General features: G+C 38.7%; 2 protein-coding genes across 10 annotated transcripts in view; both read right to left on the bottom strand.

The window, feature by feature from the left end:
- Positions 1-20102: 20102 nt before the first annotated feature.
- On the bottom strand, positions 20103-126265 carry mcf2a (MCF.2 cell line derived transforming sequence a). The gene is made up of 30 exons (XM_062044326.1): positions 126175-126265; positions 123087-123414; positions 99677-99745; positions 99492-99606; positions 90714-90804; positions 77293-77412; positions 77112-77228; positions 71824-71973; positions 69088-69206; positions 68909-69023; positions 68707-68826; positions 65657-65848; positions 64732-64923; positions 64486-64657; positions 58919-58995; positions 58758-58843; positions 58627-58693; positions 58428-58543; positions 53046-53115; positions 50629-50721; positions 50446-50538; positions 46920-47045; positions 46636-46857; positions 41681-41773; positions 41519-41597; positions 34277-34340; positions 28971-29074; positions 28790-28884; positions 21210-21322; positions 20103-21116 (listed from the first exon to the last, which is right to left on the bottom strand). The coding sequence occupies exons 2-30, from the start codon at positions 123172-123174 to the stop codon at positions 20969-20971; spliced, it is 3306 nt and encodes a 1101-aa protein (XP_061900310.1). The 5' UTR covers positions 123175-123414; positions 126175-126265; the 3' UTR covers positions 20103-20968.
- Positions 126266-135718: 9453 nt separating this feature from the next.
- Positions 135719-140634, bottom strand: part of atp11c (ATPase phospholipid transporting 11C) — a 189013-nt gene continuing 184097 nt past the window's right edge. For 6 of the 9 annotated variants that reach the window (XM_062044317.1, XM_062044323.1, XM_062044316.1 and 3 more), the window contains one exon: positions 135719-136953. In XM_062044317.1, the coding sequence (XP_061900301.1) occupies positions 136903-136953 (51 nt within the window). In that variant the 3' untranslated portion in view covers positions 135719-136902. The remainder of the gene's footprint in view (positions 136954-140634) is intronic. The other 3 variants (XM_062044325.1, XM_062044315.1, XM_062044321.1) reach the window with 1 other exon arrangement.

Genomic DNA, 140634 nt, shown 5'->3' with positions numbered 1-140634 from the left:
TTTGCGTCATGTTTGTCCTCCTACGGAAACCATATTAAGACAAAAACTTTTTTTTCCCCCTCATCTTTTTCCATTTTTCATACATTTTTAAAAAAGCTCCTGAGAGCCACTAGGGCGGCGCTAAAGAGAGCCGCGGGTTGCCGACCCCTGATATATACACACATGTCTGTATATACACATACATACATATATATTTATATACAAACATTCATATATACATGTACATATCATATATATACATACAGTACATATATTTATACAGATATATATATACATATACACATACACACATTCACATATACATACATACATACACACATACACTATATTGCCGAAAGTACAGCTTCAACTCTTCTGGGAAGGCTGTCCACAAGGTTGCGGAGTGTGTTTATAGGAATTCTCCACCAATATTCCAAAAGCGCATTGGTGAGGTCACACACTGATGTTGGTGGAGAAGGCCTGGCTCTCAGTCTCCGTTCTAATTCATCCCAAAGCTGTTCTATCGGGTTCAGGTCAGGACTCTGTGCAGGCCAGTCAAGTTCATCCACACCAGACTGTCATCCATGTCTTTATGGACCGTGCTTTGTGCACTGGTGCACAGTCATGTTGGAAGAGGAAGGGGCCCGCTCCAAACTGTTCCCACAAGGTTGGGAGCGTGGAATTGTCCAATTTTGACCATCCTCAGAGGTGGTATGCTCACATTTTGGTGATACCTGACATAAAGTCATGAAGAAATACATTAGCCAGGTCAACCTGGTTGATAAGTTGAATCCCACTCAGGCCCGCTTCTCTCTGTCGCCATGTTTGTTGTTGTCATTATTCTGGAACAGTCTGGCTCAGGAGCAAATGAACTCCCACAGCTTCAACATTCATGAGGTGGAAGAACTCTCTGCAAAATACTCTTTGACTCTAATTCCATTTCCCACAGCAGCCTCACATATTTACATCTCGGCACTGGGTAAAAAAAACTATGTTAGATGTGATATTTTTAGTGCTAGCTTTTTGAACTAATTTTGCAACCGTTTCCCCTAAAGTCATATAACTTGGTATGTGACAATTGGTAATTGCTAGCATACTAACATTAACATGCTAACTTTTGAGCTAACTGTACGTTTTGTTGTCTAATTAGACATCCATACACCCTACAGTCATATAACTTGGTATGGGACATCTGCTAACTGATAGCATGCTAACGTTATCATGCTAACTTTTTGAGCTAGTTTTGCCACCGTTTACCCCAGAGTCATATAACTTGGTATGTGACACTTGTTAACTGTTAGCATGCAGACGATAGCTTGCTAGCAAGCTAACTTAAGCATGCTAACTTTTTCATCTAATTTCACACTTTAAAAAATATATATTTTTGCAGCTATACACCTTACAGCCGTGTTACTTGAAATGTGAGCCATGCTAACTGTTAGCACACCGTCATTAGCACACATGCTAAGTGTTAGCAACTTGGTATGTGACACTTGTTAACTGCTAGCATGCTAATGGTAACATACCAACATTAACAAGCTAACTTTTTAGCTAACTTAGTTTTTTTTCCTCTAATTAGACAGCCATACACCTTGCAGTCATATAACTTGGTATGTGACACATACTAACTGATAGCATGCTAACATTAGCTTGTTAGCATGCTAACTTTTTGAGCTAGTTTTTCAACCGTTTCCCCTAAAGTCATAAAACTTGGTATATGACACTTGTTAACTGCTAGCATACTAACATTAACATGCTAACTTTACGTTTTTTTTCTCTAATTAGACAGCTGTACACCTTAGATTCATATAACTTGGTATGTGACACATGCTAACTGATAGAATGCTAACTGATAGCATGCTAACGTTAGCTTGCTAGCATGCTAATATTAGCACTTTTTTTCCTATATATGCGCAGCCGTACACCTTACAGCCGTGTTACTTTAAAACGTGAGACTTGCTAACTATTAGCACACCGGCATTAGCACACATGCTAAGTGTTAGCTTTTTAATGTGCACATGTTAGACAAGAGTGTTAGCATGCTAACATTAAAGTGCTAGCTTTTTGAGCTAATTTTGCAACCATTTCCCCTTGTGTCATATAACTTGGTATGTGACACTTGTTAACTGCTAGCATGCTAATGCTAACATACTAACATTAACAAGCTAACTTTTTAGCTACCTTTGTTCTTTTTCTCTAATTAGACAGCTATACACTTTAGATTCAAAAACTTGGTATGTGACACATGCTAACTGATAGCATGCTAACTGATAGCATGCTAAATTTAGCTTGCTAGCATGCTAAAATAAGCATGCTAAATGTTTTAGCTAGTTTTGCAACCGTTTACCCTAAAGTCATAAAACTTGGTATGTGACACTTGTTAACTGCTAGCATACTAACATTAACATGCTAACTTTACGTTTTTTTCTCTAATTAGACAGCTGTACACCTTAGATTCATATAACTTGGTATGTGACACATGCTAACTGATAGAATGCTAACTGATAGCATGCTAACGTTAGCTTGCTAGCACGCTAAAATTAGCATGCTAACTTTTTGAGCTAGTTTTGCAACTGTTTCCCCTGAAGTCATAAAACTTGTATGTGACACTTGTTAACTAATAGCAGGCTAATGCTAACATACTAACATTAACAAGCTAACTTTTTAGCTAACTTTGTTTTTTTTATCTCTAATTAGAAAGCCATACACCTTGCAGTCTTATAACTTGGTATGTGACACATGCTGACTGATAGCATGCTAACGTTAGCTTGCTAGCATGCTTTTATTAGCATGCTAACTTTTTGAGCTAGTTTTGCAACCGTTTACCCCAGAGTCATATAACTTGGTATTTGACACATGCTAACTGATAGCATGCTAAAGTTAGCTTGGTAGCATGCTAAAATGAGCATGCTAACTTTTTTAGCTGGTTTTGCAACCGCTCCCCTAAAGTCATAAAACTTGGTATATGACACTTGTTACTGCTAACATACTAACATTAACATGCTAACTTTACGTTTTTTTCTCTAATTAGACAGCCATACACCTTAGATTCATATAACTTGGTATGTGACACATGCTATCTGATAGCATGCTAACTGATAGCATGCTAACATTAGCTTGCTAGCATACTAAAATTATAATGCTAACTTTTTGAGCTAGTTTTGCAACCGTTTCCCCTAAAGTCATAAAACTTGGTATATGACACTTGTTACTGCTAGCATACTAACATTAACAAGCTAACTTTTTAGCTAACTTTGTTTTTTTTATCTCTAATTAGACAGCCATACACCTTACAGTCATATAACTTGGTATGTGACACATGCTAACTGATAGCATGCTAACGTTAGCTTGCTTGAATGCTAAGATTAGCATGCTAAATTTTTGAGCTAGTTTTGCAACCGTTTTCCCTAAAGTCATAAAACTTGGTGTGTGACACTTGTTAACTGCTAGCACAGTAACATTAACATGCTAACTTTACGTTTTTTTCTCTAATTAGACAGCTATACACCTTAGATTCATATAACTTGGTATGTGACACATGCTAACTGATAGCGAGCTAACTGATAGCATGCTAATGTCAGCTTGCTAGCATGCTAATATTAGCATGCTAACTTTTTGAGCTAGTTTTGCAACCGTTTACCCCAGACTCATATAACTTGGTATGTGACACATGTTAACTGATAGCATGCTAACGTTAGCTTGCTAGCATGCTAAAATTAGCATGCTAACTTTTTGAGATAGTTTTGCAACCGTTTACCCCAGACTCATATAACTTGGTATGTGACACATGTTAACTGATAGCATGCTAACGTTAGCTTGCTAGCATGCTAAAATTAGCATGCTAACTTTTTGAGCTAGTTTTGCAACCGTTTCCCCTAAAGTCATAAAACTTGGTATGTGACACATGTTAACTGCTAGCATACTAACATTAACATGCTAACTTTATGTTTTTTTTTCTCTAATTAGACAGCCGTACACCTTACATTCATATAACTTGGTATGTGACACATGCTAACTGATAGCATGTTAATGGTAGCTTGCTAGCACGCTAAAATTAACATGCTAACTTTTTGAGCTCATTTTGCAACCGTTTACCCCAGAGTCATATAACTTGGTACGTGACACTTGTTAACTGCTAGCACAGTAACATTAACATGCTAACTTTACGTTTTTTTCTCTAATTAGACAGCTATACACCTTAGATTCATATAACTTGGTATGTGACACATGCTAACTGATAGCGAGCTAACTGATAGCATGCTAATGTCAGCTTGCTAGCATGCTAATATTAGCATGCTAACTTTTTGAGCTAGTTTTGCAACCGTTTACCCCAGACTCATATAACTTGGTATGTGACACATGTTAACTGATAGCATGCTAACGTTAGCTTGCTAGCATGCTAAAATTAGCATGCTAACTTTTTGAGATAGTTTTGCAACCGTTTACCCCAGACTCATATAACTTGGTATGTGACACATGTTAACTGATAGCATGCTAACGTTAGCTTGCTAGCATGCTAAAATTATCATGCTAACTTTTTGAGCTAGTTTTGCAACCGTTTACCCCAGACTCATATAACTTGGTATGTGACACATGCTAACTGATAGCATGCTAACGTTAGCTTGCTAGCATGCTAAAATTAGCATGCTAACTTTTTGAGCTAGTTTTGCAACCGTTTCCCCTAAAGTCATAAAACTTGGTATGTGACACATGTTAACTGCTAGCATACTAACATTAACATGCTAACTTTATGTTTTTTTTTCTCTAATTAGACAGCCGTACACCTTACATTCATATAACTTGGTATGTGACACATGCTAACTGATAGCATGTTAATGGTAGCTTGCTAGCACGCTAAAATTAACATGCTAACTTTTTGAGCTCATTTTGCAACCGTTTACCCCAGAGTCATATAACTTGGTACGTGACACTTGTTAACTGTTAGCATGCAGACGGTAGCTTGCTAGCAAGCTAACTTAAGCATGCTAACTTTTTCATCTAATGTCACACTTTTTTCCCTATATTTCCGCAGCCGTACACCTTTACAGCCGTGTTACTTGAAACGTGAGACATGCCAACTGTTAGCACGCCGTCGTTAGCACACATGCTAAGTGTTAGCATTTTAATGCTAACATCTTAGGCAGGGGTCACCAACCTTTTTGAAAGCAAGAGCTACTTCTTGGGTAGTGATTAATGCGAAGGGCTACCAGTTTGATACAAACTTAAATAAATTGCCAGAAATAGCCAATTTGCTCAATTTACCTTTAACTCTATGTTATTATTAATAATTAATTATATTTACACTTAATTGAACGGTTTAAAAGAGGAGAAAACACGACAAAAAATGACAATTAAATTTTGAAACATAGTTTATCTTCAATTTCGACTCTTTAAAATTCAAAATTCAACCGAAAAAAAAGAAGAGAAAAACTAGCTAATTGGAATCTTTTTGAAAAAATTAAAAAAAGAATATATGGAACATCATTAGTCATTTTTCCTGATTAAGATTAATTTTAGAATTTTGATGACATGTTTTAAATAGGTTAAAATCCAATCTGCACTTTGTTAGAATATATAACAAATTGGACCAAGCTATATTTCTAACAAAGACAAATCATTATTTCTTCTAGATTTTCCAGAACAAAAATTTTAAAAGAAATTCAAAATACTTTGAAATAAGATTTAAATTTGATTCTACAGATTTTCTAGATTTGCCAGAATAATTTTTTTGAATTTTAATCATAATAAGTTTGAAGAAATATTTCACAAATATTCTTCGTCGAAAAAACAAATTAAAATGTATTTATTATTTTTTACAATAAAAAAAATTAATTTACTTGAACATTGATTTAAATTGTCAGGAAAGAAGAGGAAGGAATTTAAAAGGTAAAAAGGTATATGTGTTTAAAAATCCTAAAATCATTTTTAAGGTTATACTTTTTCTCTAAAATTGTCTTTCTGAAAGTTATAAGAAGCAAAGTAAAAAAATTAATGAATTTATTCAAACAAGTGAAGACCAAGTCTTTAATATATTTTCTTGGATTTTCAAATTCTATTTGAGTTTTGTCTCTCTTAGAATTAAAAATGTCGGGCAAAGGGAGACCAGCTTGCTAGTAAATAAATAAAATTTAAAAAATAGAGGCAGCTCACTGGTAAGTGCTGCTATTTGAGCTATTTTTAGAACAGGCCAGCGGGCTACTCATCTGGTCCTTACGGGCTACCTGGTGCCCGCGGGCACCGCGTTGGTGACCCCTGGTCTTAGGCTAGCTCTCTAGCTTATTTTGAACAGTTACACCTAAAACTCTGGGATTCAGACACTAGGATTCCCACGACCATAGGTCCGGGGCACAGATAGCAGGCCCATCAAAATGTTCTAGTTTGATTTGTCATAGTTTTAAAATAACTCTTAAGTGCTAGAAGAGTGTTATAATGTGGAAAATGGTGCAAAGAGCAGAGGGAGACGTTAATTCTCTTATCTTTAATACATGAGCATGTGTTCCACTAATGGACTCAAATGTTAAAGCGTTGCTGTTTCACATCTCACTACGTCCCTTCTTTCTTTTTTTTTTGCCGTGGTCGTCTTCCTTTCTCCTCCCTAATGTCGCAGTAGAGACAATGACGTCATTAGTTAGTGTTTGGATGCAACAACACTTAACAGCAGTGTGTTTGTGTGTGCAGAATTGGGTCGGGTTGAGGATGCTTTATTGTTGTTTTTTTTATTGTTTTTTCAAGTTGAAAGTAATCCAATGCACTTACAGGTAGACCTGCACCGGAGAGTTAATAAAACAGTAGTTTGTAACGTTCTGCAGTTCGTCTGGACCCCGAGATGCAGAGACGTTAGGCGAGTGCGGAAGAGAAGCTGTAATGGCAAAATTAATATTTTAGTAATCTCTCGTCTAAATCCACCATTTGAGCGTAAGAGTTTGTGTGTGTGTCTGTTTGTGGTCCTAAGACACTTTTATGACCCTTTAAAGGCCTACTGAAACCCACTACTACCGACCACGCAGTCTGATAGTTTATATATCAATGATGAAATCTTAACATTATAACACATGCCAATACGGCCGGGTTAACTTATAAAGTGACATTTTAAATTTGCCGCTAAACTTCCGGTTCGAAACGCCTCTGAGGATGACGTATGCGCGTGACGTAGCCCGGGGAACACGGGTATGCCTTCCACATTGAAGCCAATACGAAAAAGCTCTGTTTTCATTTCATAATTCCACAGTATTCTGGACATCTGTGTTCGTGAATCTGTTGCAATCATGTTCATTGCATTATGGAGAAGGAAGCTGAGCAAGCAAAGAAGAAAGTTGTCGGTGCGAAATGGACGTATTTTTCGAACGTAGTCAGCCACAACAGTACACAGCCGGCGCTTCTTTGTTTACATTCCCGAAAGATGCAGTCAAGATGGAAGAACTCGGATAACAGAGACTCTAACCAGGAGGACTTTTGACTTCGATACACAGACGCCTGTAGAGAACTGGGACACCACAGACTCTTACCAGGATTACTTTGATTTGGATGACAAAGACGCAGACGTGCTACTGTGAGTATGCAGCTTTGGCTTCTAAACATTTGATCGCTTGACCGTATGTGCGCAACTTTTTTTTGCGTATGTACGTAACTTTTTTAAAATATATAAGCTTTATGAACCTTGGGTTAGGTGAACGGTCTTTTGGGCTGAGTGATTGTGTGTGTTGATCAGGTGTTTGAATTGTATTGGCGTGTTCTATGGAGCTAGGAGCTAGCAGAGGAGCTAGGAGCTAGCATAACACGTACCGTACCGTACGTGCGCGTCACGTACGTAACTTTTTAAAAATATATAAGCTTTATGAACCTTGGGTTAGGTGAACGGTCTTTTGGGCTGAGTGATTGTGTGTGTTGATCAGGTGTTTGAATTGTATTGGCGTGTTCTATGGAGCTAGGAGCTAGCAGAGGAGCTAGGAGCTAGCATAACACGTACCGTACCGTACGTGCGCGTCACGTACGTAACTTTTTAAAAATATATAAGCTTTATGAACCTTGGGTTAGGTGAACGGTCTTTTGGGCTGAGTGATTGTGTGTGTTGATCAGGTGTTTGAATTGTATTGGCGTGTTCTATGGAGCTAGGAGCTAGCATAGGAGCTAGGAGCTAGCATAACACGTACCGTACCGTACGTGTGCGTCACGTACGTAACATTTTAAAAATATATGAGCTTTATGAACCTTGGGTTAGGTGAACGGTCTTTTGGGCTGAGTGATTGTGTGTGTTGATCAGGTGTTTGAATTGTATTGGCGTGTTCTATGGAGCTAGGAGCTAGCAGAGGAGCTAGGAGCTAGCATAACAAACACGCAGGTGTTTTTATGCAGGATTAATTTGTGGCATATTAAATATAAGCCTGGTTGTGTTGTGGCTAATAGAGTATATATATGTCTTGTGTTTATTTACTGTTGTAGTCATTCCCAGCTGAATATCAGGTCACCCCCGGCTCTCACAGCATCTTCCCTATCTGAATAGCTTCCACTCCCCACTAGTCCTTCACTTGCACTTTACTCATCCACAAATCTTTCATCCTCGCTCAAATTAATGGGGAAATTGTCGCTTTCTCGGTCCGAATCTCTCTCACTTCATGCGGCCATCATTGTAAACAATAGGGAACTTTGCGTATATGTTCAACTGACTACGTCACGCTACTTCCGGTAGGGGCAAGCCTTTTTTTTTATCAGATACCAAAAGTTGCAATCTTTATCGTCGTTGTTCTATACTAAATCCTTTCAGCAAAAATATGGCAATATCGCGAAATGATCAAGTATGACACATAGAATAGATCTGCTATCCCCGTTTAAATAAAAAAAATTCATTTCAGTAGGCCTTTAAGCATTTTCGGAGTCTGCTAGAGACAACTTCAAACCTCGACCTCCGTGAATAAGACCGCTGTGATGTTGGTTGATCACTAAATTATATTGTATTTTGGTCAAATTTCATGATTGATGTCGTTAACTCCCTTACCCAATGCTTAACAAAAACCTTTCTCTTTGTGTTAATACCACAATCAGGAGATAGGATGTTTCACCCAACCCCTCAGCCTCCTCTCATTCCCCAAAAAGCTCTGAAAGAGTGCTCTCTCTCACTCTCTCTTTCCTTCTTGCACTTTCTTCTATCTTTCAGTAGCAGCGTAAAACCTTTCCCCTATGTAACTTGATGTTGTTGGAGTACTCAAATACAACACCCAAAACCAGTGAAGTTGGCACGTTGTCCATCCATCCATCCATTTTCTACCGATGGTCCCTTTTTGGGGTCGCTGGAGCCTGTCTCAGCTGCAGTCGAACTTGAAGTATATAATGAAGATTAAAACCAATTACAAACAAAACATTCAGAATTTTTTTTAAACTAAAAGCAGTCTTTTTCTCACAACGTGTCGACTTTTTTCTTATAAAATTGGCAACAATTGCTCATATTCTTTCAGTTTCTGTAATATTGCAATATTTTCTCGTAAAATAAAAAATAAAAAAAGGATAATTATTCGTTTTTTTATGGAAAATTATTAGTTTTTTTATGGAAAAATATTAGTTTTCAATTTAATTTAATTAATGGTGATATTTGTCATATAAAATTCTGACTTTTCTCACAATATTGCCAAGGTTTTCGTTGTTCTTGTAAAATAGTGACACTTTTTGAGTAAAATTATGACTTTTGTCATCATTTTGCCGAGTAAAATTCCCGATTATTATTATACTATTGCATTTTAAAGTTTTCATATAAAATTGTGACTTTTGTCGAGTAAAATTGTGACTCTTTTCACAAAAGCTTTTCTTGTACAATTGCGACTGCTATTGAGTAAAATTCCAACTTTTATCATAATATTGCACAAGTGTTCAGTTTTTCTTGTAAAATGATGACTTTTATTATAATACGGCCAAAATTCCAAGTTTTTCTCGTGAAATTGTGACCTTTTTCTTGTGAAATTCTAACTCATTTTCACAACAAGCTTTTTTATATTTGCATAGTATGTATATATTATTAATGTTGTGAATACAAATCTGTATATATCTAAAAAGGGTGGTCCTAAAGAGGTAGGCATTTTTCTCAGGTCTCAAGAAGGTAAGAAATACAATAATATGTGTGTGTGTTTTGGACGGCTACCTTGTTTGTCTGACTTCCCTCCTTCCTCTTGCCCACATTCACCTGTGAGATTGTTAAATCCAAGCTGAGACCAGCGCTCATTCTGCAGGTAAAACTCACACATTTTGGATAAATCCCATGCATTTTATTAGATTTTTTGACATTATTCATGTTTTCCCCCCCACATCGAATTATGCACCTGAAATACTGTCTGTGCATTTTATAGACATGAAGTGTGTAATCCTGTTTCCTCTTCTGACTGCTAAGTATCGTATTTTCCGGACTATAAGGCGCACTTAAAATACTTTCCCCCCCCCTCAAAACTCGACAGTGCTCCTTATAACCCGGAATAATTCTGGTTTTGCTTACCAACCTTGGAGCTATTTTATTTGGTACATGGTGTAATGATAAGTGTGACCAGTAGATGGCAGTCAAACATAAGAGATATGTGTAGACTGCACAAATGATGGCAAGATGACTCAAGTAAACAACACCAACATTTTATATGTTCCATTGAAAATATAGAACATTACACACGGCGCTCAAAAATCGATCAAAATGTTTTAGTAGGACTTTGGTAAGCTATGAAGCCACACCGCTTGATGGATTGTACTGTGCTTCAACATAGGAGTATTATTATGGTGTGTGTATAAGGTAAGACATATTATCTGGCGCTTTGTTTCGCAATATTATGCAAAAGCAACTTTTCTTACCTTCTGGTACCTGCTGATCTGTATTTGGGATCTGCATAAGTCCGCCTTTGTAGTCCGTGTCGACACCGTAGTCGATAAGTTTCTTCTTTTTCTTTATCTTCTTGTTATGGGACATTCATCCTCCACTGTTGCCATTTCTAATATAAAGTAGTGTAAAGTTTTTACTTACATCTGTCAGTAAACTCGCCATGAAAGCGCTAAAACATACCGGTGTAGTGAGTTTACATTATTCACCCAAGGAACTTTAGTTATTAGAGAGTGCCGGTCGGACGGTTTTTGACGGGACACATTTCCAGCCTTGTTGTTGTTTCCGGATGAGGAGATGCTGCTACGTTATTGGTTGAAGTAAAGTCTGAATGTACACTTCTTCCAATGAGTTTCCTCCGCCGGGTGGCGGGTCTCTCCCTTAGAGATAGGGTGAGAAGCTCTGCCATCCGGGAGGAGCTCAAAGTAAAGCCGCTGCTCCTCCACATGGAGAGGAGCCAGATGAGGTGGTTCGGGCATCTGGTCAGGATGCCACCCGAACGCCTCCCTAGGGAGGTGTTTAGGGCACGTCCGACCGGTAGGAGGCCACAGGGAAGACCCAGGACACGTTGGGAAGACTATGTCTCCCAGCTGGCCTGGGAAGAGCTGGACGAAGTGGCTGGGGAGAGGGAAGTCTGGGCTTCCCTGCTTAGGCTGCTGCCCCCGCGACCCAACCTCGGATAAGCAGAAGAAGATGGATGGATGGATGGGCTTTGACATTTTGTTGTTATTATTATTATTAATAATATCTGGAATCAATTTTTGGCAGCAGCAAAGTGGCCATTTGGGTAGTTTATAGCTCTATAAAGGGTATTTCAACAAGTAAACAGTACAGTAGGTACTTGATTTTGATATATGTAACGCTCATAAGGGTATTCTAGTCAAATATGCAGAGATAAGATGTGTCAATTTCAAAATGTTATTTGAAATCAATGTTTGGCAGCAGCAAAGTGGCCATTTGGGTAGCTTTTTTTTAGCTTTGTAAAGGGAATTTCTGTCATGTCTGTGTGATCATGTTTTGTTTTGGTTTATGTTCGGTTTGGTTTTTGTACCCTTTGTGCACTCTTGTTTGTTTTGTTTCCATGACAACCCAATAGTTTTCACTCATGTCACGCACCTGTCTCACGTTTTGCACTCGCGCACCTGTCACTAATCATGTTACTGTTATTTAAGCCTGTCTTTTTCTGTTGATTGTCCTGGTGACATTATCCTTACTACCTCTGCTCACTTCATGCCATGCTACTTCTGTACCTCCATGCCACCTTTGAAATCTATGCCATAGTTCCCTGCATTCCAAGTAAGTTTTTGTTTATTGTTCATAGTTTTTTGCCCAAGTGCTAGTTTTGGTTTCATTAGTCAAGTTTGTTCTCCGCCTTTGTGTGTGCCTTTTGTTTGTACTCTTTTGTTTGTATTTTGTAGTTAGTGTTAAAATTAAAGATGTCCTTACCTTCACGCCTTGCCCGCTCCAACTTTACTAGCATCTCGGGAAAACAAACAACCCATAGTCCAAGTCTTGACAATTTCAACAAGTAAACAGTACAGTAGGTACTTCATTTTGATATATGTAATGCCCATAAGGGTATTCTAGTAAAATATGCAGAGATAAGATGTGTCAATTTCAAAATTTTACTTGAAATCAATGTTTGGCAGCAGCAAAATGGCCATTTGGATAGTTTTTTTAGCTTTGTAAAGGGTATTTCAACAAATAAACAATACAGTAGGTACTTGATTTTGATGTATGGAATGCCCATAAGGGTATTCTAGTAAAATATGCAGACATAAGATGTGTCAGTATCAAAATATTACTTGAAATACATTTTTGGCAGCAGCAAAGTGGTTATTTGGGTAGTTTTTAGCTCTAAAACAGTTATTTCAACAAATAAACAGTACAGTAGGTACGTGATTTTGATGTATGAAATGCCCATAAGGGTATTCTAGTAAAATATGCAGAGATAAGATGTGTCAATTTCAAAATATTACTTGAAATCAATGTTTGGCAGCAGCAAAGTGGTCATTTGGGTAGTTTTTAACTCTAAAAAGGGTATTTCAACAAATAAACAGTACAGTAGGTACTTGATTTTGATGTATGAAATGCTCATAAGGGTATTATAGTAAAATATGCAGAGATAAGATGTGTCAATTTCAAAATATTACTTGAAATCAATGTTTGGCAGCAGCAAAATGGCCATTTGGATAGTTGTTTAAGCTTTGTAAAGGTTATTTCCACAAGTAAACAGTACAGTAGGTACTTAATTTTGATATATGTAATGCCCATAAGGGTATTCTAGTAAAATATGCAGAGATAAGATGTGTCAGTATCAAAATATTACTTGAAATCAATTTTTGGCAGCAGCAAAGTGGTCATTTGGGTAGTTTTCAGCTCTAAAAATAGTATTTTAACAAGTAAACAGTACAGAAGGTACTTGATTTTGATATATGTAATGCCCATAAGAGTATTCTAGTAAAATATGCAGAGATAAGATGTGTGAATTTCAAAATATTACTTGAAATCAATGTTTGGCAGCAGCAAAGTGGTCATTTGGGTAGTTTTTTTTTTTGCTTTGTAAAGGGTATTTCAACAAGTAAACAGTACAGTAGGTACTTATCTGAATGAGAAGGCATTTGTTTGAATTTATCAGGTAAATGCGCTAACATTATAGGCGGTGTTAGTACCTGTCGTTTTTACGTCAGAGGACTGCTGCTGCTTGGGATGGGATCAGCGCGGTTTAAAAACGCGACATTCATTTATAGTTATTGCATGTGTTGAAATGTGCTATTGCAACCAGCTATTGCAAGGAATTTAGGGATTTCACCATCTACGGTCCGTAATATCATCAAAAGCTTCAGAGAATCTGGAGAAATCACTGCGCGTAAGCAGCAAGGCTGAAAACCAACATTGAATTCCCGTGACCTTCGATCCCTCAGGCGGTACTGCATCAAAAAGCGACATCGGTGGGTAAAGGATATCACCACATGGGCTCTGGAACACTTCAGAAAACCACTGTCAGTAACTACAGTTGGTCGCTACATCTGTAAGTGCAAGTTAAAACTATACTATGCAAAGCCAAAGCCATTTATCAACAACACCCAGAAACGCCGCCGGCTTCGCTGGGCCCGAGCTCATCTACGATGGACTGATGCAAAGCGGAAAAAGTGTTCTGTGGTCTGACGAGTCCACATATGTCCTCTTGATGAAATAGCAACCTTGGAATTGTTGAGAAGTAGCGCTGTTGCAATCTTTGTTTTAGTAAAATGTCGGCAAACTTCAGCGCGCTTCTTCCGCCTGACGTCGCTATGCACGTCGCGTGATGACGTCATCCTCACTCGGGAAAAAACGTTAAGGGAAGTGTTTGAAAAAAATGGCAAGTTATTCCAAGAAGTTGATACACTGGGTTTTCGATTCCCATCCCTATTGAAGGCTATTGTTTCATTTTTAGCGGGCTTTCAAAATGTTGAAAAACGGATTAATCTAGCTATGAAAGTATTCATATTGTAATCAATGATTCCTAGTTTGCAGGTTTACCAAGGTCACATGCGGGACAAATGAGGGAAGACTGTCTCCTAAATTTGCTGGAATAGAAACAACTGCAACAGTTTACTGCCATCTGCTGGTAGAAATTAACACAACAAAACATTTTATAATGCAGAATCATTCAAGAAGGCAGCAAAAATAAAAAAGTGTTATTCCATCCATCCATCCATCTTCTTCCGCTTATCCGAGGTCCGGTCGCGGGGGCAGCAGCCTAAGCAGGAAAGCCCAGACTTCCCTCTCCCCAGCCACTTCGTCCAGCTCCTCCTGGGGGATCCCGAGGCGTTCCCAGGCCAGCCGGGAGACATAGTCTTCCCAACGTGTCCTGGGTCTTCCCCTTGGCCTCCTGTCGGTCGGACGTACCCCAAACACCTCCCTAGGGAGGCGTTTGGGTGGCATCCTGACCAGATGCCGAACGACCTCATCTGGCTCATTTCAATGTGGAGGAACAGCGGCTTTACTTTGAGCTCCTCCCGGAAGACAGAGCTTCTCACCCTATCTCTAAGGGAGAGCCCCGCCACCCGATGGAGGAAGCTCATTTCGGCCGCTTGTAACCGTGATCTTGTCCTTTCGGTCATAACCCAAAGTTCATGACCATAGGTGAGGATGGGAACGTAGATCGACCGGTAAATTGAGAGCTTTGCCTTCCGGCTCAGCTCCTTCTTCACCACAACGGATCGATACAGCGTCCGCATTACTGAAGACGCCGCACCTATCCGCCTGTCGATCTCACGATCCACTCTTCCCTCACTCGTGAACAAGACTCCGAGGTACTTGAACTCCTCCACTTGGGGCAAGATCTCCTCCCCAACCCGGAGAAGGCACTCCACCCTTTCCCGGGCGAGAACCACGGACGATTCTCATCCCAGTCGCTTCACACTCGGCTGCGAACCGATCCAGTGAGAGCTGAAGATCCTGGCCAGAAGAAGCCATCAGGACCACATCATCTGCAAATAGCAGAGACCTAATCCTGCAGCCACCAAACCAGATACCCTCAACGCCCTGACTGCGCCTAGAAATTCTGTCCATAAAAGTTATGAACAGAATCGGTGACAAAGGGCATCCTTGGCGGAGTCCAACCCTCACTGGAAACGTGTCCGACTTACTGCCGGCAATGCGGACCAAGCTCTGACACTGATCATACAGGGAGTGGACCGCCTCAATCAGACAGTCCGATACCCCATACCCTCTGAGCACTCCCCACAGGACTTCCCGAGGGACACGGTCGAATGCCTTCTCCAAGTCCACAAAGCACATGTAGACTGGTTGGGCAAACTCCCATGCACCCTCAAGGACCCTGCCGAGAGTATAGAGCTGGCCCACAGTTCCACGACCAGGACGAAAATCACACTGTTCCTCCTGAATCCGAGGTTCGACTATCCGGCGTAGCCTCCTCTCCAGTACACCTGAATAGACCTTACCGGAAAAAGTGTTATTTTCTGAGAAAATACCCGGTAAAGCAACATGTCCTGTAAACAACAGCTGGAATCAAACCCTGCGCACGGTGGAAATTCATTTTAATCGAGACTGCACTCCTAAAACGTTGTGATCATCAAGTTGCCAAAAGTCTAACGACCAGACTTCTGTTTTCTAGCCAAACACGAGCAAAATAAATGAACAATACACACCTGTTCATTGTTCTATTGCGTAAAAAGAAACCTTTGTCGCCAAATTTGTGGCTCCACAAATGAATCAAAACAAAACAAAAAAAACTTCAAGCTTCAAAATCTGTGCAAAATCCACAACATTTTCTTTTTGGGATTAACGTGTGGAAGCGCTTGTGAATAGACGTCAACAGGAAAATGACAGCAAGATGAATATTTGAACAAAATAAATGCGTCGTGTGATCTGCAGACACGTTTCCACAGTATTGGTTTTGATTTGGTAAAGCTATATACGTCTGCAATCAATATTCCATTCAGAGTGCGACAGTATATACTGTACGTACAGTCAGAGTGCTACAGTATATACTGTACGTACAGTCAGAGTGCTACAGTATATACTGTACGTACAGTCAGAGTGCTACAGTATATACTGTACATACATCATTTGAATGCTGACACATTCTGAATTGTACCTTAAAAGCATTTTTAAAAGTCCTCTCAGGGCGTTCGATGGATTACAACAGGACTGATCAGTTTGTCTCAGAAGATGTTTCGTCTCTCATCCGAGCGGGCTTCATCACTTCATGCTCATAGGCAGGCCTGGCCCTAACCAATCTGGCGCCCTAGGCAAGATTTTAGGTGGCGCCCCCCAACCCCCCCCCCACATCGGCAGTGAAGTGTATATACTCACAAGAAACCGAATAGCTTTGTCTTTGACCTTTTTTTTTTACTTAAAGAAAGCAAATTAACATATTATATGAGAATGTTATGTTATGATTATCTTTAACCGAATCACAGCAGTGCTCAAAATAAAAAACAGCATTCCCTCTCATGTGATATTGCTTGATTAACATTAATGATGTGCACTTTAACAACTAGGCTTACACCTTTACCTAATATATAAAGGGGTGGAAAAGTGACTATTACCTGCAGGGCAAACATTAGCTAACCAGAAGGTAATAACAATGTAAACAAAAAACACCTGCTTAAAAGACCTAATACAAATGTCCCTGAGGAATGTAAGGTGGGAGCACTGCAATTACCTAACGTTACATTATTATTTTCCATAACAATTTAGCCCCCTCCACAATATTAACCCAACGTTAAAACAGAACTAGCTATTTATTGATTAGAAATTGCCAAATCATGTAACATTAGCTTAATGCTAAAAAGCCAGGTTACTATCACATTCTGTAACGGACAAATAATTTCATGTAGGCTAACGTTACGTACCTGCTACCTCTGTCTTTTTCTCGTTTCTCCTCCTCTTCTTTTCTTTTTTTTCTTCCCTGGGCACCTGAGAGTTTGGGCTGTTTTGACATCTTGTGTTGATTTTTTGATGTGGTAAGAGTCATTATACGGGAAGGGAGGGGCGCACCGTGCGGGGGGATTTCTATTAAATATTTCTATTAAATAAGCTTTACTTTGCATTTTAATTAACGTGGGATTATTTTTTGTATTTAGAAATAATAGTACCAACTTTTTTTTTTTTCTTTCTCCAACATTTGTGGCACTGGCGTGGCGCCCCCTGTTGGACGGCGCCCTTAGCATTTGCCTATACGGCCTATGCCACGGGCCGGTGTTGCTCATAGACCTTCGTTGGTCGGATCTAGTCCAGATGCCGGTGCCAAAACCCCAACTATTTATACTCCGACAAGAGGACGGCGTGTTCGGGCAAGGATGGTTTTGCTTCTGACCCTCTTAGACTTGGATAAGACAGCTCCAGTCTGAGAGGATAAGTACAAAACCCCAAACCAGTGACGTTGGCACGTTGTGTAAATGGTAAATAAAAAGAGAATACAATGATTTGCAAATCCTTTTCAACTTATATTCAATTGAATAGACTGCAAAGACAAGATAATTAACGTTCGAACTGGAAAACTTTGTTATTTTTTGCAAATATTAGCTCATTTGGAATTTGATGCCTGCAACATGTTTCAAAAAAGCTGGCACAAGTGGCAAAATAGACTGAGAAAGTTGAGGAATGCTCATCAAACACTTATTTGGAACATCCCACAGGTGAACAGGCTGATTGGGAACAGGTGGGTGCCATGATTGGGTATAAAAGCAGCTTCCATGAAATGCTCAGTCGTTCACAAACAAGGACGGGGCGAGGGTCACCACTTTGTGAGCAAATTGTCCAACAGTTTAAGAACAACATTTCTCAACGAGCTACTGCAAGGAATTCTTTCATTGGGCTCATTCATCAATGAGCTCGGGACACGCCCACGGCCGCTCATCTCCTGCACGCGCCACTCCGGCGGCAGCAAGCAGCTGCATTCAAACAGCACTCAGCGCACCTGTCGTTGATGATCTTCCTGGGCTTCTTAAGCCAGTGCAGACCTGCGTTCCGGGCCAGAACGTAGTCTTCTGTTCGAGTACAGTAAGTCATCTAACAAAGCTCGATGCCTTTCTCTCTCCGTGTTACTTTCCCCGTCGTATGATTGGTTTTGTGTTAATCCCCTTGTCGTTCCTTGCAGCTACCCCTTCGTTCCCGAGTTACGAGCTGTGCCTCACCCTGTGTTTCCTCTGACTGCCTCTCGGATCTCGACCTCCCGCTTGGACACGGACCTTCTACGCCCCGCTTTAGCCTTCGACTTCCTGCTTGTCTCACGGCTCTATGAGCCTGCGCTGCCCTTTTTGAACTTGCCTCTCGCTCAACATTCACGGTAACACACAACAGTTAATTCCCACACTTAGTCACACACTATACACATTTTGGATCTAGTCACACTCCATTCCCTAGTTTATTTATATCATTGTTTGGTATTATATATATGTGGAGGGGGTCGTGGCCTGCGGGCCTGCCGCGGAACGGGGTGTGCCAAGACCGGCCTCAAAGACAGTGACAGGTGAGTGGATGGCCCAGGTGGGCCTTGTATCTAAATCACCTGTCGCCTTTATTAGCAGCAGCCGGAATGAGACGCGTTGCTGGAGCTGGAGGGAGAGCGAGAGAGACACGGACACGAAAAGACAGATTGCTGGAAAGCAAAACCCCCGCACTAATTTATGCAAATAAAACAGTGTTGTAACCCTGGTCCGGGCTCTCGTGGCAGTGTTTGGTGGTCTGAAGAACCCACTGGAGGACAACCTCCACAATATATATATATATAATGAATACATACAGCTTTACTACGCCCTTGTTGTCTGTACTGTCTACTCCTCCGGTACATAACACATTTAGGGATTTCACCATCTACGGTCTGTAATATCATCAAAAGGTTCAGAGAATCTGGAGAAATCACTGCACGTAAGCGATCCCTCAGGCGGTACTGATTTAAAAAGCGACATCAGTGCATAAAGGATATCACCACATGGGCTCAGGAACACTTCAGAAAACCACTGTCAGTAACTGCAGTTCGTCGCTACATCTGTAAATGCAAGTTAAAACTCTACTACGCAAAGCGAAAGCTATTTATCAACAACACCCAGAAACGCCGCCGGCTTTGCTGGGCCCGAGCTCATCTAACATGAACTGATACAAAGTGTATAAAAGGGTGTTCTGTGGTCTGACGAGTCCACATGTCAAAATGTTTTGGAAACTGTGGACGTCGTGTCCTCCGGAACAAAGAGGAAAAGAACCATCCGGATTGTTCAAAGTTAAAAAATCAGCATTTGTGATGGTATGGGGGTGTATTAGTGCCCACGGCATGGGTAACTTACACATATGTTAATGCACCATCCAAGCTACGTTATCATGGACGCCCCTGCTTATTTCAGCAAAACAATGCCAAACCATGTGTTACAACAGCGTGGCTTCATAGTAAAAGAGTGCGGGTACTAGACTGGCCTGCTTGTAGTCCAGACCTGTGTGGCGCATTATGACGCCTAAAATAGCACAACTTAAGCTGTACATCAAGCAAGAATGGGAAAGAATTCCACCTGGAAAGCTTCAAAAATGTGTCTCCTCAGTTCCCAAACGTTTACTGAGTGTTGTTAAAAGGAAAGGCCATGTAACACAGTGGTAAAAATGCCCCTGTGCCAACTTTTTTCCAATGTGTTGCTGCCATTAAATTCTAAGTTAATGATTATTTGCACAAAAAAATGACATTTCTCAGTGTGAACATTAAATATCTTGTCTTTGCAGTCTATTCAATTGAATATAAATTGAAAAGGATTTGCAAATCATTGTATTCTCTTTTAATTGACCATTTACACAACGTGCCAACTTCACTGCTTTTGGCTTTTTGTATTTATCCTCTCAAAGTTGGGTTTTTTTTGCACCACAATTGTCGCCTCTGGTCCTGCACCATCCTCTCAGACTAGAGCTGTCCTAAGTCTATAAGCTCCAACTAATGCAGCCAGTTCAAATGAGAGGCCAAACGTCTTCTGAGACTAACTGAAGAGTCCACTTTTGATGGATGAATGAAAACATCCGTAGACATTCGTAAAGGTTGGAGGATGGAAAAAACATCATTTTGGCACTTTAGTAGAGAGGAGCACATGAGGGAATAAGTATTATTGCAAAGATCAAGGAAACTAAAATCCCTTAGAAATGGTGTGCTGCACTTAAATGCTGACAAGGAACTTAAATGTCCAGAAATGGAGTCCCTGTCACATCATCAAGTATGCCCCCTAGTGGCTCTGAGGCTAAGGTCCAAGATTTCAGTTCGGGTGCCACAGTTTGGTCTTTGATTGTCTTTGTGTCCAAAGAATGTTTTTTTGTTGCAACATTGATCATAGGTCAAAATGTAAAAAAAAAAAAAAAAAAAAAGACCACCACTCCACTTACACACCCATGATTGCAGCCGAGGAGACGACGCGGCGCTCGTGTAGTTTTTGTGCTTACCGTCTTTTTTTTTCTTTTTTTCTTCTTCTTACAATCCGGCGTAAATGTGTGGAGGTAAAACACCGATTGGTCCAGATTGTCAGTCAAAATCTGCGAGGACATGAGTCGCCAAACGTTCATCGTTAGACTCACTGGCGCCCCCCTGTGGTTAGGGAGAACTGAGCTTTCTTTCCCGGCCCCTTGCTGCAAGGGGAAGAAGAAACACAAGCAGACTTGAGAGAAACATCACAGTAACGTAACACCTCCATCTCCAATGCACGGGTTTCTACCCCTCAGCCCCGACCAGCCTGCTCGACGGCTCCCCCTTATGGTCACTTGCAGGCGGGCGGACGCGACGAAGCCATCCTGGTGCCGACTCAGGTTCCTCACCAGCCTGAGTGGGAACCGGTGTGAGGAGGTCAGGAGACGCATGAATGCTACGGTTGGTTGAATGAAAATGTTCCACAGAACGTGCTGGAAGACGCACCATCGGCCTTTGTCGTCTTCACACATGAGCTGGATGACGTCACCACTTTTGATGACCATGCTGTCCGGCCCGTTTTGAAGGCAGTCCACTAAGGCTTGATATTTACCTGGAGACTGCCACACACACACACACACAAACACACACACAGACACACACACACACACACACACACACACACACACACACACACACACACACACACACACACATTCTTGTATTTAATACCTTCTTGAGACCTGCGAAAAATGTCTACCTCTTTAGGACCACCCTTTCAAGATGTATAAAGATGTGTATTTACAACATAGATAATATATACATACTATGAAAATATATGTATATATATATATTTTTATTTTTTTATTTTTATGAAAATATAAAAAAGCTTGTTGTGGGTAATGAGTTGGAATTTCACAATAAAAAAGTCACAATTTCACAAGAAAAACGTAGAATTTTGCCAGTATGATAATAAAAGTCGTCATTTTACGCAACACAAGTCAACATTTTACAAGAAAAACTGAACATTTGTGCGATATTATGATAAAATAATAGATATGGTAACGATAAAAAAAGGTTATAGAAGACATTTCAGAACCTCTGACATATATCACCAATGTATCATTTTTAACCGGAAAATTCCCAGACAAAATGAAAAATGCAAAAGTCGTTCCAATCTATAAGAATGGAGACGTACACCAGTTTACTAACTACAGACCAGTTTCATTACTTCCACAATTCTCCAAAATCATGGAAAAATTATTCAATAGTCGATTAGATTTATTTATTAACAAAAGTGGGACACTCGTGGAGAACCAATATGGATTTCGAGCAAATATCTCAACATCAATACCATTAATTAAAATAACAGAGGAAATTACCAATGCAATAGATGGTAAAGAATGTGCGGCAGCAGTATTCATGGACTTAACAAAAGCATTTGATACAATTAATCATGATATTTTAATACAAAAATTAGAACGATATGGCATCAGAGGTTTGGTATTGAACTGGGTAAGAAGCTATTTAACCAGCAGGAAGCAATATGTGAAGATGGGTGAAAATATGTCAACACGGCTAGATATATCCTGTGGTGTGCCGCAGGGATCAATACTGGGACCAAAATTGTTTAATCTTTATATAAACGACATTTGTAAAGTTACAAAGGACTTAAAGTTAGTTTTATTTGCAGATGATACAACTGCTTTCTGTTCAGGAGAGAACACACAGAAGATAATACAAATAATAACAGAAGAAATGAACAAATTAAAAAGATGGTTTGACAAAAACAGACTATCTTTGAATCTCAGTAAAACTAAAATAATGCTATTTGGTAATAGTAGGAAAGAGCATCATACGCAAATACAAATAGACGGAGTAGACATCGACAGGGTAAAAGAAACCAGATTTTTGGGAGTATTAATAGATGATAAAATGAACTGGAAATCTCATATACAAAACATACAACATAAGGTAGCAAAAAACATTTCAATAATGAATAAAACAAAACACGTCCTGGGCCAAAAATCACTTCATATTCTCTACTGCTCACTAGTGTTACCATATCTGACTTATTGTGCAGAAATATGGGGAAATAACTACAAATGTGCGCTACATTCGTTAACCATGTTACAAAAAAGATCAGTTAGAATAAGACATAATGTTGGATATAGAGAACATACAAACCCTTTATTTATTAAGTCAAAAATATTAAAGTTTGGTGATTTGGTAAAATTGCAAACAGCTAAAATGATGTACAAAGCAAACTATAACCTGCTACCAAAGAATGTACAACATTTCTTCTCAACTAAAGAGGAGAAATATAACCTTAGAGGAAAAAAGAATTTAAAACATTTATATGCACGTACAACACTTAAAACTTTTAGCATAACAGTATGTGGAATTAAATTATGGAATGGATTAAGTAAAGAAGTTAAAAATTGTACTGACATGATCCAGTTTAAGAGGTTGTTTAAATTAATAGTGCTTACAAAGTACAAAGAAGAAGAATTATGAGAAAAACTTCCAACCTTATTGAAAATATTCTTCATCTCAGTATGTTAATAATGACTGAATTAATTAATTACATATTACAAACTATTGTATATACTAATTCATAGATGTTATTTTATTATATAAAAAGGCCAGTAAATGATTTTATATAATTGTAAATGCTTTGAAGTGGGAAAGGGGTAGGATTAAATAAGCTTTGCTTCTTCCTACTCCTTTTCGGGCATGATGTAAATGAAATGATATGAAATTGTGTGATGTATTATGATGTAAATGTGTTCATGTTCGAAATAAACTAAAAGAAAGAAAGAAAGAAAGAAAGAAAAGTTGGAATTTTACTCAATAACAGTCGCAATTTTACAAGAGAAGCTTAAACTTTTGGCAATTTTACGAAAAGTGTCGTCATTTTACACGACAAAAGTCACAATTTTATAAGAACACTTTTAAATGTAGGCAATGTTATAATAATAGTCGGAATTTTACTTGGCAAAATGATGACAAAGGTCATCATTTTAGTCAAAAAAATGTCACTATTTTACAAGAACAACAAAAAAATTGGCAGTGTTGCAATAATAGTCAGCATTTTATACGACACATGTCACCATTTAGCATTAAAAGAAGTAATAATTTAATGGAAAAAAAAAAAGAATATGAGAAATTGAGAAATATTTTATATATTTAATTTTTATTTATTTTTTCTGTTTTTTAATCTTCATTATTTACTTCAAGCTATTACAGTATGTCTCTATATACATATTTATTGCATTAATGTTGGCCAAAGGGGGCGCATTTCAATTTATTACACACACTTGTTATTTCATATGTTGGTCAGAGGGGGTGCACTTCAAATGTTTACACACACTTGTTATTTCATATGTTGACCAGAGGGGGAACACTTTTAAAACCGACACACAGTCAATTTGAAAAATCCCTCCTTTTTGGGACCACCCTCATTTTGATAGATTTCACCACCAGGGGTGCAAATGAGACATTCTCTATTAGATGCAATGTTATTGGGACCATGATTTATGTCCTCACTTGGTCACACCTCCTCATATGGAAGCTACTTTTCCTTCTTGATGTCTCAAGAAGAACACACACACAAACAAGAACACACACACACACACACACAAACACATTAACACATAAACACACACACACACACACACACACACACACACACACACACACACACACACACACACATTCTTGTATTTTCTACCTTCTTGAGAACTGTGAAAAATGCCTACCTCTTTAGGACCACCCTTTCTAGATATATAAAGATTTGTATTTACAACATTAATAATATATACATACTATGAAAAAAAGAAATATATATATATATATATATATATATATATATATATATATATATATATATATATATATATATATATATATATATATATATATATATATATATATATATATATATTTAATGAAAATATAAAAAAGCTTGTTGTGGGTAATGAGTTGGAATTTAACAATAAAAAGGTCACAATTTCACAAGGAAAACTTGGAATTTTGCCAGTATGATAATAAAAGTTGTCATTTCACTCAACGCAAGTCAAGATTTTACAAGAAAAACTGAACATTTGTGCGATATTATGATAAAAGTTGGAATTTTACTCAATAACAGTCGCAATTTTACAAGAGAAGCTTAAACTTTTGGCAATTTTACGAAAAGTGTCGTCATTTTACGAAAAGAGTCGTCATTTTACTCGACAAAAGTCACTATTTTATAAGAAAACTTTAAAATGTAGGCAATGTTATAATAATAGTCGGAATTTTCAGTCAAAGTTGAAGTTAAAGTACCAATGATTGTCACAAAGTATTCTCTGCATTTGACCCATCACCCTTGATCACCGTCTGGGAGGTGAAGGGAGCAGTGAGCAGCAGCAGTGAGCAGCAGCAGTGGCCGCGCCCGGGAATCATTTTTGGTGATTTAACCCCCAATTCCAACCCCCGATGCTGAGTGCCAAGCAGGGAGGTAATGGGTCCCATTTTTATAGTCTTACTTGGCAAAATTGTGACAAAAGTCACCATTTTACTCAAAAAATGTCACAAATTTACAAGAACAACAAAAAAATTGGCGGTCTTGCGATAAAAGTCAGAATTTTATACGACAAATGTCACCATTTTGCATTAGAAAGTAATAATTTTGCATTAAAAAAAGTAATAATTTAATGAAAAAATAAGAAAGAATATGAGAAATTGTTCACAATTTAATAGGAAAAAAGTCGACACATTGTGAGAAAAAGACTGCTTTCAGTTAATTATTTTATTTAATTTTTTTTTTTTGTAATTGGTTTTTAATCTTCATTATTTACTTCAAGTTATTACAGTATGTCTCTATATACATATTTATTGTATTAATGTTGGCCAAAGGGGTGCATTTAAATTTATTACACACACTTGTTATTTCATATGTTGACCAGAGGGGGAGCACTTTTAAAACCGACACACAGTCAATTTGAAAAATCCCTCCTTTTTGGGACCATCCTCATTTTGATAGATTTCACCACCAGGGGTGCAAATGAGACATTCTCTATTAGATGCAATGTTATTGGGACCATGATTTATGTCATCACTTGTTCACACCTCCTCATATGGAAGCTACTTTTCCTTCTTGATGTCTCAAGAAGGGTAGAAATACAAGAACACACACACACACAAACACACACATTCTTGTATTTTCTACCTTCTTGAGACCTGAGAAAAATGCCTACCTCTTTAGGACCACCCTTTCTAGATATATAAAGATTTGTATTTACAACATTAATAATATATACATACTATGCAAATATAAAAAAAGCTTGTTGTGAAAAATTAGTTGGAATTTCACAAGAAAAAGGTCACAATTTCACAAGAAAAACGTAAAATTTTGGCAGTATTATAATAAAAGTCGTAATTTTACTCAACGCAGGTCAAAATTTTACCATATATATATATATATATATATATATATATATATATATATATATATATATATATATATATATATATATATATATATATATATATATACATACATACATTATTTTCTATTGCAATTTGCCAGTTATTGACACAAGTGTTGCACAATGGAGATTTGATGTAATATTATAAATCACTGAATATAAGATGACCCGTTTTTAAATAAAAATATAACTATTTTTAAAGAGACAATATGTTTAAAATCATGGTTTCAATATCATTTGTGTCATGAAATGAACACTGTGACGTTGTTGCATTCTGGGAAGTTTAGTTGGAATCATACCAGCATACGAGGTAATCACCCGTGGTGAGTGCCTGTGAACAGTCCATAAGTGGACCCCGACTTAAACAAGTTGAAAAACTTATTCGGGTGTTACCATTTAGTGGTCAATTGTACAGAATATGTACTTCACTGTGCAACCTACTAATAAAAGTCTCAATCAATCAATCAATCAATCCCAGGATCAGATAGGACAGCTCCAGTCTGAGAGCATGGTGCAGGGTCCATAGGCGACAGTTGTGGTGGTTTTGCACCACAATAGAGCAAAAGCTTCCTTGTCTGGGCATGTCCCCACTTAAAGAGGATACATTTCCTCTGGGTCCTGCATTATCCTCTCAAACCCGAGCTGTCCTATCTAAGTCTAAGAGTCGAGTTGCGATCAATTCAATGACCTGTGAATCCTGAAGTGGATATTATAGGGGTTGCTGAATTGAAATGCACCTCAGCTTTTGACAAGGAGTAACCTCCAAGGACAAAGCTACAAACAATGCTCCGCCGCTCCCAGTCTGTGGAACGCTCTCCCTGACCCCCTGAGGGCATCACAGACTGTTAATGTTTTTTTTTTAAAGGCTTAAAAACCCTTCTTTTTAAAAAAAAACTTTTTTTTTTAGATATATGCATACTAGTTCTAGCTATTAGGCTGTTCTAGTTTTTATTTTTTTTTATTTTTATCATCTTTTTATTTAAAATTTTTTTAATACACTGTAGCACTTTGAGGTTGTTTACTCAATGTAAAGTGCTTTTTTTTTTTTTTTTTTTTACAAATAAAATATATTATTATTATTATTAGGAGTACGAAAAAAATGAAGAAATAATATTATACTGCTTATTGCTCACCAGTTTGACCAGTTGTGCGTCAGACTGGTGGTCCAGAATGCCTCCAGACGTTTCCTCCAGACAATTGTTCGATGAGTGATGAGCACCTCAGCTTTTGACAAGGAGTAACCTCAGAGGACAAAGCTGCGAACAATGGGAGACCGGGCTTTCTGCTCCGCCGCTCCCAGTCTGTGGAACGCTCTCCCTGACCCCCTGAGGGCACCACAGACTGTTGATGCTTTTAAAAAAGGCTTAAAAACCCTTCTTTTTAAAAAAGCTATTTTTTTTAGATATATGCATACTAGTTCTAGCTATTAGGCTGTTCTAGTTTTTATTTTTTTAAATTTTGATGATCGTTTTATTTAAAAAAAAATTAATACACTGTAGCACTTTGAGGTTGTTTACTCAATGTAAAGTGCTTTTTTTTTTTTTACAAATAAAATATATTATTATTATTATTATTATTAGGAGTACGAAAAAAATGAAGAAAGAATATTATACTGCTTATTGCTCACCAGTTTGACCAGTTGTGCGTCAGACTGGTGGTCCAGAATGCCTCCAGACATTTCCTCCAGACAATTGTTCGATGAGTGATGAGCACCTCAGCTTTTGACAAGGAGTAACCTCCGAGGACAAAGCTACGAACAATGGGAGACCGGGCTTTCTGCTCCGCCGCTCCCAGTCTGTGGAACGCTCTCCCTGACCCCCTGAGGGCACCACAGACTGTTGATGCTTTTAAAAAAGGCTTAAAAACCCTTCTTTTTAAAAAAGCAATTTTTTTAGATATATGCATACTAGTTTTAGCTATTAGGCTGTTCTAGTTTTTATTTTTTTTAATTTTGATTATCGTTTTATTTAAAAAAAAATTAATACACTGTAGCACTTTGAGGTTGTTTACTCAATGTAAAGTGCTTTTTTTTTTTTTACAAATAAAATATATTATTATTATTATTATTATTAGGAGTACGAAAAAAATGAAGAAAGAATATTATACTGCTTATTGCTCACCAGTTTGACCAGTTGTGCGTCAGACTGGTGGTCCAGAATGCCTCCAGACGTTTCCTCCAGACAATTGTTCGATGAGTGATGAGCACCTCAGCTTTTGACAAGGAGTAACCTCCGAGGACAAAGCAGCGAACAATGGGAGACCGGGCTTTCTGCTCCGCCGCTCCCAGTCTGTGGAACGCTCTCCCTGACCCCCCGAGGGCACCACAGACTGTTGATGCTTTTAAAAAAGGCTTAAAAACCCTTCTTTTTAAAAAAGCTATTTTTTTAGATATATGCATACTACTTCTAGCTATTAGGCCGTTCTAGTTTTTATTTTTTTAAATTTTGATTATCGTTTTATTTTTAAAAAAATTAATACACTGTAGCACTTTGAGGTTGTTTACTCAATGTAAAGTGCTTTTTTTTTTTTTACAAATAAAATATATTATTATTATTATTATTATTATTAGGAGTACGAAAAAAATGAAGAAAAAATATTATACTGCTTATTGCTCACCAGTTTGACCAGTTGTGCGTCAGACTGGTGGTCCAGAATGCCTCCAGACGTTTCCTCCAGACAATTGTTCGATGAGTGATGAGCTCCCGGCCAACCTGTTTGATAAATATCTATTAGTTTGGAAAAATGTATTTTTGGTGGAATATTACGACAAATAACATCTTGAGAGAGATATACGCACTCCTGCGGTTCATCAGCTGTCGTTTCGGGGAGCGCCGCTGACGATCCGGACTGCTCCTACTGGACTCTGTGTCCTCTGAGCTCATTGACGCCCTCTGTTGCTTACTGGTGGGAGTGACACAACAACAACAACAACAACAACGACGAGAGAAGGAGGTCATTTAGTCTGGCGTTGCATTCAGACACTCAAGACGTCAGCATGATGGGACATGGAGCAGCCATGTGTAAACTGTTGAAGACGTGCTCATGAACACTCATGTTTGTAGAGGGTGACCATGTCTTAGCACACATGAAGTATCTTGGTCTTACAAAACCCCAAAACCAGTGAAGTTGGCACGTTGTGTAAATGGTAAATAAAAACAGAATACAATGATTTGCAAATCATTTTCAACTTATAATAAATATAAATAATAAATAGACTGCAAAGACAAGATATTTAACATTCAAACAGGTAAACGTTGTTATTTTTTGCAAATATTAGCTCATTTGGAATTTGAGGTCTGCGACATGTTTCAAAAAAGCTGACACAAGTGGCAAAAAAGACTGAGAACGTTGAGGAATGCTCATCAAACACTTATTTGGAACATCCCACAGGTGAACAGGCTAATTAGGGAACAGGTGGGTGCCATGATTGGGTATAAAAGCAGCTTCCATGAAATGCTCAGTCATTCACAAACAAGAACGGGGCGAGGGTCACCACTTTGTCAACAAATGCGTGAGCAAATTGTCCAACAGTTTAAAAACAACATTTCTCAACGAGCTATTGCAAGGAATTTAGGGATTTCACCATCTAAGGTCCGTAATATCATCAAAAGGTTCAGAGAATCTGGAGAAATCACTGCGCGTGAATGTCTGTGACATTCAATCCCTTATTTATCAAAAAGCGACATCAGTGTGTAAAGGATATCACCACGTGGGCTCAGGAACACTTCAGAAAACCACTGTCAGTAACTACAGTTTGTCGCTACATCTAAGTGCAAGTTAAAACTCTACTATACAAAGCGAAAGCCATTTTATCAACAACACCCAGAAACACCGCCGGCTGCGCTGGGCCCGAGCTCATCTAGGATGGACTGATGCAAAGTTCAAAAGTGTTCTGTGGTCTGACGAGTCCACATTTCAAATTGTTTTTGGAAACTATAGACGTCGTGTTCTCTGTACCAAAGAGGAAAAGAACCATCCGGATTGTTCTAGGCGCAATGTTCGAAAGCCAGCATCTGTGATGGTCTGGGGGTGTTTTAGTGCCCAAGGCATGGGTAACTTACACATTTGTGAAGGCACCATTAATGCTGAAAGGTACATTCAGGTTTTGCAGCAACATATGTTGCCATCCAAGCAACGTCTTTTTCATGAACGCCCCTGCTTATTTCAGCCAGACAATGCAAAGCCCCATTCTGCAAGTGTTACAACAGTGTGGCTTTGTAGTAAACGAGTGCGGGTACTAGACTGGCCTGCCTGTAGTCCAGACCTGTCTCCCATTGAAAATGTATGGCGCATTATGAAGCCTAAAATAGCACAACGGAGACCCCGGACTGTTGAACAACTTAAGTTGTACATCAAGCAAGAATGGGAAAGAATTCCACCTGAAAAGCTTCAAAAATTGGTCTCCGTTTACTGAGTGTTGTTAAAAGGAAAGGCCATGTAACACAGTGGTAAAAATGTCCCTGTGACAACTTTTTTGCAATGTGTTGCTGCCATTAAAGGCCTACTGAAACCCACTACTACCGACCACGCAGTCTGATAGTTTATATATCAATGATGAAATCTTAACATTGCAACACATGCCAATACGGCCGGGTTAACTTATAAAGTGCGATTTTAAATTTCCCGGGAAATATCCGGCTGAAAACGTCTCGGTATGATGACGTATGCGCGTGACGTCAATCATTGAAACGGAAGTATTCGGACACCATTGAAGTCAATACGAAATAGCTCTGTTTTCATGTCATTATTCCACAGTATTCTGGACATCTGTGTTGGTGAAACTGTTGCAATTTGTTCATTGCATTATGGAGAAAGAAGCTGAGCAAGCAAAGAAGAAAGTTGTCGGTGCGAAGCGTCTATTTTGCGAGGGAAGTCAGCAGCAACACGTACACAGCCGGCGCTTCTTTGTTTACATTCCCGAAAGATACAGTCAAGATCGAAGAACTCGGACAACAGAGACTCTTACCAGGAGGACTTTGATTTGGATACACAGTTGCGATACCGTGAGTACACAGCTGCGCTTCCAAACATTTGATCGCTTGCTATAACTAGCTCGAGCTAGTAGCTAGGAGCTAGCATAACAAACACCTATGTGTTTGTTATAACAAACACCTAGGTGTTTGTTATGCGGGATTAATTTGTGGCATATTAAATATAAGCGTGGTTGTGTTGTGGCTAATAGAGTATATATATGTCTTGTGTTTATTTACTGTTGTAGTCATTCCCAGCTGAATATCAGGTCCCACCCGCGCGCTTCCAAACATTTGATCGCTTGCCCGTACGTGCGTGTCACGTACGTAACTTTGGTTAAATATATAAGCTTTATGAACCTTGGGTTAGGTGAACGGTGCTTTGGGCTGAGTGAGTGTGTGTGTTGTGCAGGTGTTTGAATTGTATTGGCGGGTTTTATGGACGGGATCCCGTCCATATAACCCGCTCGAGCTATAACTAGCTCGAGCTAGTAGCTAGTACCTAGTAGCTAGGAGCTAGCATAAGAAACACCTAGGTGTTTTTATGCGGGATTAATTTGTGGCATATTAAATATAAGCCTGGTTGTGTTGTGGCTAATAGAGTATATACTGAATATGTCTTGTGTTTATTTACTGTTATAGTCATTCCCAGCTGAATATCAGGTCACACCCGCCTCTCACAGCATCTTCCCTATCTGAATCGCTTCCACTCCCCACTAGTCCTTCACTTGCACTTTCCTCATCCACAAATCTTTCATCCTCGCTCAAATTAATGGGGAAATCGTCGCTTTCTCGGTCCGAATCTCTCTCACTTTTGGCGGCCATCACTGTAAACAATAGGGAACTTTGCGTATATGTTCAACTGACTACGTCACGCTACTTCCGGTAGGGGCAAGCCTTTTTTTTATCAGATACCAAAAGTTGCGATCTTTATCGTCGTTGTATTATACTAAATCCTTTCAGCAAAAATATGGCAATATCGCGAAATGATCAAGTATGACACATAGAATAGATCTGCTATCCCCGTTTAAATAAAAAAAAATCATTTCAGTAGGCCTTTAAATTCTAAGTTAATGATTATTTGCAAAAACAAAATTAAGTTTCTCAGTTGAAACATTAAATATCTTGTCTTTGCAGTCCATTCAATTGAATATAAGTTGAAAAGGATTTGCGAATCATTGTATTCTGTTTTTATTTACCATTTACACAACTTGCCAACTTCACTGGTTTTGGGGTTTTGTAAAAAGCAGCTCTCGTGACAAAAATAAGGAGAAAGCATGGAGCCCCGAGCTTGCATCACGTGCAGTGCATGAGATAAACAAGAGCCATTCATGTGGGCTTGCTGTGCAAACGCTACGTTTACCACTGAGCTTTAAGGCGGGGGTTAGTGGCGCTGGGGGCGCGGGCGCACACAAGGTGGCCGTTGCCGGGGGCTCCGGGGTCGGGGGCTCCGGGATCGGAGGCACATAAACACGCCAGATGACGCAGAGACCAGCCCCGGCAGGCAGCCCCTCGGGCCCCCGCTGGATGGCCGCATGCCCCTGCAGGGTGGGGGTGGGGGGTGGGTGAAAGGGCGGGGGTGGCAACCAGAGACAGTTGGACAGATCTGATGCCCACACACAAAGCCTTGGACCCTGTCACTGTTACCCACTGTGTTTACATTATGCCTATGTTCACACATTATTTACACATTCTATAGTAGTGTTGTCCCGATACCAATATTTTGGTACCCTTACCAAAATGTATTTCGATACTTTTCTAAATAAAGGGGATAAAAAAAAAGGCATTATTGGCTTTATTTTAACAAAAAATCTTAGGGTACATTAAACATATGTTTTTTTTCTTGCAATCGAAGAACAATTTAGTCCTTAAATAAAATAGTAAACATAAACATACTAGACAACTTTTCTTTTAGTAGTAAGTAAACAAACAAAGGCTCCCGATACCAATATTTTAGTACTGGTACCATAATGTATTTAGATAATTTTCTATACTTTTCTAAACAAAGGGCACCACAAAAAATGGCATTATTGGCTTTATTTTAACAAAAAATCTTAGGGTACATTAAACATATGTTTATTATTGTTATTTAGTCCTTAAATAAAATAGTAAACATACTAGACAACTTGTCTCTTAGTAGTAAGTAAACAAACAAAGGCTCCTAATTAGTCTGCTGACGTATGCAGTAACATATTGTGTCATTTATCTACCTATTATTTTGTCATAATTATTAAGGACAAGCTGTAAAAAGTTCATTTACTGTGAATATCTGCTTATTTTCCGTTTTAACATGTTCTATCTACACTTCTGTTAAAATGTAATAATCACTTATTCTTCTCTTCTTTGTTACTTTACAATAGTTTTGGATGATACCACAAATTAGGTATCGATTCCGATACCAAGTAGTTACAGGATCATCCATTGGTCATATTCAAAGTCCTCATGTGTCCAGGGACGTATTTCATGACTTTATAAACATAATATGAATTTCAAAACAAGGAAAAAAGATTTTGTGACGATAAAACATATCGATGTAACCATAGTAGTATCGACTAGATACGCTCTTGTACTTGGTATCATTACAGTGGATGTCAGGTGTAGATCCACCCATGGCGTTTGTTTACATTGTGACGCCGGTGAGCTATTGTATCCTCCTACGGTGTGTAGTGAAGCATGTTTAGCTATTCCTCGTCCTGCAGTGATAATGTGACTTGAAATAAACATACTTTATTTGTCGCCATGGAGGCCAGGATTAGTGATTTAGAAGTAGCTAAAACACTGCGGCTGGACGTTAGCCATGTCTTAAAGCACCTCTTCCTGAGGGCGTTTCAGTGTTATAACTTCACCTTTATCGTCACTTTTTAAGCAAAAATGCGTCCATTCTCCCTTTTCTGTCTACACACCGTGTCTGCTTGTAAGTACCCCATGATAATGCGCTGCCGAACATGCTCCTCTGCTTGTAAAACCATCATGAGTAGAGTATAGTACTGTTTTTTATTCATTAGTACCACGATACTATACTAGTACCGGTATGCCGTACAACCCTATTCTATAGTTACATACACATTGTTTACATATTACATCATCTCATTACATACATACTATTTACTTGAATTCCAACATGGCCACTGACCTGTCACAAGGTGGCGGAGAAAGCTGCATGTGCTCTACCTGTTGTCCGTTTTGATGGGCCTCATCTGGAAGGGCGACATTGAGGGTATGAGTTGACTGCCTACTGAAAAGTGGCGACACCCACGGACAAAAATAGGTCAGTTGAAATCAAGGAAACGGCTTAAATATTTGCAGTAAATACCTAAAAACACCAGAGCATTTAAATAGAGGATCTTTGACTAGCGTTTCTGCAGTAGGTCCCTAACAAGATTTTGTTTGTGGTCCATCCATCTTCTTCCGCTTATCCGAGGTTGGGTCGCGGGGGCAGCAGCCTAAGCAGGGAAGCCCAGACTTCCCTCTCCCCAGCCACTTCGTCCAGCTCCTCCCGGGGGATCCCGGGGTGTTCCCAGGCCAGCCGGGAGACATAGTCTTCCCAACGTGTCCTGGGTCTTCCCCGTGGCCTCCTACCGGTCGGACGTGCCCGAAACACCTCCCTAGGGAGGCGTTCGGGTGGCATCCTGACCAGATGCCCGAACCACTTCATCTGGCTCCTCTCTATGTGGAGGAGCAGCGGCTTTACTTTGAGCTCCTCCCGGATGGCAGAGCTTCTCACCCTATCTCTAAGGGAGAGCCCCGCCACCCGGCGGAGGAAGCTCATTTCGGCCGCTTGTACCCGTGATCTTGTCTTTTCGGTCATAACTGTTGCGTCTGACCAGTCTTCTCTCTCAGGGAATTAAAGTCACTAGTCAAACCCAAGTTCTTTCAGATGACATATATGCAGAGTAAAAAGGACCATCAAGACAGAATAGGAATATTATCAAGTTTTACTAAAGCTTTTGGAGACCAGTCCACACAAATGCGGGCATACCGGCATCTCGAAATGGGCTAACATTCAAACGGGAAGAGACAACTTCTTGAATACGAAAACAGCCCCCACCCTGTCCAGAAAGGAATACAGCCTCATTGTTCTAATACAGATAAGATAAAAGGGAGTACTCCAACTCCCACATTCCAACCCTTCAAGGTAAAAGCACACAGTTTACTTGCGGACATAAGATACAAACAAAAAGAGTTCACATGGGCATGACTATGAATAAAGAAATAACTCTTAAACATGAATGCATTCTCTACATAACCCAAAGCTCATGACCATAGGTGAGGATGGGAACGTAGATCGACCGGTAAATTGAGAGCTTTGCCTTCCAGCTCAGCTCCTTCACCACAACGGATCGATACAGCGTCCGCATTAATGAAGACGCCGCACCGATACGCCTGTCGATCTCACGATCCGCTCTTCCCTCACTCGTGAACAAGACTCTGAGGTACTTGAACTCCTCCACTTGGGGCAAGATCTCCTCCCCAACCCGGAGATGGCACTCCACCCTTTTCCGGGTGAGAACCATGGACTCGGACTTGGAGGTGCTGATTCCCATGGTTTGTGGTCCAATGTAGTCTTTAATATTACTTATTGAATAATATTAGACTCTTGGTGGGCCGCGGCCCTACTGTAAACCTAACGTCATCGCCACACATACAGTAGGAAGGGAATTTCGATGGCCCCCATTTGTGTTTTGTGGCAATTCCAACTTTGACCACTGCATCAGTTGCTATGTAGCGTGGCGCTTTCCATCATTTTCAGCAGTTTCAATGAGCAGGCTGTGTTATGTGTGACCATGTCTGTTGACGTTTTTTGCTGGTTGATTTTTTATTTTCCTGCACCATGACTAGGGAAGGTTGTTTGGATTGGGTCCTATAAGTAAATGATGTGCCACATCTTCTGCAAATATAATTAATAGTTGAGGTAAATTTGTTGGTCACAAGATAGCGACAGAACGGCAGCTGTACATAGAGTATTTATACCATACCTGGGCAAATCAAGGCCCGGGGGCCACATGCGGCCCGTTAAGCTTTTCAATCTGGCCCGCCGGACATTCCCAAATAATTTTTTTAGATCTTTAAGATGGAAACTGTAGCATTATAATGTGCAGTGATGTTTTCAATTTACCTTAAGTCTTGAACTATACAAAGTATTTTAATGGTTGGAATCTGCCCTTTTGCATGATATACTAGTTACTATGGTAATGTAATTAGTTACTATGGTAATCTAATTAGTTACTATGGTAATCTAAGTCACAGCAGGTCAGACGAGGCACCAAGCAGTGTGGGTGGGGAGCGTTTCCACAGAGTGTTTCCAGAGCCTGAAATGCGGGTGTCAGGGACAGATATGGAAGGAGATTTTTACAACAAAGTTCTTAACCTTAGTGATATATCAGATGTATCAGATCGTAGGTGGGGTTTGTTTTACCCTTTGCGTTCATATTTCGCTGTGTTTGTTGCATTTTTGTTGTGTTTCGCTTGATTGTAAAATATGTGGATGAAGAGGGGGAGTGACATTCATATGTTGTCAATATTCAGTGTTTTATCCTTCATAGTTAATATTGTAAATCCCATATAATTTATTTTCAGGTACATTCTGGGTGTCTCATTCAGTAAAAAAATTTAAAATTCCATTCCGTTTTTTCAGGCGGTCTGTCATAACGTTTTTAGCATTCAATTAGACATTATTGGGAGGTTTTGTATTAGTGTTCCTATAAATCAAGATATATTCTCTAAATTTGGCCCCCCGAGTCAAAATAGGCCAATCCCAGGCCTGTTTTTTACCAACAGCTAGCCCTGGTCCTTGAAAACAGCAGAGCTCTCCTGTCATATATAAGGTCTTTGATTAGACTTTTTACAGTATGCTTTAAAAAGTATGCAGCAGGTCCTTAAAACAGGAGATAACTAGAGGCTGTTACTTCCAACATTTGGAAAAGTCATTACATAAAATAACTGAATTTAAAAAACTCAAATAATGACTTGGAGTGTATGAAAGATTTAAAATGACAATGGTGCTCTCTTTGACAACATGGTCATGTATTAATACGTTTATTGCACAACACAGCAGCAACAGAAGCAATGTTGTGACAGCATTATGAGTGAGTTCATTGTAAACAATACAGCAGGTGTAACACACCTCAGTTTCACACCAACAGCCGAATAGCACAACTGACATTTTAGTCAAACATTTAATTACCGTATTTTCCGGACTATAAGGCGCACTTAAAATGCTTTTTTTCCCCTCAAAACTCGACGGTACGCCTTATAACTCGGTGCGCCTAATGTATGGAATAATTCTGGTTTTGCTTACCGACCTCGAAGCTATTTTATTTGGTACATGGTGAAATGATAATTGTGACCAGCAGATGGCAGTCAAACATAAGAGATACGTGTAGACTGCAATATGACTCAAGTAAACACCAATCTCGCACCCTCAATCTCGTTACCCTGCGTAATGACAATAAAGCTGATACTGATTCTGATTCTGAAACAACACTTGACATTTTATATTTTCCATTGAAAATATAGAACATTACACACGGCGCTCAAAAATCTATCAAAATGTTTTAGTAGGACTTTGGTAAGCTATGAAGCCACACCGCTTGATGGATTGTACTGTGCTTCAACATACAAGTATTATTATGGTGTGTGTAGGGATGATGTTTGATAAGAAATTATCGAGTTTGATTCTATTATCGAATCCTCTTATCGAAATAAACACACAATATTTGGTTTAACAAAAGCTCACTTTTATTATATAAGAAAACAATTAAATCTAAAAAATAAATAAATATTGACTGTTGCCCCCCTAAAAAAAAAAAAAAAAAAAATATTGACTGTTGTTACCCAAAGTATATGAAGTGGGATTTTTCAGAAAAACAAATATATAAGGTAACACAAAAACAACCTGTCTCTGTGATCACTATAGGTGTATAAATAATACTAGTGTTAAATAAAATCAGTCCCTTGGGCACAAAACTGAAAAAAATACAGCTCTCCAAAAAGTGCAATTCTGCTGCTATTTGACATAACAGTTTGTTATGATGCTTTGACATTTTTGCACTTTATTTCTTTATTGAAAGAAAATTCTATGAATAGAAAAGTTGTTTGCAAATGTGGTTACAATGCTAAAAAATGAAAAGTTAAAGCTAAAAAAAGAAATACACTTTATTGAGTTAACATTATTTCTTTATAGGGGGAAAGATGTTATGAGCTAGGGAATATAACAACTACACTACCCATCATGCAACGGGAGTGACGAGCATGCGCGGTAGCCCCGAAAAGTGTTGTTGCATGTCGTCACCCGTGAAAGTAAACGTCAAGAACCCAGCCAACACGCCTCGTCTGCATTATTTATAATTAGACAGACAACACATATACAGTGTGATTTTGTTTTGTTTACAAGGAAAGAAAAACAAAAGTTGAAAAAGGGAGATCATGTCATATATGTATGTGCTGCGGTTGCTATAAGAACGTTGCGACAGCTGCCGTAAAGGAGGTGCGTTGCTAGCCTGGTTGCTATGTTTCCGGTTGGTCGTAAAAAGTGTTCGTCATGTGTTTGTAGTCTGCTCAAATCTCCCAGTAAAGTTATTCATTGGATTATACCTTTTGTTTTGAACTTTATTACACCTTGGAGCGCTTTTTCCCGTCCATTTTTTCCTGCTTTCGCTATCTGCGCCTAATGACTGAGCTACGTGACTGATTTCTTGTGATGTCACACGGAGCATTTCTGGTCGGGACGGGATTCGTTCCGAGGGGTTCGAATATAGAACCAACTCTTTTTCTTTACTATAGTGGTCTCGATAACGGGTACCGGTTTTTAAAAAGGGATTCGAGTCCGAGGACTCGGTTCTTTTCTTATCGAACAACCGGGAAAACCGGTTTCGAGTATCATCCTTGGTGTGTGTATAAGGACCGCAAAATGGCACCCATTAGCAGACATATTATCTGGTGTTTTGTTTCGCAATATTATGCAAAAGCCAACTTTTCTTACTTTCTGGTACCTGCTGATCTGTATTTGGGATCTGCATTAGTCCTCAAAAATTACTTCTTATTTTTCTCTTTCTTCTTTTTATGGGACATTCATCCTCAGCTGTTGCCATTTCTAATATAAAGTAGCGTAAAGTTCTTACTTATATCTGTCAGTAAACTCGCCATGAAAGCACTAAAACATACCGGTATAGTGAGTTTACATTATTCACCCGAGGAACTTTAGTTATTATAGAGTTCTGGTTGGACGGTTTTTCACGGGACTCATTTCCGGCAGATGAGGAGATGCTGCTCCGTTATTGATTGAAGTAAAGTCTGAATGTCATTAAAACAGTTAGCGCCATCTTTTGACACTTCTTCCACTCCCGTCCTTGCACGCTACACCGCTACAACGGTGCATCCTAAAGCGACTGTCAGAAAGCGGCTTGTAAAACATCATCCATGCAACATTTTGACCAAAGAACCACCATTACATGTTATGTAGACCACAAGGAAGTCTTTTACATTTGGAAAAAAAAATCATAATATGACCCCCTTAAAGGCCTACTAAAACCCACTACTACCGACCACACAGTCTGATAGTTTATATATCAATGATGAAATCTTAACATTGCAACACATGCCAATACGGCCGGGTTAACTTATAAAGTGCAATTTTAAATTTCCCGCCACACTTCCGGTTAAAAACGTTTTATTATGCTGACATATGCGTGTGACGTCACGAGGACAAGGGAAGTATTCGGAGCCAGGAGAATCCTATACAACAGGCTCTGTTTTCATTTCATAATTCCACAGTATTCTGGACATCTGTGTTGGTGAATCTTTTGCAATTTGTTTAATGAACAATGGAGGCTGCAAAGAAGAACGTAGGTGGGATCGATCTGTGTATTAGCGGCTGGCTGTAGCAACACAACAAGGACTACTTAGCAGATGCCTAGCCGATGCTAGCCGCCAAACCCACGGATGAAGTCCTTCGTCGCGCCGTCGATCGCTGGAAAGCAGGTGAGCACGGCTGTTGATGGGAAGATGAGGGCTGGCATAGGTGGAGCGCTAATGTTTTTATCATAGCTCTGTGAGGTCCGGTTGCTAAGTTGCTAAATTAGCCTTAGCGTCGTTAGCAACAGCATTGTTAAGCTTTACCAGGCTGAGAATTTTTAACCGTGTAGTTACATGTACATGGTTTAATAGTATTGTTGATCTTCTGTCTATCCTTACAGTCAGGGGTTTATTTCTTTTGTTTCTATCTGCATTTGAGAACGATGCTATCACGTTAGCTCAGTAGCTAAGTGTGTCACCGATGTATTGTCGTGGAGATAAAAGTCACTTTGAATGTCCATTTCGCGTTCTCGACTCTCATTTTCAAGAGGATATAGTATCCGAGGTGGTTTAAAATACAAATCCGTGATCCACAATAGAAAAAGGAGAGAGTGTGGAATCCAATGAGCCAGCTTGTACCTAAGTTACGGTCAGAGCAAAAAAGATACGTCCATCACTGCCTTTCTAGTCCTTCACTCTAACGTTCCTCATCCACGAATCTTTCATCCTCGCTCAAATTAATGGGGTAATCGTCGCTTTGTCGCTCCGAATCTCTCTCGCTCCATTGTAAACAAAGGAAAATTGTGAGGAATATTACCTCCTGTGACGTCACGCTACTTCCGGTACAGGCAAGGCTTTTTTTTATCAGCGAGCAAAAGTTGCGAACTTTATCGTCGATTTTCTCTACTAAATCCTTTCAGCAAAAATATGGCAATATCGCGAAATGATCAAGTATGACACATAGAATGGATCTGCTATTCCCGTTTAAATAAAAAAAAAATCATTTCAGTAGGCCTTTAATGCGCCTTATAATCCGGTGCGCCTTATATATGAAAAAAGATCGAAAATAAACCATTCATCGGCAGTGCGCCTTATAATCCGGTGCGCCCTATGGTCCGGAAAATACGGTATTGTGGAGGGGGCGTGGCCCGCGGGCCTGCCGCGGAACCAGGTGTGCAAGGACCGGCCTCGAAGACAGCGACAGGTGAGTAGATGGCCCAGGTGGGCCTTGTTATCTAGTCACCTGTCGCCTTTATTTAGCAGCAGCCGGAACGAGACACGTGGTTGGAGTTGGGAGTGGGAGCCAGAGAGAGAGAGAGAGACACACAGACTCAGAAAAAGAAATTTTGCTGAAAAGGAAAAGCCTTGCACTATTTTATGGAAATAAAACAGTGTTGTACCCCTGATCCGGGCTCTCGTGGCAGTGTGTGGTGGTCCGAGGAACCCACTAGAGGGCAACCTCTACAGGTACTTTTTAAAACCGAATCAAATTGAGACATTGCGAGCGATATAAACATCTTTAGAAATACAGTCACGTGTAAAACGTGTCTTATAAGTATGAGTGCCACACTAACACACTGACCTCGTAGGAGCCTCTGCTGGTTGGTCAAGATCCGACGGAGCTCGCTGAGCCACGACGTCTTCACCTCCACGCTGGGAGCCTGACGCCGTGACACAAACAACTGCAACGTGACTTGATGCTTGAACGAGGGCAGAGGAAAGAATCCGGTTTTAGTGCCCTTACCTGAACCACGTACACTTCCTCTCTCCCACTGTACCAAATCTCAAACTTCCTCGGATCTCCTTTGACGTTCTCTGTGATCCCCACAGCGGTCATCTGCAGAGAGACGCACATGCCTCAAATTTGCTTATATGCAAAATTTACTTTTGAATGTTTTTAACAGGAATATATACAGTATGTCCTTAGAGCAGGGGTGTGCAAACTACGGTCTTTAGTTTGGCCCGCTAGACGTCATGAGTTTATTACGTACCCTAGCCCGCTGGGTGTTTCCAAATTAATTTTGAATATCTGACAATCTGATTGCTGCAAACTTGCTTCTAAATTGTGGACAAAAATCAGGTCAAATACCATTAATTATACATCATTTACTTGTATGACCCAATCCAAAAACCTTCCCTACTCATGGCACAAAAAAAAAAAATGCAACCAACACAAAACGTCAACACACATGTTTACACATAACACAACCTGCTCTCTGAACTTTGTGGATAATATCAAAAAAAATGTCCAAGCACCATTAAAAAAAACAAAATTACACCCATTTAAACACATTACAATGCATGATGGGAAAAATGCAAAACACTCCACACTCCGCATTTTAGCTGCTTGATATTTCCGATTGATTACATTCATGAGGTGGTCACAGAAGTAAACAAGGTAGGAGTCGAACTTTCACATACTCTTAATAACCAACGCTTTGAACTCTGCGGCTTATAAATCGGTGCAGCTATTTTTATGGATTTTTCTTCACTAGCGTCCATAATGTTTTGTATTCAACAAATAGTTTTCAACACGGAAAACTGAAAAGGCGTGTTATTGTTTGTGCTACGGCGCCATCTTTTGAACCAGTTTGTTTACTGCATGTTAAAAATTGTACTTCCTGTTTTGTGCCTTGAACTGGACATATAACTGTCCAAAGCGTTTTTTGCTCAAAATAATTCTTCATTACTATAAACAAGGTTTGTAAGTCTTATTATATAACTAAAACAATTCATACTTACGTACTAAACCGTCCCATGTGTGATGTATGTAGGAGTGTTTTCATACTAGTTTGTACGTTCATTCGTAATGTAATCAAGCTAGCGTTGTTAGCATAGGCAAATACGCTAACACGTTTCCAAGAGTCTGAGTTAGTATTATTAACTTAAAGTGGCATTCTTTTTGTATTGTTTCAGTTTTGTAAATTCACCAAAATGTCACCGTGGCGTTATTGAGTCTGTTTAGCTGATAGGAAAGCTAGCTTCCGCAGCTAGTGGGTCCATGACAATGACTTCTTACATTTACTTCTGTTTTGTTTGATCAGCCGTTTTACTGCCGTGTGACAGGCACTGTTTTGAAAAAATTAAGGTATGTAAATAAACTTTTACAAAATCTTTTGTGCCAGTGTATAGCTGCGGTTTATGGTCCAGTGTGGCTAATACATGGAAAAATATAAATTTCTTCTAAATTTTGGTGGGTGCGGTGTAAATAACGGTGCGTTCTTTAGCCCAGAAATTACGGTAAATAAAAAAAAAAACATCTTAAAAAAAGGCAGAGTGCTCTGCCAACTATGAGTCTGATCATTTTGTTTTCCTTCAGCCTGTAGGCCAGGGGTCACCAACGCGGTGCCCGCGGGCACCAGGTAGGTAGGTAAGGACCAGATGAGTAGCCCCCTGGCCTGTTCTAAAAATAGCTCAAATAGCAGCACTTACCAGTGAGCTGCCTCTATCTTATAAATGTTATTTATTTACTAGCAAGATGGTCTCGCTTTGCTCAACATTTTTAATTCTAAGAGCGACAAAACTCAAATAGAATTTGAAAATTCAAGAAAATATTTTAAAGACTTGGTCTTCACTTGTTTAAATACATTTATTAATACATTTTTCTTTGCTTCTTATAACTTTCAGAAAGACAATTTTAGAGAAAAAATACAACCTTAAAAATGATTTTAGGATTTTTAAACACATATACCTTTTTACCTTTTAAATTCCTTCCTCTTCTTTCCTGACAATTTAAATCAATGTTCAAGTCATTTTTTTTTTTTTTTTATTGTAAAGAATAATAAATACATTTTAATTTAATTCTTCATTTTAGCTTCTGTTTTTTCGACGAAGAATATTTGTGAAATATTTCTTCAAACTTATTATGATTCAAATTAAAAAAAAATATTCTGGCAAATCGAGAAAATCTGTAGAATCAAATTTAAATCTTATTTCAAAGTCTTTTGAATTTCTTTTAAAATTTTTGTTCCGGAAAATCTAGAAGAATTAATGATTTGTCTTTGTTAGAAATATAGCTTGGTCCAATTTGTTATATATTCTAACAAAGTGCAGATTGGATTTTAACCTATTTAAAACATGTCATCAAAATTCTAAACTTAATCTTAATCAGGAAAAATTACTAATGATGTTCCATAAATATTTTTTTTAATTTTTTCAAAAAGATTCGAATTAGCTAGTTTTTCTCTTCTTTTTTTCGGTTGAATTTTGAATTTTAAAGAGTCGAAATTGAATATAAACTATGTTTCAAAATGTAATTGTCATTTTTTTTCGTGTTTTCTCCTCTTTTAAACCGTTCAATTAAGTGTAAATATCATTAATTATTAATAATAACATAGAGTTAAAGGTAAATTGAGCAAATTGGCTATTTCTGGCAATTTATTTAAGTGTGTATCAAACTGGTAGCCCTTCGCATTGATCAGTACCCAAGAAGTAGCTCTTGGTTTCAAAAAGGTTGGTGACCCCTGCTGTAGGCTAACCTAGCTTGATGTTGCTGTTCAAATGTGTTAATAATGTTAGCGTTGTATGCTAGTGTTGCTCACATTTGTGTCCTCCTCAGCCACTCCTTGTTTGATATATGACATTTTTTTATGTATGTTGGATGAGTGCAGAGTTACAGTTGTCAGGGACAGGCGTGGTCAAACCCAGCTCATTAGAATTAAAGCTACAGACACACAAAACCAGACAGTTGGTTCCTCGTGGGGCAAACAACTAGACAGTGCGCTTTATAACCCGGTGCGCCTAATGTACGGAATAATTCTGGTTTTGCTTACAGACCTCCTAAAGATTGCCAGCCGTCTTTATCAGTGTTGTGTCCAGACTCGGCCTGCTGACTGCCAAAGCCGAACACCGCCGTGACGCAGACAGAGCAGAGAGAAGGCGATATGACCTGCGTCTACTCATTTTCATTTATTCTATAATCATATATTGTGTCTAGCCGGAGTTGTCGAGATTACCCCCTTCCCTCAGCGACAGCTTCAGTGATGTAACAGGGACCTTCCAAATAAATACAGGAGGCACGCGGGCTTGATTTTTAGAACGTAGTTTGGAACTGTAACTGGAATACACCCCAAAACACGTGTCTCCTCATATGAGCCAAATTGAACTCTGTCTCTGCATGATTCCTTGCTTCTTGTCTGATTAATAAATGTCATCAGTGTTTGAACCTGACAACTGCTTCAACATAGGAGTATTATTATGGTGTGTGTATAAGGTAAGACATATTATCTGGCGTTTTGTTTCGCAATATTATGCAAAAGCAACTTTTCTTACCTTCTGGTACCTGCTGATCTGTATTTGGGATCTGCATAAGTCCTGATTAATTGCGCGCGCCCGCCTTTGTAGTTTGTGCCGACACCGTAGTCGATAAGTGTGGAGGAGGGCGTGGCCCGCGGGCCTGCCGCGGAACGGGGTGTGCCAGGACTGGCCTCGAAGACAGCGACAGGTGAGTAGATGGCCCAGGTGAAACTTGTTATCTAATCACCTGTCGCCTTTATTAGCAGCAGCCGGAACGAGACATGAGCGGACGCAAGGGAAAAGACATTTTGCCTGTCGATTTTGATGAAAATATACCAGTGTTATACCCTCAATTCCGAGCTCTCCTGGCAGTGTGTGGTGGTCCGAAGAAACCACTAGAGGGCAACCTCTACAATAAGCTTATTTTTCTCTATCTTCTTGTTATGGGACATTCATCCTCCGCTGTTGCCATTTCTAATATAAAGCAGTGTAAAGTTCTTACTTATATCTGTCAGTTGACGCGCCATGAAAGCGCTAAAACATACCGGTGTAGTGAGTTTACATTATTCGCCCAAGGAACTTTAGTTATTAGAGAGTTCCGATCGGACGTTTTTTCACGGCCTTGTTGTTTCCGGATGAGAAGAAGCTGCTCCGTTATTGATTGAAGTAAAGTCTGAATGTCATTAAAACAGTTAGCGACATCTTTTGACACTTTCTTCCACTCCCGTCCTTGCACGCTACACCGCTACAACAAAGACACCGTCGAAGGTGAGCCACGTAAATAAGACCGCCCACAAAACGGCGCATCCTGAAGCGACTGCCAGAAAGCGGCTTGAAGATGATCTGTAAAACATCATCCATGCCAGTGGTCCCCAACCTTTTTGTAGCTGCGGACCGGTCAACGCTTAAAAATTTGTCCCACGGACCGGTGGGGCCGGGGGGTAGGGGGGGAGTGTATTTAAAAAAATTTTTTTTTTTTTTTTACATAAATACTATCATGTGTGCTTACGGACTCTATCCCTGCAGACTGTATTGATCTATATTGATATATAATGTATATATTGTGTTTTTTATGTTGATTTCATAAAAAAAAACAAAAAAAAAAACTTTTTTTTTTTTTTTTTAATTTCTTGTGCGGCCCGGTACCAATCGGTCCGCGGCCCGGTGGTTGGGGACCACTGATCTATGCAACATTTTGACCAAAGAACCACCATCACATGTTATGTAGACCACAAGGAAGTCTTTTACATTTAGAAAAAAAAAATAATAATATGACCCCTTTAAAGCGCCTTATAATCCGGTGCGCCCTATGGTCCGGAAAATACGGTAAATCGCTTATATTCCAGCATTAAGGCTACAAACTGATAATCAACTATTTTGGGACTGAGACCCCAATCAATGAAGTTGTAGCCAAGACTGTAGTTTGCTATTAATATCAGTGAGACAAAAATGGTAAATGTCAACCTTGATGCAGTGCTTGAAGCCGTACGCGGGCGTCTTATCGCAGCCGTCTCCGTGCTCCTCCCTCCTCTTGCAGAACAACAGCGCCGTCTCGTAGAGGAAGAGGTGTCTCTGCATGGGCTTGAAGCGGGCCAGCTCCTTCATGCGAGTGGACCCTCTCTTGTGGCTGATCCACACGCTGAAGGGCCCTTGCATCAACACGCGGCCCAGCTCGCAGATGTCCCCCTGCACGCCAGAGCAGCCGAGTGGCATCGGTCCGGAACCTGCACATTTCCAGCGGGCCTCACCTCGTATCCCGTGATGGCGATCTGATGCATGGAGTCGTTGACCGACTTGAGCAGGTCCAGCATGGCTGTTAGCGCCCCCTGCAGCTCAGAGGAACCCTCGCAGTCCGTGCTGTATTTGAGCAGCTCCTGAGAGCACAATTACAGCATCTCAAGTAAGTGTCCCATGTTGCCGTGGCAACAAAATGCCATATCATTTGTTGGCGAGTTCATAACAATAGAATACTTTTGACAAAAAAAAACTTATCAGGCAGGTAAAATCTGATCCTTTAATGTCAGAATAATTGTACAGAAGTTATCACACAACTTCTGCGTTACATTGAGATCAGGTCCCCTGCGAGAAGACAAAAGCTGTCTTTCATCTTATCTAAAGCAAAAGGCTTGTAAAACTCCACTGCATGCGATGGAATGCGACATAGAGGTGTCGGTTTCTTTGATCTATTGACAGCCACAGGAAGACTTTGTCCTGACCCGAGATCTACAAAGCAGGACCTGACACCTTGCTCCAGGCACCTTTTCTTTGAACTGTTTATGACCGAGTGCAACAGCTATTTATGACCACCTCCCCTTAGGAGCAGCTGCTTAATGCAATGTAATGCTATGTAACCGTCATGATCCGTGTTTTGTTTTCTGTTAGTTATGGACTCCTATAGTTCCTGTTTGTGCACTTCTGAATTTGTCACCATGGCTACTTATGATTTTCACCGGCCTGTTTCTAATCAAGAGACATGATTTAAGCCTGCCTTTGTCGGTCACTCGTCCTGGCTTCTTTGTTTGCGTCACGCTACTATTACGTAAGTTTTGCTTGTCTTTAGTCTGTGATAAGCAGTATCCTTAGCTTCAAGTGCGATCGGCACCTTGTTCCGTCGGTTTGTTTTCTGTTTTGTACCTCGTTGAGTGTTTTTTAAGATTAAATCATGTTCCTACCTGCAAGTCCTGTCCGGAGTCGTCCGTTTGCATCCCGGGAGAACGAACCGCGCAGCACCATACGACCCGGTCGTGACGGTAACCAGAAAAGGCCCACATAAAAGTGGAGGCGTGGAACTCCCTCGTCAGAGCGGTGTGGTGACGCTGCGCGAGGGTGCAGGCACACAGGCACTCTCCTCATGAGCTAAATTGAATCCTGTCCCTGTTTGATTTCTTTGCTTCTTGTCTTGTCTAACACATGTCATCGGTGTTTGAACCTGACAATTAATACTAATTAATGTATGATACAGTATATGCTAAGATGATTTCATATGACACGATACACAATATGGTAAGTATGACACAGTATGATATGACAGAGATATTACATTACTATATACATTGTATGATACACATATCAGCATTTTAAAGTAAATAAAACAATTAAATATTAAATATAGAAACTGATTATCTTGACCCCAGAAAATTTTTCCATAGAATAGATTAAAAATTTCATAAATAAAAATAAAAGAAGGAAAAAAAACACAAATAAATAAAAGGAAGTAAAATATTTCAACAGCCCCAAACCAGTCTGACATATTTTTTTCAATAATGTCATTTTTATTTTTATTTTTTCCTCTTTGCATATCACAATCAGTCGGACTTTTGTCTACTCCTTCCATAGTTTGAGAATATCCTTTAAATGCACATATTTGTACATTATGGGCTTTCTTCTACTTCTAAGTTGATATGGTCAAACAATACTGAAGCGTGGATGCATTCACACAAGGAGTGATACTGTGTCACCTTAAGAAAAAAACATGTGACCCATAAAGCTGCTGTGTTGTCTGACTGAACTCTTTTAATTATTTTGAGCTGCCTTTCATTAGACTCATTGTTTTAAGATATTTGTTTTACTATATTTTGTAGGGGTGTCAACATTTTTTTTTTGGAATGAATCACGAGTCTTATTTGTAACGATTCTTAATCCAGTTTAAAAAAAAATTGTGTTTTTAAATCTGCCCTGTCCAGCCTCAGACGAGGCACCAAGCAGTGTGGGTGGGGAGCGTTTCCACAGAGTGTTTTCAGAGAGGCAAGGAGATTTTTAAAACAAAGTTCTAAAGCTTAGTGATATATCAGATAGTAGGTGGGTTTATTTTTTACTCTTCACGTTCATATTTCGCTGTGTTTGTTGCATTTCTGTTGCGTTTCACTTGATTGTAAAATATGTGGATGGAGAGGGGGTGTGACAATCATATGTTCAATCAATAAATCAATCAATATATGATGTCAATATTCAGTGTTTTATCCTTCATAGTTAATATTGTAAACCCCAAATTCTTTATTTTCATGTACATTCTGGGTGTCTCATTCAGTAAAAAAAAATTAAAATTCCATTCTGTTTTTTAGGGGCGGTCTGTCGTAACGTTTTTAGCATTCAATCAGACGTTATTGTGAGGTTTTGTATTAGTGTTCCTAAAAATAGGACCCAAGCACACATACTGTACAGCAGATTTTCACATCTCACATAAATATATTCATACATTTATTCTTGTTCTTAGAAATGAAGGCTATTCCACAAAATTGTTTGGGTGACCCCAAACTTTTGAACGGTAGTGTATATATATATATATATATATATATATATATATATATATATATATATATATATATATATATATATATACTATATACTATATATACTATATATACTTTTGAACGGTAGTGTATATATATATATATATATATATATATATATATATATATATATATATATATATATACACACTACCGTTCAAAAGTTTGGGGTCATATATATATATATATATATATATATATATATATATATATATATATATATATATATATATATATATATATATATATATATATATATATATATATATATATATATATATATATATATATATATATATATATATATATATATATATATATATATATATATATATATATATATATATATACACTACCGTTCAAAAGTTTGGGGTCACCCAAACAATTTTGTGGAATAGCCTTCATTTCTAAGAACAAGAATAGACTGTCGAGTTTCAGATGAAAGTTCTCTTTTTCTGGCCATTTTGAGCGTTTAATTGACCCCACAAATGTGATGCTCCAGAAACTCAATCTGCTCAAAGGAAGGTCAGTTTTGTAGCTCCTGTAACGAGCTAAACTGTTTTCAGTGGTGTGAACATGATTGCACAAGGGTTTTCTAATCATCAATTAGCCTTCTGAGCCAATGAGCAAACACATTGTACCATTAGAACACTGGAGTGATAGTTGCTGGAAATGGGCCTCTATACACCTATGTAGATATTGCACCAAAAACTAGACATTTGCAGCTAGAATAGTCATTTACCACATTAGCAATGTATAGAGTGTATTTCTTTAAAGTTAAGACTAGTTTAAAGTTATCTTCATTGAAAAGTACAGTGCTTTTCCTTCAAAAATAAGGACAGTTCAATGTGACCCCAAACTTTTGAACGGTAGTGATAATATATATTTACAGTATATATATATATATATTTTTTTTTTTTTTCACCGCTGCGTTTGTGAAGGCATGAAAGTGTACCCAAGGTTGTGGTCGTGTATTTCTTCGTACCTTTAGCAGCAGCTGATATTTAGTGAGGCGTTGCACAGGTTTCAGCAGGTAAGAGTCAAGGCCCAGTTTGTGTCCCAGCTTCTTCTGACACTCCTTCATGGAGCAGATAAAGAAAGATGTTGGATCAAAACAGTGAAGTGAGAATGTGCAAGAAAATAGCTCATAAAGGAGAGGAGAAATAACCTGAAGGAAGGCGCAGTCAGAGAACTGTCGCCACAGAGCGTCCGAACGTGGTTTATTCTGACAGTAGCACTCGTACATTTGGAAGTGGTCTTTCTGCTGGCACACAAGTCAGGAATAGTTTTCACTCTTAAAGAGATCTGAAACTCTTTTTTTTTTAAGATTGTGTTTTTGGTACTTAAATTATCCTAAAATGACAGCACAGTTAAAAAAATGTCCCATTGAAAATGTATTTTTTAAACTCATTGTTGGGATGTCAATCTGGACTGTCAAAGTTTTTATTTTCCATATTTGTCCACTAGATGGCACTACTCTCCTTTGATAATGTACCAGTCAATTACCTTGTGTAAATGGTAAATAAAAACAGAATACAATGATTTGCAAATCCTTTTCAACTTATATTCAATTGAATAGACTGCAAAGACAAGATATTTAATGTTTGAACTGAGAAACTTGTTGTTTTTTTTGCCAATAATCCTTAATTTAGAATTTAATGGCAGCAACACATTGCAAACATGTTGGCACAGGTGTATTTTTACCACTGTGTTACATGGCCTTTCCTTTTAACAACACTCAGTCGTATTTTAGGCTTCATATTGCGCCACACATTTTTAATGGGAGACAGGTCTGGACTACAGGCAGGCCAGTCTAGTACCCACACTCTTTTACTACAAAGCCACGCTGTTGTAACACGTGCAGAATGTGGCTTGGCATTGTCTTACTGAAATAAGCAGGGGCGTCCATGAAAACGTTGCTTGGATGGCAACATATGTTGCTCCAAAACCTGTATGTACCTTTCAGCATTAATGGTGCCTTCACAGCCTTGGGCACTAATACACCCCCATACCATCACAGATGCTGGCTTTTGAACTTTGCGCCTATAACAGTCCGGATGGTTCTTTTCCTCTTTGGTCCGGAGGACACGACGTCCACAGTTTCCAAAAACCATTTGAAATGTGTACTCCTCAGACCACAGAACACTTTTCCCCTTTGCATCAGTCCATCTTAGATGAGCTCGGGACCAGCGAAGCCGGCGGCATTTCTGGGTGTTGTTGATAAATGGCTTTCACTTTGCATAGTAGAGTTTTAACTTGCACTTACAGATGTAGCGACCAACTGTAGTTACTGACAGTGGTTTTCTGAAGTGTTACTGAGCCCATGTGGTGATATCCTTTACACACTGATGTCGCTTTTTGATGCAGTACCGCTTGAGGGATCGAAGGTGATGGGCATTCAATGTTACGTGCAGTGATTTCTCCAGAATCTCTGAACCTTTTGATGATATTACGGACCGTAGATGGTGAAATCCCTAAATTCCTTGCAATAGCTGGTTGAGAAATGTTGTTCTTAAACTGTTGGACAATTTGCTCACGCATTTGTTGACAAAGTGGTGACCCTCGCCCCGCCCTTGTTTGTGAATGACTGAGCATTTCATGGAAGCTGCTTTTATACCCAATCATGGCACCCACCTGTTCCCAATTTGCCTGTTCACCTGTGGGATGTTCCAAATAAGTGTTGACGAGCATTTCTCAACTTTCTCAGTCTTTTTTGCCACTTGTGCCAGCCTTTTTGAAACATGTTGCAGGCATCAAATTCCAAATGAGCTAATATTTGCAAAAAATAACAAAGTTTACCAGTTCGAACGTTAAATATCTTGTCTTTGCATTCTATTTATATTTAATTGAATATAAGTTGAAAAGGATATTCAGTTTTTATTTACCACTTACTCAACGTGCCAACTTCACTGGTTTTGGGTTTTGTTTATTATTTTGGTTTAAAATACATAAAGAAATAGTTTTGAGGACCTATAATGTGACTTCTTGTTTTAAATCTGACATTTTATACACAAATAACAATACATAGAAAATGATATCGCTTAATACTCCTCGAAATCTATCTTGCGCAAATTATTGGAGTTTTTTCCAATAAAAAAACAGTGGATTTAAGTCAACATGTTGGTATTTAAAAGGGGTTAAAAATCCCCAAAATATAATGCTACTTGACATGTACATTTCAGAAGGAAGTAGTTTTCAAAGACTTGACTCAACAAAATCATATGCTGTATATAGTTGATATCCTCACAGTATATCAACTATATACACACCATATATAGTGTGAGACTTTATTTTTTTTAAAGGAAAAAAATGCAATGTACTGTATTATCCATCTTAGGGCCTAATATTGATGATGTAGTTTAATGAAATGATTTTCCTCTGTAAAAGAATAGAATTACAGAGATATCCCAGCTCTAAAGGCTTAAAATCAATAATGAATTCTTCTGATCTTGGTCAGGGTGGAGTAGTTTTGACTCGTTACAAGTGGAAAATATTGCAAATGTGATATAAAATATGTCCCGGAAGCTTAAAAAAATATTTCCATTATTATCAATAATGATATTAAAACAAGAACTGCATGCTCACCCTCGCTAGAAAGCAGATTCCAACACCTTCTGGAGTCTCGAGGCATCCCTCCAAGTCCTGGAGAAATACTCTAAGTTCCCCCCCAAAAAGGTAAAAGTAGACAATGTCAGTTTTTTATACACTAAATTAAACAACTTAATAGACAAATTATTAATTACACAATCATTCATTAATTTAAAACATGAGTATTTATTGTACTACCAAAACTTAACTTTAAATATGGTTTAAAAAACGTATATAAATTAGTAACAAATAAACCACAACATGTAAAATAATAACAGTAATAATACATTCAAATAACAATATCGATATGATAAAAAATGTTATTCAGTTTTTCCATTTTTATGGTTTTTAATTTAAATTTTTACCTTTAACACTTATTTTGCCACCATTTTATTTTGTGTCAAATAAAATGTTTCTTAATTAAATGCAAAACATCCTCATATCTTTAGACAATTTTTAGGTTTTTTTTTTAGGTCAAAGCATAATAATTGTGTAAATGTATGGATACATTTTTTAAGTACATTGTGCTTGTGCAAGGTACTTTTTTTGAAACCTTTATTTTGTTAGCGCAATCAGACCGGATGTGGTGCACCGCGCTATTATTGTGAAGGCGGGAAGTGTGCTGTGCTGTTCTCAGCTTGACGAGTACAGAGTCGTTTTTCTTTTCCTCTTTGGGCCGGAGGACACGACGTCCACAGTTTCCAAAAAACATTTGAAATGTGGACTCAGACCACAGAACACTTTTCCACTTTGCATCAGTCCATCTTAGATGATCTCGGGCCCAGCTAAGCTGGCGGCGTTTCTGGGTGTTGTTGATAAATGGCTTTGGCTTTGCATAGTAGAGTTTTAACTTGCACTTACAGATGTAGCGACCAACTGTAGTTACTGACAGTGGTTTTCTGAAGTGTTCCTGAGCCCATGTGGTGATATCCTTTACACACAGATATTGCTTTTTGATGCAGTACCGCTTGAACCTTTTGATGATATTCAAACCGTAGATGGTGAAATCCCTAAATTCCTTGCAATAGCTCGTTGAGAAATGTTGTTCTTAAACTGTTCGACAATTTCTCTCCTCACAATGACTGCATTTCATTCACAATTATGTCAATTTCTCTGATATTCTGCCTTTAACAGCAAAATCCCTTTTATTAGCCAATCATGTTGCGGTTACGTGAACGCAGAAATCATATGTTTTACTTTTTTTTTTTACCGTACTAGCGTTGTGATGAACAAAAGTAACAACCTTGGTGTAGGGTTGTTATTTGGTACCGGTACCAAAATGTATTTCGATACTTTTCGGTATTTTTCTAAATAAAGGGGACCACAAAAAATGTCATTATTGCCTTTATTTTAACAAAAAAAAATATTATTGCAATTTTGTCCTTAATTAAAATAGTACACATAATAGACAACATATCTTTTAGTAGTAAGTAAACAAACAAAGGCTCCTAATTAGTCTGCTGACGTATGCAGTAACATATTGTGTCTTTTATCTACCTATTATTTTGTCAACATTATTAAGGACAAGTGGTAGAAAATGAATTATTAATCTAGTCGTTCATTTACTGTTAATATCTGCTTATTTTCTGTTTCAACATGTTCTATCTACACTTCTGTTCAAATGTAATAATCACTTATTCTTCTGTTGTTTGGATACTTTACATTAGTTTTGGATGATACCACAAATTTGATCCGATACCAAATAGTTACAGGATCATACAATGGTCATAAGTTAAGTCCTCATGTGTCCAGGGACTTATTTTCTGAGTTTATAAACATAATATGAATTTTTACAAAAGGAAAGTGATGATAAAAAATATTGATGTAATCATAGTAGTATTGACTAGATACGCTATTATACTTGGTATCATTACAGTGGATGTCAGGTGTAGATCCACCCATGGCGTTTGTTTACATTGTGACGCCGGTGAGCTATTGTATCCTCCTACGGTGTGTAGTGAAGCATGTTTAGCTATTCCTCGTCCTGCAGTGATAATAATACTTGTAAGAAACGTACTTTATTTGTCGCCATGGAGGCGAGGACTAGTGATTTAGAAGTAGCTAAAACACTGCCGACTGCGGATGGACGTTAGCCGCTAGTAAAGCACCTCTTCCTGAGGGCGTTTCAGTGTTATAACTGGAGATGTCCGATAATATCGGGCTGCCGATATTATCGGCCGATAAATTCTTTAAAATGTAATATCGGAAATTATCGGTATTGGTTTCAAAAAGTAAAATGTATGACTTTTTAAAACGCCGCTGTGTACACGAACGTAGGGAGAAGTACAGAGCAGCAATAAACCTTAAAGGCACTGCCTTTGCGTGCCGGCCCAATCACATAATATCTACGGCTTTTCACACACACAAGTGAATGCAAGGCATACCTGGTCAACAGCCATACAGGTCACACTGAGGGTGGCTGTATAAACAACTTAAACACTGTTACAAATATGCGCCACACTGTGAACCCACACCAAACAAGAATGACAAACACATTTCGGGAGAACATCCGCACCGTAACACAACATAAACACAACAGAACAAATACCCAGAACCCCTTGCAGCACTAACTCTTCCGGGACGCTACAATATACACCCCTCGCTACCCCCTGCCCCCCACCCCCAACTCAACCTCCTCATGCTCTCTCAGGGAGAGCATGTCCCAAATTCCAAGCTGCTGTTTTGAGGCATGTTAAAAAAAATAATGCACTTTGTGACTTCAATAATAAATATGGCAGTGCCATGTTGGCATTTTTTTCCATAACTTAAGTTGATTTAATTTGGAAAACCTTGTTACATTGTTTAATGCATCCAGCGGAGCATCACAACAAAATTAGACATAATAATGTGTTAATTCCACGACTGTATATATCGGTATCGGTTGATATCGGAATCGGCAAATGAAGAGTTGGACAATATCGGAATATCTGATATCGACAAAAAAGCCATTATCGGACATCTCTAGCAGGGCCGGCCCGTGGCATAGGCCGTATAGGCAAATGCTAAGGGCGCCGTCCATCAGGGGGCGCCACGCCAGTGCCACAAATGTTGGAGAAAAAATAAATAAATAAATAAAAAAGTTGGTACTATTATTTCTAAATACAAAAAATAATCCCACGTTAATTAAAATGCAAAGTAAAGCCTATTTAATAGAAATATTATTTGTTACATCATTAATTTGAGCACTGCTGTGATTCGGTTAAAGATAATCATAGCATAACATTCTCATATAATATGTTAATTTGCTTTCTTTAAGTAAAAAAAAAGGTCAAAGACAAAGCTATTCGGTTTCTTATGATAAATGATAAATGGGTTATACTTGTATAGCGCTTTTCTACCTTCAAGGTACTCAAAGCGCTTTGACAGTATTTCCACATTCACCCATTCACACACACATTCACACACTGATGGCGGGAGCTGCCATGCAAGGCGCTAACCAGCAGCCATCAGGAGCAAGGGTGAAGTGTCTTGCCCAAGGACACAACGGACGTGACTAGGATGGTAGAAGGTGGGGATTGAACCCCAGTAACCAGCAACCCTCCGATTGCTGGCACGGCCACTCTACCAACTTCGCCACGCCGTCCCGTTCTTGTTATGGTTAATGGGTTGTACTTGTATAGCGCTTTTCTACCTTTTTTAAGGTGAGTATATACACTTCACTGCCGATGTGGGGGGGCGCCACCTAAAATCTTGCCTAGGGCGCCAGATTGGTTAGGGCCAGGCCTGATCTCTAGCAAGGATGGGAGTGGAAAAAGTGTCAAAAGATGGAGCTAACTGTTTTAATGACATTCAGACTTTATTTCAATCAATCACGGAGCAACATCTTCTCATCCGGAAACAACAAGGCCGTGAAAAACCGTCCGACCGGAACTCTCTAATAACTAAAGTTCCTTGGACGAATAATGTAAACTCACTACACCAGTATGTTTTAGCGCTTTCATGGCGAGTTTACCGACAGATATAAGTAAGAACTTTACACTATAACTTCACCTTTATCTTTAGTTTTTAAGCCAAAATGCATCCATTCTCCCTTTTCTGTCTACTCACTGTGTCTGCTTATAAGTACTCTGTGTGTGTGCGCTGCCGAACATGCTCATCAGCTCGGAAAACCTGCAATGTCACGACGTGCCTTTATGCCCGTAAAATAAAAACGGGGAGGGGGGGGAACCGGTACTTTTTAGAGGCGGTATAGTACCGAATATTATTCATTAACCTCTAAAGGCTTAGTGGCCACATACACTACCGTTCAAAAGTTTGGGGTCGCATTGAAATGTCCTTATTTTTGAAGGAAAAGCACTGTACTTTTCAATGAAGATAACTTTAAACTAGTCTCAACTTTAAAGAAATACACTCTATACATTGCTAATGTGGTAAATGACTATTCTAGCTGCAGATGTCTGGTTTTTGGTGCAATATCTACATAGGTGTTTAGAGGCCCATTTCCAGCAACTATCACTCCAGTGTTCTAATGGTACAATGTGTTTGCTCATTGGCTCAGAAGGCTAATTGATGATTAGAAAACCCTTGTGCAATCATGTTCACACCACGGAAAACAGTTTAGCTCGTTACAGAAGCTACAAAACTGACCTTCCTTTGAGCAGATTGAGTTTCTGGAGCATCACATTTGTGAGGTCAATTAAACGCTCAAAATGGCCAGAAAAAGAGAACTTTCATCTGAAACTCGACAGTCTATTCTTGTTCTTAGATATGAAGGCTATTCCACAAAGTTGTTTGGGTGACCCCAAACTTTTGAAAGGTAGTGTACGTGGACAGCACTTTTTAGCTCTTATTTCCAAAATTGTGTACACTACTGAACTGGGGTCTTATGGCCACTTATGTGGACACTTATACTGCCATCTGGTGGTGTCAGAAGAGTATAACATGCAATGGAATTTGGAAAAAAAAAAGTGTAAAAATAAAAATGTGCATGTCACTACACATGAAGTACACGTTTGTGCACTTATGGACTAAGTACATCATATCAAAAGATGATTCTTAGTTTTTATTCTAATTAGGGTCCAATATGCCCAAAAAGCAAAGAGAAATAAAATAAAGCATGTAAACAAACAGCTTGGGCCTTAAGAGGTTAATATCGCGGTACTATACTTATATATCATACACCCCTACCTTGGTGACATACTAAACTTCTAGTAGACGTGCTTTTCTTCCCATAATTCGCACCTCGTCCGTTTTACCGTTACAAGCTCCGGAATATGCATGCACGTTAAGCGGCCCATTAATCTTTTTTTTTTTTTTTTTTTCCCCCCGATTATTATGTTTTCATAATCGTGAGAAGAAGCCATGATCGAAATCGAAACCCGATGAATCGTCCAACCCTAGACGAAAGTACTGTGGTAATAATCGACATAAAGGACATGCCTGCTGTGGAAATTGTAGATGTCTGACATGTTTCCAAAGAGGACGCCTCTCTTGCTGCACAGGGCGGCCGGCAGGACACCCGACAGAAGTGGGTTATCCATCTCAGCCTTGTAGCCCTGCAAAGATGCCAAACAAACATCAGTTAGCAGGCTGGACCACACCACGTGCGGGAGGAAGCGGGGAGGAGAATTGTTCTCACCAGAAGAACGGACAGCAGCTCCTCCACGTAGATTCTCTCCGTCTCGATGAGTTCCCTCATCACATGACTGGGACACACAAATAAGTTAGTTCTAAAGACATGGATGTACAGACAGGGTGTCTCCTCCTCACCGCTTGAGAACATCGGGGCTGTCCTCACCCTCCACGCCGTACGTCACGCAGCTGCGACTCTCCTGGTAGTGGTGGATGACCTCGATCTGGACACACCGCATCCTCCTCAGCCATTATTTTTACTACAACAACTAAGACCAGTGTGTGTGTATATTTCTTACTGTGCGAGAGTTAGGGCCTTTGCGAGACGCCCTCTTTCCAGGAAGCGGGAGGTCAAAGGTGAATTTCAAACCATCAGCTGTAAAAAAGGCAAGTGGGGGGAAAAAAACTTACTGAACTGTGTTGGTTCAATTCAGTCCATATTTTGATAATATGCACACAGGACAGTGATTCTGTCAATCTATTTCAAAGATTATTTTGATTTAATTATGCCACTAAAATGTTTTTAATATCTTTTAATTATACATTTTAGTACAAGGGCGTCAAACTCCTTTTCATTGTGGGCCACGTCGCAGGTACCAAAGCCCTTAGAGGGCCACTTCATGATAATATTACACAATTTCCATATTTTTTTTAATTATTATTATCGTTGTTTACCAACAACCTCATGGAAAACCTGCTTTGGAATTAATAGTCAAAGTGACAACTTAATAGGGTTGTCCCGATACCAATATCTGTATTCCGATACTTTTCGTTACTTTTCTAACTAAAGGGGACCACAAAAAATGTCATTATTGGCTTTATTTTAACACAAAAAAAAATCAATAATAGTAATTATAATACATAAATAAATAATACAGCAGGAACGGGATTCAAAAGGCACTATTTGTTGTGGTTTAACTGACACATGAAACGTGACAAATGTAAGACAAAAATGTTTTTTTAATATATTCTAAGTCAAGGGCGTTAAATTCATTTTCATCGTGGGCCACGTCGCAGGTACCAAAGCCCTTAGAGGGCCACTTCATGATAATATTACACAGTTTCCATATTTTTTTAAATTATTATTATCGTTGTTTACCAACAACCTCATGGAAAACCTGCTTTGGAATTAATAGTCAAAGTGACAACTTAATAGGGTTGTCCCGATACCAATATCTGTATTCCGATACTTTTCGTTACTTTTCTAACTAAAGGGGACCACAAAAAATGTCATTATTGGCTTTATTTTAACAAAAAAAAAAAATCAATAATAGTAATTATAATACATAAATAAATAATACAGCAGGAACGGGATTCAAAAGGCACTATTTGTTGTGGTTTAACTGACACATGAAACGTGACAAATGTAAGACAAAAATGTTTTTTTAATATATTCTAAGTCAAGGGCGTCAAACTCATTTTCATCGTGGGCCCCGTCGCAGGTACCAAAGCCCTTGGAGGGCCGCTTCATGATAATATTACACAGTTTCCATATTTTTTCTATTATTATCGTTGTTTACCAACAACCTCATGGAAAACCTGCTTTGGAATTAATAGTCAAAGTGACAACTTAATAGGGTTGTCCCGATACCAATATCTGTATTCCGATACTTTTCGTTACTTTTCTAACTAAAGGGGACCACAAAAAATGTCATTATTGGCTTTATCTTAACAAAAAAAAAATCAATAATAGTAATTATAATACATAAATAAATAATACAGCAGGAACGGGATTCAAAAGGCACTATTTGTTGTGGTTTAACTGACACATGAAACGTGACAAATGTAAGACAAAAATGTTTTTTTAATATATTCTAAGTCAAGGGCGTTAAATTCATTTTCATCGTGGGCCACGTCGCAGGTACCAAAGCCCTTAGAGGGCCACTTCATGATAATATTACACAGTTTCCATATTTTTTTAAATTATTATTATCGTTGTTTACCAACAACCTCATGGAAAACCTGCTTTGGAATTAATAGTCAAAGTGACAACTTAATAGGGTTGTCCCGATACCAATATCTGTATTCCGATACTTTTCGTTACTTTTCTAACTAAAGGGGACCACAAAAAATGTCATTATTGGCTTTATTTTAACAAAAAAAAAAAATCAATAATAGTAATTATAATACATAAATAAATAATACAGCAGGAACGGGATTCAAAAGGCACTATTTGTTGTGGTTTAACTGACACATGAAACGTGACAAATGTAAGACAAAAATGTTTTTTTAATATATTCTAAGTCAAGGGCGTCAAACTCATTTTCATCGTGGGCCCCGTCGCAGGTACCAAAGCCCTTGGAGGGCCGCTTCATGATAATATTACACAGTTTCCATATTTTTTCTATTATTATCGTTGTTTACCAACAACCTCATGGAAAACCTGCTTTGGAATTAATAGTCAAAGTGACAACTTAATAGGGTTGTCCCGATACCAATATCTGTATTCAGATACTTTTCGTTACTTTTCTAACTAAAGGGGACCACAAAAAATGTCATTATTGGCTTTATTTTAACAAAAAAAAAATCAATAATAGTAATTATAATACATAAATAAATAATACAGCAGGAACGGGATTCAAAAGGCACTATTTGTTGTGGTTTAACTGACACATGAAACGTGACAAATGTAAGACAACAATGTTTTTTTAATATATTCTAAGTCAAGGGCGTCAAATTCATTTTCATCGTGGGCCCCGTCGCAGGTACCAAAGCCCTTGGAGGGCCGCTTCATGATAATATTACACAGTTTCCATATTTTTTTTATTATTATCGTTGTTTACCAACAAACTAATGGAAAACCTGCTTTGGAATTAATAGTCAAAGTGACAACTTAATAGGGTTGTCCCGATACCAATATCTGTATTTCGATATTTTTCGGTACTTTTCTACATAAAGGGGACCACAAAAAATATCATTATTGGCTTTATTTTAACAAAAAATAAAAATGGATAAATTATAATACATAAATAAATAATACAGTAGGAACGGGATTCAAAAAGCACTATTTGTCGTGGTTTACCTGACACATGAAATGTGACGAATGTAAGACAAAAAATGTTTTTTTTAATATATTCTAAGTCAAGGGCATCAAATTCATTTTCATCGTGAGCCACAAAAACAGAATACAATAATTTGCAACTCCTTTTCAACTTATATTCAATTGAATAGACTGCAAAGACAAGATATTTAATGTTCGAACTGAGAAACACATTTTTTTTTTTGCAAATAATCATTAACTTTTTTTAACACATTTTTACCACAATCCAGATGGTTATTTTCCTCTTTGTTCCAGAGGACACGACGTCCACAGTTTCCAAAAACAATTTGAAATGTGGACTCGTCAGACCACAGAACACTTTTCCACTTTGCATCAGTCCATCTTGGATGAGCTCGGGCCCAGCAAAGTCGGCGCCGTTTCTGGGTGTTGTTGATAAATGGCTTTGGCTTTGCAAAGTAGAGGTCTAACTTACAGATGTAGTGACGAACTGTAGTTACTGACAGTGGTTTTCTAAAGTGTTCCTGAGCCTATGTGGTGATATCCTTTACACACTGATGTCGCTTTTTGATGGAGTACCGCCTGAGGGATCGAAGGTCCGTAATATCATCGCTTACGTGCAGTGATTTCTCCAGATTCTCTGAACCTTTTGATGATCTTACGGACCGTAGATGGTGAAATCCCTAAATTCCTTGCAATAGCTGGTTGAGAAATGTTGTTCTTAAACTGTTGGACAATTTGCTCACGCATTTGTTGACAAAGTGGTGACCCTCGCCCCATCCTTGTTTGTGAATGACTGAGCATTTCATGGAAGCTGCTTTTATACCCAATCATGGCACCCACCTGTTCCCAATTAGCCTGTTCACCTGTGGGATGTTCCAAATAAGTGTTTGATGAGCATTCCTCAACTTATTCCGTCTTTTTTGCCACTTGTGCCAGCTTTTTTGAAAAATTACGCAGGCATCAAATTCCAAATGAGCTAATATTTACAAAAAGTAACACAGTTTTCCAGTTGGAACATTAAATATCTTGTCTTTGCAGTCTATTCAACTGAGTATAAGTTGAAAAGGATTTGCAAATCATTGTATTCTGTTTTTATTTACCATTTACACAACGTGCCAACTTCACTGGTTGTGGGGTTTGTACTTTATACCTGCGGAACGAGAACTGTTTCTTCTAAATCTTAGCTGGTTTTATTTTTGTTTTAGTTGTATTATATAGTATATCTACCGTTTACTTGACTGGTTCTGGGTTATTTGTTTCAGTCAAACATAAAGTAACACCACATGGTTACATTTCGACAATTCAGCACATCTGAAAAGGAGTTACAATGTTAATTATTAAAGGTTATTTTGTTGGCATCTTAATTGCTCCGATATCATTCCTGTACTGCTCATATTAGGCACTAGAGGGCACAATTGCATGTTATCCTAGTCCAGTGTTTTTCAACCTTTTTTGAGCCAAGGCACATTTTTTGCGTTGAAAAAATGCGGAGGCACACCACCAGCAGAAATCATTAACAAAACGAAACTCAGTTGACAGTAAAAAGTCGTTGTCGCAATTGTTGGATATGACTTTTGTTAGAATAATTGTTTCTGAGTTATCACAAAAACCAAGAAGATTGCTTGCAAAACTCCACTGTGTAGGGGGGAAGCAACATGAAGGTGTTCTGTTTTCTTTCATGTATGGTAATCAACAGAAAGATATTGTTTAACCCAAGGACTACAAAGCGGAGAGAAGGCAGGATCTGCCCAAGTTCCAGACGACCTCTTTTTGAACCTCCTTTTTCAACTGTTTTACGAACCTCTTTTTGAACTCTTTTACGACCTCTTTTTTGAACTGACCTTTTCTGTGAACTGTTTATGACTTTTGTCCTTTAGAAACAGCTATGGCCATGTGGTCAGGGAAGGTCCAAATAAAAGAAGGAGGCGTGCAATCTTTTGGCAGAGCGTAATGACACTGTACAAGGGTAAGGATGTCTAAGCGTCTCTCCTCAAATTGGCCAAATTGAATTCTGTCTCTGTTTAATTCTTTGGTTCTTGTCTTGTTTAATAGATGTCATCGGTGTTTGAACCTGACAACTTTAAACCATAACCAAGCATGCATCACTACAGTTCTTGTCTCAAAGTAGGTGTACTATCACGACCTGTCACATCACGCCGTAACTTATTTTGAGGTTTTTTGCGGTTTTCCTGTGTGTAGCGTTTTAGTTCTTGTCTTGCGCTCCTATTTTGGTGGCTTTTTCTCTCTTGCTGGTATTTTCCTGTAGCAGTTTCATGTCTTCCTTTGAGCGATATTTCCCGCATCTACTTTGTTTTAGCAATCAGGAATATTTCAATTGTTTTTATCCTTCTTTGTGGGGACATTGTTGATTGTCATGTCATGTTCGGATGTACATTGTGGACGCCGTCTTTGCTACACAGTAAGTCTTTGCTGTCGTCCAGCATTCTGTTTTTGTTTACTTTCTAGCCAGTTCAGTTTTAGTTTCGTTCTGCATAGCCTTCCTTAAACTCCAATGCCTTTCTTAGGGGCACTCACCTTTTGTTTATTTTTGGTTTAAGCATTAGGTACCTTTTTACCTGTACACTGCCTCCCGCTGTTTCCGACATCTACAAAGCAATTAGCTACCGGCCGCCACCTACTGACATGGAAGCGTATTACACAATTACTCTGCCGAGCTCTAGACAGCACCGACACTCAACAACAACACATAATTTGAAGACTATAATTACTGGTTTGCAAAACATATTTTTAACCCAAATAGGTGAAATTAGATAATCTCCAACGGCACACCAGTGGTTGAAAAACATTGTCCGAGTGTACTTCATACACAACTGAGAGAATGTTTAAAGCAAACATGGACTGTACCGTGCTTGGGGGAGAAGATAGGGGACTTAGAGTGAGGCGGGTTCTCAGCACGGGGCGCCACCAGCTGGACCGGGCGGACATGTTTATCAGCCAGCTTCCTAAGACTGGCTTGTCTGTTCTGGACCATCTGCTGCACAGCTGCATGCTTCTCAAACGTTTTATCAATTTTCACCTGATAGGTTAAGGCGGGTGAAGGTAAGCGCGTTGATTTTGTCGTATTTTGTAGTGTAGCAGGACGTCGTGCACCTGCAGCTGAGGGGTGATGACAGCCTCGTACTCCAGCGCAAGAACGTCAGGTCCTGATGTCATCAAAGATGGCGCCCGGTCCAGGAAGCTCTCAATGGCCTTCAAAGCAGCCTGAGCCCCCTCCTTGGACTGGAACTTCTCCACCAGCTGATTGGCCAGCAGATACGCTCCATCATCACACCAGGTTTGGGCCTAAGGAGGGGAAAGAGAGTACTATAAAGGCGAACACAGGCCCATGCACGGACAAAACTAATACTGAACTGGCTAGAAAGTAAACAAAAACAAAATGCTGGACGACAGCAAAGACTTACTGTGGACAATCAACAATGTCCCCACAAAGAAGGATAAAAACAACTGAAATATTCCTGATTGCTAAAACAAAGTAGATGCGGGAAATATCGCTCAAAAGAAGACATGAAACTGCTACAGGAAAATACCAGCAAGAGAGAAAAAGCCACCAAAATAGGAGCGCAAGACAAGAACTAAGACACTACACACAGGAAAACAGCAAAAAAGTCAAAATAAGTCAGGGCGTGATGTGACAGGTGGTGACAGTACACCTACTTTGAGACAAGAGCTATATTGATGCATGCTTGGTTATGGTTTAAAGTCATATCCAGCAATTGCGACAACTTTTTACTGTCAACTGAGTTTAGTTTTTTAATGATTTCTGCTGGTGGTGTGCCTCCGCATTTTTTCAACGCATAAAATGTGCCTTGGCTCAAAAAAGGTTGAAAAACACTGCACTAGGATACCATGCAATTATGCCATGTAGTGTCTAATATGAGCAGTACAGGAATAATATCAGAGCAATTACGATGCCAACAAAATAACCTTTAATAATTAACATTCTAACTTCTTTTCAGACATGCTGAATTGTAGAAATGTAACCATGTGGTGTTCCTTTATGTTTGACTGTACATACCTGGTCCAGAGATAGCAGCAATTGGTGCGTTTGCAGGAGATAACAGCGTTTGGCGGCCAGGGCCGTACTGAGGGTATCACAGTGATGGCGCAGCTCGTTGCAGCGCTGCATGATGAGAGAGGTGGCGTAGTGGTGGCCTGCGGAAAGCTGGTGTCCGTGGAGGATGATGATCTGTGCACGTGACATCACATCCTGTTGGGACAGAGACAGCCAACAAACTTAGGGTACGACCTTTTAACAACTCTGAATTGTGCGAAGGCTCCAAAGCATTTCTTTATTTTTAGCATTTCCAAATGTTTCTCGATGAAAAAAATGAATGGGCAATTTTTAAAACGTCTACATCAGGGGTCACCAACGCGGTGCCCGCGGGCACCAGGTAGCCCGTAAGGACCAGATGAGTAGCCCGCTGGCCTGTTCTAAAAATAGCTCAAATAGCAGCACTTACCAGTGAGCTGCCTCTATTTTTTAAATTTTATTTATTTACTAGCAAGCTGGTCTCGCTTTGCCCGACATTTTTAATTCTAAGAGAGACAAAACTCAAATAGAATTTGAAAATCCAAGAAAATATTTTAAAGACTTGGTCTTCACTTGTTTGAATAAATTCATAAATGTTTTTACTTTGCTTCTTATAACTTTCAGAAAGACAATTTTAGAGAAAAAATACAACCTTAAAAATGATTTTAGGATTTTTAAACACATACTGTATACCTTTTTACCTTTTAAATTCCTTCCTCTTCTTTCCTGACAATTTAAATCAATGTTCAAGTATTTTTTTTTTTTTATTGTAAAGAATAATAAATACATTTTAATTTAATTCTTCATTTTAGCTTCTGTTTTTTCGACGAAGAATATTTGTGAAATATTTCTTCAAACCTATTATGATTAAAATTCCAAAAAAATATTCTGGCAAACCTAGAAAATCTGTACAATCAAATTTAAATCTTATTTCAAAGTCTTTTGAATTTCTTTTAAAATTTTTGTTCTGGAAAATCTAGAAGAAATAATGATTCGTCTTTGTTAGAAATATAGCTTGGTCCAATTTGTTATATATTCTAACAAAGTGTAGATTGGATTTTAACCTATTTAAAACATGTCATCAAAATTCTAAAATTAATCTTGATCAGGAAAAATTACTAATGATGTTCCATAAATTCTTTTTTTAAGTTTTTCTCTTCTTTTTTTCGGTTGAACTTTGAATTTTAAAGAGTCGAAATTGAAGATAAACTATGTTTCAAAATTTAATTGTCATTTTTTTGGTGTTTTCTCCTCTTTTAAACCGTTCAATTAAGTGTAAATATCATTAATGATTAATAATAACATAGAGTTAAAGGTAAATTGAGCAAATTGGCTATTTCTGGCAATTTATATATGTGTGTATCAAACTGGTAGCCCTTCGCATTAATCAGTACCCAAGAAGTAGCTCTTGGTTTCAAAAAGGTTGGTGACCCCTGGTCTACATTGACCTTATTTATCAACCAATCCAACCCATTCCTCTAAAGGGACGGCGTGGCGAAGTTGGTAGAGTGGCTGTGCCAGCAATCGGAGTGTTGCTGGTTACTGGGGTTCAATTCCCACCTTCTACCTTCCTAGTCACGTCCGTTGTGTCCTTGGGCAAGACACTTCACCCTTTGCCTCTGATGGCTGCTGGTTAGCGCCTTGCATGGCAGCTCCCACCATCAGTGTGTGAATGTGTGTGTGAATGGGTAAATGTGGAAATAAAGCGCTTTGAGTACCTTGAAGGTAGAAAAGCGCTATACAAGTATAACCCATTTATCATTTATTTATTTATTATAATTCTGGACATTCAAACCAACAATTTTTCAAGTTTCATAAATCAAATTTTTACTGGAATTCCGAAAGTTAACCTTAGTGTGAGTGTTTTTGACACACACACACACGTAGCTTTTTGCCCAATCTCAGCGGCTGACACCTCTTCTCAATGGCTCCTTACGCATTCCATACTAAGGTGGAAAAATATTTGTCTAAGAAGTTATAAATCTCAGAGTCAAATATTTTGTTGCTTGACGCTATCTGGCTAACTGTTAGCTTTTCAGTTCACCTACAGCTTTTCAGCATTCACGTGCAATTTCTACTGAAAATGCATTTGTGGGGGGGGGGGGCGTGGCCTGCGGACCTGCAGCGAAGCGGGGTGTGTCAGGATCGGCGTCGAGATTAGTGACAGATGCGTAGATGACACAGCTGTGAGTGTTTGTCTGATCACCTGTCGCTCTGTTAAAGGCAGCAGTCGGGAAGGAGAGGAGGTTGTTGATGGTGGAGAACGAGCGAGAGAAACTTTAACATGGCTGAAAAGCACAACTTATTGCAAAATAAATCTGTCAGGGTTGTCCCTGACAGTTTGGTCAAGTTTGAGTTTTTTCTCTGTGTTTGTTTTATTTCCTGTCAGCACTCTTATTTTGGTTCAGTTTCCTGTTTGTCTCTCTGAGTGCTGTCCCCTCAGCTGTGGCTGATTGGCACCGGGTCACACCTGGTGCCAATCAGCCAGCTGCTATTTATACCTGCCCTGCCCTCCAGTCACTGCTGGATTATTGTAGTGTCTACCTGTCAATGTCACTACTACCTGTCACTATACTTCGTTGTAGCTCTGTCTACTTTTGTTCACTCTGTTCTAGTCATAGTTCCTTCGTGTCACAGTAAGTGTTTTTGTTTCTTGTCCACAGTTAGCCTTTGTGCTATTTTAGTTCATAGCCTAGTTTGTTCTCCGCCTTGTGCGCGCCTTTTGTTTGTACCCTTTTGTTTGTTTTTTGCTATAGTGTTTAATTAAATCATGTTTTCCTGTTCAATGCCTGCCGTCTCTGCATCTTGGGGTTCGTCACCAACAAACTCCGACAAAATCATTGTTCGCAAAGATGAACACGGCTGTCATGTCCGTCATTGGTGGTCCAGAGAACCCGGAGGAGCAAGACCTCCACAGCATTTTTTTGTCATATAATATAATCAAGATATTGCATCCGATTAGAGCGGTCCTGCATGCAGTCTTTGTGCGTTTGCAGTAAAATGATGACATTTTCATGGAATGGGCCGTGACAAACCTGTGCAAACAATTCCGAAGTGTCCAGCTGTTTGAGAGCCTGCTCGGCTTGAGCCAGAGTGTCACCACGTGTGGACAGCTCGTCCTCCTGAGACGACAGACGCTGCAGACACGACTGCATCTGATAACGAAATGGCAGCAACACAAGATGACGTGGGACAAAACTTCAGACGACCTCCTGAAAATCAAATGCGAACATTTACCTCATGAAAACCTTTCTCAAATGTGAGCAGCTGCAAGTACTGATGCAGTTTCAGGTGGTGCTTGTCAAAGAAGCCATCAAAGGCTGATTCCATGTCTCTCAGTTGATTGAGGAGCCTAAAAAAGACAACGTTGTAGTCTTTGATGGAAAAAGTACAATTTAAAAACGAGGATCTCTCACCTTTGTACCGTCTCCCAGTCCAGCTTGACGTCCCACTGAGGGTCCTCGCTGTCCCTCGTAGTTGTCTCCAGGCTTGACAGAAGGTGCTGACCCTCCTTGAACAGAGATATAATGGCCTCCTGCCGCAGAGGAGCAGCATAGTGAAATACAGGACGACAATAAATAATCAAATCTAATAATACATGAATGAAAAGTGCATCCAGTTCCAGAAATAACCAGAACAGAGTGGATGAGGAGGAAAAAGGTGACAGACGCACAAATATTGTCATTTCATATGTATCAGGTCTAATTTTTAACCAACACAACATCCCAGTACACTTCAAACCAGGCAACACCCTGAGACAGAGACTGGTGCATCTTAAAGACCGGACCCCCCACACCCACAAAAACAATCTGGTGTATGCTATCCAGTGTAATGATGACTGCACTGAAACAAAACAAACCACGGCATAGATATGCAAACTCTTCAGACCAAGACTCAGCTGTCTACCTGCACCTCAGGGAGAAACAGCACTCCTTTGACAACAAACATTTACACATTCTGGACAGGGAGTACGGATGGTATGAAAGAGGAGTGCGGGAAGCTATTTATGTCAAGGTTGAAAAACCATCCCAAAACAGATGTCACCACCTGTCTCCCACAGACAACACTGTCCTTTCAACCATTCCTAAAAGACTCCAACAAATAAGAGGAGTAAGAAACATTCTGCTCGCAGAAGGTGACCAGAATACCATTTGTGCCGTTTGATTACAACTGAATGGAATGCATATGTGGGTGATTCCGACTATTTTGGACTGGTAGTAGTCGATCCACAGCGATCGTTCTGTCACACAATAACTCAATGCTATCGAGGGCAAATTACACTTTGACGACTGTCATTGGCTTTGACAGTTAGGATTGTTTCTTGTCATCAAAACAGTTGTTTTTCTCACTACCATCCTTGCCCAGGCACACCCTCATGGTTTTGGAGTATAAATATTTGGGGTTTGACACCAGCCACTAGACTAGATGTGACCAATCTAAGTCTAAGACTAGATGTGACCAATATAAGTCTAAGACTAGATGTGACCAATCTAAGTCTAAGACTAGATGTGACCAATCTAAGTCAGAGACTAGATGTGACCAATATAAGTCAAAGACTAGATGTGACCAATATAAGTCAAAGACTAGATGTGATCAATCTAAGTCTAAGACTAGATGTGACCAATCTAAGTCAAAGACTAGATCTGACCAATCTAAGTCTAAGACTAGATCTGACCAATCTAAGTCTAAGACTAGTTCGGACCAATATAAGTCTAAGACTAGTTCTGATCAATCTAAGTCTAAGACTAGTTCTGATCAATCTAAGTCTAAGACTAGATCTGACCAATCTAAGTCTAAGACTAGATCTGACCAATCTAAGTCCAAGACTAGTTCTGACCAATCTAAGTCAAAGACTAGTTCTGACCAATCTAAGTCTAAGACTAGATCTGACCAATCTAAGTCTGAGACTAGATCTGACCAATCTAAGTCTAAGGCTAGTTCTGACCAATCTAAGTCTAAAACTAGATCTGACCAATCTAAATCTGAGACTGGATCTGACCAATCTAAGTCTAAGACTAGTTATGACCAATCTAAGTCTAAAACTAGATCTGACCAATCTAAGTCTGAGACTAGATCTGACCAATCTAAGTCTAGGATTAGTTCTGACCAATCTAAGTCTAAGATTAGTTCTGACCAATCTAAGTCTAAGACTAGTTCTGACCAATCTAAGTCTAAGACTAGATCTGACCAATCTAAATCTAAGACTAGATCTGACCAATCTAAGTCTAAAACTAGATCTGACCAATCTAAGTCTAAGACTAGTTCTAACCAATCTAAGTCTAAGACTAGATCTGACCAATCTAAGTCAAAGACTAGATCTGACCAATCTAAGTCAAAGACTAGATCTGACCAAACTAAGTCAAAGACTAGATCTAACCAAACTAAGTCTAAGACTAGATCTAAACAATCTAAGTCTGAGACTAGATCGGACCAATCTAAGTCTAAGACTATTTCTGACCAATCTAAGTCTAATATTAGTTCTGACCAATCTAAGTCTCAGATTAGTTCTGACCAATCTAAGTCTCAGATTAGTTCTGACCAATCTAAGTATAGGACTAGATCTGACCAATCTAAATCAAGACTAGATCTGACTAATCCAAGTCTGAGACTTGTTCTTACCAATCTAAGTCTAGTATGAGTTCTGACCAATCTAAGTCTAAGACTAGATCTAACCAATCTAAGTCTAAGACTAGATTTGACCAATCTAAGTCTAAGACTAGATTTGACCAATCTAAATCTAAGACTAGATTTAACCAATCTAAGTTTAAGACTAGATCTGACCAATATAAGTCAAAGACTAGATCTAACAAATCTAAGTCTAAGACTGGATCTGACCAATCTAAGTCTAAGACTAGTTCTGACCAATCTAAATCTAAGACTAGTTCTGACCAGTCTAAGACTAGTTCTGACCAATCCAAGTCAAAGACTGGTTCTGACCAATCTAAGTCTAAGACTAGTTCTGACCAATCTAAGTCTAAGACTAGATCTGACCAATCTAAGTCTAAGACTAGATCTCAGATATAAGTCTATGATCATGAACGGATGAAGTCTACTCAGACGAGAGGTGAAACGTCTTCTAAGACAAACCAAACAGTGAAGTTGCCATCGAGTGAACGCCCTGAGATACATGAATGAAGTACTTCTGGACGTACTTTAAGCTTCCGGTATTTGTCATTGTGAGACGCCAGGAGGTGCTCGATGGCGCCGCCCTCGCCGGGCAGTTCAGTCTCGGCCAGTTCAGTGCCGAAGGCCTGCAGCATGTGCGCGATGTCTTTGACCGTGACGGCAAAACCTTCAATGGCCTGCAATAGAAGCATAAATAACTCCATGATAAATAAGTCAGTGGATGGGATAGTGTCGTGGCCACAATATTAGGTACAAGAGATCCAATCGAAAAAATCTGTCTTTGAAAAGATAATAATGGTCCATTTTTTAGAAGACTTGTTGTGATTGTAGTCACAACTAGTGTATATTGGAGCACTACGCATGATTTTCCTTATACTTTATTTATATTAAGCAAGTTTATATATATATATTTTTTAATCAAACTTAATTTGGTGCATGTCTTGTACTAATTAATGGGAAATAAGTTGTCTAATAATTCATGTTTTTATTGCAAAATAACACACTTAAAATAGAATGTTAAATATGTTCCTGGCACATCCCCAGCCAGGATTCGATTCCTCTACATTTGAACACCAGCTGTTAGAACAATTATGTATAAGTTATCACACAACTCTTATGCTTAAAGGCCGTTGCTATAGTTATAACCAATTGTGCTGAAGTTGTGCTTTTCTATCTGCGCTAAGGCACAACTTGTGGTCTTGCTTTGCGAGTTGTCTCGTGTCAGCAGTTTGGTTCCAGACCCTGCCTGCTGACAGCCAAGGACGGACATCGAGTACCTCAACGCGGACAAACCAGAGACAGGGCGAAATCACGAGTGTCAGCACATTTCCATTCTGAATAATCACGTATTGTGTCTGCTGGGGCTGCTTGCAGTAGCCCTCCCTTCAGAAGCAGCCTCAGTGATGTGAACTAGGGACCTCCCGAATAAATAGAGGAGCACGTGGGGCTGTACCTTAGAGCGTAGGATCAAACTGTAACTGAGTGTGCAGCCCAATACGTCTCTCCTCATGAGTAAAATTCAACTCTGTCTCTGCCTGATTCCTTCTTCTTGTCTTGTGTAATAATAGGTAGTTCGGTGTTTGAACCTGACACAAGCCCAACACTAACATTGTGCGCCACAGTGGACATATCTGCGGTAAATTGCCATTATATTGTTATCAACGACAGAGCAGGAAGGGGCTGGGAATTATTTTGTGGTAGAATTTCATATGCATGTATTCACCCCACACATCTGCTTAGAGGGAGGGGCAACCCTAGTTCTAGTTCAGGTGTGTAACATTGCGTTGCATTATACGAAGAGCTGCTTCTAGCACAGCGTTACCTCGCTTTTTTTTCATAATCGTTCCGGTGCGCCTTTGGTATGAAAATAGACCCGCTCGTCGGCAGTGCGCCTTATAGTCCGGTGCGCACTATTGTCAGAAAAATACTGTAATATATCTCAATTTCTCTGACATCGTTTCTGTAGTGTTAAAATTTGCCACTAGATGACAACATTGCATTAAAAAGTGTGGTGTACAAATATTTATGTTGGATTGTGCTGTGAAATCATAATTATTAAAGGTTATTTTATAGGTAGTATATCTTTAATTTCTCTGACATCATTCCTGCGATGTTAAAATGTGCCACTAGATGGCATCATTGCATGAAAAGTGTAATATAGACACTTACATTATGTGTTGCCTTCATTATAACACTTATATCAGACTTTTAACGTCATTTTGATAGTAGGCTAATATAGCTAATATAGACACTTACATCATGTGTTGCCTTCATTATAACACTTATATAAGACTTTTAACATCATTTTGATAGTAGGCTAATATAGCTAATGTAGACACTTCCATCATGTGTTGCCTTCATTATAACACTTATATAAATTTTTTTACGTCATTTTGATAGTAGGCTAATATAGCTAATATAGACACTTAAATCATGTGTTGCCTTCATTATAACACTTATATAAGACTTTTAACGTCATTTTGATAGTAGGCTAATATAGACACTTACATCATGTGTTGCCTTTATTATAACACTTATATAAGACATTTAACGTAATTTTGATAGTAGGCTAAAATAGACACTTACATCATGTGTTGCCTTCATTATAACACTTATATAAGACTTTTAATGTCATTTTGATAGAAGGCTAATATAGCTAATATAGACACTTACATCATGTGTTGCCTTCGTTATAACACTTATATAAGGCTTTTAACGTCATTTTGATAGTAGGCTAATATAGCTAATATAGACACTTACATAATGTGTTGCCTTCATTATAACACTTATATAAGACTTTTAACGTCATTTTGATAGTAGGCTAATATAGCTAATGTAGACACTTCCATCATGTGTCGCCTTCATTATAACACTTCTATAAAACTTTTAAAGTCATTTTGATAGTAGGCTAATATAGACACTTACATCATGTGTTGCATTCATTATAACACTTATATCAGACGTTTAACGTCATTTTGATAGTAGGCTAATATAGCTAATGTAGACACTTCCATCATGTGTTGCCTTCATTATAACACTTATATAAGACTTTTAACATCATTTTGATAGTAGGCTTATATAGCTAATATAGACACTTACATCATGTGTTGCCTTCATTACAACACTTTACATAAGACTTTTAACGTCATTTTGATAGAAGGCTAATATAGCTAACATAGACACTTACATCATGTGTTGCCTTCATTATAACACTTATATAAGGCTTTTAACGTCATTTTGATAGTAGGCTAAAATAGCTAATATAGACACTTACATAATGTGTTGCCTTCATTATAACACTTATATAAGACTTCTAACGTCATTTTGATAGTAGGCTAATATAGACACATCATGTGTCGCCTTCATTATAACACTTATATAAGACCTTTAAAGTCATTTTGATAGTAGGCTAATATAGACACTTACGTCATGTGTTGCCTTCATTATAACACTTATGTAAGACTTTCAACGTCAATTTGATAGTAGGCTAATATAGCTAATATAGACACGTACATCATGTTTTGCCTTCATTATAACACTTATATAAGACTTTTAACGTCATTTTGATAGTAGGCTAATATAGCTAATATAGACACTTACATCATGTGTTGCCTTCATTATAACACTTTATATAAGACTTTTAACATCATTTTGATAGAAGGCTAATATAGCTAATATAGACACTTCCATCATGTGTTGCCTTCATTATAACACTTATATAAGACTTTTAACATCATTTTGATAGTAGGCTAATATAGCTAATGTAGACACTTACATCATGTGTTGCCTTCATTAAAACACTTATATAAGGCTTTTAACGTCATTTTGATAGTAGGCTAATATAGCTAACATAGACACTTACATCATGTGTTGCCTTCATTATAACACTTATATAAGACTTCTAACGTCATTTTGATAGTAGGCTAATATAGCTAATATAGACACTTACATCATGTGTCGCCTTCATTATAATAATAAATAAATGATAAATGTGAAGTGAAGTGAAGTGAATTACATTTATATAGCGCTTTTTCTCAAGTGACTCAAAGCGCTTTACATAGTGAAACCCAATATCTAAGTTACATTCAAACCAGTGTGGGTGGCACTGGGAGCAGGTGGGTAAAGTGTCTTGCCCAAGGACACAACGGCAGTGACTAGGATGGCGGAAGCGGGGATCGAACCTGCAACCCTCAAGTTGCTGGCACGGCCACTCTACCAACCGAGCTATACCGCCCCAATGGGTTATACTTGTATAGCGCTTTTCTACCTTCAAGGTACTCAAAGCGCTTTGACAGTATTTCCACATTCACCCATTCACACACACATTCACACACTGATGGAGGGAGCTGCCATGCAAGGCGCTACCAGCACCCATCAGGAGCAAGGGTGAAGTGTCTTGCCCAAGGACACAACGGACGTGACTAGGATGGTAGAAGGTGGGGATTGAACCCCAGTAACCAGCAACCCTCCGGTTGCTGGCACGGCCACTCTACCAACTTCGCCACGCCGTCCCACACTTATATAAGACTTTTAACGTCATTTTGATAGTAGGCTAATATAGACACTTACATCATGTGTTGCCTTCATTATAACACTTATATAAGACTTTTAACGTCATTTTGATAGTAGGCTAATATAGACACTTACGTCATGTGTTGCCTTCATTATAACACTTATATAAGACTTTTAACGTCATTTTGATAGTAGGCTAATATAGACACTTACGTCATGTGTTGCCTTCATTATAACACTTATATAAGACTTTTAACGTCATTTTGATAGTAGGCTAATATAGCTAATATGGACACTTACATCATGTGTTGCCTTCATTATAACACTTATATAAGACTTTTAACATCATTTTGATAGTAGGCTAATATAGACACTTACGTCATGTGTTGCCTTCATTATAACACTTATATAAGACTTTTAACGTCATTTTGATAGTAGGCTAATATAGACACTTACGTCATGTGTTGCCTTCATTATAACACTTATATAAGACTTTTAACATCATTTTGATAGTAGGCATATATAGCTAATATGGACACTTACATCATGTGTTGCCTTCATTATAACACTTATATAAGACTTTTAACGTCATTTTGATAGTAGGCTAATATAGACACTTACGTCATGTGTTGCCTTCATTATAACACTTATATAAGACTTTTAACGTCATTTTGATAGTAGGCATATATAGCTAATATGGACACTTACATCATGTGTTGCCTTCATTATAACACTTATATAAGACTTTTAACGTCATTTTGATAGTAGGCTAATATAGACACTTACGTCATGTGTTGCCTTCATTATAACTCTTATATAGACTTTTAACGTAATTTTGATAGTAGGCTAATATGGCTAATATGGACACTTACGTCATGTGTTGCCTACTCAGTGGCCTAGTGGTTAGAGTGTCCGCCCTGAGATCGGTAGGTTGTGAGTTCAAACCCCGGCCGAGTCATACCAAAGACTATAACAATGGGACCCATCACCTCCCTGCTTGGCACTCAGCATCAAGGGTTGGAATTGGGGGTTAAATCACCAAAAATGATTCCCGGGCGCGGCTACGCTGCTGCCCACTGCTCCCCTCACCTCCCAGGGGGGGAACAAGGGGATGGGTCAAATGCAGAGGACAAATTTCACCACACCTAGTGTGTGTGTGACAATCATTGGTACTTTAATCCTTAATGTGTTGCCTTCATTATAACACTTATATAAGGCTTTTAACGTCATTTTGATAGTAGGCTAATATAGCTAATATAGACACTTACGTCAATCAGAGGAGCTTTATATTTTGTTGTCTTACCGTCCTTAGAAGGATCCAGTCGCTATGGCAGTAGTCCAAAGTGCCTCCGAACTCAGACGTCAGCTGGTTCTCGTCGATGTACTTCAGCAGGTCGGTGACGGAGCTCAGCATCACCACCTGAACGCCACATCGGCTGTTACTTATCACCTGGTCCGATACGGCGGCCGGTTGTCTTGCTCACCGGCATCTTCAACATGAAGTCCTCCTGGCCAAAGCGAAAGCCGATGTCGGCGACGGTGCGATGGAAGAAGCTGGTGGGTCGCAGCACCAACACCAGGTGGAGGTTCCCGGGAAAGGAGGCCTGGGTTTTGATCACGAGACAACAAAACAATGTTCTCTTTAAACACATAGAGGATCTTTGACTGCTGATTGTTTTGCAGCAGCTTCTTTAAATACCGAGTACTTTGATTGGCGTTTATGAAGTAGATCGTTAAAAACTGCACTGGTCCTGTCATATAGAGAATCTTTGACTAGTGTTTTTGTATGAACTTTGAACACTTGTAGAACACTCCTGTCATATATAGGATCTTTGATTGGCGTTTATGAAGTAGACCGTTAAAAACTGTTCTGTCATACAAAGAATCTTTGACTAGCATTTTTACAGAAAGTCCATAAAACAGCAGAGTTCACCTGTCATATAGAGAATGATTGGTGGTCATTACTCCTTTAATATACAGGATCTTTGACTAGTGTTTTTGAAATAGGTCTGAACACCAGAACACTCCTGTCATATACAGGATCTTGGATTTGAGTTTATGAAATAGATCCTTAAAAACAGGGGAGTGGTCTTGTCATACAGAGAATATTTGACTAGTGTTTTTGCATGAACTCTGAACACTTCTGTCATATATAGGATCTTTGATTTGCGTTTATGAAGTAGATTGTTAAAACTGCAGTAATTCTGTCATACAAATAATCTTTGACTGGCATTTTTGCAGAAAGTCCCTAAAACAGCAGAGTTCACCTGTCATATAGAGAATGATTGGTGGTCATTAAACAGCAGCCCACTCTTGAAATATACAGGATCTTTGACTGGTGTTTTTGCAATAAGTCCGAACACTACAACACTCCTGTCGTATTGAGGATCTTTGACTGGCGTTTATGAATTAAAACAGCGGAGTGGTCCTGTCATATAGAGAATCTTTAACTAGTGTTTTTGCAATTCCTTCGAACACTCCTGTCATATTTATAGGATCTTTGATTTGCGTTTATGAATAGATCTGTAAAAACTGCAGTAATTCTGTCATAAAAAGAATCTTTGACTAGCATTTTTGCACAAAGTCCTTAAAATAGCATAGTTCACCTGTCATATAGAGAATGATTGGTGGTCATTAAACAGCAGCCCACTCTTGAAATATACAGAATCTTTGACTGGTGTTTTTGCAATAAGTCCGAACACTACAACACTCCTGTCGTATTGAGGATCTTTGACTGGCGTTTATGAATTAAAACAGCGGAGTGGTCCTGTCATATAGAGAATCTTTAACTAGTGTTTTTGCAATTCCTTCGAAGACTCCTGTCATATATAGAATCTTTGATTTGCGTTTATGAAGTAGATCGTTAAAAACTGCACAAGTCGTGTCATATAGAGAATCTTTGACTAGTGTTTTTGCATGAACTCTGAACATTTGTAGAACACTCCTGTCATATATAGGATCTTTAATTGGCGTTTATGAAGTAGATAGTTAAACACTGCAGTGGTTCTGTCATACAAATAATCTTTGAAGAGCAGTTTTGCAGAAAGTCCCTAAAACAGCAGAGTTCACCTGTCATATAGAGAATTATTGGTGGTCATTACTCTTTTAATATACAGGATCTTTGACTCTTGTTTTTGCAGTAGGTCCGAACACTAGAACACTCCTGTCATATACAGGATCTTGGATTTGAGTTTATGAAATAGGTCCTTAAAAACAGGGGAGTGGTCCTGTCATACAGAGAATATTTGACTAGTGTTTTTGCATGAACTCTGAACACTTCTGTCATATATAGGATCTTTGATTAGCGTTTATGAAGTAGATTGTTAAAACTGCAGTAATTCTGTCATACAAATAATCTTTGACTGGCATTTTTGCAGAAAGTCCCTAAAACAGCAGAGTACACCTGTCATATAGAGAATGATTGGTGGTCATTAAACAGCAGCCCACTCTTGTAATATACAGAATCTTTGACTGGTGTTTTTGCAATAAGTCCGAACACTACAACACTCCTGTCGTAGTGAGGATCTTTGACTGGCGTTTATGAATTAAAACAGCGGAGTGGTCCTGTCATATAGAGAATCTTTAACTAGTGTTTTTGCAATTCCTTCGAACACTTCTGTCATATTTATAGGATCTTTGATTTGGGTTTATGAAGTAGATCGTTAAAAACTGCAGTGGTTCTGTCGTACAAAGAATCTTTGACTAGCATTTTTGCACCAAGTCCCTAAAACAGCATGGTTCACCTGTCATATATAGAGAATGATTGGTGGTCATTAAACAGCAGCACACTCTTGTAATATACAGGATCTTTGACTGGTGTTTTTGCAATAAGTCCGAAAACTAAAACACTCCTGTCGTATAGAGGATCTTTGATTGGCGTTTATGAAATAGGTCAGTGGAGGGGTCCTGTCATATAGAGAATCTTTCACTAATGTTTTTGCAATTCCTTCGAATACTCATGTCATATATAGGATCTTTGATTTGAGTCTATGAAGTAGATCTGTAAAAACTGGAGTAATTCTGTCATAAAAAGAATCTTTGACTAGCATTTTTGCACAAAGTCCTTAAAACAGCAGAGTTCACCTGTCATATAGAGAATGATTGGTGGTCATTAAACAGCAGCCCACTCTTGTAATATACAGGATCTTTGACTGGTGTTTTTGCAATAAGTCCGAACACTACAACACTCCTGTCGTAGTGAGGATCTTTGACTGGCGTTTATGAATTAAAACAGCGGAGTGGTCCTGTCATATAGAGAATCTTTAACTAGTGTTTTTGCAATTCCTTCGAACACTCCTGTCATATATAGGATCTTTGATTTGCGTTTATGAAGTAGATCATTAAAAACTGCACAAGTCGTGTCATATAGAAAATCTTTGACTAGTGTTTTTGCATGAACTCTGAACACTCGTAGAACACTCCTGTCATATATAGGATCTTTGATTGGCGTTTATGAAGTAGATAGTTAAACACTGCAGTGGTTCTGTCATACAAATAATCTTTGACGAGCAGTTTTGCAGAAAGTCCCTAAAACAGCAGAGTTCACCTGTCATATAGAGAATTATTGGTGGTCATTACTCTTTTAATATACAGGATCTTTGACTAGTGTTTTTGCAATAGGTCCGAACACTAGAACACTCCTGTCATATACAGGATCTTGGATTTGAGTTTATGAAATAGGTCCTTAAAAACAGGGGAGTGGTCCTGTCATACAGAGAATTGTTGACTAGTGTTTTTGCAATAACTTCGAACACTCCTGTCATATATAGAATCTTTGATTTGCGTTTATGAAGTAGATTGTTAAAAACTGCAGTGGTTCTGTCTTATGAAGAATCTTTGACAAGCATTTTTGCAGAAAGTCCCTAAAACAGCAGAGTTCACCTGTCATATAGAGAATGATTGGTGGTCATTAAACAGCAGGCCAATCTTGTAATATACAGGATCTTTGACTAGTGTTTTTGCAATAGGTCCGAATACTAGAACACTCCTGTTGTATAGAGGATCTTTGATTTGCATTTGTGAAATAGGTCAGCGGAGTGGTACTGTCATATAGAGAATCTTTAACTAGTGTTTTTGCAATTCCTTCGAACACTCCTGTCATATATAGGATCTTTGATTTGCGTTTATGAAGTAGATCGTTAAAAACTGCACTGGTCCTATCATATAGAGAATCTTTGACTAGTGTTTTTGCATGAACTCTGAACACTCGTAGAACAATCCTGTCATATATAGGATCTTTGATTGGCGTTTATGAAGTAGATAGTTAAACACTGCAATGGTTCTGTCATACAAATAATCTTTGACGAGCAGTTTTGCAGAAAGTCTTTGATTGGAGTTTAAGAAGTAGATCTTTAAAAACTGCAGTAATTCTTTCATAAAAAGAATCTTTGACTAGTATTTTTGCAGAGAGTCCCTAAAACAGCAGAGTTCACCTGTCATATATAGAGAATGATTGGTGGTCATTAAACAGCAGCACACTCTTGTAATATACAGGATCTTTACCTAGTGATTTTGCAATAAGTCCGAACACTAAAACACTCCTGTCGTATAGAGGATCTTTGGTTGGCGTTTATGAATTAAAACAGCGGAGTGGTCCTGTCATATAGAGAATCTTTAACTTGTGTTTTTGCAATTCCTTTGAATACTCATGTCATATATAGGATCTTTGATTGGAGTTTATGAAGTAGATCGTTAAAAACTGCAGTAATGCTGTCATATAAAGAATCTTTGACTAGCATTTTTGCACCAAGTCCCTAAAATAGCAGAGTTCACCTGTCATATAGAGAATGATTGGTGGTCATTAAACAGCAGCACACTCTTGTAATATACAGGATCTTTGACTACTGTTTTTGAAATAGGTCCGAATACTACAACACTCCTGTTGTATAGAGGATCTTTGATTTGCATTTGTGAAATAGGTCAGCGTAGTAGTACAGTCATATAGTGAATCTTTGACTAGTGTTTTTGCAATTCCTTTGAATACTCATGTCATATATAGGATCTTTGATTTGAGTTTAAGAAGTAGATCTTTAAAAACTGCAGTGGTTCTGTCATACAAAGAATCTTTGACTAGCATTTTTGCACCAAGTCCCTAAAACAGCAGAGTTCACCTGTCATATAGAGAATGATTGGTGGTCATTAAACAGCAGCACACTCTTGTAATATACACAATCTTTGACTGGTGTTTTTACAATAAGTCCGAACACTAGAACACTCCTGTCGTATAGAGGATCTTTGATTGGCGTTTATGAATTAAAACAGCGGAGTGGTCCTGTCATATAGAGAATCTTTAACTAGTGTTTTTGAAATTCCTTTGAATACTCATGTCATGTATAGGATCTTTGATTGGAGTTTATGAAGTAGATCGTTAAAAACTGCAGTAATGCTGTCATATAAAGAATCTTTGATTAGCATTTTTGCAGAAAGTCCCTAAAACAGCAGAGTTCACCTGTCATATAGAGAATGATTGGTGGTCATTAAACAGCAGCCCACTCTTGTAATATACAGGATCTTTGACTCGTGCTATTGCAATAAGTCCGAACACTAGTAGAACATTCCTGTCATATTTAGGATCTTTGATTTGTGTCTATGAAGTAGATCGTTAAAAACTGCAGTGGTTCTGTCATACGAAGAATCTTTGACGAGCATTTTTGCACCAAGTCCCTAAAACAGCAGAGTTCTCACCTGTCATATAGAGAATGATTGGCGGCCATTACTCTTGTAAAATACAGGATCTTTGACTGGTGTTTTTGCAATACACATGGTACATACGGGTCCTGTGAAACACCAGAGTCTTCCGGTCATACACTGTAGAACAGCTTTGACTACCCTACTACATATTGCCCGTGTCTATATAATTGACATTATATAGACAACAAAAATTATTTTGTGAAGGGAAAGGTCACCCTGACAATGAAGAATTTAGTTTAAAATAGTTTAGAAGTTCCTAATACAACATTGTGTTTATGATCGTAGTTTGCAGCACGCAATCATACTGGGAGCTACTTTTTTTAATATGTCGCTTTTTTTTGCAGATCAACACCCCGACAATGTGTCTGCATGACAATGGGAAACTACACGACTTTGCAGCGTCACACAATTGTTGACGTTCCCTTGGCGTCAGTGGTGACGTCATGCATGTTAGTCAGCAGCATGCATGTAAGAGGAGACGGAAAATGACGTCATCTCACTTTCTATGCACAGGAAGCATGACTCAGCATTCTGCACACACACACACACACACACACACACACACACACACACACACACACACACACTGCACCGCTCCACTCACTGCAGCATTCCCACCCTAAAACTTCACCCAAACTCCTCCAATTAAGCAACAAAATATCCCACCCCGGTCATTACCGGGCTGCGTCGGATCTTGGCAAGTCCTCTTCGGCAGCATCTTTCCGCCATGACGGGACGATGGGAGGACATGTTCAGCTCAGCAGCATCCTCACTCACACACCACACACACACTCTCTCCGCATCCTCGTCCTCGCTCTCTCTGCAGAGCTCCACGTCATCACACTTTTTTTGGGGGGGCCGGGGGGGTGGAAGTTGTTGCTTGCATTTCAATTAGCACGGAGTCAGAGAAGACGGCCTTTCAGTGAGGAGCAGCGTTTGCAGCATGATGCGGCGCAAACTACAAGCACAATAATAAACAGTACTGAAGGTAAATATTGCATTGGATGCCATTAGGTGTACCTAATGCTGTGGCCAGAGATGACATGACATTTATGGCGCCCCCTATGGGCTGTGGTTAGTAAGACTTGCTAGTATACACCTTATACATTTATAATGTATTAGGTGTATACTAGCTATACTACCACCTCTTCTTCTGCTCCGCTTTACTGTGGTGTCCCCCAGGGATCTATTCTAAGCCCCATCCTGTTTTCCTTATACATTCTCCCTCTTGGAGAGATTTTTAAAGGCCTACTGAAATGAATTTTTTTTATTTAAACGGGGATAGCAGATCTATTCTATGTGTCATACTTGATCATTTCGCGATATTGCCATATTTTTGCTGAAAGGATTTAGTATAGAACAACGACGATAAAGATTGCAACTTTTGGTATCTGATAAAAAAAAAGGCTTGCCCCTACCGGAAGTAGCGTGACGTAGTCAGTTGAACATATACGCAAAGTTCCCTATTGTTTACAATGATGGCCGCATGAAGTGAGAGAGATTCGGACGAGAAAGCGACAATTTCCCCTATTAATTTGAGCGAGGATGAAAGATTTGTGGATGAGTAAAGTGCAAGTGAAGGACTAGTGGGGAGTTGAAGCTATTCAGATAGGGAAGATGCTGTGAGAGCCGGGGGTGACCTGATATTCAGCTGGGAATGACTAAAACAGTAAATAAACACAAGACATATATATACTGTATTAGCCACAACACAACCAGGCTTATATTTAATATGCCACAAATTAATCCTGCATAAAAACACCTGCGTGTTTGTTACGCTAGCTCCTAGCTCCTCTGCTAGCTCCTAGCTCCATAGAACACGCCAATACAATTCAAACACCCGATCAACACACACAATCACTCAGCCCAAAAGACCGTTCACCTAACGCAAGGTTCATAAAGCTTATATATTTTTAAAAAGTTACGTACGTGACGCGCACATACGGTCAAGCTATCAAATGTTTAGCAGCCAAGGCTGCATACTCACGGTACCTGATATTCAGCTGGGAATGACTACAACAGTAAATAAACACAAGACATATATATTCTCTATTAGCCATAACACAACCAGGCTTATATTTAATATGCCACAAATTAATCCTGCATAAAAACACCTGCGTGTTTGTTATGCTAGCTCCTAGCTCCTATGCTAGCTCCTAGCTCCATAGAACACGCCAATACAATTCAAACACCTGATCAACACACACAATCACTCAGCCCAAAAGACCGTTCACCTAACCCAAGGTTCATAAAGCTTATATATTTTAAAAAAGTTACGTACATACGCAAAAAAAAGTTGCGCACATACGGTCAAGCAATCAAATGTTTAGAAGCCAAAGCTGCATACTCACAGTAGCACGTCTGCGTCTTTGTCATCCAAATCAAAGTAATCCTGGTAAGAGTCTGTGTTGTCCCAGTTCTCTACAGGCGTCTGTGTATCGAAGTCAAAAGTCCTCCTGGTTAGAGTCTCTGTTATCCGAGTTCTTCCATCTTGACTGCATCTTTCGGGAATGTAAACAAAGAAGCGCCGGCTGTGTCCTGTTGTTGCTGACTACGTTCGAAAAATACGTCCATTTCGCACCGACAACTTTCTTCTTTGCTTGCTCAGCTTCCTTCTCCATAATGCAATGAACATGATTGCAACAGATTCACGAACACAGATGTCCAGAATACTGTGGAATTATGAAATGAAAACAGAGCTTTTTCGTATTGGCTTCAATGTGGAAGGCATACCCGTGTTCGCCGGTCTACGTCACGCGCATACGTCATCCTCAGAGGCGTTTCGAACCGGAAGTTTAGCGGCAAATTTAAAATGTCACTTTATAAGTTAACCCGGCCGTATTGGCATGTGTTATAATGTTAAGATTTCATCATTGATATATAAACTATCAGACTGCGTGGTCGGTAGTAGTGGGTTTCAGTAGGCCTTTAAGAAACATGGAGTGTCTTATCACTTTTATGCAGATGTCCTGCCAAATTTATATGCCAATTTCAAAAGGCCACGGCCCCCTGACACCCCTTCTCTGGGACGGCGTGGCGAAGTTGGTAGAGTGGCTGTGCCAGCAATCGGAGTGTTGCTGGTTACTGGGGTTCAATTCCCACCTTCTACCTTCCTAGTCACGTCCGTTGTGTCCTTGGGCAAGACACTTCACCCTTTGCCTCTGATGGCTGCTGGTTAGCGCCTTGCATAGCAGCTCCCGCCATCAGTGTGTGTGTGAATGGGTGAATGTGGAAATAGTGTCAAAGCGCTTTGAGTACCTTGAAGGTAGAAAAGCGCTATACAAGTATAACCCATTTATCATTTATTTACCGGTATTTATTTCTCAACTGTCTATGTGATGTCAAGGCTTGGTTAGCCCAGAATTTTTTAATAATGAATGAGGGAAAAACGAAAATTTCAGTTTTTGGTCCGGCCCTCACTGACTTGGGACCATTGCAAAATTATGTGCGTCCCAAAGTCACCAGCCTTGGCGTCACTATAGACAGCAGATTTTAAATTTGACAAACAAGTCAATGGCGTTTTAAAATCGTGTTTTATCATCTTCGTCTTTTAGTAAAGGTAAAACCGTTTTTATCTTTTAACCTTTTTGAACAAGTCGTGCATGCTTTTATTTCAAGTCGCCTGGACTACTGCAATGCACTTTATGCTGGCATTAGCCAAAAAGCTCTCTCCCGGTTGCAGTTAGTCCAGAACGCGGCAGCACGACTTTTAACAGGGGCCAGGAAACGTGAGCATACAACCCCAATTCTTCGGAGTTTGCACTGGCTCCCTGTTCATTTTAGAATTGATTTTAAATCCTTGCTGTTTGTTTTTAAAGCTTTACATTGACTGGCACCTCAGTATATCTCGGACCTCATCCAAATTTACACTCCTGAGGTCCGAGAGCCAGCTCCAGCTCGTGGTGCCCAGGACGAGACTTAAATCCAGGGGAGACAGGGCCTTCTCTGTGGTCGGCCCTAAACTCTGGAACACTCTGCCCCTCCATGTTCAAACTGCTCCCACAGTGGAGTGTTTTAAGTCTCGTCTTAAGACCCACTTTTATTCTTTGGCTTTTAGCACTACGTGAGTTGTGTGGTCTTCTGTCCTCTGTTGTCCTCTGTGTTTTTTTTAATACATTTTGATGTCTATTTTACTGTTTTAATTGGTTTTACCCTTTAAAATCGTTTTAAATCATATTTATTTTTTATATTGTTTTTGTATTGGTTTTCTATTCATTTATTGTTTGTTTTTATTCAGTCATTGGTGTAGCATAATATTGTTTTTAATATTGTTTTTAACATGGCTGTGCAGCACTTTGGAAACATTCTTGTTGTGCAAATGTGCTATATAAATAAAGTGGATTGGATTGGATTGATTGATAATCCATGTCAATGACTTCTGTGTTGCTACTAAGATAGTTTTGCTTAATGGTGGACATTTTTTTCAAGCACACGTTGCTTGTAAGTCCCTCACAGATGTGGTGGTGAATTTAGGATTGCAAAATTCCGGGAATATTCAAAGTTAGAAACTTTCCATGGGAATTAACGGGAATATATGGGAATTAACGGGAATAAACATTGAATGCAACATGCTAGATCTTGCAGCATGATTATTAGCTAAAACAACCGGATTTCATGCAAATTCAGTATAATTTCAACCCTGCACTGTGCATTCCTCCATCACATGTGCAGTGCATTCTTCCATCACATGCCCAGATAATTCCCAGCATGCTACTCACTACAGCAGGGCTATTGAGGCCACACAAGTAGGCTGACCATACGTCCTCTTTTCCCCGGACATGTCCTCTTTTGCGGGGGTGTCCGGGCGGGGTTTCTTGAATGCCTCAAATGTCCGGCATTTTGAATTAGGGTTGCGTGTATTTTCAATGTACGTCCAGGGTTAAGTTAAGAAGGAGTTAAACAAAACAAACTGTGAAGGTGCGCACGCAGAAACATTCGTGAGGGAGGGCCAGAGACACAGAGCGAGAGAGCTAGTGAGTGGAGACAGACATGAAAACAAGAAAAGCCGAAAAGTAAATGCAACTTCACGGATGATTTGCGGAAAAAGTATTCGTGTTTTGGTCCTGGCTGTGACACATGGAAAGCAGAATGCACTGTGTGCAAAGCAGGAACGTACAGCATGTATCTGTGGCAAATAAAGGGGCCAAAGATCTACAAGCCCATATCGACACTACAAAGCACAAAACAGCTGTGCAGGGCGAGAGCTCGTCTGCTGTTTTTAAAAAAAAATGTAATTAACTTGCTTTGAGGCATTATTTATGTTTAGATTATATACAAGAGGTTATTTTGAATATTTCTACCTCTGCACTTTTTTTCCAAAACTGTGAATGTTACAGAATATAAGTGTGACTTATTTCAGTCAAGCAGTGTTGGCGTTAACGCACTTTTTGTGTCTTTTTAACGCATTGAAATCAGAAAGGACGCAATTTTTTTAATTTTTTTTACCATTTGCGGCCCACAGCTAATGTTTTAAAGGCCCACGGCACATTCTAAAAATACTATTAAAATAAACAAAAACATATCAAAGGTGAAATAAAAAAGCTTACAGGTGAAATGTCATTTAGAAAGAGTTGCAATGTTGACTAATAAAACAAAAATGTTTTTTTTTCTTTCAAACTGTCATTGCTCAAAACATAATAATAATAATCAAAATCAATGTCATTATGAATTATTGACCTATCCAAGGTTCCGATTACTTCACATCAAATATTCCACTAAGAAAAATATTTTTGGTGGAAGATTTTGCATATTTTGTGTGTTTGACAAAAAAGGGCGGAAAACAAACAAACAAAAAACACAACATAAAAAAACTAAAACATTTTGAAATGAGATATAGATGTGAAGTTGATGTAGACTCCAGAGATTTAAGCGTTAAATATAAAATGTATGTATGCCCTGGCACACCATTATCATCATTTCATGACCCAAGCAAAACACTTTTTACACTTTTATACTGAAATAAATACACTTACAACTTATTCAATAAAAACATAGAAAAAACTACCAGCAGCGGTAAAGTTCAGATCCATGAAGGAAAGAAGAAAGTGAAAGAATGTTTATAACTGAATACATTTACATATGCATACACATTTGTTTTCTTTTGTATTATTTTTTTAATGAATTAAGTAACGTTTATGACAACCTTTTTCCAAAACACAACATAGAATGTGAGATATAACCGGATAATGCATACATTTGTCATTTATTTTCAAAACGCTTACAAAAAAGTGGTACCCCAAAAATTTACTGTGGCACCCCATTTTTATGACTGTTAACATACGAGAAAAAATGCTTTATTTAAATAAATAAATATATTACTTATAAAGCAAGTTTGAGTATCATTGGCAAATTTTCACCTAGTCCCGGCCTTGGCGTGCTGCCCGCCTTGGCACGCATATATGTGTCCTCTTTTTGGGATTTCAGAATATGGCCAGCCTACACACTAGTATTTGAGCCCAAGGACTTCATCCAGTCAGGTAAGTGTTGATGATATTACTGGGGTAAATATATTTGATCTATGGTATTTAAGTTGAATAGAGGTGTAATTGCTTGTTACTGTATGACTGTAGGCTATTCCAGCAGACTTCCACTCAAGCTAGCTAGCTGTTCCTGTACTTGTTAAATGATTTTGGGGCCAATGTCTCTAGCTAGCTAGGCTTAAGTACCACCACAGTCTCATAATGAACCGAGAACTTGAATACACCTCACGGTGATGCTTGGACACGTCATCAGTGATAAACCCGGGGTCATAGGGTGTTTCGGGTCTTTAATCATCAGACACCCTCGCCCGGGCGACCCAGCCGGGGGTGATCAGACCCCGGCCTGTGTCCAAGTAGCGCACCACGGATCCCCCCTACGGATTCACAGCCACCGGGAGGCCTTTTCTGCGGCCTCTAGGATGTTCTTGGTGGCTTTTCTTGACTGCAGTCCTCTAATGCCAAGGATTCTGAACACACGCTGTAGTTCCAGCAGACTTCCACTCAAGCTAGCTAGCTGTTCCTGTACTTGTTAAATGATTTTGGGGCCAATGTCTCTAGCTAGTTAGGCTTATGTACCACCACAGTCTCATAATGAACCGAAAATATTTCTCCGTTAGCCGTGATGCTAATTTTCTCCATGTTAAATCCCATTCATTTATGCTAACAACGTTAGCGATCCAAATGTACCTTTTTTTGTGATCTGTAAAGTTCAACTAGCTGTTCTGTTGTCATACAAGAATGTAGGTTATAGTTTGATTTAGCATGCTGATTGACTGTTCATTTATTCATCTAGCCTATTTCTATTCATTTGTTTATCAGTAAAATATTTTTAAAGACTACACCAATTGTTTAGCTGACTATTTATGTCTGTGTGTGGCATTGCATTAGTGTTTTACAAGAATAAATAAATACAAAGAGAATAATGCCACGTACACCATCTGATGTGTGGAGACATTTCACCCCAACCAATGTAGGCGGAAAGGCGGTGTACTTTTGCAAATACTGTGCCAAGAGCTACGTCAAAAATGGCACAAAGATGTAGCAGCATATAGACAAGTGCCCAATAATATATCATTATTGTAATTCCCCATTCATTCCCATATATTCCCATTAATTCCCATATATTCCCATTGATTCCCATATATTCCCATTAATTCCAATATATTCCCATTAATTCCCATAGATTCCCATTAATTCCAATATATTCCCATTAATTCCAATATATTCCCATTAATTCCCATATATTCCCATTGATTCACATATATTACCATTAATTCCAATATATTCCCATTAATTCCCATATATTCCCATTGATTCCCATATATTCCCATTAATTCCAATATATTCCCATTAATTCCCATATATTCCCATTAATTCCCATATATTCCCATTAATTCCAATATATTCCCATTAATTCCCATATATTCCCATTAATTCCCATATATTCCCATTAATTTCAATATATTCCCATTAATTCCCATATATTCCCATTAATTCCCATATATTCCCATTAATTCCAATGGACGGTGTCCAACTTTGAATAATCAAAAAATGGTCAATATTTCCAAACTTCCCGAGCTTAACTTCCCATGGTAAATTTCCTGGAAAGTTTCCGGAAATTTACCGGAAACTTTCCACCCCTTTGCAAGCCTACTCCTTACACATGTAGAGCACATGCAGTCATAAGTGTACACCTTCAACAACACAAACTGCAAGTAGAATAAAACACAACTCACTGCTATTCTGGCCAGTGCATTCTTGATAGAAGCCCACGTGTCAAGTCTGCGGTCCAAAATGACGATAAACTTGACCCCTGGTTGTCTGGTTCTGTGGAGAAAATTGTGGTTAGGAGCAAGTGCTGACGTTGCATAAGGGGCAAGGACTACAGTGCCCCACCACACCCACTAAACGGCTGCTTTATTAGTGTGTAATGAAGCATTGGCTTACTGCCAGCTCTCCCTGTCCTTTCTCCGCCACTGAGGCACAAATTCATCAAGGAAGTAGACAACATGTTTTCTGAGAGTTCTGCCTAGCAACAAGAGTCTGAGCTATCATATTGATATGTTGCCACATGCATGCACTGCAAAAACTGAAATCTAAGTAAGATTAAATATCTAAAATAAGGGTGATATTTGCTTATTTTTTGTCTGATAAGATAATTTTTCTCACTAAACAGATTTTATGTTAGAGTGTTTTACTTGTTTTAAGTGTTTTGGTCCTATATGAGCTCAGTAAGATTTACAGCTTGTAGCTGAGATTTGTTGACCTATATTGAGTAAAACATGCTTGAAACTAGAATATCAACTGTTGCAAAGCTGTGTCATCAACACTCACATGTATAAAACTACTTATTTAAAGTAATAATTTCTTATTTCAAGCATGAAAAAAAAAATCGAGCGCATATCATTATGTCAAGATAATGGCACTAGCAATTACTAAATTTAAGAATATTTTTCAACATATTGAGCAAAAAGGTCTATTTTTTTTCTACCAAGAAAAATGCACTTGTAATTAGTGAGAATATACTTATTTAAAGGTATTTTTGGGTTCATTGAGGTTAGCTAATTTTACTTGTTTTGGAAAGTCTTGACAAGCCAAATTTTCTTGTTCTATTGGCAGACAATTTTGCTTAGTTCAAATAAAATACCCCTCATTTTTGTATTTTTTTTTTCTTGTTTTTGAACACTGACTTTTTGCAGTGTGTGGAAGTTGTATTTCTCCAGTAGGAAATCAGAACAAGGGTCAAGTTGTCCCCATCATCAAATCTATGTTTGCCAATATTTACCAAGACCTATTTACCTAGAATATTTACGAAGACCTCAATGAAAAATAAAACCTATGGACCCAGATTTCCCTCGCCTGGACGCGGGTCACCGGGGCCCCCCTCTGGAGCCAGGCCCGGAGGTGGGGCACGATGGCGAGCGCCTGGTGGCCGGGCCTGGCCCCATGGGGCCCGGCCGGGCACAGCCCGAAGAGGCAACGTGGGTTCCCCCTCCAATGGGCTCACCACCCATAGCAGGGGTCATAGAGGTCGGGTGCGATGTGAGCTGGGCGGCAGCCGAAGGCAGGGCACTTGGCGGTCCGATCCTCGGCTACAGAAGCTAGCTCTTGGGACGTGGAACGTCACCTCGCTGGGGGGGAAGGAGCCTGAGCTAGTGCGCGAGGTGGAGAAGTTCCGACTAGACATAGTCGGACTCACTTCGACGCACAGCAAGGGCTCTGGAACCAGTTCTCTCGAGAGGGGCTGGACTCTCTTCTACTCTGGCGTTGCCGGCAGTGAGAGGCGACGGGCTGGGGTGGCAATTCTTGTTGCCCCCCGGCTCAGAGCCTGCATGTTGGAGTTCAACCCGGTGGACGAGAGGGTAGCTTCCCTCCGCCTTCGGGTGGGGGAACGGGTCCTGACTGTGGTTTGCGCTTACGGGCCAAACCGCAGCTCAGAGTACCCACCCTTTTTGGATTCACTCGAGGGAGTACTTGAGAGTGCTCCCCCGGGTGATTCCCTCGTTCTACTGGGGGACTTCAATGCTCATGTTGGCAGCGACAGTGAAACCTGGAGAGGCGTGATTGGGAAGAATGGCTGCCCGGATCTGAACCCGAGCGGTGTTTTGTTATTGGGCTTTTGTGCCTATCACAGATTGTCCATAACAAACACCATGTTCAAACATAAGGGTGTCCATATGTGCACTTGGCACCAGGACACCCTAGGCCGCAGTTCCATGATCGACTTTGTAGTTGTGTCGTCGGATTTGCGGCCTCATGTTTTGGACACTCGGGTGAAGAGAGGGGCGGAGCTTTCTACCGATCACCACCTGGTGGTGAGTTGGCTGCGATGGTGGGGGAGGATGCCGGACAGACCTGGCAGGCCCAAACGCATTGTGAGGGTTTGCTGGGAACGTCTGGCAGAGTCTCCTGTCAGAGAGAGTTTCAATTCCCACCTCCGGAAGAACTTTGAACATGTCACGAGGGAGGTGCTGGACATTGAGTCCGAATGGACCATGTTCCGCACCTCTATTGTTGAGGCGGCTGATTGGAGCTGTGGCCGCAAGGTAGTTGGTGCCTGTCGTGGCGGTAATCCTAGAACCCGTTGGTGGACACCGGCGGTGAGGGATGCCGTCAAGTTGAAGAAGGAGTCCTATCGGGTTCTTTTGGCTCATAGGACTCCTGAGGCAGCGGACAGGTACCGACAGGCCAAGCGGTGTGCGGCTTCGGCGGTCGCGGAGGCAAAAACTCGGACATGGGAGGAGTTCGGGGAAGCCATGGAAAACGACTTCCGGACGGCTTCGAAGCGATTCTGGACCACCATCCGCCGGCTCAGGAAGGGGAAGCAGTGCACTATCAACACCGTGTATGGTGAGGATGGTGTTCTGCTGACCTCGACTGCGGATGTTGTGGATCGGTGGAGGGAATACTTCGAAGACCTCCTCAATCCCACCAACACGTCTTCCTATGAGGAAGTAGTGCCTGGGGAATCTGTGGTGGGCTCTCCTATTTCTGGGGCTGAGGTTGCTGAGGTAGTTAAAAAGCTCCTCGGTGGCAAGGCCCCGGGGGTGGATGAGATCCGCCCAGAGTTCCTTAAGGCCCTGGATGCTGTGGGGCTGTCTTGGTTGACAAGACTCTGCAGCATCGCGTGGACATCGGGGGCGGTACCTCTGGATTGGCAGACCGGGGTGGTGGTTCCTCTCTTTAAGAAGGGGAACCGGAGGGTGTGTTCTAACTATCGAGGGATCACACTCCTCAGCCTTCCCGGTAAGGTCTATTCAGGTGTGCTGGAGAGGAGGCTACGCCGGATAGTCAAACCTCGGATTCAGGAGGAACAGTGTGGTTTTCGTCCTGGTCGTGGAACTGTGGACCAGCTCTATACTCTCGGCAGGGTCCTTGAGGGTGCATGGGAGTTTGCCCAACCAGTCTACATGTGTTTTGTGGACTTGGAGAAGGCATTCGACCGTGTCCCTCGGGAAGTCCTGTGGGGAGTGCTCAGAGAGTATGGGGTATCGGACTGTCTGATTGTGGCGGTCCGCTCCCTGTATGATCAGTGCCAGAGTTTTGTCCGCATTGCCGGCAGTAAGTCGGACACGTTTCCAGTGAGAGTTGGACTCCGCCAAGGCTGCCCTTTGTCACCGATTCTGTTCATAACTTTTATGGACAGAATTTCTAGGCGCAGTCAAGGCGTTGAGGGGATCTGGTTTGGTGGCTGCAGGATTAGGTCTCTGCTTTTTGCAGATGATGTGGTCCTGATGGCTTCATCTGGCCAGGATCTTCAGCTCTCGCTGGATTGGTTCGCAGCTGAGTGTGAAGCGACTGGGATGAGAATCAGCACCTCCAAGTCCGAATCCATGGTTCTCGCCCGGACAAGGGTGAAGTGCCATCTCCGGGTTGCGGAGGAGACCCTGCCCCAAGTGGAGGAGTTCAAGTACCTCGGAGTCTTGTTCACGAGTGAGGGAAGAGTGGATCATGAGATCGACAGGCGGATCGGTGCGGCGTCTTCAGTAATGCGGACGCTGTATCGATCCGTTGTGGTGAAGAAGGAGCTGAGCCGGAAGGCAAAGCTCTCAATTTACCGGTCGATCTACGTTCCCATCCTCACCTATGGTCATGAGCTTTGGGTTATGACCAAAAGGACAAGATCACGGGTACAAGCGGCCGAAATGAGTTTCCTCCGCCGGGTGGCGGGGCTCTCCCTTAGAGATAGGGTGAGAAGCTCTGCCATCCAGGGGGAGCTCAAAGTAAAGCCGCTGCTCCTCCACATCGAGAGGAGCCAGAAGAGGTGGTTCGGGCATCTGGTCAGGATGCCACCCGAACGCCTCTCTAGGGAGGTGTTTAGGGCACGTCCGACCGGTAGGAGGCCACGGGGAAGACCCAGGACACGTTGGGAAGACTATGTCTCCCGGCTGGCCTGGGAACGCCTCGGGATCCCCCGGGAGGAGCTGGACGAAGTGGCTGGGGAGAGGGAAGTCTGGGCTTCCCTGCTTAAGCTGCTGCCCCCGCGACCCGACCTCGGATAAGCGGAAGAAGATGGATGGATGGATGGATGGAACACGTAAAGAGGGAAAAAAATACAGTCTTAACTTTAGCAAAAAAAATAACTAAATAGCTTTTTTTGTTTGTCTTTAACTTTACGGTTTGATTTTATTGTTGCTAATCAAATTTGACCCACCACCCTGACCCCAAATGTCTTGTTATTAATAATAAGTATAATAACACTTTTTATTTAGAAGCGCTTTTCTAAAAATTCGAAGACACTTTGCAATAAGCAATACAAGTAGAAATAATTAGAGATGTCCGATAATGGCTTTTTTGCCGATATTCCAATATTGTCCAACTCTTAATTACCGATTCCGATATATACAGTCATGGAATTAACACATTATTATGCCTAATTTTGTTGTGATGCCCCGCTGGATGGATTAAACAATAGGACAAGGTTTTCCCAAAATAAATCAACTCAAGTTATGGAAAAAAATGCCAACATGGCACTGCCATATTTATTATTGAAGTCACAAAGTGCATTATTTTTTTGAACATGCCTCAAAACAGCAGCTTGGAATTTGGGACATGCTCTCCCTGAGAGAGCATGAGGAGGTTGAGTTGGGGGTGGCGGGGGTTAGGGGGTAGCGAGGGGTGTATATTGTAGCGTCCCGGAAGAGTTAGTGCTGCAAGGGGTTCTGGGTATTTGTTCTGTTGTGTTTATGTTGTGTTACGGTGCGGATGTTCTCCCGAAATGTGTTTGTCATTCTTGTTTGGTGTGGGTTCACAGTGTGGCGCATATTTGTAACAGTGTTAAAGTTGTTTATACGGCTACCCTCAGTGTGACCTGTATGGCTGTTGACCAAGTATGCATGGCATTCACTTGTGTGTGTGAAAAGCCGTAGATATTATTTGATTGGGCCAGCACGCAAAGAAAGTGCCTTAAAGGTTTATTGGCGCTCTGTACTTCTCCCTACGTCCGTGTACCACTCCGTACAGCAGCGTTTTAAAAAGTCATACATTTTACTTTTTGAAACCGATACCGATAATTTCCGATATTACATTTTAAAGCATTTATCGACCGATAATATTGTCAGTCCGATATTATCGGACATCTCTGGAAATAATCAAATACAAAAAAAGTAATGAATTAAACAGGAAACGACGAGACATTAAATAAAGTAAAAACATGACAAATTAAAAGTTTAGTATTTACAAACTTGAAATAAAACTCCAATAAAAATTAAGTTTGAAAAAAACTAAAATAAATACATTTTGATAAAAAACCTGGGTTTTGGCATGAGTCTTGAAGGTGGACAGGTAGATATAATATGGAAAATATGAACTTTGTGCATCTAAATTGAGCTAGTGAGGAGGACCTGAACAACTGCATAGAGTAATAAAGTAAAGATGGTCAGCCTTGTCATTTTCTAATTACTCTTTTTCTGGGGGAAGGGCGTCACTATATCACTATCACACAAAAGTTAGAATTTTGCCTTGAATATAATATGAAAGCTTGACAAGAAAAAATATATAAATGTGTAAATACATACAGTACAGGCCAAAAGTTTGGACACAGCTTCTCATTCAATGAGTTTTCTTTATTTTCATGACTATTTACATTGTAGATTGTCACATTGAAACTATGAATGAACACATGTGGAGTTATGTACTTAACAAAAAAAGGTGAAATAACTGAAAACATGTTGTATATTCTAGTTTCTTCAAAATAGCCACCCTTTGCTCTGAAGCAAAGCAGTAATCAGAGCAAAGGGTGGCTATTTTGAAGAAACTAGAATATAAAACATGTTTTCAGTTATTTCACCTTTTTTTGTTAAGTACATAACTCCACATGTGTTCATTCATAGTTTTGATGTGAATAGTCATGAAAATAAAGAAAATGCATTGACTAAGAAGGTGTGTCCAAACTTTTGGCACATATATATATATACATATATATATATATGTATATATATGTATATATACTGTATATATATATATATGTATATATATATATATATATATATATATATATATATATATATATATATATATATATATATATATATATATATATATATATATATATATATATATATATATATATATATATACACACACACACATATATATTTATATATATATATACAGTGTATATATATACATACACACACACACAAATATTTATATATATATATATATATATATACAAAATGGAGGTAGAAAGCAGACTTAACACCTTTTTCACCAGCATAGCCACAACTCTAGTTAACAAGCTGTCCCACCACTCTGGTCGCTTTGGTGTAGAACACATTAAAGCCTTCTACAGAAAGCTAGGAGTATCCAACAACGATTTCAAATTAGAAATGGTCTCAGCTGACGAGGTGCTTAAAAAATTGAGCGTGCTCCACCTAAACAAGGCCACCGGCCTTGACAATATCCCCTCCAGATTCCTCAGGGACTCTGCCACCACCATTGTCCCAATCATCACACACATAATAAACCTCTTAATTACACAAGGCCAAGTACCAAAAGATTTCAAGATAGCAAGAGTAACTCCCCTTTTTAAAAAGGAAGCAAATTGGAACCTGGCAACTACCGACCTGTTTCTATTCTCAGTTCCATTTCGAAAGTAATGGAAAATATAGTTTATGAACAGGTCGATAGTTACCTTGCCACTAAAAAACTCATGTACAAAACCGCAATAAAAGAACACCTCCAGGCAACTGCAACCCTAAACTAACACCCTCCCCCTTCCACATCCCCGGATTGTAAATAATCAAATGTATATACTTGTTCTTATGCTTTCTGATGTCTCTCTCTCTATGTCCACTACCTGCTGTACATATCCTACCAAGTCAGTCGTATAGTGTTTCAATGTCCATTTCTCTGATGGTGCAATTGTTGATGACCCCCCCCCCCCCTCCACATCCCGGATTGTAAATAATGTATAATGTAAATAATTCAATATATATACTCTGATGATTAACTTGTGTGATGACTGTATTATGATGATAGTATATATTTGTACCATGAATTGATTAACGTGGACCCCGACTTAAACAAGTTGAAAAACTTATTCGGGTGTTACCATTTAGTGGTCAATTGTACGGAATATGTACTGTACTGTGCAATCTACTAATAAAAGTCTCAATATGTATATATATATATATATATATCCATCATCCAGCCATCCATTTTTTACCGCTTGTCCCTTATATATATATATATATATATATATATATATATATATATATATATATATATATCCATCATCCAGCCATCCATTTTGTACCGCTTGTCCCTTATATATATATATATATATATATATATATATATATATATATATATATATATATATATATATATATATATATATATATATATATATATATATATATATATATATATATATAAAAATATATATATATATATATATATATATATATATATATATATATATATATATATATATATATATATATATATATATATATATATATATATATATATATATATATATATATATATATATATATATATATATATATATATATATATATATATATATATATATATAAATATATGTATATATACATACATGTGTTAGGTCAGGAAAAAACACGGAGGCTAATTCATCCCTACAAGCCTGTTTTGCAGTTTTCCTTGCTCTTCAGGGGAGATTTTTTTCTTCTCTGAAGAGCAGGGAAACCTGCGAAACAGGCTTGTAGGGATGAAATTGCCTCCGTGTTTTTTCCTGACCGAACGAATATTGAGCTATATTTAGATTAAATAAATATATATATATATATATATATATATATATATATATATATATATATATATATATATATATATATATATATATATATATATGTGTGTGTGTATATATCTGTATATATATATATATATATATATATATATATATATATATATATATATATATATATGTATATATATATATATATATATATATATATATATATATATATATATATATATATATATATATATATATATATATATACCTCAGTAATTGCTGCCACATGTATAGGGTTAAATAAACTCTGCTTCTTCTTACTCATTTTCAGACCTTTTGAATTGTGCAAATGTAAACATGTCCCTTTGTTGGGCTGGTTCAAAATAAACTAATAAACGACTGATTTGAAGCCAAAATGAAGCCAAATGACACACTGAACTGAACTGAAGGTGCCATGAAATATGTTTTTTTTTTCTCCAAAATTCCAATTAAATTCTAAATTGTAGCACCTCAGGCTGCCTGATGTCAGAGGTGGCAGTGTTGTACGCGTTATTTGAAGAAGCACAATACAACAGCGGAGCTCGTGTGGGACAGGAATCAAAGTGTGTGTTGTGTAGACTGGAGAACTACATGACACTATCGCTGACATCAGCAGGACTCCATGTCCATCCAGGCCAGGCTGTGCTCAGAATCCAAAGACCACTATTTGGCGCACTGCAGTGACGGTGACGTGAGCACACCTGCACACACACACACACACACACGCACACACACACACACACACACACACCTGGGGATGAGTGTGAGGTACGTGAAGACTTTGGCCAAGGCCTCCTCTGGGATGTCCCTGAAAGCAGAGCATTGTGGGAGAGTGATGATGACGCTGGAGTCTTCTCCACGACCACCTAGAGATAAAACACATGAAAACCCTCCATTGCTTTAGCGGAGTTCACACACACACTTCTAGGCGCTCACCTGACAGGTACGCAACCTGCTTCTCTATGTAGCCACCAACCTCCTTCATGCTCATAGGAACAGTCACCTCTGCAACACAAGAGCAAAATATCACGCTGAATAAATGATGTATTTCAACCTCAGGGCACAAGAGGACTTTTTCAGAAAAGAAAAAAAAAATTTTTTTATAGGCTATTTTGACACTTTTAAGGCTTTTTTTAATCAAATGACGTCACAGTTTCCTATTTGCATAATATGAAGTGATTAATGATTTAAACCTGCCACATCAAAAGGTCAAAATATAAAATGGAAATAACAGGTTTAATATGTTGGTTTAGGACAGACCTGGGCAAAATACGGCCCGTCGGACGTTCTACATCATTTTTTAAGACCTTTAACATCAAAACTGTCGCCGCCATTATGATGTGCAGTGTTGTTTTTAAATGACCGGAAGTCTTGAACTATAGAAAGTATTTCAACGGTTGAAATCTGCGCTTTTGAGTGTTATAGGAGTTATTACGGTAATCTACGTCACAGCAGCTCAGACCAGGGACAAAGCAGAGTGGGCGGGGTTTGTTTTCAGAGCAGCCATGTGTCAGGAACATATTTTTACAATAAATGTCTGCATAAAAGTGATTATATATCATATTGTAGGTGTTTATTACCCTTGTTTGTTTGTTACATTTTTGTTGTGTTTTGCTTGATTGTAAAAGATACACAACTATCGAGGCGCTAGTCTGAGAAGTAAAAGAGGAGCGATGTTCACACGTTGTTAATATTCAGGGTTTTATTGCTCATAGTTAATATTGTAAATCTCACTTTCTTTATTTTCATGTACATTTTGGGTGTCCCATTCAGTAAAAAACTGTCAAATTCCATTCCGTTTTTTTTTTTAGGTGGTCTGTCATAATTTTTTTAGAACTCTATCCGACATTGTGACCACTTAAAATGATGTGGTGGGCCAATTTAGAGGACATGATGGACCACCTTAAATGATGTGACGGACCACTTAAAATGAAGTGGTGGGCCAATTTAAAGGACATGATCGACCACCTTAAATGATGTGACAGACCACTTAAAATGATGTGGTGGTCCACTTTAAATGACAAAGTGGCTCAAATTAAATGATGAGACAGACCACTTAAAATGAAGTGGCGGGCCTAATTAAAGGACATGATTGACCACATTAAATGACGTGACAGACCACTTAAAATGAAGTGGTGGGCCACTTTAGAGGACATGATGGACCACCTTAAATGATGTGACGGACCACTTAAAATGAAGTGGTGGGGCACTATAAAGGACATGATGGACCACCTTAAATGATGTGACGGACCACTTAAAATGAAGTGGTGGGCCAATTTAAATGACAAAGTGTCTCAAATTAAACGACGTGACAGACCACTTAAAATGATATGGTGGGCCAAATTAAAGGACATGATGGACCACCTTAAATGATGTGACGGACCACTTAAAATGAAGTGGTGGGTCAACTTAAATGACAAAGTGTCTCAAATTAAACGACGTGACAGACCACTTAAAATGATATGGTGGGCCATTTTAAAGGGGCCATTTTAAAGGACATGATCGACCATATTAAATGACGTGACAGACCACTTAAAATGAAGTGGTGGGCCACTTTAAAGGACATGATCGACCACCTTGAATGATGTGACGGACCACTTTAAAATGAAGTGGTGGGCCACTTTAGAGGACATGATCGACCACCTTAAATGATGTGACAGACCACTTAAAATTATGTGGTGGGCCAATTTAAATGACAAATTGGCTCAAATTCAACGATGTGACGGACCACTTAAAATTATATGGTGGGCAAAATTAAAGGACATGATCGACCACATTAAGTGACGTGAAAGACCACATAAAATCAAGTGGTGGTCCACTTTAAAGGACATGATCAACCACCTTAAATGATGTGACAGCCCACTTAAAATGATGTGGTGGGCCAAATTAAATGACAAAGTGTCTCAAATTAAACGATGTGACAGACCACTTAAAATGATATGGTGGGCCACTTTAAAGGACATGATCGACCACGTTAAATGACGTGAAAGACCACTTAAAATAATGTGGTGGGCCATTTTAAAGTACATGATCGACCATATTAAATGATGCGACAGACCACTTAAAATGAAGTGGTGGGCCAATTTTGAAGGACATGATCGACCACCTTAACTGACAACTTAAAATGAAGTGGTGGTCCACTTTAAAGGACATGATCGACCACCTTAAATGATGTGACGGACAACCTAAAATGAAGTGGTGGGCCACTTTAAAGGACATGATCGACCACATTAAATGATATGACGGACCACTTTAAAATGAAGTGGTGGGCCACCTTAAAGGACATGATCGACCACCTTAAATGATGTGACAGACCACTTAAAATGATGTGGTGGGCCAAATTAAATGACAAAGTGTCTCAAATTAAACGATGTGACAGACCACTTAAAATGATATGGTGGGCCACTTTAAAGGACATGATCGACCACATTAAATGACGTGAAAGACCACTTAAAATAATGTGGTGGGCCATTTTAAAGTACATGATCGACCATATTAAATGATGCGACAGACCACTTAAAATGAAGTGGTGGGCCAATTTTGAAGGACATGATCGACCACCTTAACTGACAACTTAAAATGAAGTGGTGGTCCACTTTAAAGGACATGATCGACCACCTTAAATGATGTGACGGACAACCTAAAATGAAGTGGTGGGCCACTTTAAAGGACATGATCGACCACATTAAATGATATGACGGACCACTTTAAAATGAAGTGGTGGGCCACTTTAAAGGACATGATCAACCACCTTAAATGATGTGACAGACCACTTAAAATGATGTGGTGGGCCAGTTTAAATGACAAAGTGTCTCAAATTAAACGATGTGACAGACCACTTAAAATTATATGGTGGGCCACTTTAAAGGACATGATCGACCACATTAAATGACGTGAAAGACCACTTAAAATAATGTGGTGGGCCATTTTAAAGTACATGATCGACCATATTAAATGATGCGACAGACCACTTAAAATGAAGTGGTGGGCCAATTTAAAGGACATGATCGACCACCTTAACTGACAACTTAAAATGAAGTGGTGGTCCACTTTAAAGGACATGATCGACCACCTTAAATGATGTGACGGACAACCTAAAATGAAGTGGTGGGCCAATTTAAAGGACATGATCGACCAACTTAACTGACAACTTAAAATGAAGTGGTGGTCCACTTTAAAGGACATGATCGACCACCTTAAATGATGTGACGGACAACTTAAAATGAAGTGGTGGGGCACTTTAAAGGACATGATCGACCACATTAAATGATATGACGGACCACTTTAAAATGAAGTGGTGGGCCATATTAAGGACATGATCGACCACCTCAAATGATGTGACGGACAACTTAAAATGAAGTGGTGGGCCACTTTAAAGGACATGATCGACCACATTAAATGATATGACGGACCACTTTAAAATGAAGTGGTGGGCCACTTTAAAGGACATGATCGGATGACGTGACAGACAACTTAAAATGAAGTGGTGGGCCACTTTAAAGGACATGATCGACCACATTAAATGATGTGACGGACCACTTTAAAATGAAGTGGTGGGCCACATTAAAGGACATGATCGACCACCTTAAATGATGTGACGGACCACTTAAAATTATGTGGTGGTCCACTTTAAATGACAAAGTGGCTCAAATTAAATGACGAGATAGACCACTTAAAATGTGGTGGGCCACTTTAAAGGACAAAATAAATATTTGACAATATATTTTATATTTTGGACATTTTCCTTTGAAATCAACGAGCCAATATTTGATGAATAAATGTGTGTTTATACAATTGTCTACCACTAAATGGAGCAGTCTCATGTTTAGTTATACAATTGTCTACCACTAGATGGAGCAGTCTCACGTTTAGTTATACAATTGTCTACCACTAAATGGAGCAGTCTCATGTTTAGTTATACAATTGTCTACCACTAGATGGAGCAGTCTCATGTTTAGTTATACAATTGTCTACCACTAGATGGAGCAGTCTCATGTTTAGTTATACAATTGTCTACCACTAGATGGAGCAGTCTCACGTTTAGTTATACAATTGTCTACCACTAGATGGAGCAGTCTCACGTTTAGTTATACAATTGTCTACCACTAGATGGAGCAGTCTCACGTTTAGTTATACAATTGTCTACCACTAGATGGAGCAGTCTCACGTTTAGTTATACAATTGTCTACCACTAGATGGAGCAGTCTCACGTTTAGTTATACAATTGTCTACCACTAGATGGAGCAGTCTCACGTTTAGTTATACAATTGTCTACCACTAGATGGAGCAGTCTCATGTTTAGTTATACAATTGTCTACCACTAGATGGAGCAGTCTCATGTTTAGTTATACAATTGTCTACCACTAGATGGAGCAGTCTCATGTTTAGTTATACAATTGTCTACCACTAGATGGAGCAGTCTCATGTTTAGTTATACAATTGTCTACCACTAGATGGAGCAGTCTCATGTTTAGTTATACAATTGTCTACCACTAGATGGAGCAGTCTCATGTTTAGTTATACAATTGTCTACCACTAGATGGAGCAGTCTCATGTTTAGTTATAAAATCGTCTACCACTAGATGGAGCAGTCTCACGTTTAGTTATACAATCGTCTACCACTAGATGGAGCAGTCTCACGTTTAGTTATACAATTGTCTACCACTAGATGGAGCAGTCTCATGTTTAGTTACACAATTGTCTACCACTAGATGGAGCAGTCTCATGTTTAGTTATACAATTGTCTACCACTAGATGGAGCAGTCTCATGTTTAGTTATACAATTGTCTACCACTAGATGGAGCAGTCTCACGTTTAGTTATAAAATCGTCTACCACTAGATGGAGCAGTCTCACGTTTAGTTATACAATTGTCTACCACTAGATGGAGCAGTCTCACGTTTAGTTATACAATTGTCTACCACTAGATGGAGCAGTCTCACGTTTAGTTATACAATTGTCTACCACTAGATGGAGGAGTCTCACGTTTAGTTATACAATTGTCTACCACTAGATGGAGCAGTCTCATGTTTAGTTAAACAATTGTCTACCACTAGATGGAGCAGTCTCACGTTTAGTTATACAATTGTCTACCACTAGATGGAGCAGTCTCATGTTTAGTTATACAATCGTCTACCACTAGATGGAGCAGTCTCATGTTTAGTTATACAATTGTCTACCACTAGATGGAGCAGTCTCATGTTTAGTTATACAATTGTCTACCACTAGATGGAGCAGTCTCATGTTTAGTTATACAATCGTCTACCACTAGATGGAGCAGTCTCATGTTTAGTTATACAATTGTCTACCACTAGATGGAGCAGTCTCATGTTTAGTTATACAATTGTCTACCACTAGATGGAGCAGTCTCATGTTTAGTTATACAATTGTCTACCACTAGATGGAGCAGTCTCATGTTTAGTTATAAAATCGTCTACCACTAGATGGAGCAGTCTCACGTTTAGTTATACAATTGTCTACCACTAGATGGAGCAGTCTCACGTTTAGTTATACAATTGTCTACCACTAGATGGAGCAGTCTCACGTTTAGTTATACAATTGTCTACTACTAGATGGAGCAGTCTCATGTTTAGTTATACAATTGTCTACCACTAGATGGAGCAGTCTCATGTTTAGTTATACAATTGTCTACCACTAGATGGAGCAGTCTCATGTTTAGTTATACAATTGTCTACCACTAGATGGAGCAGTCTCACGTTTAGTTATACAATTGTCTACCACTAGATGGAGCAGTCTCACGTTTAGTTATACAATTGTCTACCACTAGATGGAGCAGTCTCACGTTTAGTTATACAATTGTCTACCACTAGATGGAGCAGTCTCACGTTTAGTTATACAATTGTCTACCACTAGATGGAGCAGTCTCATGTTTAGTTATACAATTGTCTACCACTAGATGGAGCAGTCTCACGTTTAGTTATACCATTGTCTACCACTAGATGGAGCAGTCTCACGTTTAGTTATACAATTGTCTACCACTAGATGGAGCAGTCTCACGTTTAGTTATACAATTGTCTACCACTAGATGGAGCAGTCTCACGTTTAGTTATACAATTGTCTACCACTAGATGGAGCAGTCTCACGTTTAGTTATACAATTGTCTACCACTAGATGGAGCAGTCTCACGTTTAGTTATACAATTGTCTACCACTAGATGGAGCAGTCTCACGTTTAGTTATAGATGAAATTGAGGCGGTGGTAAATAACTTGGTTCTGATGCAATATTTGCTCATGTTTTAATAAAACACATTCAAGTGAATTTAGGCAGAAAAAGATGAGACAAAGTTTGTGTTTGCTGGGACTGAAAGTGTGTAACGTGTCCAGACTTGGGAGTAATGATCGCCCCCTGCTGAATATTGGATGTGTGACCGAGGAGGCGCGCTGAAGTGACCTCGGCTTACTTGACGCCACGTCTTGTGCCGCCTGCAGCGACACCACAACGTCAGATGCAGCGACAGTCAACACAACACACTTGTTAAAGTTAAAGTACCAATGATTGTCACCTACACACACACTAGGTGTGGCGAAATTATCCTCTGCATTTGACCCATCACCCTTGATCACCTCCTGGGAGGTGAGGGGAGCAGTGAGCAGCAGCGGTGGCCGCACCCGGGAATCATTTTGGTGATTTAACCCCCAATTCCAACCCTTGAAGCTGAGTGACAAGCAGGGAAGTAATGGGTCCCATTTTTATAGTCTCGGGTATGACTCGGCCGGGGTTTGAACTCACGACCTACCGATCTCAGGGCGGACACTCGAACCACTAGGTCACCAAGTGCACAACACAATTTCTGAACACACTTGTGCACAACACACTTTTGCACAACACACTTGTGCACACCACATTTTTGCACATCACACTTTTGCACGACCTACTTTTGCACATCACACTTTTGCACAACACACTTTTGCACAACACACTTTTGCACGACGCACTTTTGCACATCACTTTTCCACGACACACTTTTGCACATCACACTTTTGCACAACACACTTGTGCAAATCAAATTTTTGCACATCACACTTGTGCACAACACTCTTGCACATCACACTTTTGCACATCACACTTTTGCACAACACACTTGTGCACAACACTTGTGCACAACACATTTGCACACAACACTTTTGCACAACACACTTTTGCACAACACACTTTTGCACAACACACTTGTGCAAATAAAATGTTTGCACATCACACTTGTGCACAACACACTTGCATATCACACTTTTGCACATCACACTTTTGCATAACACATTTGCACACAACACATTTGCACATCACACATTTGCACATCACGCATTTGCACAACACACTTTTGCACAACACCCTTGTGCAAATCACATTTTTGCACATCACACTTGTGCACAACACACTTGCACATCACACTTTTGCACAACACATTTGCACATCACACTTTTGCACAACACAATTGCACACAACACATTTGCACATCACACATTTGCACAGCACACTTGTGCACAGCACACTTGTGCTCAACACACTTGTGCTCAACACACTTGTGCACACGTTGCAAATCACATTTTTGCACATCACACTTGTGCACAACACATTTGCACAACACACTTTTACACAACACACGTGTGCATAACACACTTGTGCACACACAGGAAGTGATCTCAGCTGATTAAGTGTTAAAACATATGTCAAAATCAGTAGGTTGCTTGCTCTGACATAAAGTTTGAAGACAGTAACAACATAACAGGTATCATTTATGGTTCTTCATTTGAACCCAGTCAGCTACCGTTATGTCTCAAATATTTTAAAACCAATAGGTTTCTTGCTGTGATTTACAGAAATCCTCCTTTAGCATTGGAAGATGTGACAAATAAAATTAGTTTGACCTTTTAGCCTAGCTACCTCTACGATGTAAAACATCACAATCAAAATCAATAGGGTGCTTGCTCTGACATGGAACAATAACAAATGCCAGAATGTTTGAAGACAGTAGGAAGATGACTAACGCTACCATCATGTCAAATATTTCAAAAAACAATAGGTGCCTTGTTGTGATTTACAAAAATCATCCCTTAAAGTTTGAAGATGTAACCGATAGAAAAGTGAGAGGAAATCATTTTGACCTTTGATTCCAGCTACTTCTATGTAAAATGTTCAAAATCAATAGGGTGCTTGCTCTAATAGACAGAAACAATGAATGCCTGGACGTTTGAACTCCGTAGAAGAATGACAAGACTTTTGACCTCAGCTACCTCTGCCACCATGTCACAAATATTTAAAAAAACAAAAACAAAATAAATAGATTTCTTGCTGTGATTTAAAACAATATTTTGACTTTGAAAAATCAATAGGTTTCTTGCTGCCATGTACACAAGTCATCCTTTGAAGTGTAAAGATGTGATTAGTAGGAACATGTGTTCTTTGACCTCAGATCTCAGCTACCCCTGCCATGTGAACCATTCAAAATCAATAGGATGCTTGTTCCGACTTCAGAACAACAGTCCTTGGATGTTTGAAGTACAAGAGGCCACGAATGCTGACAAGGATCAGGTCTTTATTTTGACCTTTGACCTCAGCTTCCTCTACCATCATGAGTCAGCAAAACCTAAAGATCAATAGGCTGCTTGTAACAAGGAATAAGACCTCTAACTCAAACACCGTGTGCCAGATGTTCACACAAAAATTAAGAGGCTGCTTGCTCAGATTTATAAAATAGTCTCATCTCTAAAGAAAATGCAAGCGGACCGATAACCTAGCTGCCCCAGACCAAGATTATCCAAAACCAATAGAATGCTTGCTTAGCTAAATAGTGCTTTGAAGTCTGAATATTTACAGTGTGTTATACACTGCTGCTCACTGCTCCCCTCACCTCCCAGGGGGTGAACAAGTCAAATGTCACCACACCTAGTGAGTGTGTGTTATTATCCTTGGTACTTTAACTTTAACTTAACTTTAATAATCATCATCTCAATCACGGCAAATAAACTGCATTTCGTAGTGTTGTAAGTAGTATTATCACTGAAGGACGAGGCTGAACATGTTACACACTGAGAGCAATCCATGCTAATAGCTGAGCTAACCGCCATTTGCCAGATAATAATAATAATGATAATAATAATATTGATGTTAATTACTAATAATTAAAAAATAAAAATAATAATATTAATAATTCATAATAAAATAGTTTAGTAATAATGAGTATAATAATGATAATAATAATAACAAATAATGAGAATAATAATAAAATAATCTCATGATAATAATAATGATAACAATTAATGATTATAATAATAATTTAAAAATAATAATCATTTTAAAACAATATTATTAATGATAATTAAAAAAATTAAATAATAATGATGATAATAATAATACTAATTCAAAAATAATAATAATGATAATAAAAATAGTTTAATAATTATTATTATAAAATTGATAATAATGAAAAAAAATGGTAATTTCAAAATAATAATAAAATAATTTAATAATAAAGATAATAATAATCATTTAAAAATAATAAACAATAACAATGATAATAATTAAAGATAATACTAATACTAATTTAAAACTAATAATAATTTAAAAAATAATATTAATGATATTAAAACATAATTTAATAATAATGATGATAAAAATAATGATGATAATAATCATTTTAAAATAACAATTTTAATAATGATAACAAAATAGTTTAATAATAATGATTATAATAATGATAATAATAAAACAAATAATAATAATAATGATGATAATAATAATAATTTTAAAATAATAATACAAATAATTTTATAATAATACAATTAATGATAACAATCATTTACCATTTAAAACTAATAATAATAATTTTAAAATAATATTAATAATGATAAAAAAATTATAATAATGATGATAATAATAACTTGTACAGTACAGTAGATTACAGTACAGTATGGTAGAGTAGCATATAGTACAGTAGAGTAGTGTAGCATACAGTACAGTACAGTAGAGTAATGTACAGCCGTACAGTAGAGTAAAGTAGAGGAGTGTAGAGTACAGTAAAGTAGAGTAGAGTACAGTAATGTACAGTAAAGTAGAGTAGTGTACAGTACAGTAGAGTACAGTAAAGTAGTGTTCAGTACAGTACAGTAGAGTACAGTAGTGTAAAGTACAGTAAAGTAGTGTTCAGTACATTAGAGTACTTGGCCCACTGGACAATTGTGTTCTTTCTTGGGAGATTTGTCTGCCTTTTCTAGGTGACCCACTCTGCTGAGGTGAAAACAGAATAATAATCTGCTGCAGAGGAATGTGGGTGAAAACAAGATGTATTTGTTACCCCACTAATCCTTCGAGGGTGCAGGACTGGTGTGTGAGGTTTAATGTGTGACCTGCAGGAACCATCCAGAAGGAAAGGACTGCTTTCACCTTGTTTGGATGTAAAAGCTCTTATTTTTATTGCACGCGTAATCCCCGAAAAGATGTAGGATTCTGCACATGTGACCACGTCTGTAACAAAGACAACGCCATCATCCCGTGCCAACACACTTCTCTTCACACCAACATGTAGATTATTTGTGTGTGAATGTTACATTCTTAGCAATAAAACACTTCTTATGTTTTTATTTGCATGTATTAATTATTGCTATTATAACCACTATTCTCTCAATGTTATGTTTTTATTCATTTATATTACATTTTTACATACATTTATAATATTACTATGTTTTGTGTAATGTGAGTTATTCTCCAGTGTGGATGCCTCAAAGGTGGCCTTTTTCCTCAAATCCTTAGTGCTATGTAATGTTTTGTTATTGTCAATACCGTGAGGGTGTGTCTTTATTTTGTTTTTCCTGCAAAGCACTTTATGTTGCCACTTTTTGTTCGACTGCCTCTATGAGAAAGGAGAAGATTACTTTCCATCTATGAGGATGCAAGATCAGAGAATTTTAGTAGGAAATAGGGTTCGTACGGTATACCGGTACTAAAAGTATCCCGGTGCTAATCAATTGAAATCGGTACTATGCCACCTTTGAAAAGTACTGGTACCGCTCGTTCATCTGAGTGTTGCTTTGCGGCGGTGACCACAGAGCCGAGGCACATGATGTTGTACGTCAAAACGCGCACACAAAGTGCATACAAGTAATAACATCTTGGAGAGGAAAAGTGGAAAAAACGATGTTTACCTCTGTGTTACATGGCTTTTCCTTTTAACAACACTCAGTAAACGTTTGGGAACTGAGGAGACACATTTTTGAAGCTTCTCAGGTGGAATTATTTCCCATTCTTGCTTGATGTACAGCTTAAGTTGTTCCAACAGTCCGGGGGTCTCCCTTGTGGTATTTTAGGCTTCATATTGCGGCACACATTTTCAATAGGAGACAGGTCTGGACTACAGGCAGGCCAGTCTAGTACCCACACTCTTTTAGTATGAAGCCACGTTGATGTAACATGTGGCTTGGCATTGTCTTGCTGAAATAAGCAGGGGCGTCCATGATAACGTAGCTTGGATGGCAACATATGTTGCTCCAAAACCTGTATGTACCTTTCAGCATTAATGGTGCCTTCACAGATGTGTAAGGTACCCATGTCTTGGGCACTAATACACCCCCATACCATCACACATGCTGGCTTTTACACTTTGCGCCTATAACAATCTGGATGGTTCTTTTCCTCTTTGGTCCAGAAGACATGACGTCCACAGTTTCCAAAAACAATTTGAAATGTCAGACCACAGAATACTTTTACACTTTGCATCAGTCCATCTTAGGTGAGCTCGGGCCCAGCGAAGCTGGCAGTGTTTCTGGGTGTTGTTGATAAATGGCTTTCGCTTTGCATACTAAAGTTTTAACTTGCACTTACAGATGTAGCGACCAACTGTAGTTACTGACAGTGGTTTTCTGAAGTGTTCCTGAGCCCATGTGGTGATATCCTTTACACACTGATGTCAATTGTTTATGCAGTACCGCCAGAGGGATCGAAAGTCCGTAATATCATCGCTTACATGCAGTGATTTCTCCAGATTCTCTGAACCTTTTGATGATATTACGGACCGTAGATGGTGAAATCCCTAAATTCATTGCAATAGCTCGTTGAGAAATGTTGTTCTTAAACTGTTCGACAATTTGCTCAGGCATTTGTTGACAAAGTGGAGACCCTCGCCCCATCCTTGTTTGTGAATGACTGAGCATTTCATGGAAGCTGCTTTCATACCCAATCATGGCACCCACCTGTTCCTAATTAGCCTGTTCACCTGTGGGATGTTCCAAATAAGTGATTGATGGGCATTCTTCAACTTTCCCAGTCTTTTTTGCCACTTGTGCCAGCTTTTTTGAAACATGTTTCAGGCATCAAATTCCAAATGAGCTAATATTTGCAAAAAATAAAGTCTTTTCAGTTCGAACGTTAAGTATCTTGTCTTTGCAGTCTATTCAATTGAATATAAGATGAAAAGGATTTGCAAATCATTGTATTCTGTTTTTATTTACCATTTACACAACGTGACAACTTCACTGGTTTTGGGGTTTGTATAATTTCCACAGGGCACAACCGGACACCTACCATGCTATTGACTCCCCCACACATGGTAGCGCTACCTCTCCTAACTTGCCCACTCACTCACTCACTCACCCCACATACTGCCATTCTTAAAGGAGTACACACACACACACACACACACATACGCTACTCTCACAACAGCTGCTTTAAAACACGCCTCGCCAAATGTGGTGATTGGTGTTACCACCTTTGCTTCAAACTTAGGTAAATATTTAAATATTGAACATTCAGATCTGCACAAGGAGTTATAAAAAGGTAATAATGTAGTCGTTACACCTGTCCTGCTGTTCGGTCCGGTGCAGACTGTAGTCGAGCAGCACAGGGCGGACGTTCCCTTCGGGGTCGATGTCGTTTCAATGCCTTTTGATTTATATTTTAACCTTGTGAAATTGTTCTTTGACTGCGAGTGTTTAATGTAGTGTAAGATACTCTGTTAAATAAAGCCAATATTGACATTTTTAACAGTTCCCTTTATTTGGAAAAGTATCAAAGTATCGATATATACATTTTGGTATCGGTACCGGTACTAAATTATTGGTATCCGGACAACGCTAGTAGGAAATTTGTATCGGTCCTCAGCATATTGCAAAGGCAAAATGAGTTGTGTGTCTAAGAGAAACCACCCAGATTACTTTTTTAACCAACAGTACGACACACATCCAGGATTGTGTTTCGCTGAGCTTATGTTGACCTACATTGGATTGAGCATTTTCACTCCACAAAATGTGTCAGATTTTTTTTGTACGCGTCGACCACGTTAGGACATCCCGACTCTACTCTGCATGCTTTAGCGTGCTAGCGGTAGCATGCAAATATAGAAGTTCACACAAGTCTGTGACGGCAGTGAGTGTCAAAAACCGTGATTGTTTTCGTGAATAAGTGCTTGCACAGCAGTCCCATAATAATAATAATAATAATAATAATAATAACAATAATAACAATAATAATAATAATAAGAGTAAGTAGAAAGTGTAAATTGGCGCTCAATCATTGTCAGAATAATTGTATCTAAGTTATCACAAAACTTTGTGTTGCCATGAGCAAAAGGCTTGTAAAACTCCACTGTGTAGGATGGGAAGCGACATGAAGGTGTCGGTTTCTTTGATGCATTGTAATCCACAGGAAGATTGTGTCTTGACCCGAGATTTACAAAGCGGAGAGGAAGCAGGACCTGACTCCCCTCCAGGCACCGTTTCTTCGAACTGTTTTGTGACCAAAGGCAGCGGCTGTTTACGACCCCCCTCCCTTTAGAAACAGCTGTTGCCATGTAATCAGGGAAAGTCCAAATAAAAGGCGTACAATCTTTCGTCAGAGCGTGGTGGGAGACTGTACAAAGAGTACAGCCCAGATGTTTCTCTTCAATTGAGCCAAATTGAATTCTGTCCCTGTTTAATTCCTTGCTTCTTGTCTTGTTTAATAGATGTCATCAGTGTTTGAACCTGACAATCCTCATTGAAACACACGCCAACCAATCGATCAATCAAAACGTATTCATGTATCGCTTAATCACAAGTGTTTACAAACTCACGACGACGTCACCTGATTGAACTCAAAAGACCCCAGCTGGGGGAAAAAGACGTTGGGACCCTCGTTCTCGGGTGATCGGTTGCGATGCATGTGGAATGGCATGAAAATAAATTCAATTGAATTCTTGGGCCCTAGTGTGTGAATGTTGTCTGTCTATTTGTGTTGGCCCTGCGATGAGGTGGCGACTTGTCCAGGGTGTACCCCGCCTTCCGCCCGAATGCAGCTGAGATAGGCTCCAGCACCCCCCGCGACCCCATAAGGGACAAGCGGTAGAAAATGGATGGATGGAATTCTTTATTTTTTATAATAGATCAGGTGTGAGTCCATAACATCGATCAATGCCACAAATCAAGGTTCTGTTCTTTAGGACTACCTTCATGTTTAGACCAGAGTTAGGCTGCATTCACAGACAACAATTTCAATAAAGAATTGATTACCAAATATCAGTAGAAGAAGGTCATGAGGCACTGAAGCAGCAATGTATTTTTGTGTCTATAAATTAGGGTTGTACGGTATACCGGTACTAGTATAGTACCGCGATACTAAAGAATCATATTCCGTACTATACCGCCTCTAAAAAGTATTGGTTCCAACCCCCCGCGCTTTTTTATCGGGCATGACGGTGCGTCGTCACGTCATGACATTGCTGGTTTTATGAACAGAGGAGCATGTTCGGCAGCGCACACACACGGAGTACTTACAAGCAGACACAGTGTGTGGACAGAAAAGGGAGAATGGACGCATTTGGCCTAAAAAATCACGACAAAGGTGAAGTTATAACACTGAAACGCCCTCAGGGAGAGGTGGTTTAAGACATGGCTAGCTAGTTTTAGCTACTTCTAAATCACTAATCCTTGCCTCCATGGCGACAAATAAAGTATGTTTCTTACAAGTAGCATTATCACTGGAGGACGAGGAATAGCTAAACATGCTTCACTACACACCGTAGGAGGACACAATAGCTCACCGGCGTCACAATGTAAACAAACGCCATGGGTGGATCTACACCTGACATCCACTAAAATGATACCAAGTACAGGAGCGTATTTAGTCGATACCACTATGATATATTACATCGATATTTTTTAGCATCGGAAAATCTATTTTCCTTTTCTTTTTTTTTAAATTTATAAACTCAGTAAATACGTCCCTAGACACATGGGACTTTGAATATGACCAATGTATGATCCTGTAACTACTTGGTATCGGATGGATACCTAAATGTGTGGTATCATCCAAAACTAATGTAAAGTATCAAAGAAGAGAAGAATAAGTGATTATTACATTTTAACAGAAGTGTAGATAGAACATGTTGAAACAGAAAATAAGCAGATATTAACAGTAAATGAACAAGTGGCTTAATAAATCATTTTTACAGTTTGTCCTTTATAATGTTGACAAAATAATAGGTGTATAAATGACAATATGTTACTGCATACGTCAGCAGACTAATTAGGAGCCTTTGTTTGTTTACTTACTACTAAAAGACAAGTTGTCTAGTATGTTTACTATTTTATTTAAGGACTAAATAAAAATAATAAACATATGTTTCATGTACCCTAAGATTGTTTTGTTAAAATAAGCCAATAATGACATTTTTTGTGGTCCCCTTTATTTACAAAAGTTTCAAAATAAACAATATTGATATCGGGACAACCCTACTATAAATGCAGTAGAAAGGGGAATTATGGTCCCATTCCTCACCATTTACCCGACACATGAAACATGACAAAATTTTTTTTGGGGGGGGGGGGGAGTTTGCCAAGGAGGAGACAGAGTTTGAAAACCGTAAAGTCTCCTGTCGCGTCACTTCCTTCCAATGTTTGGTATAAAAAGAATAGGAAAAGACAACAATAACATGAAAAGGAATACGGTGTACATAGAAACAAGTATTATTGCCACAATTTCAATCACTTTCACTTTCATTGCATTGAATGACATACAGGGGGCGCCACTGAATGACAGCAAGTCCATTTTTATGTGAATGCTCCAAAACATTCACACCAAAATTCATCTATTTGTTATTCAACTTTTTCTTCTCCAGATTTTGGCGCTACCTTCCACATGTTTCACCCGATTCAAAGCGTTCCAACTGTTCAGCCTATTCGCGAATCGTGGGCTTTTTCCCTTGACAAATTCCCAAAATTCCCAGATTTCCCACACTTCCAGGTTTTCCGGGACATTTTTCCCCATTCAAAATGAATTGGCCATTTTTCCAACTTCCACCATTTCCACATTTTTCAACCGATTCAAACCACCTTCAACACATTCCACTCATGCTGGAAAATCACACTATCATTTTTCCAAGTTCAAAAAAATTCCAGGAATTCCCAGAACTCCCTTTTTTTTTTTAAACCCTTTTTTTCTGTCGACTACTCCTTCCACGTTTCAACCCACTTTAATCGTTCCACCGTCAAAACATTCCTCTAACAAAGTTGTTTTTTGAACTAAAAAAATTAGCAGTTTTCCCGAAATTCCAGGAATTCCATAATGTTACTACTTCAACATTTCTCGACCGATTTGAAAAATTCCAACACACACCAAAAAAAAAAAAAACGCTTTTCCCAAAATTTCCAGGAAGTTCCCATTGAATTGAATGGGACATTTTTCCCAGTTGCACAATTCCCACATTTTTCAACATATTCAAACCATTCCAACATCAACACATTCCACTCATCCTGGACATTCAAACTAACACTTTCCCAACTTCCAAACCAAATTCCGGTTTTCCTGGAAATTCAAACTCTTCAACATTCCAACTATTCTTACATTCATACTACATTCTGTCAGCATTTCAGTTCAGTTCAGGGGGTAGGGGGTAGCGAGGGGTGTATATTGTAGCGTCCCGGAAGAGTTAGTGCTGCAAGGGGTTCTGGGTATTTGTTCTGTTGTGTTTATGTAGTGTTACGGTGCGGATGTTCTCCCGAAATGTGTTTGTCATCCTTGTTTGGTGTGGGTTCACAGTGTGGCACATATTTGTAACAGTGTTAAAGTTGTTTATACGTTCACCCTCAGTGTGACCTGTATGGCTGTTGAACAAGTATGATTGCATTCACTTGTGTGTGTGAAAAGCCGTAGATATTATGTGATTGGGCCGGCACGCAAAGGCAGTGCCTTTAAGGTTTATTGGCGCTCTGTACTTCTCCCTACGTCCGTGTACACAGCTGCGTTTTAAAAAGTCATAAATTTTACTTTTTGAAACCAATACCGATAATTTCCGATATTACATTTTAAAACATTTATCGGCAGTCCGATATTATCGGACATCTTTATTTACAACGTATATATCTGCGACTAATACATGTGAAAATATTTATTTTCTTCTAAAATTTAGTGACTTACATACCGGTGCGCTTCATAGTCCGGAAAACACGGCGTATGAATACAAACATATAATAGCTTTTGTTACACAATTTGCAAAGGAAACTTGTGGAAATCACAATTTCCACTCGTCACCACTGGCAGTAAGAAAACTGCAGGCTAGGATGTCGTTACACCAGCCTAATGGAAGACTTTTAAGAGCAACACGACTTGAAACCGCCAATAAAAAAAAAAGTCCAGGTCCAAGGTAATAAAAGACAGCGGTCTCTGTTTACACACAGCGAGAAGGAACCTATCGTAGACGCCAACAGAAAAGCAACATGAATTAAACAATAAGCCAAGCCTGCCCAAGGTAATCCTATTACCTCTCTGGTGGGGGGTTACATGTATATGAGAGAGGCTCAAAGACGCACGGCAACTGACTAATCACAAATTGTTTACGGTAACCAAAGTGCGGCCCAGGGGCCATTTGTGGCGGGAAAAAACATTTAAAAAAAAAATGTAATGGAAAAAAAAAAAAGACAGAATATTTGATACATTTGAAAATTCTTAAGTATGTGGGAGATATTTTGATATGTTTTTATTAAAAATGGTACAAATATATAAATATTTATTTATTTACATATACATACAGCTGTTACATATACTGTAATATTGTACATGGTAATTGTGATTTGTTATATATTGTATTTATTTATACAAATATAATAATATAATATATCAGTATACATCATATGTAAATATTACATATATGTTATATTTGATAATGCTACTATGGTATATTTTTAGTCTACTTTATACCTGCATTATCCTTCCCATCCTTACCCTTTTACATCCTTTGTAACTGAGCTACTGTGCGGAACAATTTTCCCTTGTGGATCAATAAAGTTTGTCTATATTTTCTCAAAACTTAGTGTCTTAAAGGGGAACTTTATGTTGAAAAGTATCGAAAGCTATCAAAATACACTTTGGTGCCAACATTACAAGCCGAGCTCCGAGTATTTTGGTGACTTTGTCGGAACAACAGGAGAGGAAAGTCCTGAACTTCACTCCCAATGCAGACACACACACACACACACACACACACACACACACACACAACACACACACACACACACACACACACACACACACACATCTGCAGCAGCAATTATTAGCGAGGGAAATGACGGCAGAGTCTGTACAGCACAAACAGGGAACATGATCCCTGCCATGGAGGAAGAATTATGCTGAGCAAAGCGTCTATTTTGGTGGCAAATAAGAGAAGGGTGTGCTGTTATGTGACACACACACACACACACACACACACACACACACACACACACACACACACACACACACACACACACACACACACACACACACACACACACACACACACACTTGTATTTGTTACCTTCTTGAGACCTGAGAAAAATGCCTCCCTCTTTAGGACCACCCTTTCTAGATATATAAAGATGTGTATTTACAACATTAATAATACATACATGCTAGGCAAATATAAAAAAGCTTGTTGTGAAAAATGAGTTGGAATTTCACAAGCAAAAGGTCACAATTTCACGAGAAAAACTTGGAATTTTGGCGGTATTATAATAAAAGTCGTCATTTTACTCAACGCGAGTCAGAATTTTACAAGAAAAACTGAACATTTGTGCAATGTTATGATGACAGTTGGAATTTTACTCAATAACAGTGTCAGTTTTACAAGAAAAGCTTAACACGTTGGCAATATTATGAAAAGAGTCGTAATTTTACTCGACAAAAGTCACAATTAAGAAAACTTCAACATTTTGGCAATATTATAATAATAATCTGAATTTTTACTTGGCAAAATGATGACAAAAGTCATAATTGTACTAAAAAAAAAAGACTATTTTACAAGAACAACATACAAATAGGCAATATTGTGATAAAAGTCAGCACATTATACGACAAATGTCACCATTTTGCATTAAAAAGTAATAATTTTACATTAAAAAAAGTAATAATTTAACGAGAAAATATTGCAATATTACAGACACATAAAAAATATGAGAATTTGTTCCCAATTTTATAAGAAAAAAAGTCAACACATTGCGAGAAAAATACTTTTTTGTTTGTAATTGGTTTTTAATCTTCATTATTTACTTCAAGTTATTACAATATGTCTCCAGCCCACCAGCTCGCTCCCCCCCCCCCCCCCCTCACCAGGATCTTCAACCTCTCCCTGGCTCAGGCAGTCATCCCATCCTGCCTGAAGTCATCTACAATAATCCCGGTGCCGAAGAAGTCTCCCATCACCAGCCTGAACGATTACCGACCAGGGTAGTGCTTCGAGAGACTGGTTCTCCAGCACATCAAGGACCACATCCCTCCAGACTTTGACCCCCACCAGTTCGCATACCGGGCGAACAGATCCACAGAGGACGCCATCGCTGTTGCTCTCCACTCTGCTCTGAACCACCTGGAGCAGCAGCAGAGCTACGTCCGGTCCGGATGCTCTCTGTGGATTATAGTTCTGCCTTCAATACAATAATCCCGGACAGACTCTGCAATAAACTGGACACTCTTGGCCTCCCCCCTCCCACAAACGCCTGGATAAGGGACTTCCTAACGGACCGACCCCAGAATGTGAGACTTGGCCCCCCACCTCTCTTCCACCCGCACGCTGAGCATCGGCTCCCCACAGGGCTGTGTGCTGAGCCCCCTCCTCTACTGCCTCTACACCAGGGGTGTCAAACGTAAGGCCCGAGGGCCGGATCAGGCCCGCGAACAGGTTTTATCCGGCCCGAGGGATGAGTTAGCTAAGTATAAAAATGAGCCAAAATTTTTTGAATGAAAGAAACTGCTGTTCTAAATGTGTCCACTAGATGTCGCAATAGCAATTCTTTGTATCTTTGTAGAAGATGCTACATATGAAAAAAAAAAAAAAAATTTTTTAAAAACACATGTTAATGCACCAGTCGAGGAAAATGAACAAACTACATAAATAACATCCTATAATTTGATTTTTGTCTTGATAGATTGAAAATTGCCACCAATGCGTTGACAGATGAACATTATCACATAATTTATTTAGAAAATTTAAATAACGACAAATAAAGATAGAATACTATTAACCGCAACATGCAAGTGTAAAAAAAACATTATGATTTGAACATTTTCAGAATGTGCTTGTTCTATTATTAAACAAAGAAAACAATCTGAAGTTGTCTTTATTTTTAATTTATTGTGTCGTGATTTTACCAGTCCGGCCCACTTGGGAGTAGATTTTTCTCCATGTGGCCCTCAATCTAAAATGAGTTTGACACCCCTGACTGCAGTCCAGCCCACAGTGACAACCTTATTGTCAAGTTTGCTGACGATACCACAGCGGTCGGGCTCATCTCCAGGGGTGACGAGGCTGCCTACAGGGAGGAGGTCCTGAAGCTGACGGCCTGGTCTTCGGAGAACAACCTCGCTCTCAACACCAGCAAGACCAGAGAGATCATCGTCGACTTCAGGAGGAGCAGCACCGACCCTGCCCCCCTCTACATCAACGGCGAGCGTGTGGAGGGGGTGCACACCTTCAGGTACCTTGGAGTCCACATCTCTAACGACTTTTCCTGGACAGTCAACACCACAGCAATCATCAAGAAGGCTCAGCAGCGGCTACACTTCCTGAGAGTCCTCGGGAAGTACGACCTGAAGCCTGACCTGCTGCTGACCTTCTACCGCTCGTCCATCGAGAGCCTGCTGACCTACTGTATTACAGTATGGTACGGCAGCTGCACTGCAGCAGACAGGGAGAGGCTGCAAAGAGTGGTCAAGACGGCTCAAAAGATCACCGGCCGCCCTCTCCCCTCTCTGATGGACATCTACACCTCCCGCTGCCTCAACAGAGCCAGTGCCATCATCAAGGACAGCACCCACCCTGGCTCTGACCTGTTCCACCCTCTGGGAAGCGCTACAGGTGCATTAAAACTAAGACGAACAGGCTAAAAAACTGCTTCTTCCCCAGGGCCATAACCACCCTGAACAGACTTCCCCATTGACCCTCATAACTGCCTTCTCTTCGGTGCAATAACCCATTCCACCAACCACCCTGTTTCATGTAGATATTCATGTACATATTCATTTCACCCTCTGTATAGAGTGTACACTTGTTTTATCGCACTGTATGGAATGGCCTCAATCTCGTTACCCTGCGTAATGAAAATAAAGCTGATCCTGATTCTGATTCATATACATATTTGTTTATTTAATGTTTTATATATTTTGGCCAAAGGGGGCGCATTTCAATTTTTTACACACACTTGTTATTCCATATGTTGACCAGAGGGGGAGCACTTCAGATTTTTTACACACACTTGTTATTTCATATGTTGACCAGAGGGAGAGCACTCCACATTTTTACACACACTTTTTATTTCATATGTTGACCAGAGGGGGAGCACTTCAACATTTTTACACACACTTGTTATTTCATATGTTGACCAGAGGGGGAGCACTTCAACATTTTCACACACACTTGTTATTTCATATGTTGACCAGAGGGGGAGCACTTCAACATTTTTACACACACTTGTTATTTCATATGTTGACCAGAGGGGGAGCACTTCAACATTTTTACACACACTTGTATTTCATATGTTGACCAGTGGGGGAGCATTTCAACATTTTTACACACACTTGTTATTTCATATGTTGACCAGAGGGAGAGCACTCCACATTTTTACACACACTTTTTATTTCATATGTTGACCAGAGGGGGAGCACTTCAACATTTTTACACACACTTGTTATTTCATATGTTGACCAGATGGGGAGCACTTCAACATTTTCACACACACTTGTTATTTCATATGTTGACCAGAGGGAGAGCACTCCACATTTTTACACACACTTTTTATTTCATATGTTGACCAGAGGGGGAGCACTTCAACATTTTTACACACACTTGTTATTTCATATGTTGACCAGAGGGGGAGCACTTCAACATTTTTACACACACTTGTTATTTCATATGTTGACCAGAGGGGGAGCACTTCAACATTTTCACACACACTTGTTATTTCATATGTTGACCAGAGGGGGAGCACTTCAACATTTTCACACACACTTGTTATTTCATATGTTGACCAGAGGGGGAGCACTTCAACATTTTTACACACACTTGTTATTTCATATGTTGACCAGAGGGGGAGCACTTCAACATTTTCACACACACTTGTTATTTCATATGTTGACCAGAGGGGGAGCACTTCAACATTTTTACACACACTTGTTATTTCATATGTTGACCAGTGGGGGAGCATTTCAACATTTTTACACACACTTGTCATTACATATGTTGACCAGAAGGGGGAGCACTTCACATTTTTACACACACTTGTTATTTCATATGTTGGAGCACTTTTAAAACCGACACACAGTCAATTTGAAAAATCCCTCCTTTTTGGGACCACCCTCATTTTGATAGATTTCACCACCAGGGGTGCAAATGAGATCTCTATGTTTTGTTTTTTTGTAATGTGCTTAAGGCCGATGACAAAGGAGTTACGGACCACAGATGGCCCCTGTGCCGCACTTTGGGCAACCCAGCTGTAGAAGCTAACTGTTAATGGCCACTATAGTCTTAGTACCGTAGTGTATTTGTTCATCCTATGGTCACATATGGGTTGTGAAGTGGTAAAAAATCAGCTGTTCAGCTGGCGGGTTTTTTTCGGGGGATGAATAGGGAAGTCCTTTTTTAGTTTTATCATTTATTGCTGCCAATGTTTACTTTTGTATGCACATTAAATCAACAAACAAAAAATCCTGACTTTGGAGCAATGTTCACGGACTCTAGTATTTGGCTCTCTATTAGATGCAATGCTTTTCCGTATTGGGACCGTGGTTTCTGATGTCTCAAGAAGGGTAGAAATACAAGAACACACACACACACACACACACACACACACACACACACACACACACACACACACACACACACACAGTGTAGTGTACTCACGCTGCAGTGTGTCCTCCAGCTGGCAGCCGGCCTGCAGGAGGTCTCGGTAGCTCTCCATCTCCTCCTCCCGGTTCTTGGACTCGGTCATGGACTCCTCCTGCAGCTAGGCCCGGGCCCATGCCCTCCTGGTACAGAACCAGACAACAAAGTCGTCCAGGGTCTTCACATCCTCCTCACGCGTGGCAGTGGACGACACCCAGGTGTGGACATGGTAGATCCGCCGCTTCTTGTCCCACAACAAAAAGGCGTGTGGTCGGAGCTCGCCGCCTGTTCCTCGGACTGGCTTCCCCTCTCTCCCTCTCTTTGGGCTTAGTGCGTCAGCTCTGCGCTGAAAAAAAAAGAAAAAAGTCCTGACACTCGGCCAAGTCCCCTCCCAACTTCTGTAATCCACGCGTGCGTGACTCGCACGACAGCTACCAGAAAATGAAAATAGCTTTTTTCTGAGAGAGAAAGTCCAAAGGCAGCCCCGGGGCCGTCCGTCATAGAGCGTGAAAGGATGCCATTGTGCTCGTACTGACACAGAGCCTTTTCTTCTCCGGTCCAAGGCGGCTGGGCCTGGAAGATGACGGATCAGCACCCGGTGCACTTCCTGTGCGTAGACCGCCTGACGACTGATCCAGCTTAGGCCTGCCGACCGTGGCATTACTGCTGAGCCCAGGCTTCGCACTTGTGGTCCAGATCCTTGTGCGGGAGTCATGGGACCCCTGTCACTGTCTGGGACCAAGCTGGACTAGGACACAGACTGCAGAAAGGCTCACGGGGATCCAGGACTTACACAGACCCCTCACACCCTGGTCACCAACCGTTCAAACCCGTGGCTCAAAACCCCAAAACCAGTGAAGTTGTCACGTTGTGTAAATGGTAAATAAAAACAGAATACAATGATTTGCAAATCCTTTTCAACTTATATTCAATTGAATAGACTGCAAAGACAAGATATTTAATGTTCAAACTGGAAAACTTTGTAATTTTTTTGCAAATATTAGCTCATTTGGAATTTGATGGCTGCAACATGTTTCAAAAAAGCTGGCTTGAGTGGCAAAAAAGACTGAGAAAGTTGAGGAATGCTCATCAAACACTTATTTGGAACATGCCACTGGTGAACAGGCTAATTGGGAACAGGTGGGTGCCATGATTGGGTATAAAAGTAGATTCCATGAAATGCTCAGTCGTTCACAAACAAGGATGGGGCGAGAGTCACCACTTTGTCAACAAATGCGTGAGCCAATTGTATAGGAATAACATTTATCAACCAGCTATTGCAAGGAATTTAGGGATTTCACCATCTACGGTCCGTAATATCATCAAAAGGTTCAGAGAATCTGGAGAAATCACTGCACATAAGCGGCAAGGCCGAAAACCAAACGGTACTGCATCAAAAAGCAACATCAGTGTGTAAAGGGTATCACCACATGGGCTCAGGAACACTTCAGAAAACCGCTGTCCGTAACTACAGTTTATCGCTACATCTGTAAGTGCAAGTTAAAACTCTACTATGCAAAACGAAAGCCGTTTATCAACAACACCCAGAAACACTGCCAACTTTGCTGGGCCCGAGCTCATCTAAGATGGACTGATGCAAAGTGTTAAAGTGTTCCGTGGTCTGACGAGTCCACATTTCAAATTGTTTTTGGAAACTGTGGACGTCGTTTCCTCCGGACTAAAGAGGAAAAGAACCATCCGGATTGTTCTAGGTGCAAAGTTGAAAAGCCAGCATTTGTGATGGTATGGGGGTGTATTAGTGCCCAATAAATGGGTAACTTACACATCTGTGAAGGCACCATTAATGCTGAAAGGTACATACAGGTTTTGGAGCAACATGTGTTGCCATCCAAGCAACATTATCATGGACGCCCCTGCTTATTTCAGCAAGACAATGCCAAGCCACATTCTGCACGTGTTACAACAGCGTGGCTTCATAGCAAAAGAGTGCGGGTACTAGACTGGCCTGCCTGTAGTCCAGACCTGTCTCCCATTGAAAATGTGTGGCGCATTATGAAGCCTAAAATAGCACAACGGAGACCCCCGGACTGTTGAACAACTTAAGCTGTACATCAAGCAAGAATGGGAAAGAATTCCACCTGAAAAGCTTCAAAAATGTGTCTCCTCAGTTCCCAAACGTTTACTGAGTGTTGTTAAAAGGAAAGGCCATGTAACACAGTGGTAAAAATGCCCCTGTGCCAACTTTTTTGCAATGTTTTGCCTCCATTAAATTCTAAGTTAATGATTATTTGCACAAAATTATTATTTCTCAGTGTGAACATTAACTATCTTGTCTTTGCAGTTTATTCAATTGAATATAAGTTGAAAAGGATTTGCAAATCATTGTATTCTATTTTTATTTACCTTTTACACAACGTGCCAACTTCACCGGTTTTGGGGTTTATACTAACTCATGCTCACGTCGTCATCTTTTTGCCTATGGGGGCCGCATTAAGCTAAAAAAGATTAGCCGGGGGCCGAAAGTCGACCTGCATGTAAAGTAAACAATATAGCAGGGCTATTCAACTCCATCATGAAGAGGGCCGCAGTTTCAATAGCCCTAGGGCTCAGGAGCCGGACATGGAAATAAGGATGTTTGGTCAGAAAGTGCCTCCGCTGGTTAAACTTCTTTAAGACTTAGTTGACTTAAATACAAAGTAAACACATCGGCTTTCACTCTGCAATTTTAACAATTTCATTATTCCGCCCTCGCTACTCGTTTCCAGCGTGTGCCGCTAGTTAACATTATGAAGAAGAAAAACCACCATTTTTTTTTCCTTCCTCAGATTTATTTCTTTACATTTCTTACTTCATTTAGGTTTGTAAGACTGAAAATATGACATAGAATAAACATAACAAAAGTGTAACGCCCATTGTGTATTTTGTTTAAATAAAACAGAAATAACACAATATTTAAAACACATTGTAGTTGACTTATCACTATTTGCGTTGTCGCCCTCTTGTGGTCAAATTTAGCGCTGCATGTATTAAACGAGCTTTACTCTCAGACAGAAAAAAACACGGCCACGAATACAAAAAGACATCACGAAGTCAGCAATTTCAATACAAAACAAACTAATTATCTTCATAAACAATATGTACTTACAAATGTTTGACCAAGTTTCGTGACAAAGATTAGACACTGAAATGTGTACCATTGTTGCCGCTTGTCTGGATCAACGTGTCCGTCGCTTAACATGTCCGACAGGAAACAATGACTTTATTTATACTTTGTTGTTCAGTCCTTGTTAAAAGTCAGATTTGTGTCATTTATGCTTCACTGTGACACACATGCCTCGTTGCTGCCCCCTGCGGGATGAAAGGAGTACTGCACACATGAACAACACTAGTTTGAATGGTTTCTTCAAGTCACTGATGTTCGGCGGGCTAAATAAAAAGCTTATTCAGTATTTATTATTCAGTAAATTATTCAGTATTTATTACATATTATTGGCATATAGTTTAAAATGTTATCTTTCAGTTCTTATTCGTGTAGTTGTGCTCAACTAGTTTGCTCTGTTTGGAGTGGGTGTCGTAAATTGTCAGCAACTGCCGTAAAAAAAGGGCTATGTTTTGTTTTGGAGGGTCAAACAGGGCACTGTAAATAATATGTCATGTAAATAATATTTAAATTAAATACTATGTAATGTAAATATATGTATAAGTAATATGTAATGTAAATAATATTTAAAGTAAATCATATGTAATGTAATATTTAAAGTAAATAATGTCATGTAAATAATATGTAATGCAAATAATATGTAATGTAAATATGTAATTTAAATAATATGTAATTTAATATGTAATGTAAATAATGTGTAATGTAATTCATATGTAATGTAAATAATATGTAATGCAAATAATATGTAATGTAAATAATATGTAATTTGAATAATATGCAATTTAATATGTAATGTAAATAATCTGTAATGTAATTAATATGTAATGTAAAAATGTAATGTAAATAATACGTATTTTAATATGTAATGAAGGTAAGGTATGTAATGTAAATAATATGTAAGGTAAATATGTAATAAGTAATATTCAAAGTAAATATGTAATGTAAATAATATGTAATGCAAATAATATACAATGTAAGTAATATGTAATGTAAATCATATGTAATTTAATATGTAATGTAAGTAATATGTAATGTAAATAATGTGTAATGTAATTAATATGTAATGTAAAAATGTAATGTAAGTAATATGTAATGTAAATAATATGTAATGTAAATATGTAATATAAGTAATATGTAAAGTAAATATGTAATGTAAATAATATGTAATGCAAATAATATGTAATGTAAGTAATATGTAATGTAAATAATATGAAATGTAATTAATGTGTAATGTAAAAATGTAATGTAAATACTATGTATTTGAATATGTAATGCAAGTAATATGTAATGTAAATAATATGTAATGTAAATATGTGATATAAGTAATATTTAAAGTAAACATGTAATGTAAATAATATGTAATGTAAGTAATATGTAATGTAAATATGTAATTTAAGTAATATTTAAAGTAAATATGTAATGTAAATAATATGTAATGTACATAATATGTAATGTAAATATGTGATATAAGTAATATTTAAAGTAAATATGTAATGTAAATAATATGTAATGTAAGTAATATGTAATGTAAATAATATGTAATTTAAGTAATATTTAAAGTAAATATGTAATGTAAATATGTATTTTAATATGTAATGTAAGTAATATGTAATGTAAATAATATGTAATGTATATATGTGATATAAGTAATATTTAAAGTAAATATGTAATGTAAATAATATATAATGTAAATAATATGTAATGCAAATATGTAATGTAACTAATATGTAATGTAAATATGTGATGTAATATGTAATGTAAATAATATGTAATTTAATATGTAGTGTAAGTAATATGTAATGTAACTATGTTATGTAAATAATATGTAATTTAAGTAATATGTAATGTAAAATGTAATGTACATAATATGTATTTTAATATGTAATTTAAGTAATATGTAATGTAAATAATATGTAATGTAAATATGTAATGTAATATTTAAAGTAAATATGTAATTTAAATAATATGTAATGCAAATAATATGTAATGTAATATGTAATGTAAGTAATATGTAATGTAAATATGTAATGTAAATATGTAATGTAAATAACATGTAATGTAAGTAATAGGTAATGTAAATAACATGTAATGTAATTAATATGTAATGTAAAAATGTAATGTAAATAATGTGTATTTTAATATGTAATATAAGTAATATGTAATGTAAATAACATGTAATGTAATTATGTAATGTAAAAATGTAATGTAAATAATGTGTATTTTAATATGTAATGTAAGTAATATGTAATGTAAATATGTATAATAAGTAATATTTAAAGTAAATATGTAATGTAAATATGTAATGCAAGTAATATGTAATGTAAATATGTAATATAATTAATATTTAAAGTAAATATGTAATGTAAATAATATGTAATGTAAATATGTAATATAATTAATATTTAAAGTAAATATGTAATGTAAATAACATGTAAATAATAGGTGGATCGGTTCAGTACTCCTGCCATCCAGCAGGGGGGGACCAACAGCGAGGCATGTGTGTCACAGTGAAGCAGCAGTGGGCTGAGTAGAAGAAGACTACTCATTCAAACCTAAAAAAATGTAAATAAATGGCAAAAATCTGACTTTTAACAAGGACTGAACAACAAAGTAATGAGTGTTCATTGTTTCCTGTCGGACCTTTTAAGCGCCGGACACATTGATCCAGACCATACTTGCCAACCTTGAGAAAATCGGGAGAAAATCTCTGTCGGGAGAGGCGCTGAATATCGGGATTCTCCCGCTAAAAACGGGAGGGTTGGCAAGTATGATCCAGACAAGCATCAAGAATGGTAGAAATCCCAGCGTCTAATCTTCATCACCAAACTTGGTCAGACGTTTTTAAGAAGATATAATTTGTGCATGAATATATTTAGTTACTTTTGTATTGAAATTGCTGACTTCGTGAAGTCTTTTGTATTCGTGGTCGTGTTGATATTTGTCTGAGAGTAAAGTTTGTTTAATACAGGTAGCGCTACATTTGACCACTAGAGGGCGACAACGCTACACTTTAAATTTAGTGTGAATGTTGTCATTATGTGAATGTATTAATATACACATACCCAATGGACGTTATACTTTTGTTTATATTTTCAGACTTACAAACCTAAATGAAGGAAGAAATGTAAAGAAATAAAACTGAGGAAGGAAAATAATTGAAAAGAAGGAACATCAAACCTCAACAAAACTTGTTTTTTTCATGCTTTTCACGCTGGAATGGAGTAGCGAGGGCAGAATTGTCAGGCTTGCTATTGACAGTTTGGGTTTTCTTGTGTTTTAATTCCTGCCCAATGCTATTTCTAGTTTCTACTTCCTGTGTTTACAGTCACTTCCTGTCCTGGTGCTTTTGTTGTGTCAGTATTTCCTGTTTGGTGTGTGTGTTTTGAAGCACCTTTACTTTCTGTTCCGTGTCCTGCCAGCATACCTGATGCTCATTGATGAGTTCTATTTAGATCCAAGATAACTTGACTATCAGGTTCTTGTCTCCCACGCCAGCCAGAGGGCCTCAGTGTTGAAGCAAATAAATGTCACTGAATATTGAAAAGACAGTCCCACAAAGTTTGTTCTCCGTCTGATCAAAACCGACACGGCACGATTGGATCGAGTCCAGGTCCTAGGAATCCATCACAGAACACGTTCTGCTTTGAGCTCGTGTAAAGAAAACGTTTCGCCTCTCATCCGAGTAGACTTCATTAGATTGGTCAGATATAAGACTAGATGTGACCAATCTAAGTCTAAGACTAGATCTGTCCAATTTAAGTCTAAGACTGGATCTGACCAATCTAAGTCTAATAATAGATCTGACCAATCTAAGAGTAGATCTGACCAGTCTAAGACTAAATGTGACCAATCTAAGACTAGAGCTGACCAATCTAAGTCTAAGACTAGATCTGACCAATCTAAGACTAGATCTGACCAATCTAAGACTAGATCTGACCAATCTAAGTCTAAGACTAGATCTAACCAATCTAAGACTAGATCTGACCAATCTAAGTCTAAGACTAGATCTGACCAGTCTAAGACTAGATCTGACCAATCTAAGTCTAAGACTAGATCTGACCAATCTAAGACTATATGTGACCAATCTAAGTCTAAGACTAGACCTGACCAATCTAAGTCTAAGACTGGATCTGACCAATCTAAGTCTAATCATAGATCTGACCAATCTAAGAGTAGATCTGACCAGTCTAAGACTAAATGTGACCAATCTAAGACTAGAGCTGACCAATCAAAGTCTAAGACTAGATCTGACCAATCTAAGACTAGATCTGACCAGTCTTAGACTAGATCTGACCAATCTAAGACTAGATCTGACCAATCTAAGTCTAAGACTAGATCTAACCAATCTAAGACTAGATCTGACCAATCTAAGTCTAAGACTAGATCTGACCAGTCTAAGACTAGATCTGACCAACCTAAGTCTAAGACTAGATCTGACCAATCTAAGTCTAAGACTAGATCTGACCAATCTAAGACTATATGTGACCAATCTAAGTCTAAGACTAGACCTGACCAATCTAAGTCTAAGACTGGATCTGACCAATCTAAGTCTAAGACTGGATCTGACCAATATAAGTCTAAGACTAGATCTGACCAGTTTAAGACTAGATCTGACCAATCTAAATCTAATAATAGATCTGACCAATGTAAGAGTAGATCTGACCAATCTAAGACTTTATGTGACCATTCTAAGTCTAAGACTAAATCTGACCAATATAAGTCTAAGACAAGATCTGACCAATCTAAGTCTAAGACTGGATCTGACCAATCTAAGTCTAAGACTAGATCTGACCAATATAAGTCAAAGGCTATATCTGACCAGTCTAAGACTAGATCTGACCAATCTAAGACTAGATCGGACCAATTTAAGTTTAAAAGAAAATCTGACCAATCTAAGACTAGATCTGACCAATCTAAGTCTAAAACTAGATGTGACCAATCTAAGTCTAAGACTAGATCTGACCACTCTAAATCTAAGAATAGATCTGACCAATCTAAGACTATATGCGATATCAAATCTAATCCATTATTATTATTATTATAATTATTATTATATGTGACCAATCTAAGTCTAAGACTAGATCTGACCAATCTAAGACTAAGACTAGATGTGACCAATCTACGTCTATGATCATGAACTGTTGAAGTCTACTCGGATGAGAGTCCAAACATCTGCTAAGACAAACCAAACATTAAGGGTTGGACTTGGGGGTTATATCACCAAAAATGATTCCCGGGCGCGGCCACCGCTGCCTCCCACTGCTCCCCTCACCTCCCAGGGGGTGATCAAGGGTGATGGGTCAAATGCAGAGAATAATTTGGCCACACCTAGTGTGTGTGTGTGTGACAATCATTGGTACTTTAACTTTAAACAGTCCAGTTGTGATGATTGAATGCCCTGAGACTACAATGACCTGACATTCATAGACATGAACTGTACCCGAATTCCTTTAAAAAGAACCAAGCGTCAACAGCCATTTAAACACAGAGCACCAGACACTTCTTTTTTTTCCAAAATGTTCTTTATTATTACAGAAAAAACCGTCAGGATTTAAATATAATTTCGATACATTCAGCTGAGAGGTTGGCGTGCCGGACAGTAGGGCATCGAGAGGCCACAGGTCCAACAACCTCTTGGTTTTTGGTACATTTTGATTTTCTTACAAAAACAAGTGGCTGGAAAAAAAAGGTTAAAAATACAATCCGCTCTCGTGACGTATTCTTTTTTTTTTTTTTTTGGACAAGCAAAGACGTCGGACTCCAGGGAGCATCGCTGATGCCACGTAACAAAGCAGTCCGTCGCCAGCACAGTGCGGTCTGGAGGTAACGTATCAAAGTGAAGGAGAAGCTTGGAAAGCCGAGTGCCACCTGATTATTTAGTGTGTGTGATGTGGACACGGGCTGGACTCCCCAGTACAAAAGACGACATTTGTAAGTCAAACAATATACTCGTGTTGTAAAGTGATTGCATGACAGAATGGAATGTATGACAAAAAGTCACTCGACTGACAAGATTTTCAAGAACGCTGCTTCCAGGTCTGGACGGTTAGTGCATTTTGTGCGACTTGTGCAAGAGGGCCGTGTGCCTCGGTGACCTTTGACACCAGGGGGGCGTGGTCAATAGTGCAGGAGTGCCGTGAGCGTGTCAAGATAAAACTGCTCCTCGCAGGAACCTAGCAGGAACCAGTCAGAGGTCAGGAGACACCCGCTCATAATAGTCATAGAGAAGGTGCATTTGCCTCTTTTTGGACCAGTCTAAGACTAGATCTGACCAGTCTAAGACTAAATGGGACTCATCTAAGACTAGATCTGACCAATCTAAGTCTAAGACTAGATCTGACCGATCTAAGACTATATGTGACCAATCTTAAGTCTAAAACAAGATTTGACCAATCTAAGTCTAAGACTGGATCTGACCAATCTAAGTCTAAGACTAGATCTGACCAGTTTCAGATTAGATCTGACCAATCTAAATCTAATAATAGATCTGACCAGTCTAAGACTAAATGTGACAAATCTAAGACTGGATCTGACCAATCTAAGTCTAAGACTGGATCTGACCAATCTAAGTCTAAGACTAGATCTGACCAGTTTCAGACTAGATCTGACCGATCTAAATCTAATAATAGATCTGACCAATCTAAGAGTAGATCTGACCAGTCTAAGACTAAATGTGACAAATCTAAGACTGGATCTGACCAATCTAAGTCTAAGACAAGATGTGATCAATCTAAGTCTAAGACTGGATCGGACCAATCTAAGTCTAAGACTATATCTGACCAGTTTCAGACTAGATCTGACCAATCTAAATCTAATAATAGATCTGACCAATCTAAGAGTAGATCTGACCAGTCTAAGACTAAATGTGACAAATCTAAGACTGGATCTGACCAATATAAGTCTAAGACTAGATCTGACCAATCTAAGACTAGATCTGACCAGTCTTAGACTAGATCTGACCAATCTAAGACTAGATCTGACCAATCTAAGTCTAAGACTAGATCTGACCAGTTTCAGACTAGATCTGACCAATCTAAATCTAATAATAGATCTGACCAATCTAAGAGTAGATCTGACCAGTCTGAGACTAAATGTGACCAATGTAAGACTAGATCTGACCAATCTAAGTCTAAGACTAGATCTGACCAGTTTCAGACTAGATCTGACCAGTCTTAGACTAGATCTGACCAATCTAAGACTAGATCTGACCAATCTAAGTCTAAGACTAGATCTGACCAGTTTCAGACTAGATCTGACCAATCTAAATCTAATAATAGATCTGACCAATCTAAGAGTAGATCTGACCAGTCTGAGACTAAATGTGACAAATCTAAGACTAGATCTGACCAATCTAAGAATAGATCTGACCAATCTAAGACTATATGTGACCAATCTAAGTCTAGATTCCTCTCAGGACTTTATTTTGTGGAACTCCCTGGCAGGCCACCTTAAATTCTCACACTTGGTCCAGGCCAGGGTCGGCAGCCTTTCACCATCACTTTACTACATTTCTCACGTGTGGCAATAAATACGTTGCATTAAAGCGCAAAAATCCTGAGCCACAAAACATTACAGCTTATAAACCTACAATATTTTTTATTTTTACTGACCATCAAATTGCTCCACGCAAAATTAAACTCTCTATTTTCTTCGGACTATTCGTGATGAGCCTTCCACATGCAGTAGGACTATGACCCCGTTCGTCGCAGTTCAACTGACACGTGAAACGTGACAAATTAGGGGCGTGCATTGTCCACTTCAGCCACCGGATGGCAGTACAGTGTTGAACATCTTAAACTTTTTTTTTAGCAGTTCCAAATTTGGCGACTATCAGTTGCTATGTAGAGTGCCGCTTTCGAGGGATGTGATTCGATTCTTGGGGTTTTTGATTCGCTTCGAAACGATTCTCAATACTAAATTGTAATAACATTGGGTGCCAGTTCTTTGATTAACTACATTAACAGCTCTGATCAATTTCTATACTACTTAAATAAAAGTGGTTGTGTCTGATAAAATTCTACCCAAACATTTAGTAGTCAAATACAAATAACAATAAGTATCAAACAACAATCTGTACAGCAGATATATATATAATCTTAATCAACAATATGATTTGCCTGAAACACATTAAAACAAACAAACAAAAAATGTTTGGAATCGATTGAGAATCGTTACATGTAAGAATTGCGATTCATTAGAATTTTTTTTTTTTTTGGGGGACACTCCTAGCGCTTTCCATCATTTTCAGCAGACTGCATTGCAAAATGATTAACTGGAATGGGGCCATATGAATCCCTTTCCCACGTCTCCAGTCAGGTTTTAGCCTAAAGGCCAAAAGTTTGGACACACCTTCTCACTCAATGCATGTTCTTTATTTTTATGACTATTTACATTGTAGATTGTCACTGAAGGCATCAAAACTATGAATTACCTTTATTTTCATGACTATTTACATTGTAGATTGTCAGTGAAGGCATCAAAACTATGAATGACCTTTATTTTCATGACTATTTACATTGTAGATTGTCAGTGAAGGCATCACAACTATGAATTACCTTTATTTTCATGACTATTTACATTGTAGATTGTCAGTGAAGGCATCACAACTATGAATTACCTTTATTTTCATGACTATTTACATTGTAGAATGTCAGTGAAGGCATCAAAACTATGAATGAACACATGTGGAGTTATGTGAGATAACTGAAAACATGTTTTATATTCTAGTTTCTTCAAAATAGCCACCCTTTGCTCTGATCACGGCTTTGCACACTCTTGGCATTCTCTCCATGAGCTTCAAGCACACCTGTGGAGTGAAAACCATTTCAGGCGACTACTTCTTGAAGCTCATCCTGTCCGAGCGACTAAGATATTGAACTTTGCATATTGAACCTACAAAGTGATCGTTCAAAATACGAAACCGATGCGGTTTTACGGTGTGTTCAAGGACTGCTGAACAGAGTAGGGCGCCACAACGCCCGCCAGAAATAATAGATTTTTAGATGAGCTTCATGAGGTAGTCACCTGAAATGGTTTTCACTTCACAGGTGTGCTTCAAGCTCATGGAGAGAATGCCGAAAGTGTGCAAACGCAGTAATCAGAGGGTGGCTATTTTGAAGAAACTAGAAATATTTCACCTTTTTTGTTAAGTACGTAACTCCACATGTGTTCATTCATAGTTTTGATGCCTTCAGTGACAATCTACAATGTAAATCAGGGGTCCCCAAACTTTTTGACTCGGGGGCCGCATTGGGTTAAAACAATTTGGCCGGGGGCCGGGCTGTATATATGTATATATATATATATATATATATATATATATATATATATATATATATATATATATATATATATATATATATATATATATATATATATATATATACAGTATATATATATATATATATATATATATATATATATATATATATATTATATACTGTATATATATATATATATATATTATATTATATACTGTATATATATATATATATATATATATATATTAGATATATATAGCGCACTTTCCACGCGCGCAATGATGTCACGTTATCGATGAGAAAATGCATTTTTAGACAATATGATTTGCCTGAGCGGCCAGGAGACACCGTGAGTAGCAAGCGGTACAAAGTAGATAAGAAAAATAATAATAATTTTAAAAAAAAAATTATACTTGGTACTTCCCGCGGGCCTGATTTTGGACGCTGGCCGTAGTTTGGGGACCCCTGATGTAAATAGTCATGAAAATAAAGAAACCCCAATTGAATGAGGAGAAGGTGTGTCCAACCTTTTGCCCTGTACTGTACATGCACGGCCTCACGGACAGTCAGAATAATATAGAACTCTTCTCGAAAATTCCTCACTTTGTTGTTGGGGGGGGGAAACAAATCTACACAAGGAAGAGCTGAAGGTTGCCGACCCTCTGGTCCATGGGCTGCAGTACACGTTTGAAGTGTGGCCTGCTCCTTTTTGGTACTCAAAACTGTCAAAATAATGCTATTTAATGAGAAAATGTCTCCAAACGTCCGACTGGTGAATCACTAAACCGGTGAGAAGACAGAAAACTATTTAGTGAGTCACACAAGTACGAGGACACAACATCCCTGACCTTTTTTTTGGCTTTTGGAGCTTCTCTACATACAGTAAATCACATATATTATTCCTCTCTTCTTAACTAGACTCTGACATGATCAACTCAACTATTTAGGTCCAACATCACTAATCAAGTCTTTCACCCACCCACACACACACCCACCCACCCACCCACACACACACACACACACACATTTTGGACTTAATTCTCAAATTGAAACAGTTTGGTTCTTGCACAATTTAAACCTGCGAGTGTTTGACTTGAAAAAAAGACACAAAATGATGGAAAAAAAGGTTAAAGAGCCATGAAGCAGATCTTGGACCAGGACGTCGTCTTAAAACCGTGAGACTCTAGAAAGTGTTTCTTTTTCCATGCGGCTGGAGTGGACATCGGACAAGGCAAAAAAAAGACGGGAGTACTCACGTCTTGAGTGTTTTTCCTTTCCAGTAACAATGCAGGGCGCCGCCCTGCAGGCATGCGTGGACGCCGCGAGGAGGGCGTGGCCTCGGGACGGAAAAAAAAAAAACTTGTTGTCAAGAACGTCTGCTTTGCCTCCTGGGGGGCGGCGGTCAGACCTGAACCCTGAATGTGGCCGCCGCTCTTGGTGCGAGTCCCGCTTTTCACTGGCGCGCCTTGAGCTGCATGTAGGAGACGGACGCCACCGCCTCCACCTGGAGCACCGGGGGAAGGGGAGAAGGTGGTCAGGGGCGGCGAACAGGAGGGAGGACAAGACAGCGAGGTTGGAATTTCACAGAGGAATTAGTCGGGCAAAGGCTGCTGATTTCGGCGAGCGGATCGGAGGGCGGCTGTGACGTCAAACAAGACGCCGAGGGCCTGATTCACTAAGATCCAAACGTGTGCAATCCCTAAAATAGCGCGTACTCGTAGTGTGATCTACTAAGACTGCGTGTGCAATTGTCAACACTGCAAAAAGTGAAATCTAGGTAAGATGAAATATCTCAAATAATGGTGATATTTGCTTATTTTCTGTCTGATAAGATAATTCTTCTCACTCAGCAGATTTTATGTTAGAGTGTTGTTTTAAGGGTTTTGGTCCTAAATGATCTCAGTAAGATATTACAGCTTGTTGCTGAGATTTGATGACCTATATTGAGTAAAACATGCTTGAAACTAGAATATCAAGTGTTGCAAAGCTGTGTCATCAACACTCACAAGTATAAAACTGCTTCTTTCTTTTTTAAGTAATCATTTCTTATTACAAGCATGAAATAAAAAATCATGACTTTGACACAATTTTGTCTCATAACTACAACAGATGACAGCCAAATGGACTTTGCTGTTTTATTTTCAACGAAACAATAGAAAAGATGTACCGTATTTTTCGGACTATAAGTCGCAGTTTTTTTCATAGTTTGCGACTTATATATGGTTTTTTTCTTCTTTATTATGCATTTTCGGCAGGTGCGACTTATACTCCGGTGCGACTTATACTCCGAAAAATACGGTACTCATATAGTAGTACAGCAAACTGACAGTTAATATTTAAACATTTAACATTTCAAACAATTTTGAACAGAAATAGTTCATGCACATTCAGATAAATTCTTAAAAATGACAACGAAAAAAAATTTGATCGGGGGCTGGGCTGTAAAATATATATATATATATATATATATATATATATATATATATATATATATATATATATATATATATATATATATATATATATATATATATATATATATATATATATATATATATATATATATATATATATCATTCAAAAGTTTGGGGTCACATTGAAATGTCCTTATTTTTGAAGGAAAAGCACTGTACTTTTCAATGAAGATAACTTTAAACTACTCTTAACTTTAAAGAAATACACTCTATACATTGCTAATTAGGTAAATGACTATTCTAGCTGCAAATGTCTGGTTTTTGGTGCAATATCTACATAGGTGTATAGAGGCCCATTTCCAGAAACTATCACTCCAGTGTTCTAATGGTACAATGTGTTTGCTCATTGGCTCAGAAGGCTAATTGATGATTAGAAAACCCTTGTGCAATCATGTTCACACATCTGAAAACAGTTTAGCTCTTTACAGAAGCTACAAAACTGACCTTCCTTTGAGCAGATTGAGTTTCTGGAGCATCACATTTTGTGGGGTCAATTAAACGCTCAAAATGGCCAGAAAAAGAAAACTTTCATCTGAAACTCGACAGTCTATTCTTGTTCTTAGAAATGAAGGCTATTCCACAAAATTGTTTGGATGACCCCAAACTTTTGAACGGTAGTGTATATATATATATATTTATATATATATATATATATATATTCCTTGCGCACTAATTGACCGAAAGAGCACACACTTGGCGCGATGATGTCATTTTATCGATGGGAAAATGCAAGAAATGTAATGCCGAGCGCATATCATTACCGTATTTTTCGGAGTATAAGTCGCTCCGGAGTATAAGTCGCACCGGCCGAAAATGCATAGTAAAGAAGGAAAAAAAACATGTATAAGTCGCACTGGAGTATAAGTCGCATTTTTGGGGAACATTCATTTGATAAAACCCAACACCAAGAATAGACATTTGAAAGGCAATTTAAAATAAATAAAGAATAGTGAACAACAGGCTGAATAAGTGTACATTATATGAGGCATAAATAACCAACTGAGAACGTGCCTGGTATGTTAACGTAACATATTATGGTAAGAGTCATTCAAATAACTATAACATATAGAACATGCTATACGTTTACCAAACAATCTGTCACACCTAATTGCTAAATCCCATGAAATCTTATACGTCTAGTCTCTTACGTAAATGAGCTAAATAATATTATTTGATATTTGACGGTAATGTGTTAATAATTTCACACATAAGTCGCTCCTGAGTATAAGTCGCAGGCCCGGCCAAACTATGAAAAAAACTGCAACTTATAGTCCGAAAAATACGGTATGTCAAAATAATGGCACTAGCATTTACTTGATTTAAGAATATTTTTCAACATATTGAGCAAAAAGGTCTCATGTTTGTTTTTTCTACCAAGAAAAGTGCACTTGTTATTAGTGAGAATATACTTATTTTAAGGTATTTTTGGGTTCATTGAGGTTAGCTAATTTTACTTGTTTTGGAAAGTCTTGACAAGCCAAATTTTCTTGTTCTATTGGCAGATAATTTTGCTTAGTTCAAGTAAAATGCCCCTAATTTTTTTTTTTCTTCTTGTTTTTGATCACTGACTTTTTGCAGTGAAGTGGTGCAGACCGCCTTATTTAAGCTGTTTGTTTACATGCTTTTTTTTAATTTCTCTTTGCTATTTGGGCTTATTGGACCCTAATTACAATAAAAACTAAAAATCATCTTTTAATATGACGTACTTAGTCCATAAGTACACAAACGTGTACTTCATGTGTAGTGAATCATTCTTACACTTTTTTTCCCCCCAAACTCCATTGTATGTTATACTTTTCTGACACCACCAGATGGCAGTATAAGTGTCCACATAAGTGGCCATAAGACCCCAATTCAGTAGTGTACACAATTTTGGAAATACAAGCTAAAAGGTGCTGTCCACACATGTGGCCACTAAGGCCTTTAGAGGTTAAATGAAGATGGTGCGTGTACCATCACCATGGAGACACTCATTTACCACGCCGTCATGTTATCATGCTCCTACCTCTACACCGCATGTGCTACTTTTTATGGGCATTTTAACAACTTTTTTTTTTATTACCACCAAATTATTATTACCACTCAAGACCCGGGAGCCAAATCTGGCCCGCTACATTATTTATGAAAATAATATGCTTTAATAAAATGCTTCACTTTTTCTTACTAAATATATTTGTTCTTTCCCTTTTGACATACAAAACATTGTACTGCATGCAATTGCATATATTTTAAAATTAGATATTATTGAAATCAAAATATTATATTATCACGTATTCCAAAAATATTTTTTGTTAAAATAAAGATAAATACTGTACTTAAATATCTGCTTGACTTATGATTTCAAAACAAATGATCAATCAAATTGAAGACTGTAAAATTGACAATAGATTTTACGGTTAAATTCCGCCGACTGAGTTTTTTTTTTTTACCGTAATAATCAACTTTGGAACTGTTTTTTTCCATATACAGTAAGACACTAAAACATTAAAAACCAAACAAAAAAAACATTACATTTACCATATTTTATGGTAAAAAAAACCACAAAAAATCTGGCAGCTCTGTTGCCTGAATTTTACTTCTAAAAAAAAGTGGTATTGTTTTTCCATTCCATTCCATTTATTTAATTTTTTTATATGCAGTAAAAAAAACAACACTGCTTTTACTGTAAAATTCTGGTGACTGAGCTGCCAGTTTTCAAAGTAAAATTGTTA

This window comes from Entelurus aequoreus, linkage group LG04 (assembly GCF_033978785.1).
Source record: "Entelurus aequoreus isolate RoL-2023_Sb linkage group LG04, RoL_Eaeq_v1.1, whole genome shotgun sequence".
In the NCBI taxonomy this organism is placed as follows: Eukaryota; Metazoa; Chordata; class Actinopteri; order Syngnathiformes; family Syngnathidae; genus Entelurus; species Entelurus aequoreus.
The sequence above is the reverse complement of the archived record's forward strand: the minus strand, read 5'-3'. Positions and strand labels throughout refer to the sequence as shown.

Coding starts and splice junctions, on each gene's coding strand:
- mcf2a (XM_062044326.1), bottom strand. CDS start 123,174: ATGACCGAGTCCAAGAACCGGGAGGAGGAGATGGAGAGCTACCGAGAC. Junction 58,996..64,485: donor TATCTTCTCCCCCAAGCACG/GTACAGTCCATG, acceptor CCTTTTTTACAG/CTGATGGTTTGAAATTCACC. Junction 46,858..46,919: donor TCGCCATCACGGGATACGAG/GTGAGGCCCGCT, acceptor TCTGGCGTGCAG/GGGGACATCTGCGAGCTGGG.